The sequence below is a fragment of the Gymnoscopelus microlampas genome, assembly GCF_963454915.1.
Source record: "Gymnoscopelus microlampas genome assembly, chromosome: 15".
NCBI classification, from domain to species: domain Eukaryota; kingdom Metazoa; phylum Chordata; class Actinopteri; order Myctophiformes; family Myctophidae; genus Gymnoscopelus; species Gymnoscopelus microlampas.
In genome coordinates this window covers 7,584,829-7,718,606 of record NC_139952.1, presented here as the reverse complement: position 1 = coordinate 7,718,606, position 133,778 = coordinate 7,584,829, and the positions used below count along the sequence as shown (strand labels likewise).

General features: G+C 40.2%; 9 protein-coding genes and 1 pseudogene across 10 annotated transcripts; 9 read left to right on the top strand and 1 right to left on the bottom strand.

Annotated features, from left to right (window-relative positions):
• The first annotated feature begins 21,091 nt into the window (after positions 1-21,091).
• On the top strand, positions 21,092-22,086 carry LOC311061618 (chemerin-like receptor 1; annotated as a pseudogene). Its single transcript has one exon. The product of its transcript is annotated as a chemerin-like receptor 1 (transcript).
• Positions 22,087-29,099: 7,013 nt separating this feature from the next.
• Positions 29,100-30,185, top strand: LOC311061617 (chemerin-like receptor 1; the record flags this gene model as incomplete). The annotated part of the gene is made up of 1 exon (XM_084080311.1): positions 29,100-30,185. One exon carries the CDS (start codon positions 29,100-29,102, stop codon positions 30,183-30,185), a length of 1,086 nt encoding a protein of 361 aa, XP_083936437.1.
• Positions 30,186-33,639: 3,454 nt separating this feature from the next.
• Positions 33,640-34,713, top strand: LOC311061616 (chemerin-like receptor 1; the record flags this gene model as incomplete). The annotated part of the gene is made up of 1 exon (XM_084080310.1): positions 33,640-34,713. One exon carries the CDS (start codon positions 33,640-33,642, stop codon positions 34,711-34,713), a length of 1,074 nt encoding a protein of 357 aa, XP_083936436.1.
• Positions 34,714-41,752: 7,039 nt separating this feature from the next.
• On the bottom strand, positions 41,753-42,859 carry LOC311061615 (chemerin-like receptor 1; the record flags this gene model as incomplete). The annotated part of the gene is made up of 1 exon (XM_084080309.1): positions 41,753-42,859. One exon carries the CDS (start codon positions 42,857-42,859, stop codon positions 41,753-41,755), a length of 1,107 nt encoding a protein of 368 aa, XP_083936435.1.
• Positions 42,860-49,434: 6,575 nt separating this feature from the next.
• LOC311061614 (formyl peptide receptor 2-like) lies at positions 49,435-50,490 on the top strand (the record flags this gene model as incomplete). The annotated part of the gene is made up of 1 exon (XM_084080308.1): positions 49,435-50,490. One exon carries the CDS (start codon positions 49,435-49,437, stop codon positions 50,488-50,490), a length of 1,056 nt encoding a protein of 351 aa, XP_083936434.1.
• A 9,215-nt stretch (positions 50,491-59,705) lies between these two features.
• Positions 59,706-60,797, top strand: LOC311061613 (chemerin-like receptor 1; the record flags this gene model as incomplete). The annotated part of the gene is made up of 1 exon (XM_084080307.1): positions 59,706-60,797. One exon carries the CDS (start codon positions 59,706-59,708, stop codon positions 60,795-60,797), a length of 1,092 nt encoding a protein of 363 aa, XP_083936433.1.
• A 5,746-nt stretch (positions 60,798-66,543) lies between these two features.
• On the top strand, positions 66,544-88,929 carry LOC311061612 (formyl peptide receptor 2-like; the record flags this gene model as incomplete). Its single annotated transcript, XM_084080306.1, has 4 exons — positions 66,544-66,611; positions 81,750-82,491; positions 83,385-83,625; positions 88,813-88,929. The coding sequence occupies exons 2-4, from the start codon at positions 81,761-81,763 to the stop codon at positions 88,927-88,929; spliced, it is 1,089 nt and encodes a 362-aa protein (XP_083936432.1). The 5' UTR covers positions 66,544-66,611; positions 81,750-81,760.
• A 1,018-nt stretch (positions 88,930-89,947) lies between these two features.
• LOC311061611 (chemerin-like receptor 1) lies at positions 89,948-90,979 on the top strand (the record flags this gene model as incomplete). The annotated part of the gene is made up of 1 exon (XM_084080305.1): positions 89,948-90,979. The coding sequence occupies one exon, from the start codon at positions 89,948-89,950 to the stop codon at positions 90,977-90,979; it is 1,032 nt and encodes a 343-aa protein (XP_083936431.1).
• A 1,156-nt stretch (positions 90,980-92,135) lies between these two features.
• nudc (nudC nuclear distribution protein) lies at positions 92,136-104,514 on the top strand. Its single transcript, XM_084080259.1, has 10 exons — positions 92,136-92,315; positions 94,129-94,206; positions 96,296-96,358; positions 96,891-97,043; positions 97,762-97,854; positions 98,742-98,855; positions 99,774-99,968; positions 100,960-101,043; positions 103,035-103,153; positions 103,764-104,514. The coding sequence occupies exons 1-10, from the start codon at positions 92,241-92,243 to the stop codon at positions 103,813-103,815; spliced, it is 1,026 nt and encodes a 341-aa protein (XP_083936385.1). The 5' UTR covers positions 92,136-92,240; the 3' UTR covers positions 103,816-104,514.
• Positions 104,515-128,436: 23,922 nt separating this feature from the next.
• tbxta (T-box transcription factor Ta) lies at positions 128,437-132,079 on the top strand (the record flags this gene model as incomplete). Its single annotated transcript, XM_084080258.1, has 7 exons — positions 128,437-128,624; positions 130,112-130,376; positions 130,744-130,878; positions 130,996-131,122; positions 131,249-131,422; positions 131,541-131,664; positions 131,836-132,079. The coding sequence occupies 7 exons, from the start codon at positions 128,437-128,439 to the stop codon at positions 132,077-132,079; spliced, it is 1,257 nt and encodes a 418-aa protein (XP_083936384.1).
• Between the last annotated feature and the right edge of the window lie 1,699 nt (positions 132,080-133,778).

The window sequence follows — 133,778 nt, the reverse complement described above, 5'->3', positions numbered from 1 at the left end:
AGAGAGTACACTACAGTATATCCTCTGTAGATGCACTCCTATGTACAGTAGTGTTTGAAATAATGTATCTAAAATGCACATTTAATAGAGGTATATTTAAGCTTTCTTTTGGTAGTTTTCAGGTTTAAATTAATCACAGCCCCTCACGCATTAGAAGGACAATATCAGTCAATAGAACCAAGGACGGGTGTTTTCAATGAATCTATCATGGTTAAAATGGAGTTTGAAGTTACAAACATGTTTGAAAGTGAAATATCCCTTTAACATACTCTACCATACAGATTGGACAAAATTACATTTTATTCTTTTAAAAAAAGTTACATAGTGCCGCTTTAACTGACACGTATTTGTGCCTGTAACTGTTAAAAGCAACATTTTATCAAAGGGATAGTTCACCCAAAAAAATACTTAGCCAAATTAGCCAATAATTTGATGACCAGCGGACCGGTAAGCACGGTTCCGGTAGGAGACACAAAGGAGACTCTTTGTGTCTCCTACCGGAACCGCTGCCGGTCATCAAATGATTGGCTTAGGAATGCGACAAAAAAAAATATATATCCATGAATTCAAGTCTCCATGGGGTGACTAATCGATAGAAAAGTAATTTTGGGGGTGAACTACTACTGTATCCCTTTAACATATGACAGACAGTAATATTTTTTCAATGTACTTTACTTGAGTATTTGTACTTTCACGCCACTGCGTTTCAAAGACAAATATTGCACAGTACTATGAGTCCACTACATTTCTAGGAAGGGAAACAGTGTGTACTGTAGGTGTGTTTGGGCTGACCAATCAACTTATGCCAGCTGTAAAGACGCCCTCATGTGGAGAAGATAAAAAGACAGACAGTCAAACACACTGATACAGTAGCAACACACAGATGTGTCAGATCCACTGACACAGGGACATCTGGGAACCCATCGGCAAAAAAGGCTCTGAATCTGTCTTGAGAGATTACTGACACAGACCCCACCTCACTCTGAAATGCTGCTGATTCCTACACTCCTATGCTTGCTGGGCCTGGCACTAGGTACAGAACAAATATGGTTCTTTAAATTAAAGGCCATATGGTTCCATTATGGTTCCATATATGGCCATATAATTGCACAGTGTCTAACCTCATATACATACAGTACCTGCTGCTTTTATGCTACTGTCTGTATATAAATGAAGAAATCTTAGATTTTTCTTTTGATGTGTTTTCTGTTCTGTTTTTCTCCCTCTCTCTGCCCCACCCCCTTTTTTTCTGTCCTGAAAACTACAAATGATGGAACTTGTACAAAAACAAATGACCCCTCTTTTCACCTGTAAATCTGTGATGTGACAATTAAACTGATTCTCTGATTCCACAAAGAACCATCAACTACTATAGAACCATTTTATTTAGTGAATGGTTCGTCATGTTCCAAGTGTTGGGTTTTTAAGTGGTTTATGGGTTCTTTATTGAGCCATTAAAATAAATGATTCGGTTCCATTTGTCACCTTTATGTGTCTGTGTGTAGGCACCGTGCTCGCAGCTCCCTCGGCTGAGATGAATCTAGAGCATGGAAAGTGTCCAATGTTCTGGTTCGGCTTCAACGGTCGCTGCTACAAGTACGTTGCTTCACGTATGAGCTGGGTCACAGCAGAGCAGAACTGTTTGTCTCAAGATGCCAACCTGGTGTCCATCCACAGTGAAGAGGAGCACAACTTTGTTCAAACCCTGATCCTGAACTTTGACCCACGTCAGGGACCCACCTGGTTTGGACTGAGTGACACTCAGCAGGAGGGTGTGTGGATGTGGTCCGACGGCTCCAGAGTGAACTACACCTCGTGGTATGACACTCAGCCTAATGGTGCTAGAATTGAAAACTGTGTTACAAACGGTGTAAAAAAATGGAATGACACGGCATGTTCTCGTACTTTTCCTTCTGTTTGTGCACTTCGAACTGTCTGTACTGGGTCTCCACCATAAAAAAGTGCATTCAATACATTCATGTGTTTACTGGTGCAATCCATTTCAGTGTGTCTCCATTTGTGAAGGCCATTCATAGACATTGATCCTATATTAGAATTGGCTAATGGGAGTGCGGACGGGCGTCACTCTGACTCAGACATAACCATAAACAAAGCTGATACGCCCATATATAGGCAGGACCACAGCCACGTCACTATGACTCAGACATAACCATAAAACAAAGCCGATACGCCCATATATAGGCAGGACCACGGCCACGTCACTATGACTCAGACATAACCATAAACAAACCTGATACATCCATACATAGGCATATATGGGGATCCGGTTTTCCAGAGCCACAGATCCGACCGTTATGTCCATATTATTATAATATTATTATTATGGTCATGACTCATGTGCATATTTGGGCGCAGCGGCAAGGACTCAAGGTAGTGCAGAGTCCGGTGCCGAGTGGTTCGGATATCCAGTTGTCCAGAACCGGCGATCCAATATGCCCATATATGGGCATGCCATTATATGGGCATATACTGATGACATCAGGGTTCTGCAGGTGACATGCTTGTGGAATTTAGGAAAACACTTTTTTAGATAATTCCGGTTGAAGTCACCTAAGCAAATGATTGCGCAATCCGGGTGACGATTCTCTTGTGCAGTGATAGCTTGGTGTAAGATTTTACAGTGTAGATTGGGATCCCAAAGATTAAAAAAATAAATGGTAAATGGTGAGAAACAGTGATGTAGACCTTTTGCAAGTCAAGGCCCGCTGGGTGTCAACATGGTCAGGGCCCACCTACACAAATAAATGTAAAACTGATATAAAATAAATAAATGTAATACTGATATATAAAATAAATAAATGTAAAACTGATATAAAATAAATAAATGTAATACTGATATATACAATAGATAAATAAATGTAATACTGATATATAAAATAAATAAATGTAATACTGATATATAAAATAAATAAATGTAAAACTGATATAAAATAAATAAATGTAATACTGATATATACAATAAATAAATGTAATACTGATATATAAAATTTAAAAAAATGTATACTTATATATAAAATGTATAAGGGACACTTTTCCAGCTTAACCTATTAAAACCTGGAAAGCATCTGTTTCATTTTAGATTTTAGCTATATATCGTCTCTGTCTACTTTTCAGGATGCAAATTCAAAAGTACGAAATTCAAAAGTGGATCTGCTACTTTTGTTGCCATTGTGTGACGTTGTTGTAGAATGATCAAATAGGATGTTAATTTACGAAAAAACACCAAAAGTTAAAATATGGAGATAACAGGTTTCTGCCCAACAGCAACGATACATAGCAACATAGGTTTTTCAGAAAACTGTTAGGATTTAGAAGGCATTTGTAGAATCGGCCTCAGGTATTAATGGGTTGAATGACCAGTCTAAAAATAAGAAAACACAGAAAACTGCCAAGAGGACATTTGTCCAAAACCTCCTTTTGGAAAAAGATTGAGAGTATATAAAAGTAATTTGCAATGCTTAATATAGCATTCAAATAATGAAATCCGTGTGTTGTAATTATGCTCTCAATGCTTTTGTTCTGATGATCTTTGTCCATAGATTGTCTGTTGACTCTGAGTGTTATCAGTTTATTAGGAAGCAGGCCTACAGTCTGCTGACCAGCACTGTGCAACCCACTGTGTCCAAAGTCCGGCCCGGGGACAAGTTGGACAACTGCGGCACGAGGGCAGATTTTATATGGCCCCATGGCTTCCTTTATAACATTTATTATTTATGTCCTGCCAGTATAGGGCATATCAGTGGCGGCCACAGATAGAAAACCCATTCAGATTTCCAAAAATATTTATATACATTATTTTAAGCCTGGAACCAAGCCATCCAGGCTCCTGGTGAATCATGACCATAAAACACTTGATTCTGTGCCAAAAACATATTTGAAAACCGCAAAAAAGGGTATTTATTAACTATAGTATAAATCACGCAGGTGATGCAATCACATGGGGAGACTGTAAGGGACCAGAGTTGGTCGGCAAGAGAGACACCAGGACAAGTGTGTAGTTTCTTTAAAAAAAATATATATATCTTTTCTTTTTCCAATAAATACAAGACAAGACATTCATTCTTGCCCAAAACAAATGAAAACAATACACAGGACTGAACTTGACATCAAGACTGAACTAACCAAATGAGACATGAGGGAATATATAGTGGGTGATCAGACCACTCTTGACACAAAGGGGAAGACAAAGAATAACATTTAAACAGACTACAAATAGCTACAACAGAATCCACTACAGCACTAAATATCAAATAAAGAAATTACATACAACTGAAATGCCAATACATTTTCATACGTGTAGTAATACATTCAAACTTATAATAAATCCCTGCCCCTCCCCTTATGCACAGGGGACATGGTGCAGTCCAATTACTAATCAGCTCCTTATAAGCACCTGTGAAGCTGCTAGGCCTTTCCATGGCCAGCAATCTAAACTTCAACACTCCTCAGAACTGATAACTCAACAAAACAAAATAAACTTAAATACCAATTAAATTACTCCTGATAAAACAACTTGACCCAAACAAAAGAACTTAATGGATGTACCCTCCAGTCAGTAACTTTATCATCAAACTTGCAATAAACAGTATGTCCTTTAACCGGTTGTGTGTACTCCTTTATGCATGTACTGTAGTATGTAGTTTGCTGAAAATAAATATAAACTAAATTAATAAACCAAAAAAGACAAGTGTCCACCATGTTTTACCAACTTTGTGTGTCAGCTGGGGTGGCCATCATATGTGGCCATCACAGAGACGCACACAAAAAAAAACTTCAAAATAAGACCTGGAAGGCAAAACACTGTGCCTGCCTCTCCTGTCATACAGTACTATACTGGACTGTACTGTACCATAACAAAGTCACATACACAAATTCATTGAATACATGTATCTAATATCAGTTGTCTTTCTGTGCTGTGAGTAAAACGATTCAGCCTTTTCTCCCACATGTATGCTCTGACGAGAGTCTCATCACATGGCGAACTCCAGTACACGATGACTCACACCCAGCTCACAACATTGTGAAGCCAGTAAGCCACCAGTTAAATGGGTACTCTCTCCTGATTGGCTGAAGATAAGCAACCCACTTGAAAATGAATCATCTGTTTAAAGAGCTGGAGAGACAGGGAGTCCCCTGTTGCTGAACAAACTCTCTACACAGTATGTTAGTGATTACTATCAGAAAATTGTGATTTAACCTTTTAACTAAACACTTTTTTGATTTTAACCAGAATATATCACCTTCCTTTATCATTTGATATTTCATTTAAAGCACTTTGAATTTCATTGTTGTTGAAATGTGCTGCAAATAAATTAGCATTGCCTTGATTTTATTTTGCCACCATCTAGTTTATTTTTCTGAAATGACATCTCTGTTATTGGTGTGTGCTCCATGATGCAGAACCCACCTCTATTCACCACCTGCCAGAAAAACAACAAGCAGGCAGCTTTGACCATGGATGCATGAGTCATTATGTAAAATTCTGCCCCCGACATCAACATGTTTGCACTGAAGCAAGACTCATTGGAGCTGTTGTTGTTATTGTTGTCGCCACAACATCTGACACCACAGCAACAGCTCCAGACTGGGCATGTACTGGATGGACTGCAGTGGTGGAAGAAGTATTCACATTGTTTTACGTAAATACGTTTTCAAATAATTGTAGTGGAGTAAAAGTACAATATTTGCCTCTGAGATGTAGTGGAGTTGAAGTAAAATGATTGAAAATGGTAAATACCAATAAAGTGAAAAAAATATATTCTCAAAAGTGTACTTAAGTACAGTACTAAGTAAATTTACTTATTTACTTTGCACCACTGAAAACCTGAGCAGTGTTCAGTTCACTGAACGAGCACTTGAGGTCAGTGTTGCTCTAAAAGTAGCCGTCTGCGCTCACTGCTCTCCCCCATTTGCCTTGTGGTGTCCTGAAGCCGAGGTCAGCACATAACAGAGACACACAGGGACTGCAAAATGCAAGCCCACTATTAAGACAGTGCACCCACGCAAGGTCCGTTAGAACGATGTACTGCAGCTGTCACTGCAATCCCAATGAGAGACATTGTAAAATACCGTAATTTCACTGGTTGACTACTGAAGCTGTAGCGATTTTTTTTGTGTTCTAATAAAGTGTCCCATTTGTTTGATGTTGTTGAGCAACACAGATATAAAGCGACACAGCGACAAAGATTCTGTGTATTTATGTATTTTTGTATCTTTTAATCTGTGTGAACGTATCCTACTCCTGGGAGAGGCTGTAGCCCTGAGTGCTGTCCTACGCAGCAGTTTGTTACGAGCGCCCTGGGGCGCTCGTAACACCTATCGTAGCGAAATAGATCTATGAAAAGATATCTATATCGTCTCCAGTTCATGTAGGATCATCATAAAAGTAGGCTAACTCATATTCCTCTCATAGGAATTGCAGTGACCGCTGCAGTACATCGTTCTAACGGACCTCGTGTGGGTGCACTGTCTCAATTGTGGGCGTGAAATGTGTAGTTCCTGTGTGTCTCTATAGGCTCTATGCACAGCAGCCATTTTGGAGAGAAATTGGGCCTCTTCTTACTTCCTTCACAGGTGTTACTAATGAAGGCTCTGTTCAAACAGAGTCAGGGTGCTGATATTGTGCATCACTGGAAACTCACTGGAAACACTCTGCTAGTGGGTCTCATAGTGTGGTCCCTAGCCTCATGGTTCCTTGAGAGGGTTCCAAATGGCCCCTTAAAAGGTGTATAACTGTCTCTGAGAGTGTACAGGGTCCATTTGTTTCCATTTGAACACTCTCAGAGTTATGGGGGTCCTTGAAATTACCTTGTTTACCTTGTTTATTGTAAATCACTCTGGATTTAGAGCATCTGCTAAATACATAAATTGTAAATTGTAGGTCTGCTTTGCAAACCATACAGTATAGTACTGCACAGGCTTATGAAACAGCTTTTTTCCACTTGGGAGAAAGCTGAAGACAAAAGAAAAGTATGACTAAGTTACAAAAGTGGTCAATTCACCAACTTCATGTCATGGGTGGAATGGAAACAAAAGTCAGCCTGGGAATATTAATTACAGTCGCCCTCATATTTGTAATTAAATAAATAATAATAATAATAATAATAATAATAAGCTCATCTGTCAATCAAATAAATACACATTAAAGGGCCCCAGCACGATAATCTATAGGGCAAGATCTTGCCCTATTGATTTTATGGCATATCGTACTCCTGCTTTGTGCAGTTAAGCTACGGTTTGCCAAACCCATGAAAAAGGGGGTCAAAAGAAGAAGGTGTTTATTCACTAATCACTCAAACTGGTGTCTTTTTAGATGTTTATTCACTAATCACACATAATACATAAATCTAATACATAAGTTACATGGTCAGTTACAGACAGACCGGTTAGTTAGTTAACCAACGGTTAGGTTACAGTTAGGTTACAGTTAGGTTACAGTTAGGTTATTAAACCTGAAAGAAAACAAAACACATAGAACAACAATATTAAATGACATGAATCTTCACCCCGTTATGAATACATCAGAAATATCATCGTTACAGCGTTAATTCTTACTCACTTTAGCCCATTCCTCTTTAAGGAGCAAAAACATCAGCTCATTTGTACTCATCTGAGGGAACATAGGGCTGAGGGAACACAGGGTCTAATTTGGGAAGTGGGAACATAGGGCTGAGGGAACATGGAGCTGAGGGAACATAGGGCTGAGGGAACATAAGCCAAATTCCAATACCGAAAATCTCGGCCACTCGCTCACTCCCACTCGGTCACTCCGACTTCGAACCGGAAGTAGTCGCGGTCCAATTGTTCATGTGCATCTTGGAGTCGGCGAGTGGAGTCGAGTGGAGTCGGCGAGGAGGCTCTCCACTTCCGCATTGAGCGAGTGTACATCAAGTGTATGCTCGCCCACTCTCAACAGCTCCTCCGCGGCAGACTTCCGCATCACGTGTACACGTTTTTTTTGTTTTTTCCCTTCTCCCGTGACGTATAAATTCTCCTCCTCCACATGTGGCTGGTCCCCAAACAAACAGAAGCAGCATGGCTCCGAAAAAAAAACCCAGCGAAGGTCCCATTCACGTTTGTAAGTTTGCGCATGCAGGCGCTTCATTCACTATTTCAGGACTAAATTGCTGTCAACACCGCACACCAACAATGTTAATTATAAAGATACCAATGTGGCCATCTACATTGATGCACAATAACAGTGGTTTTGTAAACATGTTCTGTTTATTTGTTAGGATCCACATACAATACAACAAAACATAAAGACAATATAACAGTACATAACACTACAAAATGCTTATATACGGATATGGACTGTAGTGACTCCAGTCCATATCCGTTAATAACCATTTTATGAATCTCATGTGCATATCGTCAGTGTCTCATCAACGACAGACACATGAATTTGTGAGCAATGGTTGACGTGACGCTCGTCTATCACAAGCGTCATGGAACCGAAAGCTCCTGGGTTGCGATTCTTTTACATTGACAACTCTCACATGTACATAAACGTTCAGATTTCAAATATAAAGTGCTTTCCCACGAGCCACGGATGTTACAAGTTGATCCGAGCCGGGATAAGTACCCGTATCTCCCGTATTGTTCAATAAAAAAAGCATTTTAATTCAATTGCCGGCCATTTTCTCCGATGCTTTCAACTATGCGACACTAATGGTTGGGAGGTGTATTGCACTCTGATACATTACAAAACAATTAAAAATAAAATAGAAAATAGCCGGCGATTGTATTTAAATGCTTTTTATTGAACAATACGGGTCGGATCAACTTGTAACATCTGTGGCTCGTGGGTCAGCACTTTATATTTGAAATCTGAACGTTGTGTACATGTCTGAGTTTGTAAATGTAAAAAAATCGCAAACCAGGAACTTTCGGTTCGGACATATGTTGAGCTTCACACAAATATAATTCTTTACAGGGACAGATGAGGAGACACGGAGCCTCATCTCCATCCGTTCCTCCAGAGACCATCTTTTCGATGGAAGGAGGAATTCCTCAAAAAAAGCTTGGACGTGAGTTTTATTAATTATCATTTCATTTGCAGGATAACATTCTGCATATACACATACTTGTCTTGTAGCTTTCAACGGAATACATGTTCATCTTTGTTAGTCTATCAATGTTTGAGTCGGCTGGACTGCAATGCATATTTTAGTGTATGTAGAGTTGACAACTGTACGAATGTGTGTATCTCCTGACATCATCCCTATTCCAAGAAGCATTACCTTCACATTCCCAACACATAAATATGTCATTGATGTAATTAGTAGAATCTGTGCATGTAACATGTTTTGTATTCCTCAGGATAATACAGAAAGAGATGGGGGTTGGCACCACCATTACCACCACCCAGCTGGGTATAAAATGGGACAATTTAAATGCGAAATATAAGGTATGGGTGCAATTTCAAGTGCTTAGTGCTGTTTATCCTTTGCTATGTGCATTTAGATACTCTCACAGTGTGAAACTCATGTAAGACTGTTCAAATAGGCTCATAACTCAACTACAATGTTGCTTCTATTCTTGTAGGACATCAAATGTCCCCCTACTGGGGGGGGGGGGCAGAAGGAGGGGAGGACACACCCAACACCTGGCCCTGGTTTGACCCAATGCATGATGCAATCGGGGGCAACCCCTCTATGGTGCCCCCGGTTCTGATTGACTCATGTAGTGAGACCACCCAGACGGCCAGTGAGGGTGTGTCCTCCCAACTGTCATCTGCTGGCTCATGTCCTCTGGCCACTTTGAGCCAGGAGGTGGCACAACCTGGCTCAAGTGGCCGGGAGGAAGGTGAGCCAGCCACCTCTGTCTGTCCCCCCCACTGCTCTTCCTCCTCCACCTGGCTCCCCACTGGTCCATCCTCCTCCACCACCACCACCACATCATCATCATCATCTTCCTCTGCCAGGCCCTCCACCGGTCCATCAGCACCCTCCACCTCAGCTGATCCCCCACCACAAAACCCCAAAAAAAGAAAAACTATTGCACATTTTCTGGAGGAAGAGCAGAGGAGGGAGGAAGAGCGGCGCGAGCTCGAGGAGCAGCGTCACGCTGCCCAGCAGCGTGACACTAGTAGATTTCTGGACCTCTTCGAGGAGCTGGTGAAATCCAAAAGAAAGAAATAATGTTTGACTCTAAAACATTATTTCTTTCTTTTGGATTTCACCAGCTCTCTCTAAATTTTATTTAAGACATTTATTTAAGTGGTCCAGAGTTTTTTTTTAAAATAGCTTTTATTGATTTCATTTTCCATAGACATTTTTTCTTGGAGGCATTATTTTGATTTCTCTCAGAGGCATTTTTTCCATGTAAATGTTTTGATTTGTTTTCCATTAAAATGGCACATCTTTGTTCAACAGCATTTCAGTCATTTATGGAAATCAGGGCAGCAGCACAAGTAGTGGTAAGGCAGTTTTATCTTGTACAAGGACCGCATTTGCACATGCTGGGCAAGGAAAAGTTTTCAAACACACAAAATTAACACAGGCATCAGAGGCGGACTGAACATCAGTTGAGTACCAGAACAAGAATGTATCAGTTCAGTTCGTATCAACAGTTCTACATGTGAAATATCTGCACATCCAGGATCATGTGTATGACTCACTGAACACACGTATGATCAACTTTAAACCAAATTGCCAATTCCATCTCATACTCTTCTACTTAAATAGAAGAAACACACTAATACTACAGTAGGCATGTAGGACAATTAAATGAAAGTCTAGTGTTTCAACGGCCAGACATTTAATTCTACAATGAATAAAGTGTAACCAAATAATGCCTCAATAACTATAACCAAATAATGCCTCTTAATATAACCAAATAATGCCTCAATAACTATAACCAAATAATGCCTCTTAATATAACCAAATAATGCCTCAATAACTATAACCAAATAATGCCTCTTAATATAACCAAATAATGCCTCTTAATAACTAACTAATGCCTCTTAATAACTAACTAAACTACAAATAATCATGCTCGTTTAAATGATGCGGTAAAGCCCGAGGAGCCGACAGTTCGGCTGCCATCCTGTCCCGCAGACCATCTCCACTCTGTTCCCCCCCCTGTGGACCAGCTGGATCCATGGGCATCTCTTCCCCCTCCTCCTCCTCCTCAATGTTGTCCCCGGCGTCAATGCAAATGTTGTGCAGTACACAGCACGCCGTGATGACCGCTGGTACAAATATGTTGTGGACCTCCAGGGCCTTGAAGAGAAGGCATCTCCACCGGACCTCCATCCTGCCAAAGGCCCGCTCAATAATTGAGCGAGCCTTGGCATGGTGGTGGTTGTACCGGATTCTTATGGGTTGCACAGGATCCCGAAAGGGGGCGAGGAGCGTGATGGGAGCGCTAATGCAGGGGTAGCCACCGTCGCCCACAATGAAGTACCCTGGAGGAGGGTACAGCGCATCCCTGTACAGCCCACTGTTAGGAGAAAAGAACATATGTTATTTATTGTGCTGCAAGGGGAATATGTCTGACACACACACACACACACACACACACACACACACACACACACACACACACACACACACACACACACACACACACACACACACACACACACACACACACACACACACACACACACACACACACACCATTAAAATGATGACAACTACAGGCATTTGGACCATGATTCAGCCACATAGTGAAATAATGTCACAGTATTTTTGTCCCATCATGTAGCACCACCATTTTTTGCTATTTGATATCTTTATGGAAGATGAAATGATAAAATTATCTTACCTGTTTCTTAGGATTCTGGCGTCGTTTACACGGCCAGGATATCCCACGAAGGTGTTAATGAACCTCCCCTTTGCATCACATAAGCCTTGCAGCTGTAGAATAAGAATCAACTTTATTGTGACAACACAGGTTTACAGGTGTAAAACTGTGGGTGAAATGCGTTTTTGAAGGCCCATAGTTTTGGTTCTTTCCATAAAAAATAAAGGGAACAAGGAGAAGGGGGGCAAGGGGGAAGAGAGATAAATAAAAAAAAACAACGTATGACGTACCTGTATGGAATAGAACAGCTTCCTGTTCAGATATTCCTGGCTGTGGGGTCCAGCGGGGATCTTAATCCTTATATGACACCCATCGATGGCACCCACACACCTCGCAAACACCGGGCTGTTGCCCAAGGTTGCAAAACCGCGGCCAACCTCTGCCAGATCATCATCAGCAGGGAACCGGATGACCTGCATATAGTTGTTAAAAACATTATGATTATTTTCTGCATTGCATCTGTATTTTAGAGTTGTTGTGTTTTTGTGTGTTGTGTTTCAATTACTGTTGTTGTTGTTGTTGTTGTTGTTATGTTGAAGCATGAAAGGTTGCTATAATATCATTTATCATAATAAACAGAACTGAAAATGGATCACCTGTGTACGCAGTGCTGCGATCACATCAGTGCCACTGTGGACCAGCCTGTGGACGGTGGTTTTGGGGATATCAAACGCCCGGGACACCACCACGTACGACAGGCCATGGGCCAGCCAGTACAGGGTCACCAGCACCAGGATTTCCCTTCCCCAGCCATGGGTCGCCGCTGAAGGGAAAAGCCTGATGAGGGCCAGGATGGACTCACGCCCGAGGCGGTAGTCTGGGCGCAAATCCCTCTCAGGATCAAAGAACATTGCCAGGACTGGCACATGCCTATTGATGCTGGCATACTGCACCAGAGCAGGACTGTGGTCCTGTGAATTGAGTTGAAAGTGTGTGATTGTTGGCATGTACACATGAACTATATGACTACAAGTATGTTAATGGCATCACAACCACTGAATCATGTAACCTTTGTACTGCCATGTAATATAGTCTAACACGCTGGACCAGAGCTAGGGATAGACCTAAGTTTGAACAATAGTTTTGGAACCATTTGTCTTCATGATGTGTAAATTGAACGCTATGATGCCTTTTACAATTATGAGTCTGAGCGTTCCAAAGGAATTGGTGATACTGTCATGACTGCTCATATCCAGCAGATGTCACTCTCCCTTCATGGTCTGTCATTACTTGCTATGTATGTATCCATCCATCCATATAAATGACTCTGATCTTAATGATTGCTTGATGTAGTCTGCATGCCAAACACAAGATGTGTGACTTGTAGGATTTTAGCATCCATGAAATTCCCTGGCCACTTATTAACATTTGATTTAAGAACGGGTGGTTATTACCTTGTAGAGTAGCAGAAGTATTGCGCGACGCAGACGTGCTCTCCTTCGCTGTGAAAGGGCATGCTCCTCATTTCTTCTCTTCTGCTTTTGCAGCTGCAGCCAGAGCCAAGATGCTATTGCCACTGTCTTCTTCATCTTGGCTGGTGAACACGGTGTTTGGTGTTGAACCCCCTTTTGTATCCTTGCGACCCATGATTACTAATCATGTATTAGTTACTGACAGGCATCACCTGGCTGCCAGCCAATAGGGGATAGTAAACGATAAGATCGATAACGTTTCACATCTGACTTTCAAATCATGTGTCCGTTACAGGGAATGAACACAAGAGATGAAGGAAGATTTGCGATGAATTGTCTATTCTTCTATTCTGTACTATTCTATACCTGCATATTATTCTATGCATATATATTATTTTCATGGCAATGACAAGCTATATGATCGTTTCGGTTGGCTGTGTTGGCTGTGTTCCAGTGATCCAGCTGTGTGAGACGTCATTAGTGATCGCGGATTCGCCGTCGCTTTGAAATGACGCGCTGAGTGTAGTCCGATCCTTTGAGGGAAACCGCTCGACCACTCGTCCTCTCAAATAATCCTCGGCTCCTCGCAGGGGCGGGGCTTAGGCGCGAGTGGAGGAAACGAGGAGAGTGAGCGAGTGACCGAGCTTTGGGGAATGGAATTTGGCTATAGTGTCTAATTTGGGATGGGGGAACATAGGCCTGAGGGAACATGGAGCTGAGGGAACATAGGGCTGAGGGAACATGGAGCTGAGGGAACATAGGGCTGAGGGAACATAAGGCTGAGGGAACATAGGGCTGAGGGAAGCTAAGGCTGAGGGAACATAGGCCTGGAGGAACTTGAGTACGCTTCCCCCATGCACCTCTCTCACTCTCTGACTGACCAAAACGAAGAATTGTAAAACATATCACTTCCATAGGATATTCTTTTCAGGACTAAGTTAAGATCACAGGCTACTGAGGCTAGGAGATGAAGTGAAGCAGAGTAGCCTATACACAGTTTGCACCATGACAACAGCGATGTGGCAAAACACACCCATCCTTTCCTTTTTTACAATCTTTTCAATCAGACGGACAAAATAATAAATCCCGGTTCTGATTATCAACACCCGAGCAAACCACCCTACTCAGCGCTGATTAGGAGGAGACACAGCTGTGTCTCTCAGCTGTGTTGTGGCGTATCAAAAATAGCAGACATACAAGCTCACAACGCGGCGCGTTGCGACGTGCTGTGAGCTATTTTCAACGCACGACACCATCCAGGGACGTGCTGGGCCCCTAATTCAGCCTGGGAATCTCAGATAGAGAGGCCCGGATGTTTTGCAGTTTAACATGTAACCTGTGTAGCATACAGTTTAACCTGTAACCTGTTGTTTAACGTGACCTGTGTAGCATGCAGTTTAACATGTAACCTGTGTAGCATACAGTTTAACCTGTAACCTGTGTAGCATGCAGTTTAACCTGTAACCTGTGTAGCATGCAGTTTAACCTGTAACCTGTGTAGCATGCAGTTTAACCTGTAACCTGTGCACACATGGGATCCAACCAGAGCTTGAGCACCTGCCTGTTTGCTTTCACAGGAGCAATTGCCCTTCTCTTATTTAAATATCGGTCTTGCTGAACCACAGTTGCTCTCCACCCTGCTCTCATGCAATACAATGTAGGTTAGGTCGCTTTGTTTGAAAACGCTGAAAACGTTTTAGTTGAGCATGTCTCCAAGTATAAAAGGCACGAAAATAGCAAATAAAGTCGTCAGCACTCGCTATGCAACACTTTTAAAAACACGCAGCAGAAGAAGGAAATGTAAACGTTTCTCAGACATATGTGGGTGTTAAGTGTGGTTTACATTTAGACTATGCAAGTAACACTCAAAAGTGTGAACTTGCTACAGTAGGTTCTGTTGACAGGCTTCTTATTAGGGCTTATCTATGAATCATTATCGTTCATATTTGTAATTATATGTAGTATGTACACTTTTGCTAGACTGGTTTAACTGCTGCTGTCCTTCACACCAACACGGTCTCACAGGGTTGGGGGTATAGTTGGGTAGGTTTGGGGGTCTACAACGTTTTTCAGGTCAAGGACCCCCTAGCTGATAGAGAGAAGAAGAAGGACCCCATACTGTGTATTCTTATTTTTTAGAATGCTTTCCATTCTGTCATACAGAAACGTGAATGGCGTGTGCATTGTGGCCTTGCATAGAACTTTAAAATGCTGTTAGCCAGCTCTGTGCAGTTTTGGAGAAGTAAAAACTCCTGACTAGACACATAGTACTTCAACATGCGTGAGAACACTGTTCCGTGTGAACCTCAAAATGGTGAAGTAGAGCAGGGTGTTCTTCACAGCTTCTTCACAGCTTTCATGACATCTGACAATTCAGCACTAATGTCTTTGGCAACGTTACGAGTGACTCCATACATGGGCAACTGGCGGCCCGGCGGCCACATGCGGCCCTCACCTTCACTTAATGTGGCCCGCAGGTTAATATCGGAATACTGATATATTATTGATTTCAGCTGTTACAATTCATGACCCGCTTTAATTACTTTAGTCTATTAGTAGCTTAATGACTAGTATTACAATTCTAGTTATATTTTTTATGTCCAATGTATTTGTATTTAAGTTCATAAAGTTAACATAAGTATAACTACATGCATTTGAAATTAAATAAAAATGTTACTTTCAGGATTCCAATTCAAAAATAGCACAAACAAATTTGAATTCCAATAAAAAAATAGCAGATCTACAAGCTCAAAACGTGTCGCACTGCGACATGTTTTAAGCTTGTAGATCTGCTATTTTTGCTACTTTTGTGTGACATAGAAGGCCCGACAGTATATGCAATGTGGCCGTCTGGAGTGAGTGTGGAAATATAGTGGCCCTCTCCATGATCAAAGTTGTTAACCTGTAACCTGTGTAGCATGCAGTTTAATATGTAACCTGTGTATCATACAGTTTAACATGTAACCTGTGTAGCATGCAGTTTAACATGTAACCTGTGTAGCAGGCAGTTTAACATGTAACCTGTGTAGCATGCAGTTTAACATGTAACCTGTGTAGCATGCAGTTTAACATGTAACCTGTGTAGCATGCAGTTTAACCTGTAACCTGTGTACAGGGACGTGCTGGGCCCCCAATTCAGCCTGGGAATCTCAGATAGAAAGGACCGGATTTTTTTTAAACGGCCGGCCGGCCGGTTCTTCATTTCGGCCGTTTTCTTTTTAACGTCCCTGACACCATCGGACAACAAATAGTCTAATCTATAACTGCAGCGCACAGCAGCAGGCTGTCGGAATTAAACCACACAGTCAGATCATGATAAAAACTTTAAATTATTATGATTTTAATGGTTGTAGCCAACTACTTTATCCAAATAATATTAATAATAGCTGGCTTAAATGATAAGATACCCTAATAACAGCATTTTCCCAACCTGCCATGGTGGCCGGTGGTGTTTATAATTACCGGCCAATTAAACATTTTGCCAGTCAATGGCCGGTAAATACCGGCTAACGGAATCCCTGGCACATACACACTACTGCATGCACAGCAGTGACAGCACACACATGCACATACACACTAATGCATGCATTCACAAACATGCACACACACACATACGGTCATGTAGCAGGGAGTGAGTATATAAAAAGGTCAGAGCGGAACTCTGAGCGAGGACTGCCAGTCGCTCCAAGCCGCTCCGGTCCAGGCCGCTCACCACATGTTTGAGCATGCATGGTCCAAGGTCAGACACAGTGAAATCCTTATATGCTACAGCAGTGCACAACTTAATGTCCCTGCTCTCTAAAGAGCACACACTTAATTATGAACTGATTGATGTTGTGTAATCCTTGTACTCTTTAAGTTCACATATATAATAATGATACGGAGAGTGTTTGTTCACGTTGACTGTTTACTAATAGGTAGGTACGGAAGTAAGTGTGCATCATACAAACATGTCCGTGTCGCAACGCGAGCCCATGTCACTCAATACCTTACAAGACAATTGCTGTCATTCAAATTTCTCTGGTTATGAATTCCTTGTGTAAGTTGTGTTTATACTATCAGCCAATCAAAGGATACAATTTTAAACATAAGTGATGGTTTTGGCTCAACCGCATTCATGTCCACTATTGTCTGTCTTATTAAAAGGACAATATATGTAAAAAAAATAAACTTGAATGGCGTGTTTTGCATCATAGTTGCTGTCCATCTAGGCTCTCTATACTGATGGGGACGCATGTGTGCCTAAAGAGGAAGTGTTTCAGTCTCGCAGCGAAATACATATTTTTTTAGCTGCCTGAGGGCAGGACTGAGTTGGGCGAGCGGTTTGCAAAAAATGAAAAAATGGGTGCATGAGCGGAGAACGAACATGCCAACAGCCTCCTTGAGCGTGCACCTGGGTTTGCGAGTTTATTTTTATTTTTTATATTTTTTTGAACATTTAACTAACGTTTATATAGGGTAGTCAAGGGTGAAATTAAAAAAAAGTGTTTGTTTGTTTGTTTATTAAAGACGGGGTGCCGTGATTTTCAGTGATCCCCCCCCCCCCCCCCCCCCCAAAACATAATCATCAGGTATTATGGTTATACTAGTGGGAAGATTTTTTTCAAAAAAGTGTACAGAAAGTGTTGAAATTATGTTTTTATGTGGACACGCCTCCAGTTCATTAAGTATACCTGGTTCTCACCTTAGCACCTCCTCCACCACCTTAGCACCACCCACCTGTCCTAGTCCCTCCTCCTCATGCCCACACCTGTTGTGTTATGATAATGAGGGGGAGGAAATGTTTTTACTATGTCACTAAAGCGCTGTTTTTCTATTGGCACGTTTGACCCTCAAGGTTTCAGCCTCCAGCTAGAAACTCAAAATAGTCAGAGAAGACATAAAACACCATAAAAACACCACCAGGGGGCTTAATGAAGTTCTATCAACCTCATAGACATATGAAAAACAGAAAAAGTGCAAAACCATGGCACCACCTCTTTAAGGATCCCCATTAGTCTACACCTTAGTGGAGACTATTCTTCCTGGGGTGCAGACAGCTATTGACAAAAACCTAAACAGAAGTAGTCTCTATGATTTTAATTAATTTGAAAGTTTTGTAAACACACAATACTGTTTCAGTTCGTTTTTTTTTGTTTTTTTTCACCGGCTGGTTGTCCCTGCCTCCCCCTGGACCCTCGTCCGTGGTAGCTGTCCTCACTCTGGCCAGGCCACAGTGCTCATGTTCCTCTTCTCCTAGGGAGCACCCTCTCTTCTGCAGATCACTGGTGTCTCTTTCAGTGATGTGTCTGTCTGTCTGTCTGTCTGTCTGTCTGTCTGTCTGTCTGTCTGTCTGTCTGTCTGTCTGTCTGTCTGTCTGTGAACCAAATAACTAATGAGTGATCAGCGGGCTGCCTTAAAGAGATGATCAACTTCTGGGTCTCAAAGGTCAAAGTGACACGGTCAAGGTCAAAACCAAGTACAGATGGGTGGACTTTCATGCATTTTGTGGGAATGGTCAGTTATCTGTCCTGAAGACATGATGATGCATTTGCTGTTTTAAAATGAAATGTAACATTTAAAATGTTATTTAAAATGTATAAATGACACAATCTGTCATATGTAAGGATGGTATAAAACAAGAAGTGTATGGAAGATATTAATTTCTTATTCATGCATACGACAAACTCTGCAATGAACTGTAGACAAACTCTGCAATGAACCGCAAGAAGGAAGAGCAGATCTGAAATTAACAGAGAAGTTGATGTTTTTAATGAACTCACCACAAGAAATGCAATGTCTCTCTCTCTCTCTCTCTCTCTCTCTCTCTCTCTCTCTCTCTCTCTCTCTCTCTCTCTCTCTCTCTCTCTCTCATATCAGTAGCTATTAGTTCAGTGTAAAGAGAAAGTAGAAGTTTGTTCAGAGTTGTTCATCTCCGGACAGAATAGGCCTCGCTCTGCCCTGTGTTCTTCTCTGTGAGTATAAAATATTATTACTACTAGCTCTGTTATATCACTATTATTACTAGCTCCGATATATCACTATTATTACTAGTAGATATATTGAAGTACTGTTTTAGTATTTTAAATTCAATGTGCAAATATGTGGCTGTACATAGACAACAATATTGTATTGCTGCTGAGTTTGAATACATTAACATGTTAATGGAATCGATGTTGTAGTTGTTTTTATATAGGCTCTTGACCAGTGTTTACAACCTTGCTGTAACATCAATAATGGTGCAACTCTACAGTACAGAGACATCCCCTAACCTCAGCTTCTATAGTATTCTTCAAAACATTCTGGTATATCAATTTTTTATAGATTTTTTCTTTACATGCATTGTTCTACAACATCAACTCTGCCTCAGATTGTAAGCTAGTTATTGTCATCATATTTTATGAAAAGTTTTATGTTTTCATAAAACCACAGTCAGTCAGCACGGTGAGCACACACAAACTGGGTTGCATGACATGAGGAAGCTGTGGGGGGGGAGTAGAGTTTGTGCAACGGACAGTGCAATGTTGTGTGTTTGTGGTGCCCCCTATGGACATAAGTGAAAGTGCATTTGGAGATGAGCTCCATAGAGGTCCCACAACCTGTGATTCTGAATTGGGGATGACTGGATGTTGTGCTGAAGTTATGTTAAGTTTGTTGAATTTGTGAATCTAATGACTGGCAAACAAAATGAACTATACAAACCTTGTTTGTCACATCATGCACGAGATAAATTGCGCCTAATATATATTTTTTTTAAATAAGTGTGTGGAACAAACTAAGCCAAATGGCGTTTGGCTCTGTGTTGTTTAGAGCAGTGGTTCTTAAACATTTTCAAGGACCCCCGCATTGACATGTATTTGGCTGTGGACCCCCATTTGAATTGGTTTTGTGCCAGGCAGCACCCCAATATGATAAGATTTGTCAAATGCTGTCTACAGTTTTTTTGAAAATAGCAGATCAACAAGCTTGCGTATTGTGATATGTTGCAAGCTTGTAGATCAGCTATTTTCAAAATGCTGCAAAGTTCCACAGCAGTTAATGTTTTGTGGGTAAAACATTTTTTGGACTGTAGGACCTATGGTTCAAAGGTTATTGGCTAAAAAGTTAAGTGGCTTGTACACCATGAGTCCGATTAGAAACATTTGGAAGGGAGGTTATTCCTTCGGCCTAATGGGAAGGTGTGTGACAGACACGCCCCTTTTCTATACAAACCCATTGTAACTTAAAATACCATTTTAACCATGATAGACTCATCAAAAACACCAGTCCTTGGTTCTGGTGACTTACTTCTAATACGCAAAGGGACTTGTTTTTTCAAGTACTTTTATAATTTAATTGGAACAAAACTTAAATACACCAAAACCAAGGACGGGTGTTTTTGATGAATCTATCATACTTAAAAGTTAGAATATCTAAATACAGAATCAAGCAACTTCAAAAGTGTCCAGGGTGCTCACAAAAGGAGAGACAGCGTGGTGGACTCTGCCACGGCGGAGTCGGTCTCCGCCGCTGCGGAGTCGGTCTCTGCCGGAGGAGACGGACTCCGCGCGGCGGAGAACGACTCTGCGCGGCGGAGAACGACTCTGCCATGGCGACTGCCACATCGGTTTGGGATTTCGCCCCTCCTGCACAAAAGAGCAGATGGTAAAATGACCCCAAACATGTTTGAAAGGGAAATATCCATTTAACCCTTTTTTTTAACGTAAATATATCACTTATCTTTAATTAAGAGTTGTAAATACTGATGTGGTGAAATCATCAACATTATTTAGGCCATTATAAATGGTTATGGAGTCGTACTTAGCCCTACGTGTGATGAAACAAAGCATGTAGCCTCCCTTTGTTTTGTTATTTTAGGTTTTAGGACAATGGAGATGGAAAAATCCCTCAAGATCGTGTCCCTCGTCATTTTCAGCCTGGTCTTTGTGCTCGGCGTGTTGGGGAACGGAGTTGTCATCTGGGTGACAGGCTTCAAAATGAAGAAAACCATCAACACCGTTTGGTATCTCAACCTCGCTGTGGCCGACTTCCTCGTTACAGCATTCCTGCCCCTGACCATCACAGAAATAGCTCTGGACAACCACTGGCCTTTTGGCAAATTCATGTGCAAACTGAACTATATCGTTCTCCTCATGAACATGATTGCCAGCCTCTACATTCTGATGGTCATCAGTGTTGACAGATGTGTAAGTGTGGTGTGGCCAGTGTGGGCCCAGAACCACCGCAGTGTCAGAAAGGCCTTTTGTGTGAGTCTGGGTGTCTGGGTACTGGCCTTAGTTTTCAGCTCCCCTTACTTCATCTTTAGGACCACGCAGCTCCGTGATAAGGACATCATTGAGTGCTCTGACAACTTTGGACTCATAGATGACAATACATCCGCAGAGATTCAGTTGTGGAATTTTCGATTTGGGGCCATGATCATCACTGAGTTCCTCATGGGATTCATGGTCCCTTTCACCGTCATCGTCTCCTGCTATTCTGTCATCATCTACCGACTCAGGAGGAATCGCTCTCTGGTCAGCCATTCAAGTCGCCCCTTCAAAATCATAGCAGCTGTTATCACCACCTTTTTCCTGTGCTGGGCGCCCTATCATAACTGATTCAGTTGGTGAAAGAGGACAGTGAAACACTGGATAATGTGGTCAACATTGGGTTTCCCATAGCTGTCTGCGTGGCATTTCTCAACAGCTGCCTGAACCCGCTGCTGTACGTGTTCATGGGTCAGGATTTCAAAGATGTATTTCGCAGGTCTATCCTGAAAGTGATGGAGAAAGCCTTCACTGAAGACCTGCCTCAGACCAGCACTTACACAAACCCAGGGACCACCAGTCAAGAGACTGCCTTGTCTGAGGCACAGGTATAGAGTAGAATCAAAAGTGTATTTTCCATGGATTCCTGGGATAATGAAGCAACTCCCCAAGGGTCACACTCATTTCTGCTTAATAACTAGATAACTAGATAACACACCTTTCGCTAGCCTACAGATTTTGTCCAAAACTCACTCAAAACGCTACAAAAATCACGATCACATTGTCCGATCTAGCCCTAATTGTAATCACACATTGAGGGGCCTCTGAACAACACAGAACAATTTCACTTAAACCCACAGGATGTCATTGTTTGTTCGCAAAAACATGATTTTCTTGCAACATATTATGTACAGATTACAATGTGGACAATGGAAAATGTTTCACATGATGTTTTAATATAGACGCAATGGCCATGTCACAAAATGGGTAGGGTACTTTGACATCCCAATGCTTTAAGAACATTTATCATTGAACATGCAGTAAGAGCAGCATGAAAGGTTTTTATTATGTTACTCTGTTGTTGTTGCCCTGCTGATGTTCTGTACCTTATTTTGTAGTATTGTTTCCTGTTGTGCCTAGTTACTGTTACCTGTCTTGTCTCACCTCCCTGTTGATTAGTCTTGTTCTCCTCCTGTGTCCTCTTAGTCCCTCAGCCTATCCCAGTGTTGATTGTCTGTTGAGTTCACCTGTGTCTTATTATTTCCCTGTCTATTTAAGCCCTGTGTTTGCAGCCTGTCCTTGCTTGTTCATTGTATTATGTTGCGTGTTGTTACATCGTGAGTTCAGTCCAGGGCCGGTGCTAGGCAATTTGGCGCCCTAGGCAATATTTTTCCTGGCACCAGTGTCAAAAACCTAGTGGTATTTTAAGCCACATATTGCCTCATTGTGCGTTATAACTTATGTGGAGTCCAGGATGAAGATACAGGTGTTTACTACTGTCAGAGTTGACACGATATAATGTGTTCACACAGTGATAATCACTATATCGTCGGTGTCCGGGACGAACCAGCTAACTCCATTTTCAGCTTCTTTTTTTCCCATAAATCAATGCTATTGAACACCCTTTACGTCTGTGTAAAAAAACAACAACATTTGAAACAATGAAAAGTATTAAAAAGCGCCTCTGACGAAACCTCCCAACTCCATTGGATCCTCAAACTGTCCATCGACACCACGCAACTCCCCCCCCTCTCCTCTCCTGCAGCCTTTGAACAGCATGCAGAGAGCAGAGCGCGCTGGATGCGCAGTGAAAGAGGAGCTGTACCACGTAAACAAACTAAACGGCAGGGTTTTTCTTTGTCTGTTAAAACTATGCAGTGTACCTGTTTATCAAACGTAACACTGATGCTAATGTTATGAAAACAAGTAATTATATTTCTAAGTGTTTTATGAGGAGAGCAATGTTAGAAGAAAGGAGTTCATAGCATTTCTGTAGCGCTAGTTCTACTCAAACTCCAACTCTGTGAACCCCTCTTTGCAGAAGTTATTGTAATATTTAAAGTCCTGTTTATTATTGTAGGCCTATATAATAAGTGTCATGAAGCATCAGGGCATTAATTCACAGCATTGTGAGCTTGGAGATCCATTGTTAGCTTTTGGGAATTATACCCATTTGAAACCTCTCCCTCAGCAGCGGAGCTATTGTCAGCTGTTTGGACACCTAACTCCATTTCAGCTGGATTTCTGCTCGTACGAAAATGCTAACTCCACTTGCGCTGGATTTGGGTAAAGTGGTGATAATATAATGACACATGCAAGTATCTGACAATATATGAAGTCACTATACCAACTTCGATGAGGCAGTATTGCTTTGTTTGAAAAATATAAGGTTTTCTTCATTTCCTGAAAAACTTTTTTTTCATTTCCTGAACAATAAGCGTTTTGGAGTTAGCAGGTTCGCGCTGGACAGCAGAGATATGATAAAACATTGCATACAATAGAAAGTGTGACGATTCCTGTATTATATGTTGTTAGTTACATTTCACCTTGGTGTTTCACCCTTAGGCTATTTGGTTATGAGTTGTGTATTTGCTTTGCATTTCTCATTTCTCCTTTCTCATTGGTTCCCAGTGTGATGATGGCCATCAATGAGATTGGTGAGCACCTGGGCCCGGGTGCTCACGCTCCCTTTTAAAAGCCTGTCTCCCCAGTACTCTCCCATTTATTATGATTTGTGCACCTCACCCACTATGCACCTCATTCAACCTTTATGTTAACGCATGCAGCACTCTCACCCACACTATGCAATCATGCATACGCACATTACACTAACTGACTTCACTGATTCCTACACCTCACCTTCAGTCATTCATTTTGTTTCATAATTGTTTTTGTTTACTTTTTTAATATTAGTATTTCATGTTAAAACTGCCTTTAGTGTTTACATTTGAAGAAAGTTAATTTTGACCAACTGATGGACTGTGTGAAATGAATATAATGTGGACGTGTAGTAGTTCCGCCACAAGAAGTAGAAAATGGAGAAAAAGGACTTTAAAGGACTGTGCACAGCCTACTGTTGATTAGCACCATTATGTGTTTTTGTCTGCATTCATTCACGGTGCAGCTAGTGGTCATCACAGTGATGGAAGCTCACTTAAAGAAAAGTATAGGTTTGCATTGAATGTGTAGGGGTTAGGGGTGTACAATGGGTGGCCAATCACAGTGCAGGGTTAGGGGGGTACAATGGGTGGCCAATCACAGTGCAGCAAATGTCAATGTCCCAACCTCACATATAGGGGCGGCTACACCGCCCAAAAATCACACCCAGTGTGAAGTGGGCGGTGCGGTCATCACAGTGGTCATCACAGTGATGGAAGCTCAAAATATACAAGTTTCACTTTAAAAAAAAATGTTTTTTGAAGTGCATAGTCCTATTTATGGGTTCTTAATTTCATCATGCGTCTCGCTAGCCAATCACAGTACGTCGCAGCCAATCAGCCAATCACAGTACAGCGAAAGACAAATTTTCGCAACGGAAGAAAAACTTTCGCTACGGATGAGTCCCAAACCCACTAATAGAGGCGGCTACACCGCCCAAAAATAAAAATCCTCAAAAGTGTACTTAAGTACAGTATTAAGTAAATGTACTTAGTTACTTTACACCACTGAAAACCTGAGCAGTGTTCAGTTCACTGAACGACCACTTGAGGTCAGTGTTGCTCTAAAAGTAGCCGTCTGCGTTTACTGCGTGCCCCCCTTTGCCTTGTGATGTCCTGAAGTGAGGTCAGCACATAATTGGCCCACATGGTGACTTCAGCGAGGGTGAAGCCTCAGTGGTCATGTAGGAGCTACGGGACGTCCAAATAAGGTGATTGTGACTGTAAGCAACGACGGGAAAGCAACCATAGACATTAAAGTGCTTCACACACACATTTAAATGTCAAAATTTAACTGAGATAGAATGCAAAAAAAAACTGTTTGCATTAACCACTTTAACCACTCAAACCCCAGGGCCCTCATACCAGATCCTATAGTATTTCCGTCTTCACCAAATCTCTTTGTGGAAACTAGCAGATCTTCAAGCTCACAACGTGTCATGCTGTTACGCGTTGTGAGCTTGAACATCTACTATTTTCAGGTATTGATATCTTTTTTGAACATTTCTGGAAAATCATTGAATTTGTTTTAGTATTTTGAAAAGCAAGTACTTTTTTTAATTTTATACAAATTTGACAGAGCAACTTTCACTTGTAGTTGAGTAATGTTTCATCAGGAGTATAATACTTTGACTCAAGTACTGGAGTTCAGTACTTTGTCCAACACTTGTCCTTTCCTATGGATTTAAAGCCCAAATCTTAACAAATATGTTCACTTAATTGTGACATTTGAATATAAATCTTGAATCTTGCACATGGTGTTTATATTAGCAATTAATAGAAAAGTTATAATAGCAATTAACAACAATTATTATTACAATTATTCAGAATGTTCTTATTTGTTTAAATAAATAAAACATCTAAATCTAAAATGTGCAAAGATAGCAGATGTACAAGAAACCCTTTGAGCTTGTAGATCTGCTATACCTACTTTCCCCGTTTTAATGGCTTATATCTAGAATATTCCATTCCTTGAGTCCATCGCTTGAACTGTTCCTACCTAATCTGCTGTAAATAGAAGATACTGTGAAGTTGTTAACATTAAGTTAGGTGGCAGCTACTGAGAAAATGCTGTTGGTGTATAAAATATACCAAGATCTAAATATACCTGTACACAAGCTGTAACAATAAAGCACAACCTTGAACCTTGAACCTTGAATTGACTCCTAGTCTGTTCAGCAGCAGGTTACCAATCATTTCCTCTCATTAGCTCACTTGACTGACACTGTAACACATTATCGTCTGATTGGGCATTCACCACATCTTTTCAAGATTATGCTGGGGACCACGTGGAACCCCCTCAAGGACCCCTGCAGGGTCCCCACCCCACTTTGAGAACCATTGAACATAATAGACAGGTTACAATAGTATGTTAATATTATACAAATATCACTAAGGTTTACAGCACCTTCAAGATATTCTGATGACAGAATTTGATGTATGTATTGTCACATAAAGTGAATAATAAAGCTAGCTGGTCTTGTATGCCAAGTATGCTATGTGCGCACCGGTGTGTGTGAGTTGTGGTTGAATGGCACAAGGATATAAACCAGTCTTGTTATGTAAACCGGCAAATGTGCGTCAGACTCTGTGTTATGCCACATGTGTGACAGACCAATGTGTGGTTTGTCTGATAGTTTATGACAAACTTGTCGTTGTCTGATAGTTTATGACACATTTGTGGTTTGTCTGAAAGTTCCCTTCTTCACCACCACTGTGCAGATTTTGCTGAATACTGCAACAACTTGCGCAGTCATGGTGAAAAAAGGGAACTTGGAATGACACTTCAAACAAGAAATCATTTCACAAGACTTCATCAGAAAAGAAAAAGAAAGAAGGAACTGAAATCCTAGCCACATAATTATGTATAAGTGTACTGTAGATGAGAATAGATCATATATATATATATATATATATATATATATATATATATATATATATATATATATATATATATATATATATATATATATATATGCACACACACACACACACACACACACACACACACACACACACACACACACACACACACACACACACACACACATACATACATATATATATTTTTTTCCCACTCTCTTCTGGTGACTGTCACATCACAGGTTAATAGGTGTAAAACAATGAGGGAAGGGAAGGGAAGGAAAAAAATAAGGAACTAGAAAAAGTGGTCCTCGGAACACAGGTGTCCGCCAGGTCAGGTAGGTTATTGTGGCCTCCTGGTGGCGCTGTAATAGGCTAATGTGAAAAGGGTGCCATTTGTTCTTAGACAATCGGCAATCGGATACTGCATTCATGATTTGAGGCATTGTGTTCCAAAAATGTGTTTTGCTAAATTAGACGTGCTGGTGGCGCTATAACAGGCCAATATGAAAAGGGTGGTATTTAGTGGGAATTTCACGGAACGTTCATGATTTGAGGGATTTTGTTCAAAACAAACCAATCCTGCAAACTTTGGAAGCCAATCTTAGGCAATCAGGATGGAATATGGGAAATCGGACAGATCCGTGTTGATCACATGACTATAGAGATACTGTGTACCGATTTGTGTGATGTTTGGACAAAATCTGTAGGACTAATATCCAAGTAATATCCAAAAATGTGTTTTGCACATTTCGGCCTAATGGTGGCGCTATAACAGGCCAATCTGCAAAAACTCGGGGCAGAGGTTCGGCTTTGGCATCCAGGGAGTGTTTGTGCATAGTTTTGCAGTGACCGGGCTAGTGGTGCCGGATATTATAGCTGCTCACAGACAGACGGACGGACACACACATACACACGGATGGACACTAGGACGGACGGACGGACAGACAGGGTGCAAACCATAGTCTCGGCCATGCCTTTCGGCCTTGCAGAGACGATAAAAAAAGGAGACCACAACGTATCTACATATTTACACATATTGAAGTCTTGTCAAATGAGTTGTGGTTTGTCACAAAGTGTCTTACCATGTATCTTGGCAGGCAGGCAAGCATGACAAAAACATACAGTAGGAGTCGAGGTCGGTAATCGTGATGGGATGTACTCGCCACTGACTGTGTGTGTGTCTCAGGGCATGGTCCATCGCCCCAATAAACAGGAAGGGGGCCAAGGTGTCACCCTGAATGACGCCCACGATCATCTCAAACGTTTTAGTCTCACCATCGTGGGTCAGAACCTTGGCTCGAGTCCAACTGTAGCTTGTCACTATCGTCTGCACCATCATAGCCATCATGGCTGTCTGAATAAAATAGAAGCTTGAGTCCACTTCAATGTTGTTTTTTTCATGTGAGACATTATCAAGCATGCATTATTTTGTCCACTTTAGTTGCAACACATTAAAACATGAAGTTGATTAAATAGTAACATAGTCAGACTTCTCTCTTTTATCTTTTTGTCATCAGTTTCCTCCCACAGAATGAAAAACTGTAGAGTTATTTTTATTTTAGTTATTATGTTTGGGTTAGTTAGTCTTTTTTTAATTTATTTTTTATATAAATAACAAATATGTGAGCTACTGTCATTTCTCCTTCCAGCCCTCCCCCTGCGTACGGCTAACGTGACAGGCATTTCATCACACCTCAGGCATTTCATCACACCTTAATAGAGATAAGAGCTCCTCAGCATTCACTGACCACAGTTATGAAGACACTTCTCTGGCTGACATCACTTCAACACATTGAAACAGGTATCTATTCTTCTTTTATGTATCTACACTGTCTACAGCAATGATTACTATGGGAATAATAGAGCTATTTAACACTTATTTGAACATAAATATATCACTCAACAATGCCTTTAAATAAGGGTTGTAAAGGTTGATGTGTGAAATGATTCATCAAGTGTATTTATGAAATCATAAATGGTTATGGAGTCTTACTGAGCCATATGCAGGAAGAAATTAAGACATTTAATAAATGGTGTAAAAACAAAGCTTTGTTTTGTTATTTTAGGTTTTTATGACCACAACTGCTGTCTATCAAAATAATACCATGGATCTGTCTGGTGGAAACAGCTCTTTCTGGGTCAATGAGGAGTGCAGGGATGAACATGCTGAAGGTGATGAGGATGAACTCAATAAATCCCTCAAGATCGTGGCCCTCACCATTTTCAGCCTGGTCTTTGTGCTCGGCGTGTTGGGGAACGGTGTTGTCATCTGGGTGACAGGCTTCAAAATGAAGAAAACCATCAACACTGTTTGGTATCTCAACCTCGCTGTGCCCGACTTCCTCGTTACAGCATTCCTGCCCCTGATCATCACACAAATAGCTATGGATTACCACTGGCCTTTTGGCAAATTCATGTGCAAACTGAACTATACTGTTCTACACATTAACATGTATGTCAGCATCTTCATTCTAATGGTCATCAGTGTTGACAGATGTGTATGTGTGGTGTGGCCAGTGTGGGCCCGGAACCACCGCAGTGTAAGAAAGGCGTCTTGTGTGAGTCTGGGTGTCTGGGTTCTGGCCTTGGCTCTCAGCTCCCCTTACTTCATCTTTTTTGACACACGGCCCTCCTTCCGTGGTAAGGACATCATCAGGTGCTTCATCAACTATGCACTCACTGATGACTGCAGTAAACCCGCGATGCAGTTGTGGAAGTTTGGACGTGGGGCCATGATCATCACTTGCTTCCTCATGGGATTCGTGGTCCCTTTCACCGTCATCGTCTCCTGCTATTCTGTCACCATCTACCGGCTCAGGAGGAATCGCTCTCTGGCCAGGCACTCAGGTCGCCCCTTCAAAATCATAGCAGCTGTTATCATTGCATTTTTCTTGTGCTGGGTCCCCTTTCACATCATGGAACAGATTGAGTTGGTGAATCTCATAGGTGACACGGAGGGTAAGTTCAACATTTGGTTACCCGTAGCTGGCAGCCTAGCATTTATCAACAGCTGCCTGAACCCGCTGTTGTACATGTTCATGGGTCAGAATTTCAAGGATGTAGCTCGCAACTCTATCCTGAAAGTGTTGGAGAAAGCCTTCACTGAAGAGCTGCCTCAGACCAACACTTACACAAACCCAGGGACCACCAGTCATAGCAAAGAGAATTGCTTTTCTGCGGCACAGGTGTAGGTTTATTTTGCATTTATTTTAGCAAAATTGTAAATAGCTTTTTATTGTTTTCTCGTTACATTCTTAAGATTGAAACGATGATGCAAAATATCCAAAATAATATGTTGAAGTTATAGTTTTAAAAACAATATTGTTTATAATCGTACATAGTCACAAAACTCATTACATTTTTGCGTTTGTTTGTTTGTTTTGGCCATTGGTTTTGTTTGGCAGGCATATGATGATGATGCACACTTTACATTTAGCTATTTAATTGCAACTACAAAATTGATGACCATATTTATAATGCCTACATTCTAAAATCTAAATACTAGAAAATTCAGCTCCTCGGAGCACAGATCTCTTCCAGGCCGGGTTATACCCAGGGCTGTGTCAGTCGGGTGCAGCCGTCAGGACATGGACCCATAAGGATCCATTAGACTCATGTCTAAAACGTGTCGCCTGTTGCTGCATGTATGTTGACAAGCCTTGTTTGTGGTGTTCACAGCTTTTAAAGTGCTTGTTGGACTGTGTACTGTTGATTAACATCATTGTGTTTTTTCTGCATTCAAGGAGCTTCCTTTGTATAGTTCTTTCATAGTTTTGAGCCATTTAGGAAGCCCTGCACCCTGATGTTCTGTTGTTCCTACATTTAACATGAAATATTCTGTATAATAACTTATTTAATAATCATCAGCTGTACAGTAGGCCTACTATCTCTCAACCTTAGAGCTCCCCTTGTGATGTGTTATTGCCCTGTTTCTTTCACAGCGTGAAACTGTGTGTGTGTGTGTGTGTGTGTGTGTGTGTGTGTGTGTGTGTGTGTGTGTGTGTGTGTGTGTGTGTGTGTGTGTGTGTGCGCGTGTGTGTGAGAATATTAAACCCAGCATTTGTCATTGAGTCTTCAGATTAATACGAAGACAATAAAAACGATGTGATAAATAAAGTTAATATACAATCATGTAATATGTTGTTCTCTATCTCGTCTTCTACCACAACAACATAAGATTTAAGTGAAATTATACTTTGGTAGATGTTTGGGTTGTGTAAGTTACCATGGATCTCCAAATATTCTCAATAGTTGCTCCGTTGATTCAAAATGTATATTCCAAAATAATCTCCTAATCGATGTACACTGCATGGTGATGCAAAGTCACTCTTTTTTTTTTACCGATTTTGACAAATGATAACATCACAAAACCTTTTTTCTTTAAAATAAAAGTGTCAACTTTGTGTTGATTTATTTTGTAACTCTCCTGACCTGTAAGTCTTGAGTTTCCTGCAAGTGCATTCCTTAGTTGTGTCATGTCTTGTCTCTCCACCCTGTGATTATTGTTTATTTGCGTCACCTGTGTCCTGTTTGCGCCACCAGCCAATCCCTGTATTGATTGTTCTTGAGTGCACCTGTGTCTTATTTTCCAAGTGTATTTATTATACCTGTCTGTTTCCCCAGCTATATGTATGTTTGATTGTCTATTTCTGTAGCACGGTTTTGTGTCAAGTTTTTGCCTGTCTTCCCCTAGCGTTTGGGTCTAACTTTGAAGACATACAGCTGTCATTTTTGAAAATATCTCAATAAAAATGTTAACAAATGTTTAGGCTACTTTTCTATAGCTATTACAAAGATAATATACCTTTTAATTTTCACTTTTGAATCCTTAAATATTTTTAAAAGCAAGTCAAGTACTTGCAATTTGACTGAGCAACTTTCAATTTGAGTCATATTTGACCAAGATTGACTCAACACTGAGTACTTTGTCTACTACTGAATATGTTTTGTATCCACTACAGTTTAGACACAGACTGTATGTATTCTGGATGATCCAAATAAAGTGCTGTCTGTGAAGGAAGACAGCGTTATTTATGTGCTTCAACCAGGCCTGGAATTTTGTCATTTAAGGGGCAAGGCCATTTATTCCCACGGGTGAAGAGGGGCTTTGGGTGGACTATGTCTTGTTTTTTGGCATGTCTCACAGGTTCTGACCACCTCCATCTCCATATCCATCCCAGGCCACCAGACATAACTTCTTGCCAAGGCCTTCATGTGTACAATTCCAGGATGTGCATCATGTAACATTTTCAGTACTTCCGCTTTTGCTGCCCCAGGAATCACTACATGACTCCCCCAAAGGACACAGTTCTTATGTGCTGACAGTTCATGTTGTCTCTGAACAAAAGGCTTAAAGTGCTCCTCCGCTACTTCAGAGGGCCATCCATGCAGTAGAAAGTGGAGCACACGTGACAAAATAGGATCCTTCAGGGTGAGATTCCCAATCCGCTTTACCTATGAAAGATGAGCTTTTGTCCTATTGTATTCAGGAAGCCCCAACTCGTTTGAAGCTTAGCCCCATGGGGGACAGAGTGTCAGGCATGGATTCATTTAGCATACCTGTCTGAGCAGCCTTTAAAGTGTATTGTATACACAATGTATATAGTCATTGGGTTAAAACACAAAGTTACTTTTAAAGATGTTATTAGTTCTGGGTAAAAACGTATGTTGTAGTTAAAATGAACAAAGTCTTGGCCTGTGTAGCTTTAATATAAGTAAAAGCCATGTGAGATTTAAAAAAAGTATTCACTCTGAACTGATTTCGGTGTCATTAAATTGAATTAACTTTGTATACAGATGAATGAGGATGTGATTTTTGGTGTCAATATAAAGTGTATAATGTGCAAAGAAATAATCGAAACGAAAACTTGTCTTCATGCAAATGAATGTGTTAAATAGGACAGGACACGCTGTCCGCTCGGATCAGCTCATGATTGGTTGAAATTAGGACTAGGAGGAGCTTTGAAACTACGGAGGGCTTTTTGAGTCTAGGGTATAAATGTGTGTACTCATGTGATTGTGAAATGCTGTGTGCTGCTATTATCTGGACCCAGCTGCAGTAACCACTTTTTGATGCTCCTGGTTGACAAATAAAGACACAGGAGAAAACCTTATCACCCTCGGACTGTCTCTCTTTGTTCTGCACTCTCACTAAAGGCTAGCGTTCTTCCACATCCACGTTGTGTCCACACCGTAAATACATCAAGAGCTACTCTCATTTCTCCTCCCAGCGACGTGGCGTCAGGCATTTCATCAGACCTACAAAGATATAAGAGTTCCTCAACATTCACTGACTACAGTTTGAAGAAGACCCTTCTTTGGCTGACATCACTTCAACACATTGAAACAGGTATCTATTCTTCTTTGATTTATCTAAACAGTCTATAGCAATGATTACTATGGGAATAATAGAGCTATTTAACACTTTAATATTTTAACGTAAATATATCACTCCATTGCCTTTAAATAAGAGTTGTAAAATGTTGATCTGTGGAATGATTCATAGGTTATTATAAATGTATGGGGTCTTACTGAGCCATATGCGGGAAGAAATTAAGACATTTAATAAATGGTGTAATAAAACAAAGTTTTTTTTTGTTATTTTAGTTGGTTATGACCACTACTGCTGTCTATGAAAATACAACCATGGATCTGTCTGGTGGAAACAGCTCTTTCTGGGAGGACAATGAGGAATACAGGGATGAACTCTACAAATTCCTCAAGATCGTGTCCCTCACCATTTTCAGCCTGGTCTTTGTGCTCGGCGTGTTGGGAAACGGAATTGTCATCTGGGTGACAGGCTCCAAAATGAAGAAAACCATCAACACCGTTTGGTATCTCAACCTCGCTGTGGCCGACTTCCTCTTCACAGCTTCTCTGCCCCTGATCATCACACAAACAGCTATGGATTACCACTGGCCTTTTGGCAAATTTTTGTGCAAACTGAGCTATACCGTTCTACACATTAACATGTATGTCAGCATCTTCATTCTAATGGTCATCAGTGTTGACAGATGTGTATGTGTGGTGTGGCCAGTGTGGGCCAAGAACCACCGCAGTGTCAGAAAGGCGTCTTGTGTGAGTCTGGGTGTCTGGGTTCTGGCCTTGGCTCTCAGCTCCCCTTACTTCATCTTTTATGACACACGGCCCTCCTTCCGTGGTAAGGACATCATCAGGTGCTTCGAAAACTTTGCACTCACTGATGACTACAGTAAACCTGCGATACAGTTGTGGAAGTTTGGACGTGGGGCCATGATCATCACTTGCTTCCTCATGGGATTCGTGGTCCCTTTCACTGTCATCGTCTCCTGCTATTCTGTCATCATCTACCGGCTCAGGAAGAATCGCTCTCTGGCCAGCCACTCAGGTCGCCCCTTCAAAATCATAGCAGCTGTTATCATTGCATTTTTCTTGTGCTGGGCCCCCTTTCACATCATGCAACTTATTGAATTGGTGAATCTCATAGAGCACAGTGAAACGCAGGTTAATAAGTTCAACATTTGGTTACCCATAGCTGTTAGCCTAGCATTTATCAACAGCTGCCTGAATCCGCTGTTGTACGTGTTCATGGGTCAGAATTTCAAGGATGTCTTTCGCAAGTCTATTCTGAAAGTGTTTGAGAAAGCCTTCACCGAAGAGCTGCCTCACACCAACATTTGCACAAACCCAGGGATCATCAGTCATAGCAAAGAGAATTCCTTTTCTGCAGCACAGGTGTAGATTTTGTATTTGTATTGAATTTATTTTAGCACAATTGTAAATAGCTTTTTATTGTTTTATCGTTACATTCTCAAGATTGAAACGATGTTGCAAAATATCCAAAATAATGTTGAAGTTAAAGTTTCAAAAACAATATTGTTTATAATCGTACACAGTCACAAAACCCATTCTATTTTTGCGTTTGTTTGTTTTGGCCATTGGTTTTGTTTGGCAGGCATTTGATGATGATGCACACTGTACATTTAAGCTATTTACTTCCAACTACAAAAGTGATGATCATATTTATAATGCCTATATTTTTATCACTAAAAGAAATATGCTCATATATATGATCAGATCTCTTCCAGGCCGGGTTGTCTACCCAGGTCTGTGTACTGTGTAAGTCGGGTGCAGCCGTCAGGACATGGACCCATAAGGATCCATTTGGTTCCATTTGTACGCTGTCAGAGTTACAGACCTGTAAAGGTCCAATTAGACCCTTGGTGGTCCACCAACCTGACATTTAGAAACAGTGGTTTATTCTATGGTGTATGTTCGTATTTCGGTTACAGCAACAATGGGGTTGGCTGGCTTGTTGGTGCATCTGACTTTACAAGTGTATTTCCTTCTTTTTATTTGTTTTATTTTCTAATTTTCTTGTCCTCATGGACTCATGTCTGTAACGTGTCGCCTGTTGCTGCATGTATGTTGTCAAGCATTGTTTGTGGTGTTCACAGCTTATAAAGTAATAATGCAATAAAGATAATATACAATCATGTAATATGTTGTTCTCCATCTCGTCTACCACAGCAACAAAGGGAAATTATACTTTGGTAGAGGTTTGGGTTGTGTAAGTTACCATGGATCTCCAAATATATCTCAATAGTTGCTCCGTTGATTAAAAATGTATATTCCAAAATAGTCTCCTAATTGATGTACACTGCATGGTGATGTGTCAAAGTCACTCTTTTGACAGATTTTGACAATTTATAACATCACAAAACCTTCTTTTTTTTTAAATAAAAGTGTCAACTTTGTGTTGATTTATTTTGAAGTAACTCTTGTGTCAAGTCTTCTGCAAGTGCATTCCTTATTAGTTTTTTCATGTCTTGTCTATCCACCCTGTGATTATTGTTTATTTGCATCACCTTTATTGATTGTTCTTGAGTGCACCTGTGTCTAGTTTTCCAAGTATATTTATACCTGTCTGTTTCCCCAGCGATATGTGAATTGGATTGTCTGTTTCTGTAGCACGGTTTTGTGTCAAGTTTTTTGCCTGTCTTCTTTAGTGTTTGGGTCAAACTTTGAAGACATACAGCTGTCATTGAGGGCTATATTACAATTATTTTTGAAAATATCTCAATAAAATGTTTTATAAATGTTTAATTTTCTGTACAGCTATTGCAAAGATAATATACTTTGTAATTTTTACTTTTGAATCCTTCAATATTTTTAAAAGCAAGTCAAGTACTTGCAAATTTGACTGAGCAACTTTCACTTTGAGAGTCATATTTGACCAAGAGTAGCCTCGATCTCCAGGCTTTTATTTTCCTTCGCGTCTTGCTCAAAAATACGAGCCTGGACCAAGCTGTTGACGTTCCTGGCATAGGAAGTGGGATTCAACCTTTGATTTCCCCAACCGACCAGAGTGCAGTGGACGTCACTCCAAATGTTGTGACGTCAGGGCTCTCAATGCTGCACATTGGGGGAGGAGGAGGGGCGCTGGGCGGGCGCACATATCCGTTAACCGGCCTGGTATAATCAACTTATCACAGTTTAGACACAGACTGTATGTATTCTGGATGATCCAAATAAAGTGCTGTCTGTGAAGCAAGATTATTTATGTGCTTCAACAGGCCTGGCATTTTGTCATTTTAGGGGCAAGGCCTTGGTGTTGTAAATGTCAAATTTCAAATAAAATAAAACAATGATTTTCAGTTGACAAAAAAAAATAATTTAATTTAATGTAGCCTATTATCATTTCAATACATAAAAATGTACACTGTTCGTAGAGTCAAAAGTTCACACATGCGCAGCCCTGGACTTGTGGATCAGAGTCACTGGACTCATTTGAAGATGGGCATGGGGAGTTCAGAATCTTAACAAAGGACACTCAAGTTGAAGTGCCCCCCCTGCTCCCACTTTACATGTAAAAAGTGAAAGTTACTATGGCTATAGAGTACAGAAGTCCTGACGTCACTCGTTCATCCCCAGGTTCGTAAAGTGATTTCGCTATGGAGAATAACTTTGGGTCATCATAGAATCGTCTCATATAAGAATTGTGGTCCAAAAATAAACAAACTGTCTTGGCGATATTGTCAGGGAGGAGGCTCTGTATCGTTTATGATAGTCAGTCACTTATATTTGATACAGTCTGTTTCTGTGGAAAATTTAACTAATTCGGCGGAAGTAACATTAGCGTTTTCTCACCGTCAGTTGATGCTTCATATCCATAAGTGTAAAACCTATGGGGATTCAGAATGGGTGTGGAAAACCGCGAACCAGGTAGACAAACAAAGGATGTGTAAATTACGTCAGACTTCGGTGCTCTATAACATCATAGGTTTACATGATATTAGCTACAACTCTCTCTCTCTCTCTCTCTCTCTCTCTCTCTCTCTCTCTCTCTCTCTCTCTCTCTCTCTCTTGTCATAGAAATGTATGAAGTTAACATTCTAAGAACAAACCAATGTATAATTGTACTGCTTTCTAAGTTTCCCGCAGTCTGTGTGACCCCACCCTGCTTCTATGAGACAAGCTGGCACGTATGCAACATTTAAATTATTTTGTTTTGTCATCATGCTTGTGTTTGGTGTTGAGGGGGTGTGTCTGAAACAGGCCTATTTAAGCAGAGGTAGAACATGACCTCAGTGAGCCAAACTGGATGTTCCATTGCATGATTCTGTTGTGTAAGTTTGCTCCTCTTACTCGAGTAAAATCTCTCATACTTGGAATTCTGAATTGTTGCCTTTGCCTCATTATGTAGACAGCTGCATGCCTGCCATGCCTCTGTGGCTGGTGTTGTTTCTTGAATCAAATACATACTAAATTATGTTATAACAGCACAGGTGCATCCACATGATTTCTTTTCCATTTTACAGTGTGACAGTGTCACACATTACCCAGAATAATATTTTTAATATTATAATCAAGACTTACCTTTAGAAGAATGACTTCTTTCTTGACTTCTGGGATGAAAAGTCATTACAAGTCAGTTTCCTTGACAAATTTGGATTCTACTGCCATCAGAGAGAGTGCAGACAGCTGCTGCTGGCTCATAGTTGTCCGTAGTTAATTCTTCACTCTTTTAAGAATGTGTACATATACACATTGTACCAGTGGTGAATTGTATTCAGTTTTCTTTTTGTTTGTTTTAATTGCCTTAATCATGTGGTGGGGCAGTGTGGGCGGGGCGTTAAGGCCACAGTGGCCTCAGGGCAGGTAATTTGTTGAGCAGGCAGAAGACCGAACTGAGGGGCAACGATGACCATATCCTCCATGAAATTCTTTCTTCTTTCCATATCATTTGTTGACTAAATTGTGGAATGCGCACCAGTGTTCAGTTCACTGAACGGCCACTTGAGGTCAGTGTTGCTCTAAAAGTAGCCACCTGCACTCACTGCTCGCCCCCCTTTGCCTTGTGATGTCCTGAAGCCCAGGTCAGCACATAATTGGCCCACATGGTGACCTCAGCGAGGGTGAAGCCTCAGTGGTCATGTAGGAGTTACAGGATGTCCAAATAAGCTTCACACATACATTTAAATGTCAAAGTATAACTGAGATAGAAGTGCTGCGATGCGTCTATTTTTTGATATTTGAACACTTCTGGAAAATCTGTGGATTTGTTTTTGGAAAATATAAAAAAAATCGATATAGCAGCCATTGATAGAAAAAGGAAAATGTACTTTGTAATTTATACTTTTGAATACCTGAGTATTTTTAAAAGCAAGTACTCCAGTTCTTTAACTGAAATACAAATTTGACATAGCAACTTTCACTTGTAGTTCAGTAATATTGACAAGGAGTATAAATACTTTGTCCAACACTGGTCCTTTCCTATGGATTTAAAGCCCAGATTATAAGAAATATTTTCACTTAATTGTGACATTTGAATATAAATCTTGAATCTTGTACATGCTGTTTATATAAATAGAAAAGTAATAATAACAATAAACAACACAATTAAAGATTTCTGAAAGTTTCTGTTTATTTATTTAATTTAAATTGAAACAATGCTTTTGCATGTTTTTGTAATGCATTGATATTAAAAAAGAAAATGTAATGTGTACTTTTGAATACTTCAGTGTTTACTTGAGCGAAGAGGCTACCTTTTCCAAAACTGAAGATCATATTATCCAAATGTTTGACCCATTAAGACTTGAGGCCGATATACAAGTGGTATACAAATGCCTTCTAAATCAGTAGTTCTCAAACTTTTTCTTCCCCCAAATTGATATATATTTGGCCGCGGACCACCATCTAAAAATGTTTTGTGGCAGGGACCCCCAGGAGAGAATAGAAGATTTGTGTTAAAAAAATTCTAAAGTATGCAACATTTTTCAAACACTTTCGAGATTTTTCAAAAATCCCCCCAAAAAAAGCTCAGCGTGTGGCACAAAAGTGACACGCTGTGAGCTTGTAGATCTGGCATTCCTGCTTTCTGCTTTCCTGGTTTTAATGGGTTAAAGTATCTAGAATATTCCATTCCTTGAGTCCATTGACTCCTGTCTCTTCAGCAGCAGGTTACCAATCATTTCCTCTCATTGTCTCACTTGTGTCACTGTCACACATTATCGTCCGATTGTGCAAAATACCACATCTTTTCAAGATTATGCTGTGGACCTGACCTGGAGCCCCCTCAAGGACCCCTGGTAACACAGGTTACAATAATATGGTAGATTTGATAGCCTGCATGGCAAGTAGCCTATTAAAACATGTTTTTGTTTTAAGAATAAAGATTTAACCAAACAAATGTCACTTAGGCCTACAGCACCAACCAAGATATACCGATAACAGAATGTTATTGTGTTTTATGTATGTATGTATGCATGTATTGTCACGTAAAGTGAATAATAAAGCTAGCTGGTCTTCTATGCCAAGTCTGCTATGCACAACGGCGCAACGGTGTGTGTGTGAGTTGTCGTTGAATGGCACAAGGAAATAAACACATTTTTGGGGAAGACTGGCCACTAAAGAAGTGTGGGCACCAATACAGAGGCCTAACCCAAACCTTAATCCCAAACCTAAACCTTAGCCTCGCGTGGCAAGACAATATCACACTAAATCTGCCGAGCGCAATTATTTTTTGCAATGGCACATTCGTCTGGAACCAGGCTACCTAAACCTAACCTTAACCTCCTAGAACTATTCCTAACCTTAACCTACTAAACTAATCTAATTTGTCTGAAAATGTTTTGGATGGGAACAAATTATAATAATCTGAATGTAGTTGCAATCCGGTACTACGCATGCCAGACTTCAAAGTATTCCTGTTTTAGAGCCTGGATTTCCTCTAGTGCCCACTCCTCCGAGGTCTGGCGCCCACTCTGTTTTGGTGCCCATGCAGTTTTCCCTAGTTCCCAAAATGTCTTGGTGCCCACCCTATCCTGTTACCAAATGAATGTGTGTGCATTCCACTATTTAGTCAAACAATTATATGGAAAGAAGCAGTGAACCGTTGCCCCTCAGTTTGGTCTTCTGCCCCTCTGTGGCCTTAACGCCCCGCCCACACTGCCCCAGCTGATAGTACCATTTCCTCCTCTGCCTCTTTAGTGTCAATAAAGACCAGTGTCTTTTGTTAAGATTCTGAACTCCCCCTTACTCCCTATGCCCATCTTCAAATTAGTCCAGTGACTAAAGCCATGGGCTGAGCATGTGTGAACTACATGTATTAAAATAATATTAATAATAATAATAATAAGTGTAATAATAATAATAATAATAATAAGGGTAATAATAATAATAATAATAATAATAAATCAGATTAAAATATGTATTTTCTTCAACTGAAAATCATTGTTTTATTTTATTTGAAATTTACAACACCAAAGCCCAAATGGACTTCCCCCTAAAATTATAAAATTCCAGGCCAGGGTGAACCACATATAACGCTGTCTTCCTTCACAGACAGCACTTTATTTGGATCATCCAGAATATATAGTCTGTGTCTAAACTGGGATAAGTTTGCTTTGCAGCAGTGGTGGAGACAGAACATGCCCAGTAGTAGACAAAGTCCTACTCAGTCACTCTTGGTCAATTATGACACACTGAAAGTTGCTCAGTCAAATAAGTACTTCCTTTTAAAAGTATTCAAAGATTCAAAAGCACAAATTTCAAATTACATTTTCTTTATAATTGCTTTATAATAGCAGACAATTATACATCTGTTCTATTTTTTTTGTGAGACATTTTCATTTTCAAAAAGGTTAAAAAATATTTGTGTTTTCAAGCAAAAATATTTTTTCATATAGCCCTCGATGACAGCTGTCTGTCTTCAAAGTTAGACCCAAACTCGGGACCGACCGATATGGGATTTTCATGTTCAATACCGTCGCCGATACCGATTAGTAGTAATCAAAGAGGCCGATAGCCAATAATAAGAGCCAATTAAAACATGAATTAATTACTTTTTTTTATTGTCAAAATGTACAGTAACACAAAACAGTGTTCTTTAAAACATTTAAGAATATTAATCAACTTGAAAAAACATTATATACTGTAAGTGCAGGGAGCTCCTACATTTAACAGCATTTCTAATAAACTGAACTGAAATTTTAAATAATATAAATAATTAACAAAATAGATCAAATGTTTTGTTCTATCAAATGCAGCATTATAATTAGCTCCCACTTGTAGCAGCATTTTGTATGAACTGAATTTTAAATAAAACATTATAAAACTGTTCCGCAAAGGTTTTTTTTCCTGTGAAAAGAATAATAATAATGAAAATAAATAATAATAAACTAATCAAATAAACCAGTACAACTTAAATTAAGTTGTAAGCTGGTGTTCATCATCATATGCCTGCTAAACAAAACAAATAATACTGTTTTTAAAACTCCTACAACTGTGCCTCAGAAAAGGAATTATCTTTGCTATGACTGATGATCCCTGGGTTTGTGTAAGTATTGGTCTGAGGCAGCTCTTCAGTGAAGGCTTTCTCTATCACTTTCAGGATAGACTTGCGAAATACATCCTTGAAATCCTGACCCATGAACACGTACAACACTGGGTTAAGGCAGCTGCTGAGACATGCCAGGCTGACAGCTATGGGTAACCCAATGATGATCACATTATGCAGCGTTTCACTGTGATATGTCACCAAGATAGTCACCAACTGAATCTGATCTATGATGTGAAAGGGGGCCCAGCAAAGGAAAAAAGTGGTGATAACAGCTGCTATGATTCTGAAGGGGCGACCTGAGTGGCTGACCAGAGACTGGTTCCTTCTGAGCCGGTAGATGATGACAGAATAGCAGGAGACGATGACGGTGAAAGGGACCACGAATCCCACGAGGAAGCGAGTGATGATCATGGCCCCAAGTCGAAACTTCACCAACTGCTTCACTGCAGGTGAACTGTAGTCATTGTCATTGGTGAGTACAAAGTTGTCGAAGCACCAGATGATGTCCTTATCATGGAAGGAGGGCTGTGTGTCCCGAAAGATGCAGTAAGGGGAGCTGAGAGCCAAGGCCAGAACCCAGACACCCAGACTCACACAAGACGCCTTTCTGACACTGCGGTGGTTCTGGGCCCACACTGGCCACACCACACATACACATCTGTCAACACTGATGACCATCAGAATGTAGACGCTGGCATAGATGTTTAAGTGTAGAACGGTAGGGTTCAGTTTGCACATAAATTTGCCAAAAGGCCAGTGGTTGTCCAGAGCTGTTTCTGTGATTTTCAGGGGCAGGAACGCTGTGAAAAGAAAGTCGGCCACAGCGAGGTTGAGGTACCAAACATTGTTGATGGTTTTCTTCATTTTGAAGACCGTCACCCAGATGACAACACCGTTCCCCAACACGCCGAGCACAAAGACCAGGCTGAAAATGGTGAGGGACACGATCTTGAGGGATTTATTGATTTCATCCTTGTGGACTTCAGCATGTTCATCCCTGTCATTGTCCTCCCAGAAAGAGCCGTTTCCACCAGACAGATCCATGGTTGTATTATGATAGACAGCAGTCGTGGTCATAAAAAACTAAAATAACAAAACAAAGCTTTGTTTTATTACACCATTTATTAATTGTCTTAATGTCTTCCTGCATATGGCTCAGTAAGACTCCATAACCATTTAAAATGTCTTAAATACACCTGATGAATCAACATTTACAACCCATATTTAAAGGCAATGTTAGTGATATACAGTGGTGGAAAAAGTACTCAAATGTTCTACTTAAGTAAAAGTATCAATATTGCAATATAGAAATAGTGTAAAACAAGTAAAAGTCTGGTAATCGAAATTTACTTGAGTAAAAGTACAAAAGTATTGGCTATCAACTATCTAAATATACTTTAAGTACAAAAGTAAAAGTAGTCATTATGCAGAATGTCCCATTTTACAAGGTTTCAAATCTTTTGGAAATAGCTCACAATGCGTCGCGATGCGATGCATTGTGAGCTTGTAGATCTGCTATTTTCAAAAAGCCAAAGTTTAAATAGGGCTGAAGTGGTTAATGTATGTTTCGTAATAATAATCAAAATCTACAAAGTAACTAGTAACTAAAGTTTTCAAATTATTGTAGTGGAGTAAAAGTACAATATTTGTCTCTGAGATGTAATGGAGTAGTAGTAAAAGTATATAGAAATGTTTTAATATTCCAGCAAATTAAAAGTACCTCATAATTGTACTTAAGTAAAGTACTTGAGTAAATGTACTTAGTTACTTTACACCACTGGATATTTATATTACAATAAGTGTTAAATAGCTGTTATTCCTTACTCTGACTGTTTAGATAAATAAAAGAAGAATAAATACCAGTTTCAATGTGTTGAATCAGAAAAGTGACTTCTTCAAACTGTAGTCAGTGAATGCTGAGGAACCCTTATCTCTAATAAAGCGTGATGAAATGTCTGACCTCCCCCAGCCGTACGCAGGGGGAGGGATGGAAGGAGAAATGACAGTAGCGCTCATATTTGTTATTTATAAAAACAAAAACAAAAAAAACATATAACTAACTAACCCAAAAAATAATAACTAAAATAACCACAGAATAAACGTTTTTTTCATTCTCTGGGAGGAACCCGATGACAATAAGATAAAAGAGAGAAGTATGACTAACTATGTTACAGAACCTGTACATTTTACTTCATGTTTTAATGTGTCGCATCTAAAGTGCACAAAATAATGCATGCTTGAGAATGTCTCACATGAGTTGGGAAAAAAAACAACATTGTAGTGGACTCTCATTAATAACATTAACATAACATTGAGCTTTCATTTGATCCATGTGTCAGCCATGATGGTGCAGACGATAGAGACAAAGCTACACTTGGACTCGACACTCGAGCCAAGTAGTCCAGGAGCCAGGCCCAGCCCTCAGGATGTTCTCTGCTAACTTTTCTTCACTATTATTTCCTGTTAGCATATACCTTGGGCCATCACAAGTTCATACTGAACACCCCCAACTCGGGGCCGTTTGGTCTCAGGGGCCGCAAAACCCCTTTTTTTGGTTCATGTCTCTGGCGAAATTATGTTAATGAGAATAGTAATTGACTAAAATTACATCAATTCTCTTACACATGAAATTTGGCATGGAGTATCCTGACACATAGGGGTAAGTAGCAAAATAGGATTCTGGTGCTTGCTACCATTGTATTTCAAAATATCACCCACAACATCCCCAGAAACACAAACAAATTGCTGTGTGCTTGACAAATTCTCATTATGATTTTTTTCCAACACTTTATGGTGAATATTACTACCTCTCTTGTATATACAATACATCACATGACAGTATAGTACAGTACAGTACGGTACGGTACGGTACGGTACGGTACGGTACAGTACGGTACGGTACAGTACAGTACAGTACAGTACAGTACAGTACAGTATAATACAGTACAACTATTTTGTGCAAATCCATTTAAAGGCATTTGTTTTCCGGCTGGATTATTCACTTTTCATATTTCAAACTTAAGATAACAGTTTTAGCAGTACATATGTGAACCTATTGTTACATTCTAGGCTTCTGGAAAGCTACTGACTGAATATTCCATTTTCTCTGATTTGAGGATTTGAGTGCAGTATTATGGCTTCAGAAACAGTCATTTTCAAGATAGAAAGGTAATCTTGGGCTCAAAATGAAGCTTATGAATGTGGGAAGTTGTCTATATACAAGAGAGGTAGTTATATTCAGCATAAAGTGTTGAGAAATAATCATATTAGATGAGAATTTGTCAAGCGTACAGCTTTTTTTGTGTGTTTCTGGGGATGTTGTGCTGCATGGGTGATATTTTGAAATACAATGGTAGCAAGCACCAGAATCCTATTTTGCTACTTATCCATTTGTGTCAGGATACTCCATGCCAAATTTCATGTGTAAGAATAACAAATTATGTAATTTTTGTAAATTAATATTGCCTTTGACATAATTTCGCCAGAGACATATACCAAAAAAGGGCTTTGGGGGCCCCTGAGACCAAACGGCCCCGAGTTGCGGGTGTTCAGTATGAACATGTTGTGATGGCCCAAGGTATATGCTAACAGGAAATAATAGTGAAAAAAAGTTAGCAGAGAACATCCTGAGTGCTGGGCCTGGCTCCCGGACTATTGTTATGTGCACGGCCAACGTGCGTCAAGGCTTCCTGTGTTATACTTCCTGTAAGTTTACTATGTATGATAAATGTGTGGTTTGTCTGAAAGTTCCCTTCTTCTTCACCACCACTGTGCAGTTTTTGCTGAATACCGCAGCACTTGATGTATTTTCATCTACAGCCCCAATAAACAGAAAGAGGGCCAAGGCGTCACCCTATTGGACTCCTGCAAGGATCTCAAACTTTTTAGTCTCACCATCGTGGGCCAGAACCTTTATTCATTCATGTTCATGGAGCAGGCAGGCAATGAAGCAGAAAACCAGAGCAGTGTTCAGTTCACTGAACGACCACTTGAGGTCAGTGTTGCTCTTGCGCTCACTGCTCGCCTCCCTTTGCCTTGTGATGTCCTGAAGCCAAGGTCAGCGCATAAGTGGGTCCTCATGTGACCTCAGTGCAGGGGGTGAAGCCTCAATGGTCATGTAGGAGCCAGGGGACGTCCCCGTGATAGTGAAGGTAAGCAACGACGGGTAGGCTATTGTAGATAAAGTGCTTCACACACACATTTAAATGTCAATGTTTAACTGAGATAGAATGCAAAAAACAACAACAACACTGTTTGCATTAACCACTTTAAGCCCCAGGGCCCCAGGGCCCTCATACCAGATCCTCTATTTCCGTCTTCACCAAATCTCTTCGCTAAAAATAGCAGATCTTCACGCTCACAACGTGTCATGCTTTGTGAGCTTGAACATCCGCTATTTTCTGCTATTGATATTTTTTTGAACACTTCTGGAAAATCGTTGGGGAATGTCAACATTTCTATACAGTAGTGCATTGACATAAAAAGGAAAATGTACTTTGTAATGTATACTTTGGAATACATAGTAGTATGTAGTATTTTCATGGATTTAAAGCCCAGATCTTAACAAAGATTTTTTTCCCCCCCCAGTACAACAACATAACTTGTCATGTTCATGATGATAAAGCATGTGTTTTTAAAAATACATATTTTCACTTAATTGTGACATTTGAATGTAAATCATGCTGTTTAATAATAGTTAACATAAGTGTAATTATAATTATAATAATATAAATATAACAAAATTAAACATTTCTGTAAGTTTCTGTAATTTGTACTTTTAAATACTTAAGTATTTACTTCATCATGTTATTTAAATGTTTAAAGTATCTAGAAATTCCATTCCAGTCCAGTCCAGTGACTCCTGTCTCTTCAGCAGCATGCAACTCATTTCCTCTCATTGGCTCACTTGACTGTCACTCAAAACACGCAAAATACCAAATTTTTTCACACAAAATAAAAAGCAACAAATTCACAAATGATGCTGTCGACCGTGTGGAACCCCCTCAAGGACCCCTGGGGGTCCCTGGACCCCACTTTGAGAACCACTCTGTTCTCTGCCTCTGAGTTGATATTTTGGAGTTACAATAATATGGAAGATTTGATAGCCTGCATGGCAAGTATTAAAACTTTTTAATATATATATAACAATAGATTTAATAAAGATAGAAGATTTAACCAAAATATCAGCACCTTCATACTGCTGACAGAATTGTATCACGTTTCATGTATGGTACACATGATATTTCACTTCCAGTTTCAGTTTTTTTTTCTCAGTTCACTGTTGGCTGGAAAATTGCAATTGGTTTGTCTGAACTTGTCTTTTCAAGTTGTTCTTCGCCGTCACTGTGAAGCTCTTGCTCATGAGACTAAAATACTTCTGACAACACTTTCAGTTTCATTTACAGTAGGCCTACTCTTATACGCATGGCAGATATTTCAGTTTAATTATTTTTCTCTTCTGGTGAAGTCTTGTGAAATTATTTAGTTATTTGTCATGAAGTTTGTAGACACTTGGTGAACTTGATGGGATGTAGGCTACTCACTCATACCCTGTTTTCACGTAGCCAAAGTGCAGGGAGTATAGTGGACATTTTTAAATTCATCTTATGTGAAAACGGGCACTGATCTTCTGTGGCGGAAGTCATAAAATGTTATTAAGAGGGTCTATTTTATTTTATTTTTTATTTTTTCACGTGAGACATTCACAAAAATACATTATGTTGTACACTTAATTTACATTTAATTAATGATGACACTTTTTTGTCCATGTGATACGATCTGGACAGCACATTTCAACGGGAAGTTAATTGACAGCTTCTGTAACAGAAAAATAATAAAATCAGCACATCAGTATTGTGCTCCCAATGTGAAATGTATTCTAATAAATTCCACAATGGAAGCATAACATTGGTGTGCAGATTTTATAATTTTTCCACTGTTCTGTACTGTACTGTTTTGACGCATTTTTCATTCAGCTTCTGTAACATAGTCATACTTAGTTTCCTCCCATAGAATGAGAATGTATATGTCGGGAGTTATTGTTACGTAGAATCATAATAATAATAATAATAATACTAATAATAATAATAATAATTATTATTATAACTGACAAACATGGCATCTTTCCATGGGGGCAGTGTTGCTGCTTGGAGCGTACACAAACTCAAAGTTGTTGCACAACCCATGTTCAGGTGCTAGTCACTCACCTGTGAGGCAGTCACACACCTGTGACTACTGGCACACACCTCTCAGCAGGTGTGTGCTGGCAGGTTGCTCAAAACGAGAGTGATTACCAACAGAAGCATATTGGTTTCATTTTGGCAATTTTTTGGGAGACGCTACCCACACGTTTAGCTGTGTTGCTCATTCCATGAATGCCCGATCCTTACAAGCTGTATCTCGTTGTAAAGGTGACTAATCAACAATAAAAATGTTATAAAACACAATACCAATTGGTATTATTAAAGGGGAGATATAATTGACCGAAGTTAAGTTTCCGAACTTTTTTTTAGCAGTTTTTTAGATAACAAATATGAGAGCGGCTGTAATGTACATTCCGAGGCTGATTCCCTTTTCCAGCCCTCACCTGCGTAGCCTACGGCTGAAGTGACGTCAGATATTTCATCACAGCTTAATAGAGATAAGAGCTCTTCCCAGCATTCACTGATCACAGTTTTAAGAAGACACTTCTCTCACTTCAACACATTGAAACAGGTATCTACTTTCTTCTTTTCGTATCTAAACAGTCTACTCTATAGCAATGTGTTCTATTGTAATATAAAGCTGTTTAACACTTATTTTAACATAGATATATCACTTATATTTAATTAAGAGTTATAAATATTGATGTGGTGGAACGATTTGTCAAAATTATTTAGGCCATTTTAAGTGGTTATGGAGTCTAGTAAGTATCCCCTAAAGGGACATGTGAAAAATGTAGGTAAGGTAAAAATGAAGGTGAAAAATGTTTAAGGGTTGTCTTTTATTTTATTTTATTTTGTTGGGGTGAAAAAAAAATAACTTGGTTATAAAAAAAAGAGTGTGAAACTTTATATTTTGGACAAATATATTTTTTCCCCTAAACATTGTCGAGTCCTATGAGATAGGAACTTGTGGGAATTAGATAATATTAAGGGAAATAAAAATCAACGTGACAAAAAATATTATTCGTCCAAATTAGATTTTGCACACAACAAAGAAAAGTTGTATTTAATTTTATTTCTGCTATGTACTGTATACCTAAAAAAACGTTTTCTGAAAGGGATAGTTCACCCAAAAAAGTACTTATTTTCTATCAATTACGAACCCCATGAAGCCTTGAATTCATGGAGATTGTTTTGTTTTTGTCGCATTCCTAAGACAATAATTTGATGACCGGAGACATTAGCATCTTCCTGCCGGTGAACTATCCCTTTAACCACTTTATAAAAATCACCAACTTCTTTTCCTTTCCTACACCCATAAAAAAAAAACTTTAAATACACATGTCCCTTTATAGGGGCTCCGTAATAAACCCTACGTGTGATAAAACAAAGCATGTAGCCCACCTTTGTTTTGTTATTATACTTTTCAGGACAATGGAGATTATGACCACAACTGCTGTCTATCACGATGAAACCATGGATCTGTCTGGTGGAAATGGCTCTTTCTGGGAGGATGAACTCTACAAATCCCTCAAGATCGTGTCCCTCACCATTTACAGCCTGGTCTTTGTGCTCGGCGTGTTGGGGAACGGTGTTGTCATCTGGGTGACGGGTTTAACAATGAAGAAAACCATCAACACTGTGTGGTACCTCAACCTCGCTGTGGCCGACTTTCTCGTTACAGCGTTCCTGCCCCTGATCATCACACAAATAGCTATGGACCACCACTGGCCTTTTGGCAAATTTATGTGCAAACTGAACTATACCGTTCTACACATTAACATGTATGTCAGCATCTTCATTCTAATGGTCATCAGTGTTGACAGATGTGTATGTGTGGTGTGGCCAGTGTGGGCCCAAAACCACCGCAGTGTCAGAAAAGCGTCTTGTGTGAGTCTGGGTGTCTGGGTTCTGGCATTGGCTCTCAGCTCCCCTTACTTCATTTTTTATGAGACACGGCCCTCCTTAGGTGATAAGGACATCATCTGGTGCTTCGACAACTTTGCACTCACCGATGACTACAGTAAACCTGCGATGCAGTTGTGGAAGTTTCAACATGGGGCCATGATCATCACTTGCTTCCTCATGGGATTCGTGGTCCCTTTCACCGTCATCGTCTTCTGCTATTCTGTCATCATCTACCGGCTCAGGAGGAATCGCTCGCTGGTAAGACACATAGGTCGCACCTTCAAAATCATAGCAGCTGTTATCATTGCATTTTTCTTGTGTTTTGTCCCCTTTCAAATCATGCAACAGATTGAGTTGGTGAATATCATACAGTACAGTGAAACGCTGAATAATGTGCTCAACATTTGGTTACCAGTAGCTGTCAGCCTGGCATTTCTCAACAGCTGCCTGAACCCGCTGTTGTATGTGTTCATGGGTCAGGATTTCAAGGATGTATTTCGCGGGTCTATCCTGAAAGTGTTGGAGAAAGCCTTCACTGAAGAGCTGCCTCAGACCAACACTTCTACAAACCCAGGGACCTGCAGTCCTAGCAAAGAGAATTCATTTTCTGCGGCACAGGTGTAGGTTTATCTTGAATTATTTTAGCACAAATGTTGCAACAACAAAATTGATGATCATATAATGCCTATATTCTAAATACTAGAAAATTCTGCTCCTCGGAGCACAGATCTGCTCCAGGCCGGGTTGTCTACCCAGGGCTGTGTCAGTCGGGTGCAGCCGTCAGGACATGGACCCATATGGGTCCATTGGTTTCCATTTTTACCCTCAAGGAGTAACAAACCTGTAAGGTTTCATTTGGTTCAGTTACAGACCCGTGCGTGCATGCGCGCGCGTGTGTGTGTGTGTGTGTGTGTGTGTGTGTGTGTGTGTGTGTGTGAGTGAGTGAGTGAGTGAGTGAGTGAGTGAGTGAGTGAGTGAGTGAGTGAGTGAGTGAGTGAGTGAGTGAGTGAGTGAGTGAGTGAGTGAGTGAGTGAGTGAGTGAGAGAGAGAGAGAGAGAGTGAGAGAGAGAGAGAGAGCAGATTAATTCACTGCCAAGTGGACGACTTTGACGACTTTTCTCCAGACTGCCAAGGACGACTTTGACGTCTTTTTGTGTGAAAACAAAATAATATTCAAAAATAGTCTCATTGATATACACTGCATGGTGATGTGTCAAAGTCACTCTTAACACATAAATGAGCAGATTTTGACAATTGATAACATCACAAAACCCAACATGGCATTTCTTTCAAATAAAAGTGTCAACTTCGTGTTGATTTATTTTGAAGTAACTCTTGTGTCTTGTAAGTCATGTGTTTCCTTGCAAGTGCATTCCCTATTGCAGGGCTACTCAACTTAAAGGACGACTTCACCGCTTTTCAACCTATCTTCATATAATTGGTCCTCACCAATACCATCCAATACAATCCAAGCTAATAGAAACGGCAGGCTTTCTATTCCTGGAAAGTTGCAATGCAATAAAAGAAGCCATTGTTCTCGTGTTAATAAAAATCTAAATAAAAAATGTGAAATCTTGTTTAAAAAAAAAAACATGCCTAACGATGATGTCACTGGCAGACGGGTTTCGGGACTGTCCACAGCCCTCCTATGAGACACAGACCAAGTATTTTTTTTTTTTTACCATTTCATCATGAGTATTAGTGAGGACCAATTATATGTAGATAGGTTGAAAAGCGGTGAAGTCGTCCTTTAAGATGGCTCAGGGGCCACTCAGCAAAATACCAAAAGTCCAAGGGGCCGCAAGCTAAAAATGACGGTCCCATTTTCGATTTTTCGATTTTGTAACACACACTACACATTGTTATTGTTATAAGAAAATGTACATTTTGACATGATATTATTTTCACTATACCTGTTTATTTTGTGTTTATGTCCAGTGGCATCAGTTCAGCAAAAGCTAAGGTATGGCGAGGTTAGGGTTGCCAACTCCCAGAGATTGAAATAAGGGACACCTATCCTGGGCGCGCGGCAAAGCGAAAAGAATTGGGGGTCAAACCCCCCAAAAAACCCGAAATGTATAGAAAACTATGCATTACATGTAACAATTGACGCACCTGTACAGTATGTCTGTCTGTCTGTTTTTGATGTAGCAACCCATATATTTGAACGGAAATGTGTATTTGTATCATGTGCTTAAAATTTTTTTTAAAGTTTGGTTTGACCATGAGGGGCCGCAGAGACGCTGCGATGGGTCCGCATGCGGCCTGCGGGCCGCGGGTTTAGTAGCGCTGCCCTATTGGTTGTTTCATGTCTTGTCTCTCCACCCTGTGATTATTGTTTATTTGCATCACTTGTGTCCTGCTTGCACCAGCCAATCCCTGTATTGATTGTTCTTGAGTGCACCTGTGTCTAGTTTTCAAAGTGTATTCATACCTGTCTGTTTCCCTGAATTGTTGTATTGTCTGTTTTTTAGCACGGTTTTGTAATCTGTTGTGCCTGAATGTGCCAAGTTTTTGCGTGTCTTCCATTTTTGAGTCTATACTATATTACAATTATTTTTGCTTGAATTTTTCTTATTTCTCAATAAAAAAATGAACGAATGTATACTTTTCCATACAGCTATTACAAAGATATCCTTTGCTATTTTTACTTTTGAATCCTTCAATATTTTTTAAAGCAAGTACTTGCAAATTTGACTGTGCAACTTTCACTTTTGAGGCATATTTGACCAATAGTGACTCACTGAGTACTTTGTATGCTCAGTTTAGACACAGACTGTATTATATTCTGGATGATCCAAATAAAGTGCTGTCTTTGAAGGAAGATGTTATTTATGTGCTTCACCCAGGCCTTGATTTTTGTCATTTTAGGGCAAGGCCATTTGGCCTTTGGTGTTGTAAATTTCAAATCAAATAAAACAATGGTTTTCAATTGTATTGTTTCAATACATACAAATTATCAATGTTCGTAGAGTCAAAGGTTCACACATGCACAGCCCTGGACTCATCAGAGTCAGAATCATTTGAAGATGGACATGGGGAGTAAGGGGGAGTTCAGAATCTTAACAAAAGACACTGGTCTTTATTGACACAAAAGAGGCAGAGGAGAAAATGGTATAATCAGCTGGGGCAGTGTGTTAAGGCCACAGTGGCCTCAGTGCAGGTCATTTTTTGAGGGGCAGAAGGCCAAACTGAGGGGCAACGGTGACCATGGCCTTCATGAAATTCCTGCCCTGTGTTCACCGCTTCTTTCCATATCATTTGTTGACTAAATTGTGGAATGCACACCAGAGCAGTGTTCAGTTCACTGAACAACCACTTGAGGTCAGTGTTGCTCTAAAAGTAGCCATCTGCGCTCACTGCTCGCCTTCTTTGCCTTGTGATGTCCTGAAGCCGAGGTCAGCACATAATTGGCCCACATTGTGACCTCAGCGAGGGTGAATGGTCATGTGCGGAATGTCCAAATAAGATGATTGTGAAGGTAAGCAACATTATCGCAGACATTAAAGTGCTTCACACACACATTTAAATGCCAAAGTTTAACTGAGATAGAATGGAAAAAATATAATAATATAAATAAACACTGTTTGCATTAACCACTTTAACCACTCAAGCCCCAGGAACCCTCATACTAGATCCTCTAGTTAGTATTTCTGTCTACACTAAATCTCTACGTGGAAGATAGCAGATCTTCAAGCTCACAACGTGTCATGATGTAATGCGTTGTGAGCTTGAACATCTGCTATTTTTTGAGTAATATTTAACCAGGAGTATTGTGAAGTCAACTTGGAAAATCCTCACTGGATATCACAGGGTTAAAAAGTCGGGCTGATTGACAGAGTGGCAGCTGTCTGAAATCATTCCCCAATCACTAATCAGCGTCGCTACACAATAAAGCACCACACCCGAAAGGAGCCTGTAAACCAAACCACAGTGGAAGAGAAGGGAGAAGGAGGAGAATCCTCCAAAATCCTCCATTGTTGCAAACAAACAAATGTGCGTCCTGCAACAGCAACGTCGCGCAGAACATCAAGCAGCACTGGTGCAGCCATAAAAAGCTGGAGAGGCAGCCGGTGAGAGACGAACTGTTTGTTTGTTTAAGAGTCATAAAACTTGCCGTTTGTAGCGCACGTTACAACATGCGTTCTAGTTCAATGTCAATTGTTTGTTTGATGTCCTCAAGTTAAAACAACATGGTTGTTGTTTTAAAAACGAATGTGATTTGTTTATTGAGAAATGTAGATTGATAGAAACAGTTTAAATGCTGCTAAAATTCAGTCTATTATATTTGCATTTCATATGAGACTGCATTTGTTAAAAAATGTTTAAAAACCCTAATTCATAAAAAGACACTAAGAAAGTAAAAACAATATTCACAAGTGTTAAAAATTATATGTAAAGCATTTATATTTTGCATTTATTATAGACCCCTTAACAGACGACGTCACGCTGATAAGAACCAGTATGCGTGCAACCAGTATGCGCGCAATGAAACCCATTCTATCAGGTCTCGCTAGGACGCGCCTCACTAGCCAACACACAAGAGGGGGTTGGGGTGTGCTGAAACCAGCGCACCCCAAAACAACAGGTTGAGAATTGAATTGCATGAAACAATCACCTGTGCATCCAGTCTCAATGTTGGTAAACAAATAATTGGTCTATTTCATGTGCATTATATTTACAGTAATTATGTTTTATTTTTCATTTAAGGTTTTTCACCTTGCTATACCTTACAACTACACACTACCTGCATTAGCCCCTACGGAACCTCTACCTCCGCTATGTAGCTCCGAGATGAGGTCCCTCTTTAGTTTCTGCCGTATGCTGTCGGCCTTGTCGCACATTTTCCACTTTACATGTTTCTTACCCCTTTCTGCACATCGTATCAAAAAAGTAAAGCATTTGCGCCACTCTCTCAGATGTTTGAAGTTTTAGCTGGCAATAAAATCTATCCAACGAGTTGAAGAAAGTATTTAATTTGCCTCGGTTTTCATCCGGTTCCATAATATTTTGCATTAGAAGATGCAATTCAACATTTGACCAGTAGGGGAATCATATGTTATGTCTACGGGCGTAACTCTTGCGCAATGTCTTAAAAACATGGAACCGGATGAAAACCGAGGCAAATTAAATACTTTCCTCAACTCGTTGGATATATTTTATTGCCAGCTAAAACTTCAAACATCTGAGAGAGTGGCGCAAATGCTTTACTTTTTTGATACGATGTGCAGAAAGGGGTAAGAAACATGTAAAGTGGAAAACGTGCGACAAGGCCGACAGCACACGGCAGAAACTAAAGAGGGACCTCATCTCGGAGCTACATAGCGGAGGGAGAGGTTCCGTAGGGGCTAAGCTGTACTGCAACAACAAAAAACTAAAGTAAAGAAGAACTAAAAGGAAAACCAAAGTTGTGGTCATTGTATGAGTGAAACCCAGTTAAAACCTCCAATGGACTGTACCATCCCTTTCAAGCAGGGAAACTGCAAAAATACTAGATAGCTTGACTTGAGCTTTGTCCAACACTGGTCCTTTCCTATGGATTTAAAGCCTAGATTTGAACACATATTTTCACTTAATTGTGACATTTGAATATAAATCTTGAATCTTGTACATGCTGTTTATATAAATAGAATATAATTGAATAGAATAGAACAATAACAATAAACAACTAAAGATTTCTGAAAGTTTCTGTTTATTTAATTTGAAAACATGATTTGCATGTTTTTGGAATGCATTAATATTTAAAAAGTACTTTTGAATTTTCAGTATTTACTTGAGCGTATAGGCTACTTTTTCCACTACTGAAGGTCATGTTATTCAAATGTTTAACCGACTAAGACCTGATTCTGATTCTACAAATGCCTTCTAAATCAGTAGTTCTCAAACTTTTTCTTGCCAAGGACCCCCAAATTGATATATATATTTGGCCGTGGAACACCATCTGAAAATGTTTTGTGCCAGGGACCCCCAGAAGAGAAGATTTGTGTTAAACAATTCTAAAGTATGTAGTAAAATGTCCAAAAATAGCAGATGTACAAGCTCAGCGTGCGGCACGAAAGTGACACGCTGTGAGCTTGTAGATCTGCTATTCCTGCTTTTTTTATTGGGTTAGTATCTAGAATATTCCATTCCTTTGGTCCATTGACTCCTGTCTGTTCAGCAGCTGGTTACCAATCATTTCCTCTCATTGGCTCTCTTGACTGTCACTGTAACCCATTATCGTCCGATTGGGCGAAATACCACATTTTTGGGCGTTGCAACCGCCCCTATAAGTGAGGTTTGGAATTTGCACCCCCCAACCCCGCGCTGTGATTGGCCACCAGTGTACCCCCCTAACCCTGCACCGTGATTGGCCACCATGACTCTATTCAGGACTGTGATTGGCTAGAAACACATGACACATGTGCATAGCCCTATAAATACGCACGCACACTTAAGTGAATCACTTCCATCACTGTGAGCCCAGTATTAGCCCAGTATTGTGATTAGCTAGCAAGACACCGCCCACTTCACACTGGGTGTGATTTTTGGGCGGTGCAACCGCCCCTATATGTGAGGTTTGGAATTTGCACCCCCCCCACCAGTGTACCCCCCTAACCCTGCACCGTGATTGGCCACCATGACTCTATTCAGGACTGTGATTGGCTAGAATCACATGACACATGTGCATATCCCTATAAATAGGACTATGCACTTAAAAAAAAACACTTTCATGTTTTTTTTTTAAGTGAATCACTTCCATCACTGTGATGACCACTGTGACCACACCGCCCACTTCACACTGGGTGTGATTTTTTTTTTACATCTTTTCAAGATTATGCTGGGGACCTGATCTGGAACCCCCTCTCTCTCTCTCTTCTCAATGTTGGGTCTCTGCGCTACATGTTAAGTGTCTTGAGACAATTTGTTGTGATTTGACTCTTTAATAAAATTGAATTGAATAGCCTTTAAAACATGTTTTTGTTTTAAGGATGAAGATTTTAAAAATCCCCCAATATGCTTCTGTTAGTAATAATTAGTGGTTTGTCTGAAAGTTCCCTTCTTCACCACCACTGTGCAGTTTTTGCAGAATACTGCAGCACTTGATCTATTTTCATACACTTTGTGGCTAGGACTTCCGTTTCTTCTTTCTTTTTATTTTCTGATGAAGTCAAATTACTTCTGGTTTCAGTTCTCTTGTATCAGTATATATGGCTGAGACTTCTCCTTTCCTTCACCAGCTCCTTTCTTTCTCTCTTCTGGCGAAGTCTTGTCAAATGAGTTGTGGTTTGTCACAAAGTGTCTAACCATGTGTCTTGGCAGGCAGCCTAGCAAAAAACAAACAAACATAGTACTCGAGGTCAGTAATGGTGATGGGATGTACTCGCCACTTACTGCGTGTCTCAGTGCATGGTCCATCGCCCCAATAAACAGGAAGGGGGCCAGTGTGTCACCTATTGGATGCCTGCGATCATCTCAAACTCTTTAGTCTCACCATCGTGCGTCAGAACCTTGAGTCCAACTGTAGCTTGTCACTATCGTCTGCACCATCATGGCTGTCACATGAATAAAATGGAAGCTCAAAGATGTTATTAATGAGAGTCCACTACAGTGTTGTAGTTTTTTCCCGCAGATTTGTTTCATGTGAGACATACTCAAGCATGCATTATTTTGTGCACTTGCAACACATTAAAACGTGAAGTTGATCAAATTGACAGCTTCTATAACATAGTCATATACTTCTCTCTTTTATCTTTTTGTCATCGGTTTCCTTCCACAGAATAAAAACTGTAGAGTTATTGTTATTTTTGTTAATTTTGGGTTAGTTCGTTTTGTTTTTTTCCTTTTTTATAAATAACAAATATGAGTGCTACTGTCATTTCTCCTTCCAGCCCTCCCCCTGCGTACGGCTGACGTCAGGCGTCAGACATATCATCACACCATCATAGAGTTAAGAGCTCCTCAGCATTCATTGACCACAGTTTGAAGAAGACACTTCTCTTTCTGGCATCACTTAAACCCATTGAAACAGGTATCTATTCTTCTTTCTTTAAAAAGAAAATCCAAACAGTATATCAATGAGTTCTATGGGTATATAGAGCTATTTAACACTTATTTTAAAGCCGCGCTATGTAACTTTTCTTTTATAATTAATACAATTTAATTTTGTCCAGTCTGTATGGTAGAGTATGTTAATATACAATATAATTTATACAATTGGGGTGATTGTATTTTGTCTCCCTGCTCTTCTATTGAGACATTTAGAATGTGTCAAAGGTCATGTCTCACCTAGACATACATACATACATACATACATACATACATACATACATACATACATACATACATACATACATACATACATATATATATATATATATATATATATATATATATATATATATATATATATATATATATATATATATATTAAGGCCGGGCCGTTAACGCCGTTACCGGGCTAAGTTAACGCGGACTCTTATCGTGCGATAAAAAACAATTACCGCCGTTAATCTATTCTCAAAGTTGGGTCTGGGATCCAAAACATTAGCTGATGTAGCTGGGCGAATTACTCTGTGTCTGTGTGTGACTGCAATGCGTGTGTGTGTGTGTGTGGGGGGGACGGTAGGTGTCGGGTTTCACATGGTGTACAGACGTGCGCGCCTCGCAGTCATTTCACTCAGACAGAGAGAGGCTGAGTAGTATGTGTCGGTGCGAGCGAGTTGCTCCACTCGTTAATTCATTTGCTTCAGGTGTGTAAGCCCAGCGCAGCTTATTAAAGTGGTCATTGGACAAAAGCAGAGCCTCCGCGACCGTGTTGGTGAACAAACATAGCAGTAGTTGGGCGCTGTTTGGTAATACTTGTTGCTGTAGAGCATGCTAATGAGTGCTACATGCTAACAACAACAAACAAATGTATGCTATTAAGCGTGCGGGTGCACACACACACACACACACACACACACACACACACACAATGTAGCCTACTCTCAGAGAGTCAATATGGTTTTAGAACTAACAGATCAACATCTCAGGCATTGATGGAATCCATTGAAAGAATCACAGTTGCAATTGGAATATTAATTTACCCCAAAAAAGCTTTTGACACTATCTATCACACCATATTAATAAACAAACTGGAGAAAATTGGTATTAGAGGCATTGCAGTAGACTGGATTAAAACAAAGTTATTTGGACAGACGTCAACAGTTTGTGAAGCTGGGCAAATACAGCTCAAATCATTTGGGCGTCTCCCAGGGGTCAGTATTGGGGCCCAAACATTTTATTCAATTATTCAATATCAATGATATTTGCCAAGTTTCTAAGCTGCTGTCACTGGTACTTTTTGCAGTTGACACATATGTTTTTTGCTCTGGGGATTATCCAGATGATAATATAAAATAATTTGGAATAAACAGGGATTTTTTTTTTCAAATGCAGTGTTTACACATGTTTTATCCATGACTGGATAAAAGTTTTTTTTATCGATCATATCGACATCGGTTATATCGGTTATCGGTCATAACAGCAATATATCATATCGGATATCGATATCGGCCAAAATCCCATCGGTGCATCCCTAGAACACATATTTTGAATGCCTTCGGCAGACTTCAAATGAGCCATTTTAATCTAGATTAATCTAGATTAACTCCAGGATTGCAGATAGATTAATCTAGATTAAAAAAATTAATCTATGCCCACCTCTAATATATATATATATATATATATATATATATATATATATATATATATATAACACCTTTAAGGCAATTAAGAAACGGTGTGATAAAACAAAGCATGTACCTTTGTTATTTTAGGTTTTTATGACCACAACTGCTGTCAATCACAACAAAACCATGGATCTGTCTGGTGGAAACAGCTCTTTCTGGGACAATGAGGAGTACAGGGATAAACACACTGAAGGCGACGAGGTTGTACTCAAGAAATCCCTCAAGATCATAACCCTCACCATTTACAGCCTGGTCTTTGTGCTCGGCGTGTTGGGGAACGGAGTTGTCATCTGGGTGACGGGCTTCAAAATGAAGAAAACCATCAACGCTGTTTGGTATCTCAACCTCGCTGTGGCCGACTTCCTCTTCACAGCGTTCCTTCCCCTGAGAATCACAAAAACAGCTCTGGACGACCACTGGCCTTTTGGCAAATTCATGTGCAAACTGAACTTTACCGTTCTCTACACAAACATGTTTGCCAGCGTCTACATTCTGATGGTAATCAGTGTTGACAGATGTTTATGTGTGGTGTGGCCAGTGTGGGCCAAGAACCACCGCAGTGTCAGAAAGGCGTCTTGTGTGAGTCTGGGTGTCTGGGTTCTGGCCTTGGCTCTCTGCTCCCCTTACTTCATCTTTTATAACACACAGCCCTCCTTCTTTGATAAGGACATCATCTGGTGCTTCAACAACTATGCACTCACTGATGACATCAGACCAGCTGCAGTGAAGCAGTTGTGGAAATTTCGACTTGGAGCCATGATCATCACTCGCTTCCTCATGGGATTCGTGGTACCTTTCACCGTCATCGTCTCCTGCTATTCTGTCATCATCTACCGGCTCAGGAGGAATCGCTCGCTGGCCAGCCACTCAGGTCGCCCCTTCAAAATCATAGCAGCTGTTATCACCACCTTTTTCCTGTGCTGGGCGCCCTATCACATCATAGCACTGATTCTGTTGGTGAAAGAGCGCAGTGAAACGCTGGATAATGTGCTCAACAATGGGTTTCCCATAGCTGTCAGCCTGGCATTTATCAACAGCTGCCTGAACCCGCTGTTGTACGTGTTCATGGGTCAGGATTTCAAGGATGTATTTCGCAAGTCTATCCTGAAAGTGTTGGAGAAAGCCTTCGCTGAAGAGCTGCCTCAGACCAACACTTACACAAACCCAGGGACCATCAGTCATAGCAAAGAGAATTGCTTTTCTGAGGCACAGGTGTAGGTTTATTTTTGTATTTATTTTAGCACAATTGTAAATAGCAATTTTTTTCTCATTACATACTCCAAAATTGAAACAGTAGTACGTTTTATAAACAGTATTGTTTTTAATGGTAGACAGTCATAAAACTCATTTTAATTTATGTTTAGTTTTTTTTTGGCTATTGGTTTTGTATTCGGCAGGAATATGATGATGATGCACAGTATACATCTAGCTATTTTACTTGCAACTACAACATTGTTTGGTGATCATATTTATATTGCCTACATTTTAAATACTAGATAAGTGCGCTCCTCTGAGGACAGATCTCTGCCAGGCTGGGTTGTCTACCCAGGGCTGTGTCAGTCATGGGATGCAGCTGTCAGGACATGGACCCATAAGGGTCTGAGCTACCCCTGGTGGTCCCCAGAACCGACGTTGATACATGTTCTATGTTGTTCCCACATTTAATTACCATGAAATATTGTATAGCCCTACTGTATAATAACTGCTTCAATAATAATCAGTTGTACAGTAGCAGGTCTACTGCCTCATCTCCCAACCTTAGAGCTCCCCCTTGTGGTTTTTTATTGCCCTGTTTCTTTTACTGGAGCTGTGTAGATGTGTGTGCTGTAATGAGCTGCAGTGAGTTGCTATATATATGTGCCATCAACAACCAGTATTTACTGTACAGGTGCAGGGGCATAGGGCAACCAGAATTGACAGCAAAACTAAATATATAACCCTTTGTTAGCAGAAGCAATTATTGAGACTATTGGGACCCTGGGCAATAAAACAAATCCCCTGGGGCCATTCTGACTGACTGAGGAGGCCTTAATATTGCTCTGCGGCCCAGGTACTTGCCTACTTTGCCCTTTGGTTCAGCCTGGAATTCTGGGTCAGGCTCTGGGGTTGGTTGCACCCACTTTTATAGTGGGCCCCCAAATTGTCAGCCCGTTCGGGGATCCAGCTAGATAGATAGACCTTGCACCTTATGTTTAACATCATACTGTACCTGCTGTAGATAGATTTCATTTTTGCCTCTCTTTGACATGTTTTTATTTGCTGTTTGATAATAGCGTTGATTCTGATTTATTTTAAGGCCAAATCCAATGTTTGGTATAATGACAATATGTCATCTCATTGAAAACTTTAGTTACTAGTTACTTTGCAGATATAAATTATTATATTATAAAACATACATTAACCACTTGAGCCTTATTTTATACATAGGCTATTTGAAAATAGCAGATCTACAAGCTCACGGCGCGTCGCATCGCGACGTTTCGTGAGCTTGTAGATCTGCTATTTTCAAACATTTTAGTACTTTTACTTTTGGCCTTTTACTTGGAACAGTATTTTAATATTGTGGTATTGCTCCTTTTACTTAAGTCAAATATCTGAGTACTTCTTCCACCACTGTCTGTTTCCCTGAACTGTTTGTTGGATTGTTTCTGTAGCACGGTTTTGTAATCTGTTAAGTTTTTGCCTGTCTTCCCTAGTGTTTGGGTCCAACTTTGAAGACAGACAGCTGTCATCGAGGCCTATGTTACAATTATTTTTGCTTGAAAACACAACTACCTTGACATTTTTAAATGTTCAATAAAAAATGTAACAAATGTTTATTTTTCTATACAGATATTACAAAGAAAATATAGGTACTTTGTGTCATATTTGACCAGAGTGACTCAAATACGAGTACTTTGTCTACTACTGGGCATGTTCTGTATCCACCACTACCACAAAGCAAACTTATCCCAGTTTAGACACAGACTGTATCTGTATTCCGGGATGATCAAAATAAATTGCTGTCTATGAAGGAAGACAGTGTTATTTATGTGCTTCAACCAGGCCTGGAATTGTGTCATTTTATAGGGGCAAGGGGCAAGGCCATTTTGGTGTAGTAAATTTCAAATGTCAAACCAAATGAAACGATGATTTTCAGACGAAAATAAATAATTTAATTTAACGTATTATTATTCTAATACATGTATTTACAAATGATTAATGTTTGTAGAGTCAAAAGTTCACATGACTTTAGTCACTGGACTCATTTGAAGATGGGCATGGGGAGTAAGGAGAGTTCAGAATCTTAACAAAAGACACTGGTCTTTATTGACACTAAAGAGGCAGAGGAGGAAATGGTACTATCAGCTGGGGCAGTGTGTGTTCAGGCCACAGCGGCCTCAGGGCAGGTCATTTTGTGAGGGGCAGAAGACCAAACCGAGGGGAACCCTGGGTTCACCGGGGTAGGCACCAAAACATTCTGGGCACTAGGGAAAACGGGTGCAGTACGTTAGTCCGACAGCGCATTCCTCCGACAGCGCAGTGCTCCGACATTAAACAGTAAACCCGAACCAAACCCGCACCCTAACCCTAACCGCACGCGGATGCCACATAGTCGGCATTCCTCCGACAGCGCAGTGCTCCGACATTAAACAGTAAACCCGAACCAAACCCGCACCCTAACCCTAACCGCACGCGGATGCCACATAGTCGGAGAAAAGGTCTGTTGGATTAACGCATGCCTCCCAGGGAAAACTGGGGGCACGAAAACAGAGTGGCCACTACACTTCGGAAGAGTGGGGACTAGAGGAATTCTAGGCACCAAAACGGGAATACTTTGAAGTCCGGCATGCGTAGTACTGGATTGCAACTATACTCAGATTAATATATTTTTTTCCCCTATCCAAAACATTTTCAGACAAATTAGTTTAGTTTAGTAGGTTAAGTTTAGGAATAATTCTAGGAGGTTACAGTTCATTAACCAGAGCACTGTTCAGTTCACTGAACGACCACTTGAGATCAGTGTTGCTCTTGCACTCACTGCTTGCCCCCCTTTGCCTTGTGATGTCCTGAAGCCGAGGTCAGCACATTATTGGCCCACATGGTGACCTCAGCGAGGGTGAAGCCTCAGTGGTCACATAGTATCTACGGACGTCCAAATAATGCAATTGTGAAGGTAAGCAACGACGGGTAGGCTATCGTAGACATAAATGTTTTTGTTTTTGCATTCTATCTCAGTTAAACTGAGATAGAATGTGAGTAAAAAAACACACTGTTTGAATTAACCACTTTAACCACTCAAGCCCCAGGGCCCTCATACCAGATCCTCTATTTCTGTCTACACCAAATCTCTTTGCTAAAAATAGCAGATCTTCAAGCTCACAACGTGTCATGCTTTGATGCGTTGTGAGCTTGAACATCTGCTATTTTCTGCACTGGAAAATCGTTGGAGAACATTTCTATACAGTAGTGCATTGAAAAGGAAAATGTACTTTGTAATGTATACTTTGGAATACATGAGTATTTTCAAAAGCAAGTACTCCAGTACTTTAACTCAGAGCACTTGTAGTTGAGTAATATTTGACCAGGAGTATTCTTTGACTCAAGTACTGGAGTTGAGTATGTCTCTGGTCCTTTCCTATATGGATTTAAAGCCCAGATCTTAACAAAGAATTATTTCCCCCCCCCCGAGTACAACAACATAACTTGTCATGTTCATGATGATAAAGCATGTGTTTTTAAATATACATATGTTCAATTAATTGTGACATTTGAATATAATCATGCTGTTTAATAATAGTTAACATAATAATAATTATAATAATATAAACTTAACTAAATTAAACATTTCTGTAAGTTTCTGTAATTTGTACTTTTGAATACTGAAGTATGTTTAAAGTATCTAGAAATTCCATTCCTGAGTCCAGTGACTCCTTTCTCTTCAGCAGCATGCAACTCATTTCCTCTCATTGGCTCACTTGACTGTCACTCAAAACACGCAAAATACCAAATTTTTTCACACAAAATAAAAAACAACAAATTCACAAATTATGCTCTCGTCCATGTGGAACCCCCTCAAGGACCCCTGGGGGTCCCCGGACCCCACTGAACCACTCTGTTCTCTGCCTCTGAGTTGATATTTTGGAGTTACAATAATATGGAACATTTGATAGCCTGCATGGCAAGTATTAAAACTTTTTATATATATATATATATATATATATATATATATATATATATATATATATATATATATATATATATATATATATATATATATATATATATAAAACAATAGATTTAATAAAGATGGAAGATTTAACCAAAATATCACTTACAGTATCACGTTTCATGTATGGTACACATAAGATTTCAGTTCCAGTTTCATTTTTTTTCTCAGTTCACTGTTGGCTGGAAAATTGCAGTAATGATTTGTGGTTTGTCTGAACTTGTCTTTTCAAGTTGTTCTTTGCCTTATTCCGGACTTATGCACCAGATGCGGAAGATAGAGGCACATTGTTCCACTGTTTATGGTCATGCCCAAGATTGATGGACTTTTGGAGGGAGATTGGGCAGGAAATACAAAGGATACTTTTAATTAACATTGTACCAGAACCTAAGTTCTTTCTGCTAGGCCTCTATCCAGTTGGCCACAGAATAAAGTGCAATGAGAGAATATTCATAGATATTTGTCTTTTACAAGCCAAAAGAGTAATTGCATTGACCTGGAAGGACAGTGGTTCAGGGAACTGTCTGTATGCCTACCTCTAGAAAAAATCACATATATACTTAAGGACAAACAAGAGATGTTTCAGGAGGTGTGGGGTCATTTTATACAGTATATGGAAAACAATAATCTGCCACATTTAGTGGAAAAATCTGGAGAGGAGTAGTGTTTTTGTTTGTATGTTTTATTGTAATTGTCCTTTTTTGTTTTCTGTTGTGTTTGTAATATAATGTTGAAAAGTGTTGTGAAAAGAAAGGAAAAATAAATAAACATATTGTTGAAAAAAAAAGTTGTTTGTCGTCACTGTGCAGCTGTTGCTCATGAGACTAAAATGCTTCTGACAACACTTTCAGTTTCATTTACAGTACACTTGGGATGGCAGATATTTCAGTTTAATAATTTTTCTCTCCTGCTGAAGTCTTGTGAAATTATGTGTTATTTGTCATGAAGTTTCTAGACACTTGGTGAACTTGATGGGATGTAGGCTACTGCACTCATACCCCGAAAATGTTATTAAGAGAGTCCATTTTATTTATTTATTTACTTTTTCACGTGAGACATAAAAAAATACTTTATCTTGTACACTTAAGTTACATTTAATTAATGATTTTGGGTTATTACTTTCGATTTTGCCACTTTTTTGTCCATTTGATATGATCTACTGGAAAGCACATTTCAACGGGAAGTTAATTGACAGCTTCTGTAACAGAAAAATAATAAAATCCGCACATCAGTATTGTACCATTCCACAATGGTAGCATAACATTGGTGTGCAGATGTTTTGTGTGGTGTGCAGATTTTTTCCACTGTTCTGTACTGTACTGTTTCATTTCATTTCATTTCATTTCATTTCATTTCATTTCATTCAGCTTCTGTAACATAGTCATACTTCTCTCTTTTATATTTTTGCTATTAGTTTCCTCCCATAGAATGAGAATGTACGGGCGCGTTCGAAAATACAGCACTGAGCGCACTGGCCAATACAAACTAATAGGCGAGTGTGCTCCGGTGCGTAATTTCCGAACGCACCCATGTCGTGAGTTATTGTTACGTCTTTGTCTTTGTGGTTTTTTGTTGTGTGTATATTTGTATGTTTTAAAGGAGGGGGAAATGGCATGTAGCCTACTTTTCCCCTTCAGAAATGGTCTTATTTGACGTGTGTGGATGAGACTGTCTTTGTTGACCATATATGGAGTGTCAAGCTGTCAGTAGGCTATGGAGGCGGGTAAACTGTGAAACAGAAAGACAATCGGCAGTCTGGACTACATTTACACACGACACAACAAAGAAAATAAAGGACCAAAGCCTACAGTTTAAAGTAATAGGTAAGAACTTGTTTTATACTAAAAACCACTTGGTCGTTGGTTCACACACAAACACTTTTTAATACGCATTTTCTCTCTCTCTCTCTCTCTCTCTCTCTCTCTCTCTCTCTCTCTCTCTCTCTCTCTCTCTCTCTCTCTCTCTCTCAAAAAAGAAGACTTTTCCTCCGCGGTGGAAAGCCTGGTGAGGCGAGGTTAAGACAGAGCAGAACCCTATATTATAACTCTATGAGCAGAACATGTTGATTGTTGACCATTCTGAATGTTTGTTTATCTAATGCTATAATTAGTGACGTGTATTATTATTATTTTTTTCAGGTTGACTGTTTTATTCTTACAAAAGTACAAAAATACACTTACAAACAAATCCATACAAATATACATACATCCCAGACTCTTCAGAATAAATATTCACATCTTTATCAATTCATTTATGGCAATAAAAAGACCAATCTATTATTAAAAGTGTAGAAAGTGCCAAGGTGTTACTTTTCTTCTATTTTTATCTAGAGTACGAGCCCTTTTAAGGCTGGTCAGAATCTGGTTAAAAACCACGTTATGTGGAATTATTTGAACTTGACCTAATGACATTTTACATCGTGTTTTCCAAAGTTTTGCCACAACTACACACATGATCCACCCCAAAAAATCATGTTTTTCCTTGTCCATTGTCTCTCTGAAGATACCAAATCTGCAAGAATTGTTACTTATTTCAACATTAAAACCAATTCCCACCATACTGGCCCATACTTTTCTAGATCTATCACATTCAAACAAGAAGTGTTGTAAGGTTTCGGGGTAAGAGCAATTGGGTATAGGACATTCAGTTGTGTTGACTCTGTTACACCATCTCAGTATATGTCTAACTGGAAGCTTATTTTGGGAAATAAGAAAAGCTCTATCTTGCATTTCATATGATATGTTTCTTGCATAGATGTTCTTCACACATTTGTCATTTTCTTCATCATTTAACCCTTCATATTGAGTCATACCTCCATTTACTTCCTCATTAATCATAGAATATAACATTTTACTTGATAATGTGCTCCAGTCAATATTCAAGTGTTCATATTTCTTTATAAAATCACCATAGAGCAATTTGTAGTCAGGTATACCATTCCGACTTCTACCGTATCTTTTTTTCCATGAATTTGGATCCCCAACCCAGATTGCTCTCCTCTTAATGCCATTAGCTATATTTTTGACAAAAAGTATCTTTAATTTTAGATCTAGATCAACGGCATCAAGTCCACCATTCTTTTTACTGCGGAATAAGATCTTTCTCTTGGTGATTTCATAGTTGGTTCCCCAGATGAAGTTCACACACATTTTATTCATTTTTGTTAAAAATGTTCTTGGGGGGGGGGGAATATCGTACCCAAGAACATAAGAGTTGATATTAAGTAGCATTTCTGTATTTCCACTTTGGACCTATAGGAGGCTTTCATTCTATCATATTTACTTATTTCTTCTTTTAATTTTATGATTCTCTTCTCCCAGTTTTTTTCACAACATTTTTCCTTATTTATATAAAGACCCAAGACTTTGATTTCATCTTTTACAATTACGTTAATTTCTGGTTTATTTTCATCAATTCCCATCCAAACTCCTTCTGTTTTATCTTGATTGAGTTTGGCTCCAGCTACTTCTTCATATAATTCAAAGTGTTTGTTTACAAAATTCATTTCAGCTTGGTTTCTTATTATGATAGATACATCATCTGCGTAGGCCAAAGCTGTTACTGTCTGACCTGCACTGATGGTTATTCCTTGTATATTCACGTCTCTATTTATTCTTTTTATTAGTGGATTAATAGCGAGAATGTACAAGGCTGCACTGACCGGACAGCCTTGCTTAACTCCCTTCTCAATTTCAAATGGGTCTGTTAGGACTCCATTGACATTGATTTTCACTGTAGATCTTGCATATAGCAGTTTAACCATATCTATAAAACTATTTGGAATACCATATTTTTTCATCACTAACCAGAGGTAATCACGGGAAATCAAGTCAAAGGCTTGTTTTTGATCCAGTCCTATAATATAAAAGTCTTTCACAGCATCTGAAGTTATAATGTCTCTAAATATACAGAGGTTATCCCACATTACTCTACCTTTTATAGCGCATGTTTGCTCTTGTTCAATAATTTGGTCTAAAATGTTCATCAATCTATTCATTATTACTTTGGCCAATATTTTGTAATCTGTATTCATCAAAGTCAAGTGTCTATAGTTATCTAAATTGCTTCTATCTCCTTTTTTGTGTAACATTGTCATCACTCCTAGGTAAAAAGAGTCACTCAATCTGCCTTCTTTAATCCCTTCGTTGAAGGCTGCAGTAAGGGTAATAAGTATTGGTTCAAAGAGTAACAAATAGAGTTCAGCTGACAGACCATCAGGCCCAGGACTTTTATTTACGCTAAGTTGTTTTATGGCAATTTTTACTTCTTCTTTTGTAATTTCACCTAATAATGCTACTGTTTTCTCCTTAGACAAAGGTTGAATATCTTCTAAAAATTCTGATATTTTATCAAAATTGGTCTCAGATCTTTTATATTTCTCAGAACACATTTCTTGTATCACTCTTCTTTTCTCTTTTTCCTCGGAGACTACACAGCCTTCTTTGTCTAAAACTGATTCGAGGAAACGTTTTTCCCTTCTTTTTTTACATAACGTCAGAGCTTTAGGAACCAGAACTCCTGAATCAGAAGTAGTGTTAAACCCCGCCTCCTTTTTTATATTGAACAAAAACTCATTATTATAGCTGTTCAATTCTTTTTTTAGGTCATGTAGATCTTTCTGTTCGTTCTCACTCAATATGTTTTTTAATTTTAGAACTAAGACTTGTTTTGTTAGCTGATCATATCTATGATTTCGTTCAATGTTAATCTCTTTAGACATACATTTAAAATAGTCGCAAATTCTACATTTCATTATTTCCCACAGTTCTATATAAGACTTTGTAAAATATTTCAATTCAAACATTTTCCTGATTTCTTTTTCAAGATCCTTTGTGAGTTCAACATTTTCTAGGCATTTAACATTCAATTTCCAGTAACCTCTTTTTTCGTTTTTCCCAACTGAAAGCAAGGGGGGTTCTCCTTCCATTCCGACATCTCGCCACTCCGACTAGTGGCTTCCGCGTGCGGTTAGGGTTAGGGTTAGGGTTAGGTATAGGGTTCGTCAACGTCGGAAAGGCAACATGTCGGAAAGGCGAAATGCACCCAAAGCAAGGACACAATTATCAAATGATCAGATGTATCTGTAAGAATAGTATTATAGTTAATAGGGTCTATCGTTTTTGAAGTATACATTCTGTCAATTCTTGTTTTACAAGAGCTGTCAAATCTAGTGAAGCCTTCACCATTTGGGTTAAGTTTACGAAATATATCTACTAAATCCACATTGTTTGTTACTTCTTTCAAACATTTTCCATCTGGGCTAAGTCTAAAAGGTGTATTTGAGATTTTGTCATTGCTTTCAGTAGTAGTATTAAAGTCTCCACAAACAATCACATGGTGTCCTGTAAACGTTATCTCTTGTAGTTTCCTGAAGAGTTGCATTTTCTCGTTTGCTTTCTGAGATGTATATACATTAATTATCCTTATTTTAATTCCGTTAATAACACAATCAACCATTAAAAGTCTACCTGGTATTATGTCTCTCCTTTTATGGATCTGAACATCTTTTGATTTAAATAAAATACCTACTCCATCTGCCAAATCATTACCAATAGAAATAATTGCGTGACCTTTCTCCCAAAGACTAATCACATCATTTACATCTACTTCACTTTTCAGTCTCAATTCTTGAATGCATAATATATCAAAGTTTGTTCCTAATAGATAATTTTTTTTTTTCTTCTCTATATTTCTTTGACTGTATACCTCGTAAATTCCATGATCCTACATAAAAAGCAGTCATAGTAAAAGTGTGTGGAGTCTACTACACAGACGGACTAATTAGTGACGTGTAGCATACAGTAGCCTGCCCTGTAGTAGCATAGAGTGGTGGAAAAATACTCAAATGTTTTACTTAAGTAAAAGTATAAATATTGCATTGTAAAAATGCACTGTTACAAGTAAAAGTCTGGTAATCAAAATTTACTTGAGTAAAAGTGCAAAAGTATTGGCATAAAAAGATACTTAAAGTTCAAAATGTATAATTCTTTGTTGTTGACAATAGCAGATCTACAAGCTCACAATGCCTGGCATTGCAAACGCATTGTGAGATATTTTCAAATGGCCGAAATATAAATAGGGCTGAAGTGGTTATATGTATGTTTTGTAATAATAATCACAATCTACAAAGTAACTAGTAACTTTTAACCAGTAAAAAAGTTTTCAAAAAATGTGTAGTGGAGTAAAAGTAGGCTACAATATTTGCCTCTGAGATGTAGTGGAGTAGAAGTAAAAGTACTGAAAATTGGAAATACTCCAGTAAAGTAAAAAATCCTTAAAATGTTACTTAATTACTGTACTTGAGTAGGCTACATGTACTTAGTTACTTTCCACCACTGCACAAGAAGAGTCACCTCGGCTAACCTCGTGTCACCAGGCTGGAGTTGAGTACTTTGTCTCTACTTTGTCTTTGGTCCTTTCCTATATGGATTTAAAGCCCAGATCTTAACAATTTTTTTTTCCCCCAGTACAACAAAATAACTTGAAATGTTCATGATAATAAAGCATGTGTTTTTAAAAATATATATTTTCACTTAATTGAGACATTTGAATATAAATCATGCTGTTTAATACTAGTAATAAACATAACTAAAGTAAACATTTCTGAAAGTGTATTTTATGTTTTATTTTTATTTTTTACGTCTTTGGAATGCATTGATATGAAAAAGAAAATGTACTTTGTAATTTGTACTTTTGAGTACTTGAGTATTTACTTCATTGTGTTATTTAAATGTTTAAAGTATCTAGAAATTCCATTCCTTGAGTCCAGGCTACTCATTTCCTCTCATTGGCTCACTTGACTGCAAAATACCACATTTTTCACACAAACCAAAAAACAACAAATTCACAAATTATGCTGGCGACCGTGTGGAACCCCCTCAAGGACCCCTGGGGGTCCCCGGACCGCACTTTGAGAACCACTCTGTTCTCTGCTTCTGAGTTAATATTTTGGGGTTACAATAATATGGAAGATTAAAACTTTTTAACATTAAAGATTTTACCAAAATATCACTTACAGCACCTTCAAGATTGACAGAATTGTATCACGTTTCATGTATGGTACAGTTTTTTCTCAGGTCACTATTGGCTGGGAAAAATGCAGTAATGATTTGTGTTTTGTCTGACTCTGAACTTGTCTTTTCAGCTTGTTCTTCACCGTCACTGTGCAGTTCTTGCTCATGAGACTAAAATACTGCTGACAACACTTTCAGATTCATTTACATTACACTAAATTACTTATATGGCTGAGATTTCAGTTTCATTATTTTGCTCTTCTGGTGAAGTCTTGTGAAATGATGTGTTATTTGTCATGAAGTTTCTAGACAAGTGGTGATCATGATGGGATGTACGCTACTCATTCATCACGTAGCCAAAGTGCAGGTTAAATTTATCCTACGTGAAAATGGGCACTGATCTTGTATGGCGGAAGTCACAAGATATGGGGAGAGATTTGTCTCAAAAGTATTTGTGAATCCAATACCAAGATGCACAAATATTCTTTGATTTACAAATATGTTTCCATGATTTACAAATGTGTTTCCATGATTACATCTATATATACAATTTGAATCCTGCGCCATGTCGGTTGTCCGTATGCGACGCCAGTTTGACGGTGTGACGTAATCTGACATCACGATGACAACGCCAGTGTGACGTAATCTCACGACAGCATGACATCACATGACATCACATCCTACCTGCCAGGTGTGAGTAATCACAAAGTGGGTTTGGGTCCTTGCAGAGGTGATGCACGTCACCTCTTTAGGTGCCTGTAAGGTGGCACTGCAAAGTGAACGACGCGTCACGCTAGACGTTCGGGCCGCGTAGCATAGTACAGTACAAATGTATTTTGCAATCTACAAACACAAATTATTTATTTGTGACTTTTGTAAATTTGAATTTGTAATTTTTACAAAAAAATATTATACTTGTGTGTGCATTTATCATAAAATATCATTTGTAAATCATCTATTCTGTGTGTGAATTGTTGGATCTTATTTGTGAGTAGACCAACACACGCATACATTCCTTTTTCCTGTTACATCATTTTGAGACAAACATCACGCTTTTTTAAGAGAATTGTTACAAATGTATTTTCCTATCCACAAACTTACTTGTAACTTGTAAGTTTGCATTTAAATACATGTGCTAAGTTTCACACAGTGTTGGAGAGATTCACTCTCACTTTCTGCAGATCCGTGTGTTGGTGAGATTCATACTTTGTGAAGATCCGTGTGTTGGTGAGATTCATACTTTGTGCAGATCCGTGTGTTGGTGAGATTCATACTTTGTGCAGATCCGTGTGTTGGTGAGATTCATACTTTGTGCAGATCTGTGTGTTGGTGAGATTCATACTTTGTGCAGATCCGTGTGTTGGTGAGATTCATACTCTCTGCAGATCCGTGTGTTGGTGAGATTCATACTTTGTGCAGATCCGTGTGTTGGTGAGATTCATACTTTCTGCAGATCTGTGTGTTGGTGAGATTCATACTTTCTGCAGATCCGTGCAGATCCGTTAAGTTTTGAGACAGGCTTCACATTATTTTGGTAAGATTCACTCACAAATACCTGCAGATTCAAATGTGTGTTTGGACTGCCCCATCCCCACCCCATGGCAATTACAGCCAGGTGGGCACTGCCACTAATCAGGAGGGATCAGTTAGACAGGAGGGATTTCAGGAAAAAAAAATGTATTTGGGGGTAAATGTTGGGAAGTTTGCACACATGTGGCACTACATTGCAGCAGCGTTATAGCAGTGTCAAACATTTCAAATGGCCATTGCTCTGATCAGCGCGATAGGACTCGATTTGAGCGCCACATAGCAGGCTGAAAATCGAGTCATCTATATTTTCCAATGCTGAATGGTTTGGTCAAGCGCTGACATTTTTTTTACCATTGAGCTAATAGAGCCTGCCTGCTTGCTCAGGGGATAATTTTAATCTTGACTAGCAGGTCAAAATTCGTGTCAGATCCTGTGTCTAGGTGAGCCATGACCTTTTGTCTCAATAGAAGAGCAGGGAGACAAAATACAACCACCCCAATTGTATAAGTTATATTTATTAACATACTCTACCATACAGATTGGACAAAATGACTCTCTTCTCTTCATTAAAAAAGTTACATAGTGCCGCTTTAACATACAGTACAAACTGCTAGCCAGCTACCTAGATTGTAATAAAATTGTAAAAAAAGAATAAAAAAATCTGGCCACAGGTGAGCTGTGTAAATAGACATCACAACCTTACTAACATCTATGAAATCCACAATTTTACAGTGTTACGTTAGAAAACGTGCAACATCCTTTGTTCATGCAAGAGACTTGAATAATATCACCCTCTCCAACCCCCCAAGATAAGCTGTAATCCCACGTTTTATGTCCTCTCCTGATGTGGAAACAACTTAAACCATATACTTATTTGACCAATTTCCCAGGGCTCTATAATTGGCCCTCCTGTTTTCTCTGAACACCAAATAACCGAAAATGGACTATGTACAAGCTCACAACATGCACGATAACGTTACTTGTGACACGTTGAGACACGTTGTGAGCTTGTAGATCAGATGTTCACTATTTGCCCCTGAATAGGAATGCTAATATTCAAGTGGTTGTTACAACTGTAAGACCCAGGATTTGAACCTGGGTCTTCCGCATGGGAGCCAAGAGGGAATCCCCACTTGGCAGGAGAGATATTGGGCGTAGGAGCTTCAGGAAAGGCTACTTGTCAACCTGTTAGTTGTCCTACCTAACACCAGGGAAAAGACACTAGCATAAAGCCCCAAGGGCCTCCGGTCAACCATGTAGAGTTTAAGTGGTTAAATATAGTTCACTTTATATAGAATATCCGTTCCCATTATGTGTCGAAAGACATGGCTTTCAGATCAGTCTTTCAACCGTGGGTACCTTGGATCCCTTATGGCAAATCCCAGGCCAGGGCAGGTGATAATGGTCTCCATGTCTGCCTATTAGGCCTACTAAACCATGGTCAAAGAAGAGAAGAATTAATAGGAAAGAGTAAAGCACAGCACAGCGGGGATCATAAACCTTGCTTATAAGCTTACACTAATGAAGAATGAATCAAATCACTTTACTGAATAATGCTGTGTGAGTAAAGCTCCCCAAACATCTTGGGGACAGGATGTTACTGCAATACAACACACAAAAAGTTACTGGTTACTGGACGCGAAGGTTACCTCGTATGACACTGGAGATGTCGACAGTACTGGTCACTCAGTGGCAAACAGGATGAAGAAATGAAGAAATGAGAATATAATCTGAGGAACTGAAAATGCTTAGTACACGAAAGTACATAGCAGGTGTATCCTGTACTTTGGGCTGGAGAAAGCCGATTACAACACACACAGGCATACGCGCACACATAGATTGCTTTGGGTGTGGGGGCACAACGCTGCTGCAATACACACAGGCACACGCACACACATAGATTGGGTGTGAGGCACGAATGCTGTGATACAGCGATACAGACACACATGATCTAATGCTGGACATGATGACAATTATGATTATTTGAATAATGTAATTTAATCAACAGTATCGATCATGCTGAAGTATGAAACTAACTAAAAGATATGTATGTGTACAACATCTGATAATAAAATGGAGGAAAAGTGATCTGATGCTTATAATATGAGTGATGGAATTAATTGTTTATTATAATAGAAACAAATCCACTGTGAGGCCTTTTACGAGTAACCTGAAGAAGAAGCCTGCGTCACATTCAATACTTTCCCCATCTGGCGGAGTCAGGTTATTTTAGCAGTTGCATCCATTTGATGTTTTCTTTATAGAAATGTGGAATTAATCATGACTGATTGTTTTATGTTAACAAAGGACATCTGCATTTCAGTTTGGTTGGAAACATTACCCTTTAAAGTGATGATGGGAGATAACTAGACTAAAGGTCACCTGGACATGGGGTCAGCCCAAAAAGTTTGACATACAACAATTGAGGAACCAAACTCATATTAACTGATATACTGATTTGTAACTTATGTATTAGTGAGCAGACACACCCTATTACATGGGCACATTTCCTAATAATGATAACTAAGGCAATCTGCTACACTTCCCCTTCTTGAGATTCTATTCCCTTTTCTGTGGAAGTTCTTGATCTCTTACTTCCCAGTAACTGCTGTCAACTACATCAACGTGTCATCTTAGGTCACCAAGTCATTGAGTGAACTGTTTTTCATGGCATGATTACGGGTGGTCCATGTCTGTCTCTTCTTGGCTAATGTGGAGTTTCATGTCTCATGTCATTTTCTGGCTCGAACCTTGCCCTGTACATATTCTTCAGGTATGCCAGCATGAAAATACTACTGTCACAAAGACACATAGTTACAAAAGGTAAAATACATTGGGGGCCCTTGGTGTGACTATTGTCATGGCAGGCCCCTGAACAGTGTTTGTGCCAAGTTTGGTGCAGATTGGTGGCAACGGTGCACCTGTGGAACCCCGGGGCCCCCTGATGTGGCCCCTGAGAGCCACACGTGGCCCCTGGTGTGGCTATTCTGATGGCAGACCCCTGACTAGTGTCTGTGCTAAGTTTGGTGCTGATCGTATCATGTGTGTATGTATGTATGTATGTATGTATGTATGTACTGTATGTATTGTACAGTACGCATGTATGTATGTAGCATGAACACCTGCAACTGATTAAATTAACATTAAATGTCTAAATATTTAATCAAGCAACTGTCTGAAGTGCACACAAAAATACAGATAAGTAGAAAATAAAATAAAATAAGGGGGTGCATATGGATCACTTCTTTTAGTAAACAGTTTTCTGTAATGGTGGCCTCTATTTGCATATTTAGGAGTAGGCTTACCACTAATTACATAACAAATACCGTACACACATTGTCTGACCCTCAGAACATAGATATAGACACTTTATTCTTCAGTTTTGCTTGCCTTGTTGAAATTGTTCAACATTGGCAGCCATTTTTTAATGCAAATTAGAAGGTTAAAAACAATCAAATTTGTATGGGAACCATATTATTCAGATTCAGCAGCCTTGAATTATGTAAAATAGTCAGCTTCCCAACTTTTACCCCCAAATACATTTTTTTTCTGAAATCCCCGTCTAACTGATTAGTGGCAGTGCCCACCTGGCTGTAATTGCCATGGGGTGGGGGTGGGGCAGTACAAGCACACGTGTGGATCTGCAGGTATGTGTGAGTGAATCTCACCAAAAGAGTGTTAAGCTTGTCTCAAAACTAAATACACGTGATGGTGTACTCTCAAATGTATATTCAATAGCACATGTATTTAAATGGCAAGTTACAAGTTACAAGTAAGTTTGCAGATAGGAAAATACATTTGTAAAAATGTTCTTAAAAAGCGTGACGTTTGTCTCAAAATGATGTAGCAGGGAAGAGGAATGTATGCGTGTGTTGGTCTACTCACAAATGCAGACTCAACAATTGACACACAGAATTGATGATTTGCAAATGATATTTTATGATAAATGCACACACAAGTATAATACATTTTTGTAAAAATTACAAATTCATATTTACAAAAGTCACAAATAAACAATTTGTGTTTGCAGATTGCAAAACACATTTGTGAATCATGGAAACACATTTGTGAATCATGGAAACACATTTGTGAATCATGGAAACACATTTGTAAATCATGGAATATGTGTGCATCTTGGTATTGGATTCACAAATACTTTTGAGACAAATCTCTCCCCATAACAAGATGTTATTAAGAGAGTCCACTTCATTATTTATTTTTTATTTGTTATGTGAGACATTCACAAACATTGTTTTGTAGACTTTAGTTACATTTTATTAATAATTTCGTGTTATTGCTTTGGATGATTATGCTGAGTTGTCTGACTGAACTAAATTTCTTGTCCTCGCCTGTTGCTGCATGTACAGTATGTTGTCAAGCCTTGTTTGTGGTGTTCACAGCTTTTAAAGTGCTTGCTGAACTGTGTTGATTAGCATCATTATGTGTTTTTTCTGCATTCAAGGAGCGTCCTTTTTGTATTTCTTTCATAGTGTTGTTCTATTGTTCATACATTTAACATGAAATATTCTATACTGTATAATAACTTATTTAATAATCATCAGTTGTACAGTAGGCCTACTATCTCTCAAACTTAGAGCCCCCCCTTGTGGTGTGTTATTGATTAAAAATGTATATTACAAAATAGTCTCCTCATTAAGGTACACTCCATGGTGATGTCTCAAAGTCACGCTTAGCACATAAATGAGCAGATTTTGACAATTGATTTTCATTTTGTGAGGGGCAGAAGGCAGAACTGACGGGCAACGGTAAACCCTGGGTTCACCACATATTTCCATATCATTTGTTGACTAAATAGTCATAGTGGAACGCACACACATTGATTTGGTAACAGGAAGGGTGGGCACCAAAACATTCTGGGCACTAGGGAAAACTGGCCCCCTTTGACCCCCTTTACCTTGGATGTCCTGAAGCTGAGGTCAGCACATAATTGGCCCACATGGTGACTTTAGAGAGGGTGAAGCCTCAATGGTCATGTAGGAGCCACGGGACGTCCCCGTGATAGTGAAGGCCAGCTACGACGGGCTTTTGTAGACATTGAAGTGCTTCACACACATTTAAATGTCAAGTTTAACTCACTGTGCAGTTGTTGCTCATGAGACTAAAATACTGCTGACGACACTTTCAGATTCATTTACATTACACTTAATTACTTATATGGCTGAGATTTCAGTTTCATTATGTTGCTCTTCTGGTGAAGTCTTGTGAAATGATGTGTTATGCTTTTCTAGACACTCATTCATACAAATAATAACACAAATAATGTCACCAGTACAGTCACTCAGTACAGTAGCTATGTGACATGGCTTGACTCAATCAGTCCAATCTCTACTTCTCCTTCTTCCACCAGTCACTCAGGCGATATCGATACGATATACGATATTACCGTTAAAATGTCATATTCTATATTTTAAGTGTTGCAACGTCAAATTATTTAAAAAAAAAACTGTCAATATCACTATTTAAGTGCTATTGGGTTCCCACACTTGTTATTTGATATTCTAAGTGTAGCAACATTGAAAACTAAGCATTCTTCATTTATAACAAGTCAGTATCACTCTTAACTTTAAGTATCCTATTTTTTTGCTTCACACTTTTTATTAGCTCCAATTGGAACCTCACCTTCCGCTGTATAGCTCCGAGATGAGGTTCCATGTTTATCTCTGCCGTATGGTTGAAAAATGTCCGCACATTTTCCACTTTACATGTTTTACCTCTTTCTGCACATCGTATCCAAAAAGTAAAGGTTTTCTGAAATGCTCACAGATGTTTGAAATTTTAACTCACCATAAAATCTATCCAACGAGTTGAAAAAAGCACTTTATTCGCCTCTCTCCTCCGCCGGTTACATGTTTTTAAGACATTGCGCAAGAGTTGCGCCCATAGACACACACGGCCGGAAACGGAAGGCCTACAAATTCACGCCCACTTTTGACACTCGGGGTCCGTTAGAACGATGAACTGCAGCTCTCAATGCAATCTCTATGAGAGGCATTGTAAAATACCGTAATTTCACTGGTTAACTACTGAAGCTGTAGCGATTTTTTTTGTGTTCTAATAAACTGTCCCATTTGTTTAATTTATCCTTTTCAATGTCCCATATCTGTCATCTCGATATACTACCCACAATATACTATAATATACTCCATCAGTATGTCAAAACCGCTAGCATCGCAGATTTAGAGTTTAAGTGGTCGCATGGTATATACATCACGGACGCATCCCTTGAGGTTTTCAATACCCAGAAAACTGGCGAAAGTGTCCGTTTTCAATATGTTTTGGTCATTATCTCTGGAACAGAAGGTCCAATCTGCTCAGTTCAAAGCTTGTTGGATGCGTGACTTTGAGGACATTAAGCACACAATGACACATTTTCGTTTTTTTTTTTGTTTTTTTATTTTAGGGGAGGCGAGATCTTAGTTGGTCAGGCAACCGCCTTTCCTGTCTCTACAGTGGGTACACCATTTGTCAGCGCTCGGCGCGCTCCGCGCTCGTAAAGGCAGTGATGTCACTGAAATGCGACAACTTGTCTGTCTGCCGTCTACCCTCTGCTGTGTTAACATTATGGGTAACTCGTTAAAGTGGCAAATTAAATGTGAAACACATCAACTATTAAGAAAACAAGAAGATATGTTGACAAAGACACTCCATACATTTGGAAACATATTTTTATTTAAATCAATATCGTCTCCAGTTAATGTAGGAATATTTTAAAAGTAGGCTAACTCTCATATCCTCTCATAGGGAATGCATTGAGAGCTGCAGTTCATCGTTCTAACGGACCCCGAGTAGCGGCGCTATCTCAAAAGTGGGCGTGAATTTGTAGGCCTTCCGTTTCCGCCCGTGTGTCTCTATAGAGATAACATTACTGATTGCCCTACTGGTCAAATGTTGAATTGCATCTTCTAATGCATAATATTATTGAACCGGCTGAGGAGAGAAGCGATTTAAACACTTTTTTCAACTCGTTGGATGGATTTTATCGTGAGTTAAAATTTCAAACATCTGTGATCGTTTCAGAATACCTTTACTTTTTGGATACGATGTGCAGAAAGGGGTAAGAAACATGTAAAGTGGAAAATGTGCGGACATTTTTCAACCATACGGCACTGCTCCACGTAGGACCTCATCTCTGAGCTACATAGCGGAGGGAGAGGTACTAAATGGGGCTAACTTTTTATTTGATATTCTAAGTGTAGCAACAATGAAAACTGAGCATTCTTCTTCTTTAAAAAAAAAGAAGCAAGTCAGTGCACTCTTATTTTGAATTTATCTGACCTAAAGTAAAACGCTCTTATTTTGAAGGCCAACCGTCCGGAATCAAGTGCTACTGTCGTTTGACTTGACGGACATTTGATTCTAAGTGAAAGACAAGTCGCGGAAAATCACTGAGTTCAATAAAACGAACGTCAATCCGACGAATGGACATAAACAGTCAAGCTTTTCATACAGAAGGCTTTAGGCAGCTTGTTACATTAAGGACATTCATTTTCAATGAGAGGCGAGCGAGTGCAGCTCCTCTAACTCTAAGCAGCAGGTAGGAGGAGCAGTCTGACACGCGCATGTATGCTCGTCACACAAACACATCGCTCGCGTGCGCACACCCCCCCCCCCCCCCCCCCCCACACACACACACACCCACACACACACACACACACACACACACTTTCAACAAGTTGAAATCAACGCTACATGCAGAGTCCGCCCCCCCCCCCCCCCCCCCCCCCCCCCCCCGCTCGCGCGCGGACACACACACACACACACACACACACACACACACACACACACACACACACACACAGTAAAGTAAAGCTAATGTAATTGGCTCCCAGACCCAACTTTGAGAATAGATTAACGGCGGTAATTTTTTTATCGCGCGTTAAGAGTCCGCCGTTAACTTAGCCCGGTAACGGCGTTAACGGCCCGGCCTTAATTGTAATATAAAGCTGTTTAACACTTATTTTAACATATCACTTATATTTAATTAAGAGTTGTAAATATTGATGTGGTGGAATGATTCATCAACATTATTTAGAATGTTAAATTAAAAATTATCAATAGGTATCAGAAATGAAAAAACAAGTTGGTGAAAAAAAAATAAGTGTGTGAAATTTAATATTTTGGAGGAATATATATTTTTTTCTTAAACATTGCCGAGTTCCCCTATCTCGTTATATTAAGGACAATAAAAATCAACATGACAAAAAAAATCAAATTTTTCCAAATTTGATTTTGCAAACTATTTTTTTAAAATGTTTATTTCTGCTACGTATTGTACACCTAAAACCACTTAAAAATATATATATATTTTCCTTTCCTACACCCATACAAAAAAAAAACTTTAAAATAACACATGTCCCTTTAGGGGCTTCGTAATAATGCTTTGTTTTGTTGTTTTAGGTTTTAGGACGATGGAGATGGAAAAATCCCTCAAGGTCGTGTCCCTCGTCATTTACAGCCTGGTCTTTGTGCTCGGCGTGTTGGGGAACGGTGTTGTCATCTGGGTGACGGGTTTAAAAATGAAGAAAACCATCAGCACTGTGTGGTACCTCAACCTCGCTGTGGCCGACTTCCTCTTCACAGCGTTCCTGCCCCTGATCATCACAGAAATAGTTATGGACCACCACTGGCCTTTTGGCAAATTCATGTGCAAACTGAACTATACCTTAGTTCACATGAACATGTATGTCAGCATCTTCATTCTGATGGTCATCAGTGTTGACAGATGTGTATGTGTGGTATGGCCAGTGTGGGCCAAGAACCACCGCAGTGTCAGAAAGGCGTCTTGTGTGAGTCTGGGTGTCTGGGTTCTGGCCTTGGTTTTCAGCTCCCCTTACTTCATCCTTTGGGACACAGAGCATGACAAGGACATCATTAAGTGCTTCGAATACTATGCACCCAATGACTACGGTCCTCAAGCCACAGTGATTCTTCCAGTTAGGGCCGTGTTCATCACTCGCTTCCTCGTGGGATTCGTGGTCCCTTTCACCGTCATCGTCTCCTGCTATTCTGTCATCATCTACCGGCTCAGGAGGAATCGCTCGCTGGTCAGCCACTCAGGTCACCGCTTCAAAATCATAGCAGCTGTTATCACCGCTTTTTTCCTTTGCTGGGCCCCCCTTCACATCATGGAACAAATTTGGTTGGTGTTTCGAATGGGGACATATTACAGTGTAACGCTGGATAATGGGATCAACATTGGGTATCACATAGCCATGCACGTGCACACATAGACATCAAAGGGGGCTTGAGCCCCTGCCCTTTTGTCTGTCGGTAAAAAGTGCCCTCGTCTCCTCTGACTGTAAAACTGTAGAAACCCCTGCGCCCGTTGGCCTCGCACCTGCAGTAAAGCTTACTTAATTGAGCCCCGTGCCATGCAGTGCTCGCGCAGAATTATAGTTGATTTACAAGCTCACAACGCGTCGCAACGCCAGGCATTGTGAGCTTGTAGATCGGCTATTTTTTGGGTGCGCGATACCGCCCGGCAAACGAAGTCTATTATACACAATCGAAACCTAACTGAGGCCACAACTGAACGCAGTGAATGCACGCAGAACACGGACCAATTGTTTGAGACAGATTAGGTATGTATGGACAAAAAAAAAATATATAGCTGTTAATTTGAAATTACTTGTCAAGCAGGAGCCTATATATATCTCTCTCCCTCTCTCTCTCTCTCTCTCTCTCTCTCTCGCTGTGTCAGCAGCAGTGGTGGGAAAAGTACTCAATTTCTTTACTTAAGTAAAAGTACTCATTATACAGAAGAATAAGTGGCGTCGTTAGGCGGGGGCTTCGGTGGCTATAGCCACCAATGTTTTATCCAAAGCCACCAATAAAAAAAAATATTAAAAACATTTTTTTTTATTTTTTTTATTATATATCTATAACACTAACCTAACCCTACCCCTAACCCTAAAACCGAAATAAAGTAACAAAAAACGGGTAAAAAAGTACCCGAATCCGACGAATATCCGCAAAATTTCGCGCGCGCTTGGGGACACATTTGTCCGTGCATGTGCCCTTTTCAAATCCCAGCCCCTGCCTCTCCAAATCTCTCTGCACGTCTCTGCACATAGCTTTCAGTGTGGCATTTATCAACAGCTGCCTGAACCCGCTGTTGTACGTGTTCATGGGTCAGGATTTCAAGGATGTATTTCGCAAGTCTGTCCTAAAAGTGATGGAGAAAGCCTTCACTGAAGAAGTGCCTCAGACCAACACTTCCACAAACCCAGGGACCACCAGTCATAGCAAAGATAATAATGTTTCTGAGGCACAGGTATAGGGTTATAGGTCGTTATAGGTCGAAACGATGATGACAAATTATGAAAAGGTTCAATAATATGATGAACTTAGAGTTTTAAAAACAGGATATTTTTGTAATCATTCATACACAGTCACAAAACCCATTAAAAGGTTGTATTTGCTTGTTTTGGCCATTGATTTTGTATTTGGCAGGAATATGATGATGAAAAAACACTATACATTTTGCTATTTACTTGCAACTACAAAATTGATGATCATAATATTTATAATGCTGGAAATATAAATACTAGAAAAGTGCACTCCTTGGAGTGCAGATCTCTGCCATTCTGCATTCAAGGAGATTCCTTTTTGCATCTTAGCCATTTAGGAAGCCCTTCCCCCCACTGTTCTATTTACCATGACATATTGTATACTGTGTAGTACTAGTACTGTGTAGTAAAAGTAGTGAAGGAGTGTAGAACCCTACTCTCCTTCAAAACTGCCCTAAAATAGTACCTTCAGGTGGCTGCAATTCTAAAACTGGCCCCTGTAAAAGTCATAACCCAGCCCCCCCCCCGCTCGAACTGTTTACTGTACATATTATTTATTTTCTTATTTTTATTTTTAAACTATCCATATGATGTTCTGCATAGTAGTGTATATCTATCTGTCATTTAATGTCACTATGAATTGACCCCAATTGAAACAATCCATAGGCTTTTGGGGTTTCTAAATCCTATTTAGTTGACCTTGTATTTGAACTGTACTTTCATCTGCTTTTTTCAAATTTCTAAATAAAGTATTCAATCAATCAATCAATCAAAGTGCATAATGACTTCTTTAATAATCATCACTTGTACAGTAGGCCTACTGCCTTAGCTTTCAAACTTCCTGTGGCGTGTTATCGCCCTCTTTCTTTTTCTGAGAAAATTGTGTTTGTTTGTCTGTGTGCGTGCAAGACACTAAATACTATATCCAGCATTTATCTTTGAGGTTTCTGATTTAATATGATGGCAATAAAAAAACGAATTTATAAATACTGTTAATATACAATAATGTGTCACTAGAATAGTTTTGTGGTGTTGACAGCAAGTCATTGCACATGGGGTACTTTTCTAAGTCTGCATGTGCCATGGGGTCCATTTTATCATAATCCTCCTATGCTCATAACTAAGTCACAACTCCACAACAGAACCGTCTGTGGCGAGTTGGAAGTTGGTGGGATCAGCGGATGTCCAGAAACATCAAAATAAAACCACAAATCTTAGTCTAACAGCGTCACTCAGTGATGTGCTGCAATCATGTCATTCTAAAGCAGGGGTCTTCAACAGGGGGTCCGGGACCCCTAGGGGGTCCTCAGAGTTACTACAAGGGGTCCGCCAAATCTTTGTGTGATATGATTTTTTTTCTTACATTAACCACTTGAACCCTAGCATCCCTTTTCTGAGGAGAACTTAAGCCAAAAATAGCCGATCTACAAGCTCACAACGCCTCGCAGCGCGAAGCGTTGTGAGCTTGTAGATCTGCTATTTTTGGCAAAGAGTTATAGGTGTAGAGGGAAAAAAGAGCAGCAAATGTTTATCTGAAACACAATTGTATACAATATAGAGGGGGTCCCTGCTTCATATCTCTCCCAGCTAGGGGGTCCTTGGCCTAAAAACGTTGAAGACCCCTGTTCTAAAGGCATAACTAAGCCTTTTCAACAATATATTATTTACCTATATTATTTATAATATTCAGTTGATATGTCAGCTACTATGGAAAACTGGGCACCAAAACAGAGTGGGCACCAGGCCTCGGAAGAGTGGGGACAATAGGAAATCCAGGCTCTAAAACAGGAATACTTTGAAGTCTGGCATGCAAATTACTGGATTGCAAGTACATTCAGATTTATTTATTTTTTACCCTTTCCAAAACATTTTCAGACAAATTAGTTTTGTTTAGTAGGTTAAAGTTAAGTTAGGTATAGAGTTAAGGTTAGGTTTAGGCATAGTTTTACTGAGGTTAGGTTTAGGAGTAAGGTTTGGGTTAGTCATAGTTTTACTGAGGTTAGAGTTAGGAGGATTAAGGTTAGGGTTATAGGCATATTTTACTAAAAAGTGTATTGGTGCCCATATTTAATGCCCCGTCTTCCGAGGCCTGGTTCCCACTCTTCCTGGTTCCTACCCTTCTATAGTGCCCAACCTTCCCCCCCAAACATTGCCCAGATTTCCCTAGTGCCCACCCTTCCTGAATTCATTCATGTTCATGGAGCAGGCAGGCAATGAAGCCGAAAACCAGAGCAGTGTTCAGTTCACTAAACGACCACTTGAGGTCAGTGTTGCTCTGCGCTCACTGCTCGCCCCCCTTTGCCTTGTGATGTCCTGAAGCAGAGGTCAGCACATACTTGGGTCCTCATGTGACCTCAGCTAGGGACCGGGTGAAGCCTTAATGCCCACATAGGAGCTACCGGACGTCCAAATAGCGCAATTGTCGCAAATAGCGCAACGTCCAAAAACCTGCTATTTTCTGCTACACTTCTGGAAAAATCGTTGATTTTTTGGGGGGAGGGGGGGAATGTCAACATTTCTATACAGCAGTGCATTGACATTAAAAGGAAAATGTACTTTGTAATATACTTTCAAAAGTACTCCAGTACAGCAACTTTCACTTGTAGTTGAGTAATATTTGACCAGGAGTATAGGCCTACTTTGACTCAAGTAAATAAAAATCGTCACGTGGATGCACCTGGGACGTATCATCAGTGTTGTAGCCTGGGGTCAACGGGTGTTTCGGTACATACACCCTCGCCCAGGTGACCCAGTCGGGGTTGATCAAGCCCCGACTTACGTCCCAGTAGCTACCCACGGTCAGTCCTCTTAGGGAAAGACAGGGCCCCTCAGTCCGCTTCTCCGGAACGACTCTGCCGGGACCGGGGGAGGCTCTGGCACGTGGAGTGGACTATAGGCTCTGTGGGTGGCCTCCTGACCGGGCCCCTCCTTCGTCCGACTCTCACCAGGTCCAGGACCTGAGCGCTGCACCAGACCCCCCCCCGCTCCAAACATTTCACTTTGGTGTGATGGTGTCTTGGGCCGTTGGGGTACTGCAGGCTCCACTTGCGGCTTGCCTGAAAGGCCCTCCTAAAATAAGAGTCAGGTTACTCCTAAATGGCCTCACCGTTGGTTCCTCACGGAAGACGTAGGCAGGGGGGCGCTAACCCATACTGCTCCCGGGTGCAATTAAGTCCTGGAGTTGAGTACTTTGTCCAACTCTGGTCCTTTCCTATATGGATTTAAAGCCCAGATCTTAACAATGAATAATCTTTTTTTCCCCAGTACAACAAAATAACTTGTCATGTTCATGATAATAAAGCATGTGTTTTTAAAAATAAATATTTTCACTTAATTGTGACAATAAACTATGCTGTTTAATAATAGTAATAAACATAATTAAAGTATTATTATTATTATTATTATTTTACATGCTTTCAGAATGCATTGATATTAAAAAGAAAATGTACTTTGTAATTTGTACTTTTGAATACTTAAGTATTTACTTCATCATGTTATTTAAATGTTTAAAGTATCTAGAAATTCCATTCCTTGAGTCCAGTGACTCCTGTCTCTTCAGCAGCAGGCTACTCAGAGTCTCTCGTTGGCTCACTTGACTGTCACTCAACACACACAAAATATCAAATTTTTCACTCAAAAATTATGCTGGTGACCGTGTGGAACCCCCTCCAGGACCCCTGGGGGTCCCCGGACCCCACTTTGAGAACCACTCTGTTCTCTGCCTCTGAGTTGATATTTTGGGCTTATAATAATATGGAACATTTGACAGCCTTCATGGCAAGTATAACGTGGCAAGTTAACTCTGAAACTGACCTATTTTCAAAAATATATATATAATAAAGATTTAACCAAAATATCACTTACAGCGCCTTCAAGATACTGATGACAGAATTGTATCACGTTTCATGTATGGTACACATGAGAATTCAGTTCCAGTTTTTTTCTCAGTTCCCTGTTGGCTGGAAAAAATGCAATAATGATTTGTGGTTTGTCTGAACTTGTCTTTTCAAGTAGCTTTTCACCATCACTGTGCAGTTGATGCTCATGAGACTAAAATACTGCTGACAACACTTTCAGTTTCATTTACAGTACACTTTTACGCATGGCTGATATTTCAGTTTAATTATTTTTCTCCTCTGGTGAAGTCTTTGCCATGACGTTTCTAGACACTTGGGGATCTTGATGGGATGTACTCACTTAGGTGAACTCAGTGGTGTAAAGTAACTAAATACATTTACTCAAGTACTGTACTTAAGTACAATTTTGAGGTACTTTCACTTTACTGGAGTATTTCCAATTGTCTATACTTTTACTTCTACTCCAATACATCTCAGAGGCAAATATTGTACTTTTACTCCACTACAAATATTTTAAAACTTTAGTTACTAGTTACGTAGCAGATATAAAGAATTATTACATTATAAAACATACATTAACCATTTTAGCCCTATTTTATAGGCTATTTGAAAATAGCCGATCTACAAGCTCACAACGCGTCGCATCGCGACGCACTGTGAGCTTGTAGATCTGCTATCTTCAAACATTTTTGTACTTTTACTTTTGGTACTTTAATTACATTTTGATACCAATACTTTTGCACTTTTACGCAAGTACATTTTTAATTCGGGACTTTTACTTGTAACAGAGTACTTCTACGTTGCAGTATCGATACTTTTACTTAAGTAAAACATTTCAGTTCTTTTTCCACCACTGGGTGAACTTGCTGGGACGTAGGCCACTCACTCATACCCCGTTTTCACATAGCCAAAATGCAGGGAGTATATAGTGGAAATGTATTATTGTTTATTATGTCCATTTTATTATTTATTTTTGATGTGAGACATTCTCAAACATACATTGCTTTGTACACTTACGTAAGTTACATTTAATTCATTATTTTGTGTTATTACTTGGTTGATTATTTTGCCATGTGATACGATCTACTGGACAGCACATTTCAACAGGAAGTTGATCAAAGTGACAGCTTCTGTAACATAGAAAAATAATAAGATCCACACATCAGTGTTGTGCTCCCAATATGGAATGTATTCTAATAAATTCCACGATGGGAGCATGACACTGGTGCGCAGATTTTTCGACTGTTCTGTAGGCCTACTGCACTGTTGGGATGTGCGTGTCCTGTCATGTTTTTGACACATTTTTGTCAACAGCCCTCCAGCCCTTACCATGCATACGGTCAGACATTTCATCAGACCTTCTCCTCAACATTCACTGACCTGCAGTTTGAAGAGGACACTTCTCTGGCTGACATCAATACAACACATTGAAACAGGTATCTATTCTTCTTCTTTTTTTAAATCTAGACAGTCTATATCAATGAATGCTATGGGTATATAGAGCTAGTATTTAACACTTATTTTAAAGCATAACCTTTATGAATAAAAATCCAATCTGCATGGTAGAGTATGTTAATACAATATAATTTATACAATTGGGGTGATTATATTTTGTCTCCCTGCTCTTCTATTGAGACATTTAGATCATGTCAAAGGTCATGTCTCACCTAGACACAGGATCTGACACAAATTATGACCTGATGGTCAAGATAAAATGTATCCCCTGAGCAAGCAGGCAGGCTACGTATATTAGCTCAATGGTAAAACATTTCAGCACTTGTGCAGGAAACCGGGTTCAAATCCTGGGTAGAAGAGTAAAGTTACATAGTGCAGCTTTAACGTAAATATATCTCGCACATTGCCTTTAAATAGGGTTGTATGTTCCTGTGTGAAATGTTTCATCAACTGCATTTAGGCCATTATCAATGGTTATGGAGTCTGAGTCTCTCTCTCTCTCTCTCTCTCTCTCTCTCTCTCTCTCTCTCTTTTATGGGGGGGCAGGGGCATTGCCCCCCCTGGCGGCCGGGGGTGTTTTTTTTTTTTTTCAATATTCAAATTTCATAGATTTTTTTATTTGGATTTCATAGATTTCTATGCATTTTAGGAGTTTGGGGGGCTGGCTCCCCCAAAATAATTAAATAACCCTAACAACCCTAACAACCCTAACCCTAAAACCGCAATAAAGTAACAAAAAAAGTAACTTTATCCACGGTAAACCCTCCCGCACGCGGGAGGGACCCATGCATGTGCCCCCCCAGGACTAATGTGAAACTCCGCCTATGTATATATATATATATATATATATATATATATACACACACACACACACACACACACACACACACACCTTTAAGGCAATTAAGAAATGGTGTGATAAAACAAAGCATGTACCTTTGTTTTGTTATTTTAGGTTTTTATGACCACAACTGCTGTCTATCACAATAAAACCATGGATCTGTCTGGTGGAAACAATTCTTTCTGGGAGGTCAATGAGGAATACAGGGATGAACATGTTGAAGTCCAGGAGGATGATTTCAAGAAATCCCCCAAGATCATAACCCTCACCATTTCCAGCCTGGTCTTTGTGCTCGGCGTGTTGGGGAACGGTGTCGTCATCTGGGTGACAGGCTTCAAAATGAAGAAAACCATCAACACTGTTTGGTATCTCAACCTCGCTGTGGCCGACTTTCTCGTTACAGTGTTCCTGCCCCTGATCATCACACAAACAGCTATGGACAAACACTGGCCTTTTGGCAAATTCATGTGCAAACTGAACTATACCGTTCTACACATTAACATGTTTGCCAGCGTGTACATTCTGATGGTCATCAGTGTTGACAGATGTGTATGTGTGGTGTGGCCAGTGTGGGCCCGGAACCACCGCAGTGTCAGAAAGGCGTCTTGTGTGAGTCTGGGTGTCTGGGTTCTGGCGTTGGCGCTCAGCTCCCCTTACTTCATATTTTTTGACACACGGCCCTCCATCCGTGATAAGGACATCATCAGGTGCTTCGACAAGTTCGACAACTATGCACTCACTGATGACTACAGTAAACCTGCGATACAGTTGTGGAAGTTTGGACGTGGGGCCATGATCATCACTTGCTTCCTCATGGGATTCGTGATCCCTTTCACCGTCATCGTCTCCTGCTATTCTGTCATCATCTACCGGCTCAGGAGGAATCGCTCTCTGGCCAGGCACTCAGGTCGCCCCTTCAAAATCATAGCAGCTGTTATCACCGCTTTTTTCCTTTGCTGGGTCCCCTTTCACATCATGGAACTTATTCTGTTGGTGTATGAAATGGTGACATATCACACTGAAACGCTGGATAATGTGATCGACATTGGGTTACCCATAGCTGTCGGTGTGGCATTTATCAACAGCTGCCTGAACCCGCTGCTGTACGTGTTCATGGGTCAGGATTTCAAGGATGTCTTTCGCAAGTCTTTCCTGAAAGTGATGGAGAAAACCTTCACTGAATAGCTGTCTCAGACCAACACACAGATAGAGTTATGTTAACCCCGTTTGGAGATTCATACTAAGTTGCGTGACAGTGTCATGCACCTGAAAAATAGCTGATCTATAAGCTCACAACGGGTCGCAGCGCAATGCTTTGTGAGCTTGTAGATCTCCTTTTTCTTGGCTTTAGACTTGCGGTTAAAATGGCAACATGTATTAGAAAGGCCATTCATAAAATTGCCGTCCTAAAACATTGATGTCCTCACAAGTAGAGAGAGAGAGAGAGAGAGAGAGAGAGAGAGAGAGAGAGAGAGAGAGAGAGAGAGAGAGAGAGAGAGAGAGAGAGAGAGAGAGAGAGAGAGAGAGAGAGAGAGAGAGAGAGAGAGAGAGAGAGAGAGAGAGAGAGAGAGAGAGAGAGAGAGAGAGAGAGAGGTAGAATATTTAACAGAATATTAAACACAGTATTTGTACATATGTGCTGCTATGTGGACCTACCAAACTGTCAACACCTCACACCTATGTCTAACCTCATATTCTGTAGGCCTACTACCTGCTGTAGATTGATTTCATTTTTGCCTTTCTTTGACATGTTTTTCGTTGCTGTTTGATTAATAACGTTGTGATTCTGATTTATTTTAAGGCCAAACCCAATGCTTGGTATAATGACATTATGTTATGGTTTCAAATATCATTATGTTCATTTTGTTAAAGTCTGTGCTTTAATTTTTTGAAGATAATGTTATATAACTGTTTAAACTGAAGTATCTAGAATATTCTACATTTGATTTGACTACTTTATTGTATGTAATATGTCACTGAGCAGTAGGCTATGGGTGGGAGGGATTGAGAGTTTTCTTTTCCTTATGTCTTATTTGTTGTTCTTTTTTCTTTTAATTTAGTTTCACATTAAAAAAAAACGTACATTGTACAAATTATATAACATTTTATAATCCGTTCTTAATAAAACATATTTGGAAAAAAAAAAAAAAAAAAAAAAAGTATCTAGAATATTCCATTCCTTGAGTCCAGTGACTGCTGCAGGTTGAACCAATCCTGTCATTGGCTCACTCGACTGCCACTCAAAGCACATCATGATGATTCATCATCCGATTGGACGAACCGAGCGTAGGCGGGTGTTGTAACCAGGAAGTGCCGGTTTAGTAGTGTGTGTGTGTGTGTGTGTGTGTGTAGTGTGACTGCTCTTCACGTTGTGTTGTCTCGTAGCTAACTTCAGTCTGTCCCTCGTTCTTTAGCGCTTTAATTAGTGAATTATTCTCATTCCGTCATGGCTGAGGAAGACGAGAAGTATGACGGCATGCTGCTGGTTATGGCACAACAACACGAAGGAGGCGTCCAGGAGGTAAATACAGTGGATGGTTTGATATTAGCCACGATGTTAGCCTTTAATGCTAACGTTAGGGCTCATGTCTACCTAGTGACCAATATTATAAAAGTACGTCATTATATTCTATATTGACCAGGTTGGTCCAGACACTGTGTTAACTATGAGCACCTTGACTTTACAACATGTCACGGTCACTTACATTACTGTGTGTGTGTGTGTGTGTGTGTGTGTGTGTGTGTGTGTGTGTGTGTGTGTGTGTGTGTGTGCACTCATATTTATATTTATAGCCTTCAAGCTACAGATGGGATATCAATGTGAAACTGACCTTAGACATACATAATGTTTGTTCAGGTGTTGATGTGATTGCTGGATTCGTTTTTGTTCATGAAAAACACATCATGATGGGAGCATCAGATAGACAGACAATATAGTGACAGACAGACACTAGAGTGACAGACAGACAGACAGACAGACAGACAGACAATAGAGGGACAGACAAACAATAGAGTGACAGGCAATAGAGTGACAGACAGACAGACAAGAGAGTGGCTGACAGACAGACAGACAGACAGACAAGAGAGACAAAGAGAGTGGCAGACAGACAGACGAGTGACAGACAGACAGACAGACAGACAATATAGGGACAGACAAGAGAGACAGACAGACAAGAGAGACAGACAGACAAGAGAGGCAGACAGACAGACAATAGAGTGACTGACAGACAGACAGACAATAGAGTGACAGACAGACAGGCAAGAGACACAGATAGACAAACAAGAGAGAGAGACTGACAAGAGAGTGACGGACAGACTGGCCTTCATTGATCCCCGCTGGGGAAAGTCAGTTGTCGTGGCAATACCTCAGCTACTAAACACAGGGCAGGTGCAGAGAAGGAGGTGCAGCTATAGGAGTAAAGAGTAAGCAGGTGGTAACACCAAAGGCGATGTAGGTAAACTACAGTAGTCTTGCTTGGCCCTCTGCACTTGGACTGCCCGATATTAGCGTTTTGTATGAGCCATTAACAGATATATATACATGTAGTCACAGACGGTGCACTAACAGTATATCAACAGTATTAAGTCTCAAAGTGTTGTGCTCGGGCGGTGCAGGGGTAGAGTACCTGTGTCCACCATGGCTTCTAATGCACCGCGGCGCATTCAGCTTGGCCGAATTTCTCTATACGAACACATTTGGTCATGTTCGGGGGAGGGAAGCCCGGAGGGGTAGGGGGATCTTTAAAGGAGGAGTTCACCCAAAAAATTACTTATTTTCTATCAATTACACACCCCATGAAGCCTTGATTTCATGGATTTATTTTAGTTTTTGTGGCATTCCTAAGCCAATAATTTGATGACCGGGTGTATTTCCAGTAGGAGACACAAATAATCTACTTTGTGTCTCCTACCGGATACATTAGCCGGTAGGAGACGGGAATCAAATTATTAGCTTAGGAATGCGACAAAAACAAAAAGGAATCCATGGTTTCAAGGCTTCATAGGGTGTGCAATTGATAGAAAATAAGTCATTTTTTGGGTGAACTCCTCCTTTAACACTGTACGTTTCTGGATACTCTGCACCATCGCTGGCAGGTGACCCCAGTAGGGTGCAACACTAGTGGCAAGCAGTGGGAGTAATCAATTGGCATAACAACTAAATTGGGGGAGAAAAAGGGGTACAAATAAAAGTCTCAAAGTGTACGCAATGCTGTACACTTTGAATACTGTACAATTACTGTATGAGAACATTGTGCCTCGTCAGTAATGGGTGAGAAGTTCTGAGAACAATTGTCGTCTGACTCTCTTACAACCATGTGTTCCTCTCTCAACAGCTAGTCAACACATTTTTCAGCTTCCTCCGGCGCAAAACCGATTTCTTCACAGGCGGGGATACCGGCGCCCCCGAGAAGGTGAGTGTCCTTTGCCGGACGGCCGTAGTATCTGGACCGTCATGCAGACATGCGGTCAGGTCACACTGCAGTGACGATGGCTCAGGAATATATCATTGATATTATGTCTATCGTGATATGAGACTAGATGTAGTCTAGTCTGGGATTTTGCGTATCATGATATGGCACCCTATATGGTTGACCTGAGTCCCTCAAGGTGTCTTTTCTGTTTTCCCTCTACATTAACCCATTAAGACCTGAAGCCGATTCTACATGTCTCCCAAATCTCAACAGTTTTCTGAAAAACGTATGTTTCTATATCAGTGGTGCTCAATCTTTTTCATGTCAAGGACCCCCAAAATGATATGTATTTGGCTGCGGACCCCCATCAAAATATGTTGTTCCAGGGACCCCCAGAAGCAAAGATTTGAGTTAAAAATGTTCGCTTTAAAAATACATATACATTATATACATACACATTTTCAAGATTTTTCAAAAATAGCAGATCTACAAGCTCGTAGCGCGGCACTCGGTGCCGCGCTATGAGCTTGTAGATCTGCTATTTTTGAATAGCCCAAAGTGTAAAATAATGCTTTTTAGCTCAAATCTAAAAATGACACAGTTCCAGGTCTTAACACATTAACCGCCAGAGGTTAGTCTCATAATGTACTCACCAGTGCCAACGTTTTATTGTTGTTTTTTGTTTTTTTCACGTCGCCATAGACCTTGTTAAAATCCGTAAGATTGAGCTGTGCACTGTTTGTTTACATCGCGGACATCTGCCTGGTTCGAGCAGTGAAGACCACGTGTCAAACGGGGCATCCATGTTGTAGTTAGAACGGTTTATGTTAAACAGTGATCACCGAGGAGAAAAAACTACAGGGAGAAAATGGGGTTTCAGTTTCGTCATTAGAATGAGGGCCGACGGGATCGGCAAAACCGGATCCACAATAATTCTGTTTCCGGTGGTGTTACAATGAAATGGTCGGTGTCGAAAATTGAAAAAAGTTTTTTTTCTTTTCGAAAAAAAAGGAAAAAGCACCACAGCCCGTAGGCTACGGGATTGGCGCTTTACGGTTGGATTTATCGGCCCGGCGGTCAGAGTGTTAATGGATTAAATATCTTAACAGGAAATAGCCGATCTACAAGCTTACAACGATCGGCTATTTTCTGCGAATGTTTATGTAAAGTAAGCCTTGCCCGAGCCATAAGGCCATAGGGCTTCCTGCCCATCTCCTGTGTCTGTAGCGTGAGGCAGCTTGGCGTACAAGTACCGTACATCGGAAATATTTCTGCCACGTGTCAGAGGTGCAAGATAAATGAGGGTGATTTGACTCGTATGCTTTGGAACTGTCCATATTTGGTTGACTTTTGGAAGTTCATTATAACCACTGTTTCGGATGTCATAGAATCTGAGATACCGTTTGATCCCAGGATTTGGATATTGGGTGATGTCAGCTTAATTCATGGGAACTTTCACAAGAGGTATTTTGTTTCACTTGCCAGCACGGCTGGGAAAAAAAATGATCCTTGTCAATTGGAAATCTGAAAATTCTCCCATCACAAAAACATTGGTTGAATGAACTTTCCTCTTATTGTACTCCTGAGAAGATCCTGTACAATGTAAGGAGAAAACCCGAGACCTAATATTTTCTCGATATTTTGCCTTCAACTCCACTTTGGTTGAGGTTATAAGTTGCTCTTACTGGAAAGGTTGTTGTAGTCAATGATGTTTATTGTGCCATTCTGGGGCCGGGGGAGGGTTGTTTTCTGTCTTTTTGTTTTCTTTTGTCTATTTTCTTGTCTCGCTGTATACAATGTAAAATGGATGGATGTACATTGTACTCTGTCAATAAACAAATCTTTAAAAAAAAACAAGTACAGTACATCCCCTGGACATGACACTAGTATGTTGCAGGGACTTACCCCCCAACCAACCCTTGATGCTGAGTACCAAGCAGGGAGGCATTGGGTCCCGTTTTATAGTCTTTGGTATTATATATATGTATATATAATTATATATATAATTTTCTACATATGGCCCAGCCGTAGCAGTGACAAGCAGCCCTGCCCAACATTTCTCAGTCCTTTCCTCTTCTCTCTCTCTCAGCTGGTGAAAGAATCCTTCGCCCACCACAGCAAGATGGCGCTGAAAGACCACAAAGTCAAACAGGTATTATATTGTGTATTTGATTCATTATTGATGGTGGTTCTTTTGTGTGTGACGTCTTCAGTCTAGTGTTAATTTTGTCGACTAAAACTATGGCGAAACATGTTCGTCGACTACCTTTTTCCACTGACAAAAACAAAATAAAAACTAAGATGACTAAAAACTATGATTAAATATACTGATAATTTTGGCAACACATAAAAACTAGACAAACATGTTATATGCTGGGTTGCGTGTAGGTGTCTCTCAGAAAATAGCCGATACACAAGTTCACAACGCTTTGAGAGCTTGTAGATTGGCTATTTTCGGCACACAGCTAAGTATAAGTATAAATCCGGCATTACAACGCCATCACAGCCAGCCAAAATACATTTATGTCGACTAAATCAACTGTAGATTTAGTTGACTAAAATCCTATATTTAGTCTAAAACTAGAAACATTTCAGATGACTCAAACTAAATGGAATTTTATCCAAAAGACTGACGAAAACTGAATCAAACTTTGCTAACAAAATTAACACTGATCTTATCTTAGGACAGACAGGAGAGGGAGAGGAAGGAGAAGGCCGAGAGAGCTGCTAAGATCGCAGAGGAAGAGGAGAAGAAAAAGAAGAAAAACGAAGATGGCCCTCAGATCCGAGAGCTGACCGACGAGGAGGCGGAGAAACTTCAGTCTGAAATCGACCAGGTAAATGAGTGGGTGCGTTTCAGAGGCGCTTTGGTGTCGCAGGAGTGAAGTGGAAGTAAGCATTTGAAACCCCTAGACTACTGTTTCCCAAACACTGTTTGGTTCGCAGACCAATTTCTATGGGTCTCAAGTAAATACCTCCTTTGTACGTTTAAATTATTTATTTTCTTTTTCAGAATTGTTAAAAAAAAAATCTAACAAAGAATTACAGAAATTTACCAAAAGAAATCGAAACAATCCAATAAATTAAAACATTTAACTTTCATAGTGAAAATAGCAGATCTACAAGCTCACGACGCGGCACATCGCGGTGCGATGTCAATTTGTAGATCGGCTATTTTCACTCATTTTTCAAATAGCGCATAAGTGTTTAATTCATGTGTTTGTGTCCCTGGGAGACACCAAATTTTGGGTGTCGAGCTGAACATTTGGGGAACCACTGCCCTAGACTATGCAGTGGTGCAGTGGACAGGTGTTCACCATGATTAAAGTCTAGGGGGGGTTCCCACTTTAACCCATTAAGACCGGGAAAGCACTATATGTTATACCTTTAAAACAGGGAAAGCAGGATTTATTTATTTTTAAATAGAAGATTTTCTGAAAACTTAGGTTAGGATTTAGAAGGCGTTTTTAAATTCGGCCTCGGGTCTAAATGGGTTCAAAAACTAAAGTGAAATTCTAAACAAAATGAAAAACTCATGTTGACTGTACGTTTCAGAAAAATCAACTAAAGGAGAAAAAGGAGGAGGTGAAGACGAATGACAGCACGCCGGAGAAGGAGAAGGAAAAGGAGGACAAAGCAGAGAAGGGGGTGAGAGCATTGTGGATGATGTGAAATGTAGAGATGTACAGATAACATTTTTCCTCCCAATACTCATTCCTATACCCATAACTTGTGTATCGGTTGATTGATACAAACCGATCAGATACCAGTGTGTAATTTAAAATAATCTAGAACAGTGGTTCCCAAATTATGAGGGGGTTCCAAATGGCTCTTTTCAGTCTGTAACTCTGAGAGTGTGCAAATGGAACCAAATCCATTTGTACACTCTTAGAGTTATTGGGGTCCTTGAAATAAAAAAATCAATAATCACTAATCTAGCAATACATAAACATGTCATTAATAATTGTTAAAGTGCAGCTTCAAGTTTGTAGCTTAGTAATGTGAATTGTACAGTAAGAGTATGAAACAGTCGTGCAACATCGTCTGAAGCATGAATTACGTGGTATCGGATTGGAATAGACTGGCATACTCACCGATACCAGCATTTTAGGCAGTATCGGCAGCTTTTGCGATACGGAACAACTCTAGTGAAATGTGACGTAATATATCATCATCTAGCACACACACAGCATGTGCTTGGTTAAAGGTGCTGTAAGTCAGTGGGTTTTTCCACATCAAGGACATCAAATCAGGGTGCCGATATTGTGCACGTTGGCTCACTGGAAACACTCAAATTGGGGTCCAGGGTCCCTCATGGTTCCCTGAGGGACCTCCATATGGACCCTTACGGTGTGAGTGAGAGTGTACAAATTGAACCAAATGGACCCGTAAGGGTCTAATTCTCAATCTCAATCATTGTTATAATTCGTTTAATTAGTTCTAAATATCAGTTTCGATATGTTTTCGGGTAATTGCCCAGCCATTGTAGACCGTGCCTCGTTCTGACGTCTTTTCGATTTGTTCACTTGGTCCAGTCGGAATCGGAGGGAGAGGAAGACGAGAAGGACAAAAACAAGATGAAGCCTAACGGTGGCAACGGAGCTGACCTGGCCAACTATAAGTGGACACAGAGCCTGTCTGAAGTTGATGTAAGTATATCAATAAAAAGAAAGAAACAAATTATTATTATTATTTATATCTCCAATTCTCAACCTGGGCTGTGAGGATATTGCAAATGGGCCCCCAAATAATTGGCTAAACACCCAGATTTTGATCATAACATTAATATTAAAAAGTACAAACGAAAGACATGGTATTTGTCTTTTTTTTCTCCATTTGTGATACCGATAAATAGGAACAAAGTATACTATGTTAGTTTCATTGATCCATATCGGAAGGAACACAATCCATTGATTGATCATTAAAATAAACATGCTTTTTTGTCTGTTAATGACATAGTCGCTGTGCTCCGTTGTGAGCTTGTAGATCGGCTATTTTTGACCAATCGTGATATTGGTATGAAGTCGCCCCCCGCATCAAACTATTACTACTATAATAAGCTCCGGCCCAGTGTTAATTTTGACAACTTTGATTTAATTTTAGTCTTGAATAAAATTCCATTTAGTTTTTAGTCATTTGAAATGTTTTAGTTTTAGTCTAGTTTTAGTGGACTAAATATAATACGATTTTAGTCAACTAAATCTACAGTTGAATTAGTCGACTAAAATGGATTTTGGCGGGCCATGATGGAGTCGTAATGCCTAATTTATACTTAGCTGTGTGCCGAAAATAGCCGTGCTACAAGCTCACAACGTGTCTGCAGCGCGTTGTGAGCTTGTAGATCGGCTATTTTCTAGTCCATCCCTAACATTTTTGTCTAATTTTGATTTGTTTGACGAGTTATCATAGCCAATTAGCCATCATTCATTATGGCCTCATTTTTATTTTGTTTTTATTCGTTTTCGCCAGTGACAAAAGGTAGTCGACGAACATTTTTTGTCCGAGTTTTAGTCGCCGAAATGAACACTGCTCCCCTCCCCCACACACACACACACACACACACACAGCTGGTGGTGCCGTTCGACGTGAAGTTCCGCATCAAAGGGAAGGACGTGGTGGTGGACATCCAGAGGAAGTTGCTGAAGATCGGCCTGAAGGGCCATCCTCCCATCATCGACGCGGAGCTCTACAGCGACGTGAAGGTGGAGGAGAGCTCCTGGCTCATTGAGGACGGCAAGGTGGTCACCGTTCACCTGGAGAAGGTAGGTGGGGCGGGGGGTAATTAACTGACCAGCCCATTTAGACTGGGAAAGAATCTGTGTCATTTTTAGATTTCTTTGGCTATTCAAAAATAGCAGATATACAAGCCCGTAGTGCGGCACTGAGTGCCGCGCTACGAGCTTGTAGATCTGCTATTTGAAAAATTGTGAAAGATTTTGAAAATCTTTGACTATATATATATATGTTTTTTAAACTCAAATCTTTGCCTCTGGGGATTCTACGAATGTCTTCTAAATCCATATAGTTTTTTTTTAAATATTTATGTTGCTATAATATCAGGACCACCCAAAATGATATTTGGCCCAAGGACCCCCATCTCAGAATATTTTGTTCGCTTTAAGAATATATATCAAAGATTTGCTAAGATTTTCACAATAAATTAAAAAAATAGCAAAAAAATAGAAGATATACAAGCTCATAGCATGGCACTCGGTGTCGCGCTATGAGAAGGAGAAGGAGGACAAAGCAGAGAAGGGGGTGAGATCATTGTGGATTACGTGAAATATAGAAATGTACCAATACCATTTCTTCCTTCCCAATACCCATTCCTATACCCATAACTTGCGTATCGGTTGATTGATACAAACCGATCCGATACCAGTGTGTAATATAAAATAATCTAGGACTGTGGTTCTCCAATTGGACCACCCAAAATGATATTTGGCCCAAGGACCCCCATCTCAGAATATTTTGTTCGCTTTAAGAATATATATCAAAGATTTGCTAAGATTTTCACAATAAATAAAAAAAATAGCAAAAAAATAGAAGATATACAAGCTCATAGCATGGCACTCGGTGCCACGCTGTGAGCTTGTATATCTGCTATTTTTTAATAGCCCACGAAATCTTAAAATGACACAGATGCGTTCCAGGTCTTAATGGATTAAGACCTGAGGCCGATTCTACAAATGCCTTCTAAATCGGTGGTTCTCAAACATTTCATTCAAAGTCATTGTTTTTCATCCATTTCAGATCAATAAGATGGAGTGGTGGAACAAGCTGGTGACCACAGATCCAGAGCTGAACACCAAGAAGATCTGCCCTGAGAACTCCAAGGTATAAATGATGAAGTTAGCTGCGTTAGACCATAGACTGCAGAGATGCTCATAGGCCTGCGTCCTGTGTCGCTGACGCACAATATTGAGGTGTCATTCATGACACTGTCGTGGCGTCCATGGGACGCATCAGAGTTGTCACCAACAACAGAGAAAAATATTTTTAAAATTGTTTTACCGCAAATATTTTACAAATCCACGGGACACCCCCATTTTGCATGGCCACGTCCTACTTTATCCTACTTTATAAACAATAAAATCCACGTAGAAATCGTCTTAGAAAGACGATACAAATAACAATAATAATCCACGGGAGCCGCCATTTTGCGCATGCTCACTGCTCAGACCGAATTCTTTAGGTGACGCGTTTTCGTGTGACACACAACGATGGCCGTCCGCGCAGTTGAAACGTGACGCAGATGCCGTGACGCCAGCAGACCTGATTGTATGGGTAACACATTTGAACAAAACAAACGTGAATTAAAAATAAACGATAGCAATCAAAGATTAATGTTAGTGGTGTAAAATGGCACCAAAAAAAGATTCTGAGGGCAACAGAAAACTTTACGCGCTGACAGAAGGGTAGAAGCATACCCTACTTCATCATCAATTTACAAATTAATGGGACCATAACTTACCTCATATCATGGTAATTGAAAGAAGACTTTAAACTAGCGACTGAAAGCATAATAAAGTATTGATGACAATGATTACTACGGTCATCAAATCAAGTGTAAAGTCCGTAATCAATGGCGTGGTAATCCTTCTGCAGCCAGCAGGAGCCTCAAATCCAGCGGAGCTTCTTTGACGCCTACATTAGATGAGTGGTTGTCAAACGTTTTCATGTTAATAAGGACCCCCCAAAATGACATTATATATTAGCCCCCATTTGAAAAGATACGCCAGGGACGCCCATAAGAGAATATTTTTTTACAGCTATAGCAGTGATTCTCAACCATTGCTCCCAGTTTGATATGCATTAGGTCCACGGACCCCCATTTGATACCCTTTTGATCTTTGGGACCCCCCAATCTGCATTGTAGTTTTGTATCAGTGTTCATTTAAATCTTGAGAGCGCACACATGTTCCATTTGGGTCCTGTCTAATCTTTAGCTGTGGATAGTAAATGAACTATACTTAAATACATTTTGTGTGCTGCGCAGTGTTAAATTTGACTGCAAATTTTGATTTAGTTTTAGTCATAGTCTTTTGAATAAAATGATCTTATTTATTTTAGTCATCTGAAATGTTTCAGTTTTAATCTTGTTTTTGTTGTCTAAGTATATTAAGATTTTAGTCGACTAAATCTACAGTTGATTTTGTCGACTAAAATGTATGTTGGTGGGCCTTGATGGCGTCATAATGCCTGATTTTTAAATAGCCGATATACAAGTAGATTGGCTATTTTCAGAAGCATACAATGACTTGTCTTAGTCCTACTGGATCTCTTGTCCACTATTAATTTTAGTCTAGTCCAGGGGTCTTCAACAGGGGGTCCGGGACCCCTAGGGGGTCCTCAGAGCTACTATAGGGGGTCCGCCAAATCTTTGTGTGATAGGATTTAGTTTTTTTTACATTAACCATTAACCTCCTTTTCTGAGGGGAACATTAGCCGGAAATAGCAGATCTACAAGCTCTCAACGCCTCGCGCTGCGAGGCGTTGTGAGCTTGTAGAATGGCTATTTTTGGCAAAGAGGCTATAGGTGTAGAGGGAAAAAGAGCAGACTAAGTAAAAAAAGAAACGTTAATCTGAAACGCAATTTCATACAATATAGTGTAGGGGGTCCCTGCTTCATCTCTCTCTCGGCTAGGGGGTCCTTGGCCTGAAAACGTTGAAGACCCCTGGTCTAGTCTTTATTCTTTTCATGTAATTTTCAATAAATATAGTTTTCATTTAGTATTTATTTCGTTTTCGTCAGTGGAACTCGACGAACATTTTTCGTCATAGTTTTAGTCGACAAAATGAACACCGGTGTGTTGCGCTTCTCACAGCTGTCAGACCTGGACGGAGAGACGCGAGGCATGGTGGAGAAGATGATGTACGACCAGAGGCAGAAATCCATGGGCCTGCCCACCTCCGAAGAGCAGAAGAAACAAGACATTCTTAAAAAGTACGTTTCCCATTGTTGCATATTCAATTATTCAGACTGCTGCCATTCGTCTCCAATGCTTAAATGTATGCTCCGTTGTCCGCTCCGGGGTTGCACGCCAAGAATAGCAGAACACTTATTGTATCAAAAAAGAATATCACATACCCTTCCTTTTAAATATGTCAGTCATTTCGTTGTATTTAGGTTATTTCTACCCTGTGCAACTTCAAATCCTAAAAGCCGAACAAATGTAATGTTTTTTATTCATATGTTCCAGTTCTCAACGACAAAAAAACACATCTTTTATCTAAATAATTTGTGTGACAATTTAATCGTCATGTAAAATGGCATAATTGTGACGGTGATTGACCAGTTGACGGTGAACACTGGTCTTATCTGAAGCCCTGTTTTCCCCACGTTAGATTAATTTTATTGCCACTTGGATGCACTGGTTAGGTAAATTACACATGGAAAAACCTACACTCGGAAGCTCCACTACAATGAAAACTGTTGATAAACAATGCAAAAATATCTGTGAAAGTGCAAAGGGCTGTGAACAATACAAGAATCTTTTGTTTGACAAGATCTTTACCTAAAAACTAAACGCACTACTTTTATGTTGCTTCTGTAGGTTCATGTCTCAGCATCCAGAGATGGATTTCTCTAAAGCCAAATTCAGCTGAGAGCTGCCTGCACTCGTCCTTCCTCCATCCCTCCTTTGCCCTTCTTCCCTCTCTCCATCTCATCCGAGAGCCAACTTTTTTTTTTTTCATTTCAAGGACCTCACTGCCGCTAGAGGGCGCTATCCCCCTGGTTCACTGATTTTTTTATTATTTTATTGACATTCCCATAGTCATCTTACATCATGTCATATAATAACGATGTTCCAAAAATAAACAAATCAGCCCTGCAGTTTTACTCAGATGGATATAAAGCATCAACTGACGGTGAAAAAGTACTAATTTATCCAAAGATAAATTGAACACGTGAAGTCCCTGCTTCATCTCTCTCTCAGCTATAAGGGGTCCTTGGCCTGAAAAACGTTGAACAAAGCATATTCATATTATAATCAATCATTCGTTGGCAAAACTGTTGATTTAGAGTTTGGTTTCGGTGTGCTCGGGTATGTATATTAAACTAAGGGGTCCTTGAAATGAAAAAGGTGTGAATCTCTCTCTCTCTCTCTCTCTCTCTCTCATATATACATATCTTTTTGGTTAGAAATTCTGTTTGTAGACCTCAAGGTTTGGAATCCATGTTCTAATGTTTTTTTTCTTTTCTCGTTTTAACATATTTTATTACTGTATTTGCCACGTTGGACCTTTGCGTGTCATGTGTCTTTGGATTTTTGTTTTGTAAAAATAAATGGAATATGGAAGCTAGTAATGTGTTTCGCGTGACTTTCTTGAGGATATTGTCCTGTTCTATCGACTGACGGCACTTATAGGGATGGGATCTTTTAGGATTTTAATGATACCGGAACGATTCCCTCTTAAAGACCTGGAACGCATCTGTGTCACTTTAGATTTCTTTGGCTATTCAAAAATAGCAGATATACAAGCTCATAGCGCGGCACCGAGTGCCGCACTATGAGCTTGTAGATCTGCTATTTTTGAAAAATCCTGAAAAAAAATAATGTTTCGATTTTTTTTCCAAAAACTGTTTTTTTTAAAGAATCGCCTCAGGTCTTAATGGGTTAACGGTCCGATTCCTTAGCGATATCTATAGGGGGGCGTTCCAAATGGACCCTTACAGGTCTGTAACTCTGAGAGTTATGATGGTCTTTGAAATTCCAACCCTAACGGATCTCCGGATCCCAACCCTAACAGTACTGCAGTTGTGTATTAATTGTCATATTGCCGCAGGCGATTTTCAGGAAATGGGGGGGAAAAAAATAACCTGTGTTCCAATGTATCCAATGTAGTTATTTGATCACAAGCTCTTGTTAATACTTTGCATTGGTTCAATATTTATAAAATCTAGACACAATTCACAAATAGTGAAAATAGCCGAGCTGCACGCTCACATCGCATGGCGACGCGTTGAGCTTGTAGATCTGCTATTTGAGTTTCTTTAGCGTGACACTCTTGTACGACAAAGTGGGGCACTAATTTCTGAAAAACATTTAAAGAAAATTGACAAGATTTCTGCCACTAAGTGACACACTGTGAGCTTGTGCATCTGCTACAGCTGCACAAGCTAGAATCGGAAATGTTTTAGAATTTTGAATAGTCTTTGCTTCTTTTTCCTTTAAAAAAAAAAAGATATCTTCTCCTCTGGGGGCCCCTGTCACAAAACATTTTCAGATGGGGGTCCTTGACACGAAAAAGTTTGAGATATTTATGAAATATCCGACAAAGCATATTCATATTTGAAAGCCAAGCATCATTTTAGCAGTGGTGTAAAGTAACTTAAGTACATTTACTCATGTACTCCACTTAAATACTTATTGTTTAGGTACTTTCACTTGGAAAAAGGTTTTGCCTGGTTTCTATTGACGTTTAAAAGAAAGGTTCTTTTCAAACAGCCCTGAATGACCAAAACAATTGTTGTAATGTAGTTTTATTGCAACCCACAAGGGGGCAGTGTTCTACTTAGAATGTCATCAGTTGAGTGCTCCCTTTGAAAGTCTGTAGTTTACTGTATACTGTAGTTACTATTATGACATCATAGGATCTCAATATCTTAACTGGGGTTATTAGGAGAAAAAAAACACGGTTTTGAGATTCATCTAACAGCTTATCAATTATTATTACCGTACTTTTTTATTTCATGTTGACCATTTGTTAATGGTCAAGTCCCCCATGTTTGGGGCATTTGCCTTTCCTGTAACCATCCCAAAGTAAGTCACATTCAGCTTAGGTCCAGAACCTTTCTACCGCAATATAACAATTAGATTATTTAAATGTATTTAACCACTTAAATACTTTGTTGACCAGAGTTCATACCATACCCCATTCCTTAATTCATTGGTCTCTACCTGTTACTAGTCTATATGCTGCTTTTTTTCTTTTCTTAATTTTGTATATAACTGCCTCATACCATTGCCATTCTCATGGATATGTGTAATATCTGACCTACTTGCATATGGATATATTTTCGCTCTAGATATGAGTGTGCAGGTTATTCTTTTTCTTCGTGATCACCTCAAATAGGTAATGTGCGTATTTTATTAGCTTTTACATTTTCACTCTACTCATCAGCAGTGTTATCTTTGACGGACAAGTTAGACAGTTTTTTTTAATAGAATTCCATTTACTTTAGTCACATTTTAGTCATCTGAAATGTTTTATTTGTCTAGTTTTAATCAACTAAATCTACAGTTGATTTAGTCGACTAAAATGTATTTTGGAAGGCCGTGATAGCGTCGTAATGCCTTATTTATACTTAGCTGTGTGCCAAAAATAGCAGATCTACAAGCTCACAACATGTCTGCGAGATTGTAGATCGGCTATTTTCGGAGCGTGACACCCATACGCAAGCAAGCATAAAATAACTTGTCTTTGTTTTACTGGATCTCAGTCTCTTGTCCTCCCTGACATTTTAGTCTAGTTTTTATTTGTTGATGAAATTGTCAGTATTTTAGTCATAGTTTTAGTAATCATAGCTTAGTTTTTATTTTGTTTTCTTCAGTGAAAAAAATATGGTCAACGTAAGAAATAAATTGTCATAGTTTTTGTCGACAAAATTAACACTGAATATTTTAATATCTGACTTTTTTATATCTTTGTTTTTTCTTGTTCTTTCTTTCTATCTCTATTCTTCTAATCTTCCCTGAAAACTTAAAATTTCTCCCACTTCATTTACATCTGTAAACCTGCCTTTCACTCTGCACACCAAACTCTTGGTAAATATAGAAAAAAATAACAGATCTTTATCAGAAGTGTTGTTTTCCCCTGAATGTTCGCCTCCAGAATAGTCCAAAGAGCTGTGTTTGTGCACATCCAGCGTTTGCTGATGCAAGACAAAATAATTTAACGGTAAAGAGAAAAAGACTTCCACACACAGCTGTTGCCCCCCCGAAAAACGTTTACTGTGCAATATTCAGGTACAGTAGCCTACACAACGTTTCGGCCATCCAACCTGGCCTTCATCAGCCCCTAGAACAGGGTTTCTCAAAGTGGGTGCCATGGCACCCTAGGGTGCCGTGATGCAAGTCCAGGGGTGCCGCAGAATACTTTGAGACTATTTGGAATTCATCTATATCACAGTAGTAAAACAGACCTGAGTGGCACTGTACTTGGTGTGTTCTTTTTCGATCCACACCAAATCTCTTTGATTTAGCAGATCTACAATCTCAGAACGTGACCCCAGAATACGGATGCTGGGGTTCAAGTGGTTTGGGAGGAAGACTTCCATATTTACATACAGTAATATGACATACGTGTAAGGTTTGATTGATTGAATACTATTAGTCAGAAATGTATACAGCACGTGGTACAACTTTATTTACACGGGTGACCTGAGCCACAAAAAGTTTGAAAACCACTGCCCTAGACTAGTGACACTAGGGTCCAAGTGGTAAAAAAAAAAAATCTAAGCCACCTATAGGTGCAAACATCGGACGTCTATTGGCAGCTCATTGGGAACGCACTAGGAATAATCATCATGCTTTTACCAATGAGGGGAAAGACACGCTTTCTCACACGCATACAGCACTACTGCACATCATGCGTCTCTGCTAAGTGTTACTACACTGAGGACTCAGTTTGTTTTGCTCCACGGTGCGATCGTCCACAGCTCGACTTGACTTGAGTCTGTCAGGCGGGTGAGAAGGCCTGTCACTGCCTTGGTGGCTGTAAGGTGACATGCATTAGCTGATGCCGGCTAGCAGAGTCCTCCTGGTGTGTGAAATTGCTCATGTGTAGCTTAAAAAACGACTTCGGAAGTTTGTGTATATCTGGGGTTTGGATAGTGGGCTGCCTCTGCTATACAGACACAGTGTGGCCTATACACACGTTTCCATGTGCAGGGTGGTATTATTAAAGGTACTCTATGTGGGGTTTTTTTATGGTTAAGACAAAAAGTTAAAGTTCTTTATTGTGATAGTGATCATTGCTATAGAGCAGTGGTTCGCAACCTTTTCAGGCCGCGACCCCCCAAAATAATCATATTTTAACTGGGGCCCCCCCCATCCTGATAAGCACTTGTAGGCATTACATTTAGTTTGACTCGGTTCCACAGATAAATATTGTGGGCATAGCCGATCTATAAGCTGAGACGCGAGGCGTTATGAGCTTGTAGATCTGCTATTTTCAAAATGTTTGCCTCACAAATGTCTTAAAAGTCCTTAAGTTGTCACAAAAAAAGCAGATAAAACTGGGTGTCCATGAAAATATTAAGGTTGAAAATCAATGATAGCGCAAATGACACAACGTCGATGGCAGTTATGGTAACAGTATAGCATGAAGAGTTACGGCACAGTTTATCAGCCTGAGGAGCCACTTTACTGTCACCTGCTGTGGTGACGTTCCCAGGGTCCCATGGGGACCGTCACTGTACCTTGAACCAAACCGCAGCCTCTCTCTTGCTCCCTACTGTTCTGATGATCCCAGCCACCCATAAAAAAAAGCTTTTATACCAAGTCACAGTAAAATCCCAGGGGGGAGAAAAGTGCTTCTATTTGTTTCAAAAATGCTTTATACCAAGCTATACCCTTACCTACATGTATGTTGTTACTGTCGGGCAGAAACCTCTTATCTCCATATTCTAACTTTTTGTGTTTTTTCGTGAACGAATGCCCTACTTAGTAGCGTCACACGAAAGCATCGTTTTGGGCTTGTAGATCTGCTACTTTCGCTATTTTTACTGAAAAGTAAAAAAGGACCTGTGAGGTTTCCACTCGACCGAGGCGATATACTATTTCTAACAGCAAATTAACACTTCTTTGTGGGTTTCGTAAGCCAAGTTGCAATGTGACAGCTCTGTTTACACATTTCTGTATTCCCCTTTTAATTGTACATACATTTATTCGCTTTAATTGTTTTCATTCGACGACACGTTGCTTTGGCCAATGTAAACGTATGTTTTCTCATGCCAATAAAAAAGCTCCTTTGAATTGAACTTTATTGAATTTAATTGATCCAGGGACCGTACCTCCAGCCAAGGACCAGCCTCTCTGGCTCCCGGGGCAACAATAGCTCAGACGCTGATTCCAACCAAGCTCTTTTGTCAGGGGCCACATGGGGCCCCCCCAGTTAAAACAGCTCAGCTCACTCAGGGGGTCTACCCCCCCTCCCCCCCTTTCCTTGACAGGAGCACAGACTCCATGCCCCGGGAAAAAAAACCACTTCCATCGGGCAGCCTAGCCTGGCAGACTAAATCTGATTTTTTTCACCCTTCTTTTTGACCTATCTAGACTGGAATCAGATTGTTTTTTTTTTATCAAGTCTGAAACAAGCAAACAAACAAACAAACAAATAATTGAGGATTTGAACCACATGACTAGGTGGTTTGAAAAAGATTCAAATCTGATTCATAAAGATTTGCCTCAGTCATGGACACAAACCTGATTTATGCTTTTACATAATGACGGCGTCACCTGCCGAAAATAGCAGATCTACGAGCTCACAATGTGTCGCCACGTTGCTAGCTTGTATATCTTCCATTGTCGCTAAGCGACGTTGTATGTCAGCGAGTATTGCGTACGGGTAAGCATTATTCACGTCTATGTCGTTACGTTGTTACAACAGGCAAACCAACGCAGATAGGTTTAATAAATGATAATCATAATTTGGACCCCACTCCTTGGGGGTATTTTTGTCACTGAACATTTTCACAAACGTGAAATTTGTCCTCTGCATTTACCCAGCCTAACTATTAGGAGCAGTGGATTCTATAAACACATTTACTCATCCTAACTATTTGGTGCAGAGGGAGTCATAAATACAAAGCAGCTAGGGGTTAAGTGTCTTGCTCAGGGGCACTTTGACACGTACACTAGGCCTGGAGAGGTGAACCGGGGACCCTCTGATTACTAGACAGCCTCTACCCATTCACTTGCAGATAACAGTGTGGACAGTCAGCAGTGTTCATTTTGTTGACTTACAACTATGACGAAAAATGTTTGTCAACTACCTTTTTTCACTGACGGAAATGAAATGAAAACTAAGCTTTGATGACCAAAAGTATTTCTAAATATATCGACAATTTCAATCATAGACTACACTACAATGTCTGGGAGAGACTAGTGGAGAGAGATCCAGTAGAACTAAGACAAGCCTTTATGCTTGGTTGCGTGCGGGTTTTGCACTCCGAAAATAGCTGATCTACAAGCTCACCTATTTTCGGCAGTAATGAGGCATTACGATGCCATCACAGCCCGCCAAAATGTCTTTAAGTCGACTAAATCAAATGTAGATTTAGTCAACAAAATTCCTATGATCTTTGGTCAACCGAAACTACACTAAAACATTTCAGATGACTAAAGTATGAAATAGAATTGCATTCAAAAGACTATGACGAAAACGACCACAATGTGCTGTCAGAATCAACACTGACTCAGTCAGTCCTAGTGTGGTCAGTCAGATAACAGTGTGGACAGTCAGTCAGTCAGTCCTAAAGATCAGATTTGAGAAACACATCAGTGTGAAAAAAAAGTCTCAATATTCCCAGCCAACCGGCGTTTTAGCGCACGTCACTGCGTCTGACATGACGAATGCACGTAACTCTCAATCTCCTCACCGCCCCCATGCAGGCGAATTAACATTCACGTCAAATCGCTTAGATGTGCCGACATTAAAAAGGTGCTACAGCAAAGAGAAAGGTGTCTACATTAAATTGGTGCCATATCAAAGAGAAAGGCACTTACATTAAAAAGGTGCTATGGTAAAGAGAAAGGTGTTTATATTAAATAGGTGCTATAGCAAAGAGAAAAGGTGTTTACCCTGACCATTTTCAATTCTTTATACTTCCACTCCACTACAGTGATTTTTTTAACAGCTTTAGTTGCAAGTTACTTCGCATATTTAAATTATTACAAAACATAACCACTTAAGCACTATTTTATACATCAGCTGTTCAAAAATAACTTGGGCAGTACCAATGTATATTTTGATGCCAATACTATATGCTTTTTGAATATTTCTTTTGTACATTTTTAAAAACAGGACTTTTACATGCAACAGAGTATTTGATTTCAACATTGTAGTATTGCAACTCTTACTTAACAGCACTTCTTCCACCACTTCATGCTCTGCTAAAGTGAGGACTATATTTTGTTTTGCTCCGCGGTGCGATCGCCCACAGCTAAACTTGACCCGGGTCCGTCAGGCTGTGTGTGTAAAGGTGTTTACATTAATTAGGTGCTACAGCAAAGAGAAAAGGTGTTTATCCAGACAGACTGCATGCAGTGGGACATCCTACAGGGATATGTTTGACATGTTTGAGGTATAAGGTGTTTGCGAGGCCTCATGCTGGGACCCTGATGGGACTACAGATATATGGATACAGTACAGAGGCAGAGGTTGTTGATTGGTCGTTCACTCCGCATTGATTAGTTCCACTTCCTGTCACCTCAGAGAGTTCAAAGTGGGAGGACGCGGAATGGGAGCTGAACGGCAGGGCCCAGGTGTGTGTGTGTGTGTGTGTGTGTGTGTGTGTGTGTGTGTGTGTGTGTGTGTGTGTGTGTGTGTGTGTGTGTGTGTGTGTGTGTGTGTGTGTGTGTTTAGGGGTTGGGGTTGGAGTTATGCCATTTCCCCCCATTTGATATGAATATGTGTCAAAACTTTTACATGAATACATGTATTTGACCTCTGAGAGTAACAACCCCCATCATCCAGATCATGAGAAATGTCCCTCATTTTAAATATTGGGGATCATTATTAATTCCAACCTGTTTTTATTTTTAAAGAAAGTTTTTCTTTTTAATGGGGGAAAAAGACAGCACAGTGAAACTTAAAGAACCTAATTGACAGCAAAATGATTTTCTTCTATCAATTAGGCTACTCAACTCATGATAATTTGAATTCATGGAGAATGTTTGATGAATTGAAAATAAGGGGTCCAATATTAATATCAACGCAAAAACCCATCTGGGCAGCGAATGCCCATGAAGCTGAACCAAATGTGCGTCCATGAAGCTGAACCAAAGGTGCATGCCCGCACATGCAGTGGTGTGTTCTAGTTTTTTTTTCCCGGAGGTATACGATAATCATTCCCTGCACGACATGCGCTTTTCCCCAAAAAAATCTGCACTGTATACTACGTATACAGCGTAACACGGTAGAACACACCACTGCGCACACGTCTTTTGAGAGTTTGAGAGAAAATACTGTGTTTTGTAAGTAATGAATACCAGACACTTGAGAGCTGTGTTGGAGATTATAAACTGTTTTTGATATAGTTTTGCTGTCGTTAATTGTGAACCGCTGTTTATTTCAATCCATCACGTATTCTCTTTGGGATTCTACATTCACCGTGAAGGAATGCGACACATATTACAAATTCTCCATGAATTCAAAGCTCCACGTGCTGAGTGATGGAAAACTAATTATATTTTGGGGTTGAAATACTTCTTTGATCTTAAGAACTTTAAACATATCAGACATCATCTGCCGCTTTCTGACGCCGCAAAGCAACTTTGTACACTTGTATTGTTTCCCTCGTCTTTCTTACTGCATGACAAGTTAATGGTCCCAGGCTAGAGTGACTACCCTAAAGTTAGTGCACACACACACACACAGTGCAAACAAACGCTGACAACTCTAAAGCAGAGGTTTCTCAAGCTATGGGTAGGGACCTCGAGCGAGGTCGTGGGAAGGTAATGGTGGGGTCGCACATTGGCAACTGAAAAAAGTATCATTCCCATTGAGTCTGCTTAATTTGTTTTTGAAAAAAGGATGCATTTTCTTTTCTTTTTATTCTTTTTTATGTTTTATTAAGGGTCTGGTGACAGATAGCTGTATACAAAAAACTTTTCTGTAGCTTTTAAACTTCATCGATAAAACACAACATTAGCAGGAATCGCACTGTTGTAAATGTATTTTCTTATAAATATTCTTAGTCAAGGCTGTGGGCAGTACAATGTGTGCTTTATTTTTATTTAAACTTTAGAGTTGCACTGTAAACCATGTGTGCGGTCGGCAAAACATTTCCCCCATTAAATGGGGTCCTATGGTATAAAAGGTTTGACCCTAAGCCTTGTCACAGAGTAGTGAAAAAACTTCCATTTGATTCCATTTGTACATTAAAACTAACAGTAAATATAGATGAAAATATTCAAATATTTCCAAAGATTTTACTTATTTTTATTTTGTTTGTTTGTTTTTGTTTTCAAAACTAGCAGATCTACAAGCTATAAACCATTTCCGCTATTTGTCGTACGACAAAGTATATTGGGCTTAAATGGTTTTAATGAACAGTGGACACAGCCTGTCACCATGGCATGTTGTGTGTAAGGATCCTCTCAGGAACCAGGGTCGATTTGTTTCTGCTATTTTCTGAACTAAATAAAACCGTGTTTTCTAAGCACTGGTGTAAAAATGCCCTGTCTGCCAAAGGTCATGTCAAAGGTCAGGGGGTAGCTCACACACACAGAGGACCACCACACATACACACTGTGTTGCTAAGGGGAGTGGAGGAAGAGACAACAACATCACATACTGTATATTACAGCTGAGCTGGAGTAATGTACAGTGTGGCTGGTGCAATATTCCTTCCATGAGACAGGAAGGAACACAGAGTGCAGCTGACACTGCAAATTTGTACACAGAGAGAGAGAGAGAGAGAGAGAGAGAGAGACTACAAAGTTGCAATGTTGCACAGCTCTGTTTACACATTTCGGTAGAGCTATATACACAAATTTGTTTTTTTGGTTTGTTTTATTTCACACTTGCACATGTAAACATAAATTCCCCATGCCAATATAAAGCTTATGTTATCTTTGTACTAAACTGAATTGAATTGAATTCAAGCAAGAGAGAGTGAGAGAGAGAGGGGGGGAGAGAGAGGGAGGGAGAGAGAGGGAGAGAGGGAGGGAGAGAGCGAGAGAGTCTGAAGTGAAGAATGTTGGGTCTCACTCTCTGCTCTATATGTAAAGTGTCCTCAGACAACTTGTTGTGATTTGGCACTTTAATAAAAATTGAATTGAATTGAGAGAGTGGGGAGAAAGCGAGAGGGAGAGAGAAGGAGCGAGAGGACAGATAGAAGGAAGGAGCGAGCGAGGGAAGGGGTGGTGGGGGGGGGAGCAGATAGAGGAGAGAGAGAGAGAGCCTCTCTCCAAGATGAAGGGCTAGCTAAAGAAAAGAGGCAATTACTGTCCTTTGTTATGGAGATGGTAATGAAGTGGCACGCGGGGACGGGGGACAATGGAGGGCCACAGGCAGGGTGGACGTCAGCGTGTAAACCACTTCCTGTTAGGGAGCCATTTATGCCCTCACTTTTACTGACTAACAGGCTAACAGGCCATCTCCACCGTCAACTACAAAGAGACACACAAACCCCCCCACCCCCCCATCAAAGCTACGCTGGGGCTGTGTGTCTGAGAGAGGCACACTGCTTTCCCAGGCTGCTCACACTCACAACAACCCCACTACACTATACACTATATGCACATACACACACCTTTATACACATTGTTTTGTGTTTTACAGATAGATAGATAGATAGATAGATAGGTAGGTAGGTAGGTAGATAGATAGATAGAGGGTGGCATAGATAGATGTCTGGTGTGTTGTTTTTTCTCCAGTGACTGAAATAATTGTGGAATTGTACATACTTATAAGGACAACATGTCATTATTGACGTCATATTGATTTAATGCTTTATAATTCCGTGTATATGATTGCCATTGAGCCTTGCACTGAACCGAATGCTATCGGCTAAGCTCCTGTGGGCTGGGAACCTTAAATGGAGCACGAGACGAGAGAGTAAACAGAATGATTGCCCTGCCTCAAAATCAATCCCATGTCCACCCATTATCATCCTTATCAGTCACAAACCACGAGGGAGAATGGACAGTAGGAGGCGCTCTACCAGCGAGAGAGCAACGTAGGTAAAAAACAAAACAAAAAAACAACCCTGCTTGGATTAGGAGAGGAGGGGAGGTGGGGGGCTGTATCTATTGTCTTTTAATGAGAGCCTTTGATGTGGAGCCCCAGCCACTGTTTACTGTTTGTACACCTGGGCCCCCGTGAGTGTCCCCTGTAAGGGCCTCAGCGTTGGGCTGTGTTACAGCAGCATATTCCAGGTAACACTTCCAGTCAGCTGGCTGGCTGGCCTGGCGTGGGAAGGCTGTAAAAAAGAAAAGAGCCCAGCCTCCTTTATTTGCCCCCCGTTTACGGTGCTGCTGGCTGGCTGCCTGGCTGGCTTGGGGACCCCTGCTCCTCTCTCTGAGGGCCCTGGGAAGCCCACCACCGAGGGCCCTGCCAGGACTGGAGGAAATAACTGGAACATTATTATATAGTCGCTGTCAGGGCAGAAACCACTTATCTCCATATTTTCACTTTTTGTGTTTTTTTTTCGTAAATTGATCTTACTACAGCGTCTCACAAAAGTAGCAGATCTACAAGCTCGAAACGCGGCACGAAGCGGCGCGTTTCGTGCTTGTAGATCGGCTACTTTTGACATTTTTGCATTTAAATCCTGAAAAGTAACAGTTTTGGACAGTTTTCCACCCGACAGAGACAGTATCTATGGAGAATATCATGCCTGTCTCCTTTATCAAGTCACCATGCACTCAGGATTCAAGTTTTGTGTTGATACACCTCACATACGAGCACACAAGACTAAAAGTATTTGGGTTCGGTTCCTCAAAAATTGTAGCAGCAAAGAATAACCAGAAACAAATAAGGATAGAAACACATAGAGAACGGTCTCCTTTATCAAGTCGCTATTCATACAGGTAGCTGCAGTGAAATGCAAGTGTGGTAATGTAAGTATTTATAGAATAAGGCACAATCATGCCCGATACATGGTTATATAATTTAGATTAATAGACAGATTTTGAAATATTTGAGTACTTTTACTGCGGTACTTTAAGAATATTTTTATGCCAATACTTTTGCGCTTTTACTCAAGTCAGATTTGAAATGCAGGACTTTTACTTGTAACAGAGTATGTCTACGTTGTGGTGTTGATACTTTTACTTAAGTAAAAAAAACAAAAAAGAGTACTTTTTCCACCACTGCTTATTAGCTCAGAGAGCATGCATGCATGGAGGATGTCACACTCTGCGTCTCATTTTAATAGTGCATTTATAGAGGGACAGGAGGTGACGATACAGGAAGGGAATGACGTGTCACACGTTTTGCGTGACTCTTCCTTGACTGGGTAAATAACGTTCCTGGAGCTGCAGCCATCATTAATCCCCTCTGACTTTAACACTTACTGTTTGTCAGTGAAAATGGTTCCTCTCTCCGGTCTCCTTTTGATCTCTGGCCCGGCCATTCAACCCCCCCCCCCACACGCAGCAGCCATCCCCATGGGTTCAGAGCTTATTATAAACGTCTTCCTGAACTGGTGAAATATATGATATTATATCGACGCTGTTTTCGGGCGGAAAAAGTCTTATCTCCATATTTTCACTTTTTCTGTTTTTTTTGTAAATTAATGCCCTACTTCAGGGGTCTTCAACCTTTTAACAGGCCAAGGACCCCCTAGCTGAGAGAGATATGAAGCAGGGACCCCCTCTATATTGAATAAAATTGTGTTTCAGATAAACTTTTGCTGCTCTTTTTTCCCTCTACACACCTATAACTCCAAAAATAGCCGATCTACAAGCTCACAACGCCTCGCAGCGCGAGGCGTTGTGAGCTTGTAGATCTGCTATTTTTGGCTAAAGTTCTCCTCAGAAAAGGGATACTAGGATTCAAGTGGTTAATGTAAAAAAAAAAATCTTATCACACAAAGATTTGGCGGACCCCCTTTAGTAACTCTGAGGACAGGGGTCCCGGACCCCCTGTTGAAGACCCCTGCCCTACTTGATCATACTACAGTGTCACACAAAATCACCAAAGTATCTAGGATCCCAGGTAAACCAAGAACCTAGCATCAGTCTACTGTAAACTATATACTATCGAAATATTAATCTGTACATTGAAACTATAGGATTGCAGGTAAACAAAGAATTTAGCATCCGTTTGAATAACATATTAATTACAATGTCCCATTCGGTATCATTTCATTTTCACATTGCAGGTCTACAGGTGTTTTTTTTTTGTACAAGCAAAGCTCTATCATTTGTCGTTTTAAGGAAATGGAAGAAGAATAGAGAACAAGAAAGAAAGAAAGAAAGAGAGAATAAGGATAAAGACAACTAAGCAAATATTGCTGAGTAGAGTGAAAAACACTACGGTCAGATATCCCAGATATTCATGAGTGTGCCACGGCATAGCCAGGATACCCTGCGGCGTGTGTGTGTGTGTGTGTGTGTGTGTGTGTGTGTGTGTGTGTGTGTGTGAGACATTTTTTTTAATTAGATACCTGAACCTGTGATATTATCAAACATAGATATCAAACATATCAGACAGTCTACATCTCCAAAAGGAAATGCATGTATTTAATTCAGTCCGACCAGAATCAGGGATAAAACATATTCCCCCACCGGACATACAAATGAATGACCAGAGGAGGATATCAAAAGCAGAAGCAAACTGTGTGTGTGTCCGTGTCCGTGTGTGTGTGTGTGTGTGTGTGTGTGTGTGTGTGTGTGTGTACACGATATGTGAAAGTGTGTGCACTCAGCTGTGTGTGTGTGTGTGTGTGTGTGTGTGTGTGTGTGTGTGTGTGTGTGTGTGTGTGTGTGTGTGTGTGTGTGTGTGTGCACTCAGCTGGAGCCCATGCAGTGAGGTAATTTAACAGTGTTTTCTCACACTACAGTGTCTGCTGACCTCAGCTGCACATATTTGGAAACCACAATTTCAGAGAAATACATCTAGCGAAAAATACTAATTCTGTGAGGAAGCCATATTCTGAACCGATCTGTGAGGTGATCTGAATTGTGAAGACCTGCTGGAGTAAAAAATAATGCTTTATTTTTTTGGCTTATATCATTGCTATCATGCAGAAACCTCCTATTGCAATATTTCAACTTTCATGTGTTTTTTTGGGGGGAGGGGGGGGGGGGTAAATCAATGTCCTACTTTGTCGTATGACAGTGTCACAAAAACTGAAATTGGCTATTTTTGCTGTTTGCTGTCTTTGAGTTTTATAAATATTTAACACAATATTTAACACAAGCTTGTGACTAAATAATAACTACACGGGATTCTTTGGAACACAGGTTTTTTTTCCCCCATTTCCTGAAAAGTTACTGTTTTGGACATACAAAGATTCTGTTCTGTCGGACAGCGTCAATATGGCTAAAGCAACATTCATAATCATCTTGCTGGCAACATTTTGTCAGGATGCCATCATCGCTGGGATCCCTTTTTTTTATACTTTGGTCAAAGAACAGGAGGTGATTTTCTCCATGCAGTGTTTGGGGAGGATTCTAACGGAGCGTTCAAAACGTTTTGAAATGTAACAAATTCAACCCCCCCCCCCCCCCCCCCCCCGCCCGGTTGCCCAGTGACGCTTTCAGAGATAAAAAACAAGTTGTAACTCACTCTGACATAATGTCTCACACACACACACACACACACACACACACACACACACACGCGCCCGCGCACGGAGAGACCACCCTAGTCTGCCACCCGTCGCCAGGCCAACACAGAAGACCCACAGCCATCACATACCAGCCTGCAAATAGAAACATATTCCTGTAATTGTCTGGTTCTTTGGAAACTAATTAAACTATGAACTGATCTATTACCTATTCACTTCACACCAGTACGCAAACGAGTGACACGTTATGAAAGGAGTGCATCTTCCCTCTGGCATGCTCTTTACAGATGGTAACAGAACAAAACAAAAATATATTTTACTGTTATGTATACTCAAGGACCCCCAAAGTAATATGTATTTCCCCCCCCCCCCATCTGAAAAGATGTTGTGCCAAGGGTCCCCATAAAAAAAGAAAGAAACGACATTATTCCATACTTTTTCTGTATTTTTAAATATTCTTGAATAGCTGATGTACCTTTCCATGCTGCATGAACTGGTCTTTGAAACCTTAAGACCTTAAGAAACACTGGCCCTGCTGCTACTTTTGTTTTTGCATATGATGTTAATGTTTCTAAAATAACATGTACACATCTGCATAGGTACTACTGTTTCTAAAATTGCCTGCATATGATACTAATGTTTCTAAAAAATAACATGTACCCATCTGCATGTGATGCTAATGTTCCTAAAAAGAACACGTGCACACCTGCATATGATACTAATGTTCTAAATATCACATAAACAACTGCTTTCACAAACGCTATCTGATCTGTATGTGCATCTTTATTTGTTCTATTTAAGCTATTTTCTATCGTTTTCCCTTTGCACTGCACTGTACCAGTCTGTGAGAAGAGAGTGTGTGAATAAGGGTCAAATACAGCAAAAATTATGGAGTGCGCATGTACAACTGTGCTGTGACAAATAAAACGGATTCTCGATTTTGAAATGTTTTGAGAACCACTGTATTGAATCAAATAAAAAAAGTCATTATCGTATCACTAGTGTAAACACAGGCAGACTCTCTGGCTTTCTCCTGTGAAGTTCTCTGCACAGCCAGGTTTAAAGGTTGATCAGCCCGTTGGTGTCAAAGCCTTTGCCTCGTCTCATTTGCATGCCAAAGGTCTCAAGGTCCACTTCTAGGGCCACTAGATGAGGGGGTGGGGGGTTGGGGGCTGGGGGGGGGCAATTACCTTCCACCACTAATTCCTTTTATCCCTTTCAAAGCGACGGGTGATTAGGGAGAGGAAAGTTTAGATTTCCTGAACTTGAAGTGGAAAATGCAAACGTGACAGACGAAAACGCTAGGGCTCTCAATCCACATCAGAGAGTGCATGTGTGTTGTGTGTGTGTGTGTTCTGTGTGTATCAGGGGGGGTGGGGTGGGGGGGGTAGGGGGGTTAGGGAAGTGGCTGCTTCACTTGTTGTCCTGTCCTGTCTGTCCTTGCCGTCAGAAACACCTCGACATAGAACTTCTTTAGTGCCGTGCTGCAGTTACAGTAGTAAACCGGCATTAAAATACAATCCACTGACTGTATTTTTATTTTGTCACTTCAATTCAAGCCTGATGAGTCATCAAATTGTTGCCGGGAAATGAAACACACATATATATACACACACAAACACACACACACACACACACACACACCGCATACAGGACATGAAGAACGGTTGTGAGGCAGCTGGGGATTGTAGATCGTTTCTTGCACCTTGTTGAATTAAACAATAAAAAATAAACTCACATCATTGAGCTTGTGTTTGTCATTTGTTGTGGTTTAATGTCAGTGACACTGTGTGGTTCTCAAAGAGGGGACCACACAGACCTCACAGACCCTGGGGGTCCCCCCAAGGAAGGTGGGGGGGGGGGGGTTCCAGGCGGTCCCCAGCCAAATCATTTTGGAACCCAATGGACCCTTATGTGTTTGTAACTCTGAGAGTGTACAAATGGAACCATTTGAACACTCTCAGAGTTAAATTAACACTGATGACACAACAGTGTAGATTAGGGGTCGCAGAGATCAAAATGCGATCAAACTGGGGGTGCTTCAGATTAAAATGGTTAAGAATCCCTGCTTTAGCTGTAAAAAGCTGTTCTCTTATGGGGGTCCCTGGAGTATATTCAAATGGGGGTCCACTCCACAGGCTAAAATGATGTCATTTTGGGGGTCCTTGAAACATGAAAATGTTTGAGAACCACTGTTGTACACAATGTGCTCTCTGATTCACTTTCTGAGTCCTGTCAGTGAGCGTACTGATTGTCATAAGAAAGCACATTGCTTTATATTGCGTATGTAATCTGAGCCAACAACACCTAGGTGAGACTGTATGACTGTAGAGTCTGTACTCACAGACAGTGAGTACAGAGTTAAAGTACAAATATAAATGTGCAGTACCAAAGCAAAAGTACAACATTTTCCCCCTGTGTCAAACAAAAGAATAAAGAAAAAAGTAGGGTTTAAGTGGTCAATCTATGTTTTGTAAAAATAATCTAAATCTGCAAAGTTAATAGTAACTGAAACTATCAAATAATAATTATCGTGAAGTAAAAAGTACAATATTTGTCTCTGATATGTTGTGGAGTAGAATCAATTGAAATACTCCTCATACTACCTCAAGATTGTGCTCAAGTACAATACTTGAGTAAATGTACCTTAGGTACTCTACCACTGAAATGAAAGTTCAGTCAAGGTTTTTGTTCGGCTTGGTCACAGTTTATTCAAAAATAGCAGATCTACAAACGTGTGCAGAGATCCGCCGCTATCCTTGAAAAACTAAAGTCTTCTGTTATGGGGGGCCCCTGGCACACAATGTTTTCAGATGGGGGGAAGGGGGGAGTCCGTGGCCAAATGCATATTAATTTGGGGGACCGTCACATGATAATGTTGATAACTGCCGATATAAGTCACAAAAAATAACTTCACAAACCCTGCGTGTGCGTGCGTGCATGTGTGCGTGCGCCTGTGGACGGGCAGATATGTACGCAAGTGCGTGTATGACTGTTTTTTCTTCCCATGGTCGACTCATCCGCCTCTCCGTGTTTACTTATTTAGGCCAGCAAAGTCCTCTGGAAAATATGCTCTGCTTATAAGTGTCCTCTTTGTCAAGCACCAGGCCTCTGTTATATTTCTCACCTAGGTGAGTGTGTGCTGATGCCAGTGGAAGACAGAGTCACTTAACCCCCACGTCACCGCCCCAGCGCGGGGAGCGCCTGCTACACCGTATACATCCTCAGTTGTAACCGGCGTCCATATTCTAGATACATTAGATCAGTGGTTCTCAAACTTTTTCAGGTCAAGTACCCCTAAATGAATGCGGATTTGGTCGCGGACCCCCATCTGAAAAGAGTTCCAGATGTGGTGTTACATTTTTTTTGAAATATTCAAACATTTTCAAAGAATATCAAGATTTTTGGAAATTAGCTGATGTATGTAGGGCCCTGGGGGTCCCCGGACCCCACTTTGGGAACCCCTGCATTAGACCACGGACCACCTTAACTCTGAGAGTGTACGAATGGAACCAAATGGACCCGTAAGGGTCCATTTGGTTCCATTTGTACACTCTCAGAGAAACAGCAACACAAGGGTCCATTTGGTTACTAACTATCCAACATTTATCTGGGTACCCCCTGGAACCCACTCAAGGACCCCTGGGGGTCCCTGGACCCCACTTTGAGAACCATGGCATTAGATAGATAGATACCTTTATTGTGTTGTCATTTTTGTGTTATCCTATTAGCCTTAATGCCTGACTGTTACCTCGTGCCGTTTTTGTCATTGCTGACTGATAAAGTATTCAATCAATCAAAAAAAAACAATTATCCCGCGGGGGAACTTCGGTCGCCCAGAAGCAGCACAGCAGTTATAAGAGTTACACAGTAACAGACGCCGAGTAAGGAAAGCACTGTCGGATACAGCAATACAAAGGCAAGATATAACAATGAGACGCACCGTCAATAAAGAGCTATACAAAAGTAATACACCTATGCAACTATCCTGCACTAACCTACAACACCAATTTACAGTGTCCTCACTGTATCCTGCCCCCAAAATAAATAAAGTGTAACCGTGCAACCTGTACCGGTTGCATCATTGCAATGCAAAGAAAAGTAACAGTGTCCACAGTGCTATCAGTACAATAACCCTAAAGTGTCAAGAGGTCAGAGTCCTCTCCACATCTGTTATCCAAGAGTTATATCCGTTGTTCCGGGGCTCACAAGTCTGTAGATCTGCTATATTTTTGTGCAAAGAGATTTGGCGTAGATGGGAAAAAGTTGTCATAAGTTGCAACTCAAGTCCAGTTCTCTTCGGGGGCCTGAGTGGTTAAGATCGTCGGACGTCTTCAACCGTATCTTTATACTCACTGCTACATCCTCAGCTGTAACTTGTAGGTTGTAGGTTTGAGAAGATTTGTGTTAAACAAGTTCTACGTTATTCACAATTATTAGAAAAATAGCATATCTACACAAACTCACCACACGTTGTGACCTTGCAGAGTAGTATAAAATAGGGTTAAAGTGATTGTGAGGATAGATTAACACATTTTGCCCACTTTAAGAACCACTGGCGTATAGTGATATGTTTTTTTGTTAAAATAAGTGTTAAATATAACTGTGAGTGTTTGTTAAACAGGGGTCTCCCCGTCTTTCCCGCTCTTTAGTACACATAAAATACATTTTCAGGTCGGGATGCCAATTTCGTCCAATCAGGAGAGAGAACGCTAGGATAGGATACATAATAAACAGGTGGAATTGGAAGTGGTGAAACAGATAAATGAGCAGACAAAATTAGAGCTGGAACACAGTCCTGCTTGGATGGAATTTGTAACCCAGCAAAAATAAATATTTTCTGTTCATTAAAGAGCCTGGAAGACCCATTTTACTGAACAAACACTCTATAACAATGTTAACTTTTTAACAAGAAACCTTTTGTTCTAACCCACAAAAATATCACTTCCAGCACCTTGTGCAACAGAGAAAAAATATATATTTATTTTAAATTAAACACCATTAGAGGTGTCCCACTCCCAAGCTGATCTGCTCATTTTGAAGTTTCAATTTCATCTTTACCCATAAAACATGACAAAATTGGGACACCAGGGATTTGAGTGGGTGAATGGTTTAGAAAATAAATGATAGAGAGAGAGAGAGAAATGACAGACAGAACTCTCAGGTCATCTGAGACCTGTGTGTGTGTGTGCGTGTGCGTGTATGTGTTTTCTGTCCCTAGAATCAGAACTAAACGTGTAGCCCCTTTATCCAAAGCCCTTTGCAATGTGCATTTTACATTCACCCACAACCAACAGCGGAGGAAACCATGCAAGGCACCAACCTAGAGCAGTTAGAGGGTTCGGTGTCTTGCTCTCGACACTAACTCAGAGGGGGAGCCGGGAATTGAACCGGGCACCTTCTGTTTCCCCCAGGTGGCCCGCTCTTACCTCCTGAGCCACTGCCACCCTGGATACATTATAGTTGAAACTTAATATATCCCTGGAAAAGAGTCAAGCATCGTAGTTCAGCCACACTTTCAATAACAGTCTATTTAGATTGATAGACTCTATCCCATTATTCAGTTCACAAGCAAAATGATCAGTGTTTATTTATCCCATTGTAACTCTGAGAGGGCTCAAATGTAACCAAATGGACCCGTACGGGTCCATTTGGTTACATTTGTGCCCTCTCAGAGTTCAATTGACGCTCTGGATTTGACAGTGTAATTAACTTGAAATTCATAAGCAGAGCTGTAGGTGTTTTGAACGTTGTTTGTGTTGGTTATTATTGGCGGTCGGAAGGAGACCTATAGCAACCGTGAAACAGCTGAGTTGTTATGGATGCTACGCGCCATGACTCACTTAATAAACATGAGTATCTGTTTAAATATGGAATACGTATGATTCAGCTTCCTGTGTGTGTGTGTGTGTGTGTGTGTGTGTGTGTGTGTGTGTGTGTGTGTGTGTGTGTGTGTGTGTGTGTGTGTGTGTGTGTGTGTGTGTCTGTGTGTGTGTGTGTGTGTGTGTGTGTGTGTGGGGAGGGGGGGGGGGGGCACTGTGCCCTGGGCAGGGTGGTGGTGGGTGTTATCCTGTATGGAGCCGCAGTTTTAAACACTCTCTGTCTCTCTCTCTTTCTTTCTCACAGGCTCCAAAATAATAATAAAAATAAAAAGCAGAGGAGTCTCTGAATGCTATGATGGGATGTATAGGTGTCAGGAGGACTCTTTACATTTATGACCCCCGTGGAAATGGAGGAAGTAGCCCCAGTAAACAACCCAAGTCACGCTCCACATACCCCTCACTCAATTTCAAGTACATCACACACAGACAGACAGACAGACAGACAGGCAGGCAGGCAGGCAGGCAGACAGACAGACAGACAGACAGACAGACAGACAGACAGGATGAAACTACAGACACACACATCTAAAAAGCATAAAATCACGAGGGATACAGCTTATTCTATCCTACTCCATCTTGCGAGAACGTCGATTGCCAAAAAATAACAGATCTATAACAGTAACCTACATCTGTTCTTTTTGGCAAGTGACGCCTTCATAAGGAGTACAGTAAATGGTGCTTTATTTAAAACTAAATACAGTATAAGCATGGCCTGGATAGAAGACCAGAGATAAAGAGTGGTGAACAAAGTACTCGACTCCAGTACAAGTGAAACTCAAGTACTCCTGATGTTACTCAACTTACTTGACAGTAGGCTACTTGAGTACTTGCTTTTCAAAATACTTCAATATTCAAATGTACATGCTTTTAAAAATAGTTAAGTATTCAAATGTACATCAATTCTATTTAACATCAATGCATTAAAATAAATTAAGAATCCAGACATTTTAAAAAATATCAATAATAGGGAAAATAGCAGTGTGGTGTACATTTACATACTGTACTACAATTTTGAGGTATTTTTTCTTTATAGAGTATTTCCAATTTTCAGTAGGCCTACTTTTATCTGTAGTTTTCTACTCCACTACATCTCAGAGGCAAATATTGTACTCCACTACAATTATTTGAAAACTTTAGTTTTTTTCTTTGTAGGTTTTGATTATTATTATAAAACATACAACCACTTCAGCTCTACATTTCGGCCATTTAAAAATAATCCACAAGCTTAACAATCATCATGATGCGACGCATTGTGAGCATCATCCTTATGAATTGTATACATTTGAAAACTTGTGAGGACTCAAGTAAATAAATGAAATTCCGAACTTTTACTTGTAACATAATATTTCTACGTTGCAGTATTGGTATTTTTAGTAAAATATTTGAGTACTTTTTCCACCACTGACATGCAGTCCCCCATTACGCAAATCCAAACATCACTTTGAGCCCCATCCACACTTTGGCAGGACACGAAAATGGAGCCGTCAATCAGTGTTGCCATGTCTTCTTATTATGAGCAACATTGGGCTTATTTTTCTGTAAATATTGGTATTGGTCGCGGGTTGCGGTTATTTTGGGCTTGTTTCTAAAGTGTAGTTGCTTATTTGGTCTTGTTGTTTAAACCATTTGTTCTTAAACAGTTTCCTGTCATGGAAAGGACCCCCGAATTAATATGTATTTGCCAGGGACCCCATACAAGATTTGTGTTGTTAAAATGTTTCAAAAATATTTCAAATGTGTCACATTTCCCCCCCAATTAAAAAAAATACACCTATACAACTGCTATATTCAAATGGCCAATATAAATAGGTTTAAAGCAGTTAATTTGGACAGCAAATTCTGATTTAGTCTTAGACTTTTGAATAACCATTTAGTTTTAGTCCTATTTTAGTCTTTTGAATTTGGTTAGTCTTAGTCTAGTCTTAGTCGACTAAATATCAAAACTCCAGTCTTTTACTCTCAGTCTTAGTAAACAAAATGAACACTGGTTTAGAGTGCTCATGTGGCCTAGTTGCTTCTTTTGGGCTTGTTCTCATAGACCTGGTTACTTGTTTCTCTCGCTAAAGCTGGCAACCCTGCCTAATGGCCCTCGTTCCCCAGTAAACACACCATCCTCTCTCATGTGTATTTGGGACAACAATGGAGACACATTATTTGCAAAGAATACAACTGAGTTCAAAGGCAGCGTCCCTTCCTCTCTCTATCATCTGCTTTAACGCGCAAGACGCACAGTTTGAATACAGGACAGGCCGTTCTGTGTGTCCCAGTGTAGTGTTTGATATCCAACAACATACAAACACACGGAGACACGACTGCCTTTTACTCTCTTTACTCGTGTCCTGTTTCTAATCATCCAACAGCTGTGTGCATTTAATCACATACAATTGTCTTCATCACATACACCTGTGTCTTACATCATGGTACATGCTCTCCACATACAATCAGTGGCACTGGACACTACACCCAGCCAGCCAATTAAACTGGCTATTTATAAGCTCAAATGTTACATTAAGAGATATACAAAATATTAAAGTTGTACATTCTTTAATATGTTCAGCTTGAAGTTGAATTCATGCGTGGCCTAGCTTTTAATAACGGCTGCGCGTAAGCTTCAAACAAACAAGACTTCAAACGAGAAAAGTTGACCTGTTTGTGTGTGTGTGTGTGTGTGTGTGTGTGTGCACCCCCCCCCCCCCCCCCCCCCCCCCGCCCAGCGCGCGTATGTGTGTATCCAATGTGGTCCAATGATGTATATTCATCAATGTATGAAACTAAAAATGCATTTAGAAATGCTCTGATATTTTCTATACTCAAATGTAATGCAGAGAAACCATGCAAAAATTCTACCTTTTTTGGCTACACCTACACTTCAATACCAAATGTTATAATTCAACTCTTGTACAAGAGTTAACAAGAGTAGGCTATAGTCAGTGGTGTAAAGTAACTAAGTACATTTACTCAAGTACTGTACTTAAGTACAATTTTGAGGTATTTTTACTTTACTGGAGAATTTCTAATTTGCAACACTTGTATTTCTACCCCACTACATCTCAGAGGCAAATATTGTACTTTTACTCCACTACAATTATTTGAATACTTTAGTGACTAGTTACTTTGTAGATTTAAATTATTATTACAAAACATATGTTAACCCCGTCAGCCCTATATACATTTCGTCGGTTTGAAAATAGCTGATACAAGCTCACAATGCATGCAATGCATGAGCTTTTAGATCTGCTATTTTCAAAAGGTTTTTTATACATTTTATATATTTGAAAACTTGTGAAATGGGACATTCTGCATAATGAGTAGCCTACTTTTGGTACTTTAAGTAGGCTACTTGTTGATACCAATACCTTTGTACTTTTACTCAAGTACATTTTTAATTGCGGACACTTACTTGTAACAGAGTATTTCTACATTGCAGTATTGATACTTTTACTTAAGTAAAAAAAAAAATGGAATTGTCCACCACTGACTATGCAGTTAAAATAACACTAATGATTTCCACAGTGTAGAGAGGATATGCAAATACAAAACGCATCCCGGAGACGACGCGAGAGAGAGACCAGTGAACCGAGCATAGATAGGGGGCGTGGCCTGCGTCCAAAAGTCCACGCCCACGATCCCCATGAGGTCCCTGTGGGCCCTTTAAATGATCAGGGCCCCGCAGGTCTCACATCACACAGACAGAACACAGTAGATCACAGTAGATCCAAGCTCCCAGGCATCATTACCTCTTTCCACTGTCAGCAGCAGCACTGCAGCCTGTTTGTGTGAATCCATCCACCAGCTCTAGGACTACTAGATCTCTCTGTACCATTAGATCTGTGTACAACAAACCTCTTGGAAATACTAAACCGACAACCAACCAGCATGTCTTCTTCAACTAACCCAGACCAGCGGTTGGATCATCTACTGAGCGCCGTGGAGAGTGAGTTCCAGAAGGGCTCTGAGAAGGGCGACCCCTCTGAACGGGACATTAAGCTGGGCCTGGAGGACGCCGAGCTCTGGACCAAGTTCAAGGAGCTGACCAACGAGATGATCGTCACCAAGACTGGAAGGTAAAGATCTATACCCGATATACAAGTGTAGCCTACTTGAGTAGCCTACAGTCATTGAGTACATGTACTTAGTTACTTTCCACCGCAGCTGATTGTTATAATACAGGCCTGTTTTACATGGATCTGGGCTGTTGGTTACTATCAGTGATAACTCACTGTATCGCATAGGGTTTTGGGGCTGTTTTATTGCAGTGCTGGCGCATGGCAAGGCATTGTGAGCTTGTAGTTCGGCTATTTTTCTGGCCGAAATGTATACAGGGCTGAAGTGGTTAATGCATGTTTTGTAATAATAAGCCAAATCTACAAAGTAAAGTTTTGAAATAATTGTGGAGTAAAAGTAGGCTACAATATGTGCCTAAATATGTAACAGTAGCCAAGTAGGCTACTGAAATTTGGAAATACTCCAGTAAAGTGAAAAAGAAAAATACCTCAATTGTAATTAAATACAGTACTTGAGTAAATGTAGCTACGTCGTTACTTTACACCACTGTCAGTAATTATACGCACTATTGCGCACACGATGCCGGGCTGTTTTCTTGCCAAATAGGCCGTTACTCTGTTTTCTGTTCGATATAGTTTTGTAATTTGCAGAGAAACAGCCCAAATATATCTCTGTAGCTACTTAAACATCCTCAGTGTTAATTTAACTGTGAGTTACACGCACTCCCAGAGTTACAAAATTAAGATCGCACTATTTTCTTTATTTATTTGCAAAGTAACGGCTGAAGTTGAAGTGGCTTATAGGCCTAATTCTCACTTTCTCCACACCTGGGCCTTACACTTTCAACGCTTTTAAATAGCTACTGATAGCTGGCTAATAAACACTCCAAATGTAGCCTATATAATTTAGCTACAATTTCGTTTTGTAAAAACGAGTAGGATTTTGAATTTAGTCAACATGTGTCACACATCCTAGGCCTGCTGGTAACATGTTGATTATTATTATTTATTTGTCTTTAGTGTATTTATTGACTATTATTTATGTATGCCTATTCTTGGTTTTATGTGAGAGGGACCACCATGGAAATAAGTCTTATAAGTTTATCCTTGATTGTCCCTAGCAATTAAACGAATCAAATTGTATCCTAGGATTCTAAAATAACCACATAAGGCCCTATTTCAAGTAGAATGAAAATAGCCGATGTACAAGCTCACGATGCATAGCGGTGGCGACGCATTGTGAGCTTGTAGATCTGCTTAGTGTCATCAATTTTTGAACATTTCTAAGCATTTCAACTTCTGAATGTATTTATTTGTACACAATGTTTTCTCATTATTTTATACTTTGGCTGTAAAAAAAAATAGCAGATATACAAGCTCATAGCGATGAGCTTGTAGATCTGCTATTTTTGAAAAAGTTTTGAGGAGAAGACACAAAAAGATCCTCTTAATGGGTTAAAAAGAAAATGGGTACTATGGTCATTTGAACTCATTGAATACTGAATGGGAGTATTTTAACTTAACCATATCCTTTGTGTCTGCTCTAGGAGGATGTTTCCGGTTCTCAGGGCCAGCGTCTCGGGCCTGGACCCCAACGCCATGTACTCGGTGCTGCTGGACTTCGTGGCGGCCGACAACAACCGCTGGAAGTACGTGAACGGCGAGTGGGTGCCCGGCGGCAAGCCCGAGCCCCAGAGCCCCAGCTGTGTCTACATCCACCCCGACTCGCCCAACTTCGGCGCCCACTGGATGAAGGCCCCCGTGTCCTTCAGCAAGGTCAAGCTGTCCAACAAACTCAACGGAGGGGGACAGGTAAACAACGAGCCATATTGAATTTGTATTGATTGAATATCTGCTGCTGTCGGGCAGAGGCCTCTGCAGTTTTTCGTTACTGAACGCCTTACGTGGTCTCACTACAGCGTCACTCAAAAGTAGCAGATCTACAAGCTCGAAACGCTAGTTAACCATTTTAACCCTATTATACTATTGGAAAATAGCCAATCCACAAAAATGTGAAACATTGTGAACAATTTGGAATCATTTCAAAATGATCACAGACCTAATGATAACTATTTTCCAAGTTGTAGCTTCTTTTAGCTCTGCCATTTAGTTTTGTTTAAATGTTATGGTCTGTGAAGTGGTGTAACAAAACCTAACGATAATTAATTTACATTTACAGATCATGTTGAACTCCTTGCACAAGTATGAGCCGAGGATACACATCGTGAAGGTGGGAGGCATCCAGAAAATGATCAGCAGCCAGTCCTTCCCAGAGACACAGTTCATTGCTGTTACAGCCTACCAGAATGAAGAGGTACGCACCAATACTTGTCTAGTACATTGACACACACACAGACACAGAGACACACAAAAACACAGAGACACTTTCTTCACTTTGAATGTTTGAAATGACGTTCTTTCTCCTCCACAGATTACGGCCCTGAAGATCAAACACAACCCGTTCGCTAAAGCATTCCTGGACGCCAAAGAAAGAAGCGACCATAAAGACATCCCTGATCATCACAGCGCAGACAGCCAGCAGTCTGGATATTCACAACGTGAGTTCTGCTTTCGAAACAACGACAAAACCCAAGCTACAGTGCCATTTTGATTCCACACACTGTCACAGGCAATTACACGCATATTAACACGTCTGTGTTGTTGTTCTTCTTCTTCTTCATCAGTGGGAGGATGGTTCCTGCCCGGTCAAACTCCCATCTGCCCCAGCACCAGCCCCCCACAGTTCAACGGGACGGGGGGACACTCATCGGGGTCGTACTGCGAGCGCTACTCCAGCCTGAGGAACCATAGAGCCTCACCGTACCCCAGTCACTACCCACACCGTACCGCCAGCACCAGTAAGTCACAGCCTCAGTGTTACATTAACTCATAAAGAATCTATTGGGGGAAATTGGTTGATAAAGCATTGGGAAATGATAATTTCTAACGATGGCTCTGTATTGTGATTTGCTTCAGATAACTACATGGACAACACGTCAGCATCTCTGCCCACTCACGACAGCTGGTCCGCTCTTCAAATCCCCAACTCTACGGGCATGGGGACCCTGTCGCACACCACCAACTCTACGTCCAACTCCAGGTACGATGCTTTTTTCGATTAAGAACCACTGCTCTATAGCAATGATTTTGAACTTTTTAACACATAGCTTAAGAACAAAAGTCACTTACAGCACCTGGTATATAATGCACCAACAGAGTGGGATAGTTTCATAAAATCTGACCCCATCTTTTCGTGTCTTCTCCTCCACAGCCAGTACCCCAGCCTGTGGTCAGTAGCCGGCACCACCCTGACCCCGTCGGGCTCCGCCACGGGAGGCCTGACCTCCCAGTTCCTGAGAGGCTCCTCCTACACGGGCCTGACCTCCTCGCTGCCCGTCTCCTCGCCGTCCATGTACGACCCCAGCCTGGCCGAGGTGGGCGTCCCCGAGACCCAGTTCGAGAGCTCCATCGCCAGGCTGACCGCCTCCTGGGCACCGGTGGCTCAGAGCTACTGAGCGAGCCGGACAGAAGAAAAGGCTCCCGCTTCCGTGGCTCTGTTCCGTGGCTTTTTCTCAAAGCCTCGACTCCTTTTGGGCGGCGTGAAGGGACAGCACTGTCCTCCACGCTGCATGGACACAAAGCCTGGCCCGGATTGACACAGTCGGTGGACTGGAAACCAACGTCTAAGAGAATCGGCCCCCGGGCTTCATGTGCGAACGAGACAATCCGCTCCCATTCCATTATTAGTATGAAAGACTCTTAAAACTTCTCTAAATCCTATTAACCGTACAGTTAACCACTTGAACCCTAGCATCCCTATGGACTGTGTAGTTCCCTTTTTCCAGAAGGTGGCATTTCCTGTTTCCTGTTCCGGGGGTCAGTTTCTCATAGCTTCATTTGATTGACTCAGCAGCAGATTTGAACCGGAAACACTCTCATGTGTTTCCAGTTCAAATCCGATGCTGAGCCAATCAAATTAATAGAAACCTGGGGACGCCGGTCAAGTATATATAGGGTTTAAGTGGTTAATAATGAAGGCATATACTGAAGGACATGTATTCTGATAAAGTTACAGTGAATAACTGTCCCCAAAGTCCTCATCGTGATGTTTTTGCTACAATATGGACAACCTTAGGACAGCTACCAGCGATGTGAAAGCAAGAACAATGTCACACTGCTTGCTCTAAGTATTCACCAACTCTTATACCAGATACATATTTAGTAAATTCTCCTTCCCAGTCATTAAGTGGCCAATCATTATGTTTGACTATTGTCTATTATGATAATTTTTTGTTGTTATTCAAAAACTATATAAGATGAAGTAATTGGCCGTGCTAACATATAAACGTGTATATGTGTGTATATAGAATAAATTAACGTCCACATTCATTGTTGTTCCATTCAAATGTGCCTTTTTGCTTGCAATACGAATGAATGAACGAGTGCCTTCTATGGTCTTAATGGAAGAACAAAAGTGTCTTCACAGAATCTCTCCGGTCGCTGAACACATGTACATATCTATCTATTTGTATTTGAACTCATTGTGAGATTTATTTATGTCATTTAATAATAAATTAAAAAAATCAAAAAAATATGTTTTCTCTGTTTCACTTTCTTTTCATGCTCACCTATGACTCACCTATGATGCTTGCACATTTAACCCATTCAATCCGAGAATGCATTTACAAATGTCTTCTAAAATTGTTTTCTGAAAAACGTATGTTTCTATATCAGTGGTTCTCAAGCTTGTTCATGTCTTATATGTATTTGGCAGCGGACCCCCCCATCTGAAAATATTTTGTTCCAGGGACCCCCAAAGATTTGAGTCAAAAATGTTCCCTTTAAAAAAATACATATATTCAAATATTTGCACAAATGTTCAAGATTAAAAAAAAATAGCAGATCTACATGCTCATAGCGCTATTTTTGAATAGCTAAAGTATAAAATAATGCTTATAGCTCAAATCTAAAATGGCACAGATGCGTTCCCGGATTGAATGGGTTAATCTTCAAACTGCACTTGAAGCTGCATGTCAACGCAGTCCAAACTAAGCCTTTTCAATGAGGGACATAAACAGAAAAAAGAATCAACTAAATTCAAGAGTTTGTCACCCAAAATGACAGTTGTATAAGGTTATTATCAATACAGTTAAACACTTATACACCTTATACCACCACTTGTAATATTATCCTTGCTGTCGGGCAGAAACCTTG

Excerpts from the sequence above, each read along its gene's own strand:
- nudc (XM_084080259.1), top strand. The coding sequence starts at position 92,241 with ATGGCTGAGGAAGACGAGAAGTATGACGGCATGCTGCTGGTTATGGCA. Across the intron at positions 92,316-94,128 it reads ACGAAGGAGGCGTCCAGGAG|CTAGTCAACACATTTTTCAG; the intron begins GTAAATACAGTG and ends CTCTCTCAACAG. Across the intron at positions 98,856-99,773 it reads AGAGCCTGTCTGAAGTTGAT|CTGGTGGTGCCGTTCGACGT; the intron begins GTAAGTATATCA and ends ACACACACACAG.